Source organism: Magallana gigas, chromosome 5 (genome assembly GCF_963853765.1).
Source record: "Magallana gigas chromosome 5, xbMagGiga1.1, whole genome shotgun sequence".
Lineage (NCBI taxonomy): Eukaryota > Metazoa > Mollusca > Bivalvia > Ostreida > Ostreidae > Magallana > Magallana gigas.
In genome coordinates, this window is record NC_088857.1 from 7311526 (window position 1) to 7435300 (window position 123775).

General features: G+C 34.0%; 13 protein-coding genes across 25 annotated transcripts; 5 read left to right on the top strand and 8 right to left on the bottom strand.

Annotated features, from left to right (window-relative positions):
• Window positions 1-7012: 7012 nt before the first annotated feature.
• LOC105345334 (uncharacterized) lies at window positions 7013-14029 on the bottom strand. The gene is made up of 4 exons (XM_011453454.4): window positions 13712-14029; window positions 10456-10548; window positions 9126-9953; window positions 7013-8892 (listed from the first exon to the last, which is right to left on the bottom strand). Exons 3-4 carry the CDS (start codon window positions 9880-9882, stop codon window positions 8783-8785), a joined length of 867 nt encoding a protein of 288 aa, XP_011451756.3. The 5' UTR covers window positions 9883-9953; window positions 10456-10548; window positions 13712-14029; the 3' UTR covers window positions 7013-8782.
• A 14062-nt stretch (window positions 14030-28091) lies between these two features.
• LOC105345336 (26S proteasome non-ATPase regulatory subunit 9) lies at window positions 28092-31748 on the top strand. Its single transcript, XM_011453455.4, has 6 exons — window positions 28092-28302; window positions 28382-28484; window positions 28641-28837; window positions 29330-29431; window positions 31414-31502; window positions 31623-31748. Exons 1-6 carry the CDS (start codon window positions 28198-28200, stop codon window positions 31651-31653), a joined length of 627 nt encoding a protein of 208 aa, XP_011451757.3. The 5' UTR covers window positions 28092-28197; the 3' UTR covers window positions 31654-31748.
• Window positions 31749-32584: 836 nt separating this feature from the next.
• On the bottom strand, window positions 32585-42983 carry LOC105345337 (membrane progestin receptor gamma-B). Of its 5 annotated transcripts, none has more exons than XM_034483475.2 (2): window positions 42848-42983; window positions 32585-36581 (listed from the first exon to the last, which is right to left on the bottom strand). In XM_034483475.2, the coding sequence occupies exons 1-2, from the start codon at window positions 42886-42888 to the stop codon at window positions 35588-35590; spliced, it is 1035 nt and encodes a 344-aa protein (XP_034339366.2). In that variant the 5' UTR covers window positions 42889-42983; the 3' UTR covers window positions 32585-35587. The 5 variants fall into 5 exon arrangements, with proteins under 5 accessions (XP_034339366.2, XP_011451761.3, XP_011451759.3 ...); XM_011453459.4 differs by lacking the exon at window positions 42848-42983 and adding an exon at window positions 38868-38979; XM_011453457.4 differs by lacking the exon at window positions 42848-42983 and adding an exon at window positions 38565-38718.
• A 2418-nt stretch (window positions 42984-45401) lies between these two features.
• Window positions 45402-47062, top strand: LOC105329330 (succinate dehydrogenase assembly factor 3, mitochondrial). The gene is made up of 3 exons (XM_011430527.4): window positions 45402-45589; window positions 46110-46230; window positions 46584-47062. The coding sequence occupies exons 1-3, from the start codon at window positions 45534-45536 to the stop codon at window positions 46758-46760; spliced, it is 354 nt and encodes a 117-aa protein (XP_011428829.2). The 5' UTR covers window positions 45402-45533; the 3' UTR covers window positions 46761-47062.
• A 540-nt stretch (window positions 47063-47602) lies between these two features.
• Window positions 47603-50509, bottom strand: LOC109618879 (sulfotransferase 1C4). Its single transcript, XM_020067655.3, has 5 exons — window positions 50335-50509; window positions 49920-50249; window positions 49731-49834; window positions 48622-48841; window positions 47603-48156 (listed from the first exon to the last, which is right to left on the bottom strand). Exons 1-5 carry the CDS (start codon window positions 50507-50509, stop codon window positions 48047-48049), a joined length of 939 nt encoding a protein of 312 aa, XP_019923214.3. The 3' UTR covers window positions 47603-48046.
• Window positions 50510-50711: 202 nt separating this feature from the next.
• On the bottom strand, window positions 50712-60147 carry LOC105329332 (sulfotransferase 1E1). Of its 3 annotated transcripts, none has more exons than XM_066083820.1 (6): window positions 59498-60147; window positions 52134-52273; window positions 51682-52014; window positions 51391-51485; window positions 50932-51112; window positions 50712-50839 (listed from the first exon to the last, which is right to left on the bottom strand). In XM_066083820.1, exons 2-6 carry the CDS (start codon window positions 52246-52248, stop codon window positions 50730-50732), a joined length of 834 nt encoding a protein of 277 aa, XP_065939892.1. In that variant the 5' UTR covers window positions 52249-52273; window positions 59498-60147; the 3' UTR covers window positions 50712-50729. The 3 variants fall into 3 exon arrangements, with proteins under 3 accessions (XP_065939892.1, XP_065939890.1, XP_065939889.1); XM_066083818.1 differs by having other exon boundaries at window positions 52134-52300; XM_066083817.1 differs by having other exon boundaries at window positions 52134-52352.
• Window positions 60148-60239: 92 nt separating this feature from the next.
• Window positions 60240-74659, top strand: LOC105329329 (uncharacterized). Of its 5 annotated transcripts, none has more exons than XR_010713825.1 (6): window positions 60240-60404; window positions 64846-65745; window positions 65995-66353; window positions 73963-74083; window positions 74164-74295; window positions 74456-74659. XR_010713825.1 is itself a non-coding variant. In XM_011430525.4 (3 exons), exons 2-3 carry the CDS (start codon window positions 64863-64865, stop codon window positions 66246-66248), a joined length of 1137 nt encoding a protein of 378 aa, XP_011428827.3. In that variant the 5' UTR covers window positions 60240-60404; window positions 64846-64862; the 3' UTR covers window positions 66249-68822. The 5 variants fall into 5 exon arrangements, 1 of the variants encoding a protein (XP_011428827.3); XR_010713826.1 differs by having other exon boundaries at window positions 73963-74056; XR_010713824.1 differs by having other exon boundaries at window positions 73963-74295.
• On the bottom strand, window positions 72341-74757 carry LOC105329328 (uncharacterized). The gene is made up of 2 exons (XM_020067653.3): window positions 74454-74757; window positions 72341-74329 (listed from the first exon to the last, which is right to left on the bottom strand). Exons 1-2 carry the CDS (start codon window positions 74755-74757, stop codon window positions 73137-73139), a joined length of 1497 nt encoding a protein of 498 aa, XP_019923212.3. The 3' UTR covers window positions 72341-73136.
• A 2158-nt stretch (window positions 74758-76915) lies between these two features.
• LOC105329326 (uncharacterized) lies at window positions 76916-81419 on the bottom strand. 2 transcript variants are annotated; one of them, XM_011430521.4, is made up of 8 exons: window positions 81181-81419; window positions 80519-80629; window positions 80409-80439; window positions 79570-79772; window positions 78898-78969; window positions 78750-78815; window positions 78530-78610; window positions 76916-78397 (listed from the first exon to the last, which is right to left on the bottom strand). In XM_011430521.4, the coding sequence occupies exons 1-8, from the start codon at window positions 81326-81328 to the stop codon at window positions 77163-77165; spliced, it is 1947 nt and encodes a 648-aa protein (XP_011428823.3). In that variant the 5' UTR covers window positions 81329-81419; the 3' UTR covers window positions 76916-77162. The 2 variants fall into 2 exon arrangements, with proteins under 2 accessions (XP_011428823.3, XP_011428824.3); XM_011430522.3 differs by having other exon boundaries at window positions 81078-81217.
• Window positions 81420-82881: 1462 nt separating this feature from the next.
• On the top strand, window positions 82882-102511 carry LOC105329325 (bridge-like lipid transfer protein family member 3B). Of its 2 annotated transcripts, XM_011430519.4 has the most exons (18): window positions 82882-83074; window positions 84362-84524; window positions 87912-87950; window positions 88748-88939; window positions 89243-89486; window positions 89732-89895; window positions 90163-90340; window positions 91313-91408; window positions 91934-91957; window positions 93442-93906; window positions 94075-94181; window positions 94303-94371; window positions 94516-95659; window positions 95829-96385; window positions 96824-96980; window positions 97336-97592; window positions 97982-98087; window positions 98315-102511. In XM_011430519.4, exons 1-18 carry the CDS (start codon window positions 83031-83033, stop codon window positions 98731-98733), a joined length of 4425 nt encoding a protein of 1474 aa, XP_011428821.3. In that variant the 5' UTR covers window positions 82882-83030; the 3' UTR covers window positions 98734-102511. The 2 variants fall into 2 exon arrangements, with proteins under 2 accessions (XP_011428821.3, XP_011428822.3); XM_011430520.4 differs by lacking the exon at window positions 91934-91957.
• A 2260-nt stretch (window positions 102512-104771) lies between these two features.
• On the bottom strand, window positions 104772-106122 carry LOC105324474 (protein trapped in endoderm-1). Its single transcript, XM_011423556.4, has one exon. The coding sequence runs from the start codon at window positions 106013-106015 to the stop codon at window positions 104999-105001; it is 1017 nt and encodes a 338-aa protein (XP_011421858.3). The 5' UTR covers window positions 106016-106122; the 3' UTR covers window positions 104772-104998.
• A 5272-nt stretch (window positions 106123-111394) lies between these two features.
• Window positions 111395-112937, top strand: LOC105324473 (N66 matrix protein). Its single transcript, XM_011423555.4, has 2 exons — window positions 111395-111543; window positions 111875-112937. Exons 1-2 carry the CDS (start codon window positions 111489-111491, stop codon window positions 112783-112785), a joined length of 966 nt encoding a protein of 321 aa, XP_011421857.3. The 5' UTR covers window positions 111395-111488; the 3' UTR covers window positions 112786-112937.
• A 322-nt stretch (window positions 112938-113259) lies between these two features.
• LOC105324472 (tetraspanin-4) lies at window positions 113260-118838 on the bottom strand. The gene is made up of 8 exons (XM_011423552.4): window positions 118787-118838; window positions 118573-118670; window positions 117283-117474; window positions 116986-117060; window positions 116230-116346; window positions 115760-115894; window positions 115397-115480; window positions 113260-115200 (listed from the first exon to the last, which is right to left on the bottom strand). Exons 2-8 carry the CDS (start codon window positions 118645-118647, stop codon window positions 115138-115140), a joined length of 741 nt encoding a protein of 246 aa, XP_011421854.2. The 5' UTR covers window positions 118648-118670; window positions 118787-118838; the 3' UTR covers window positions 113260-115137.
• Between the last annotated feature and the right edge of the window lie 4937 nt (window positions 118839-123775).

Below are 123775 nucleotides of genomic sequence, written 5' to 3' on the forward strand. Positions count from 1 at the left end.
CATACGTGTCGTCGTCAATATAATGTTATTTATAAATTCCAAGATTTGATGAAGTTTACTGAAGAATAGGGCAAAGAGGCAGCAGTAGTAGATTGATTTGTCATATGTTATCGATAGCTGTATAGGTCTGATGTCAGCACCCGATATCAGACATCAAGACGAGGCGTAAAATAAGTGAGAATGACATTTTGATACTTGTCCTTGATATCAAAGATATGCTGAAAACAAAGCACAAAAATATTATTTTTACAATTTAGCTAACGAGTTTCCTCTAACTAGTAGGGTCTCACGTACGTAAGGAATAGAGACATATCTGAAGTGGTGTTTGAAATTTTTAAAGGTTTTCAACTCAATTACACTGATACAATTGTACAATTGTTTCTTTTCAAAAACAATTGACAATTTGTTTTTAAGAATGAAGACGAAGTCGAGAATCATTTACAAGTTCATGCACCAAAATGAGAAGTTAACAAGTAAAACTTGAAGAATAAGAGGGTTTTATATTTTAGTAAAAAACGTGGAAGATGTTTGCACTGCATGACGAGTCTCCCATTGTCTTGTATTCGATGTCCCTGAGTGGGGGTTCGAAACTATCTGGTTTACACGTACTCATAACACAATACATAACTTCTAAATGCGAAATAATTGACGTAATTGCAATTTTTAAAAAAAATTTAATAGTTGTATGGTGACTTTGTTTTTTTGAAAATAATCTGCAAAATCTTACGCAGAAACCGAGGCGGAATATTGCTCCATAGAGAATTAAAAATCGTCTATCCGTGCCATTTTCTATTTTGGGTTCTTAATGAAATAGGTTTATTAACAACTGACGGATGCAGATGCTGTGGTTTTCTCCACTTTTGGCAATACGCGATGATTGTCGTCAAGAGAAGATTGCAAGTTAACACGTGTTAACATCAAACGTGCACTCGGAAAAGATTTGATTAGGAAAAGTGTACGAACAGTAAACGTAATAGAGACATTTGTACTATCATTTAATATTTTTGGATTAATTTAATCATTTTGCTGCATTACGTCATTTAGTTTGATATTGCGATTGTAAAACAGTTAAGAAGTTTTATATTTTATGGTGCCACTGAACAACCTTAAATGTTTTATTTGTAATTATCGAGTATTCAAACGATCAAGTTTCGAAAACTTTAACTCATCTAAATCCAAACAAAAAACCATAAAACATCTGTAATGAAATATGATATAGATATTAATCATCAATAACTAGATTTAGATAAACCACGAATGTTAGGTGCCTTTTTACGATCAATGTTATCTTTACCCTTTTTTTCACTGCTCGCTCCTATGGACGTATTTATATAATTGCCCCATTTGTAAGTGAACTCGACGTATTGTATTTTGATATATTACACAAATATAAACGTCAGATCCAATATTCTTATATCACTCTTCGATAAAATTTCTAACCTAATACAGTCTAACAAAAAACCACCAAATGATGGCCTCTGAGCATCTGATAGGAAATCTGGGCCCGCTTTCTGTGGTACATCGCCTGCTTCTTTCAATCACGTACCACGCACTCAATATTCTGTCACAAAGAATCACACTGTTTGACATCAAAACTGAAAATGTTACAGTGCTACGTCACAGTAAGACGGCGGACATCAAAGGGCGTCATGAACACAACGAGTACTTGATGTCCCACTACATTGGGGATTGCTATACTCTTAGATGAGTTCACTACGATATAACTATCCATTAGAGGACGAACGGTACAGGATTACTCCGGCGAAAATAGCATCGTTAGATATTTGTGTTCAGATTATAACCAAAGTACGACAGTACTCAGTACTAAGAGACAAAGCCAATGCTCATGAGGAAATAATGTATTCATTTTGGCAGTCCGTTGTACTTTTCTTTAGTTGATGCAAGCAACTGCAAAAGTTGTCCTCGTGGAATAACTGTTTTTCATAACGTGTTTCATTGTCAAAGCAGTCACTTTCATAACATCCCATGTATGGGTTTAATCTTGTTATCAATATAGCAAAATTAGCTATTGTACTAAAGAATAACTGTGTAGTAAATACATGTACATGTATATTGTTTGTTTCTCATTTCTGGCATAACATTGTAATGATATCTAAAGGGTTTGTTTGGTGCATCTAGGTAGAGAGAAAAAGGTAAAACGATAGGAAGAAGCCAACGCATCATTCACCCAAGAGAGATCAAGTAGTTAACAACGACGTACAGCATCCTTGTTACTGTTTATAGAACAGCAAAGGAACTCACCTTAATCCCCCCCAGACAAAACAGGTCACCCTCAGTAGAACCTCTCCACTTTTATCGCCCTTTCTTCTTTTTTTTAATATGAGATGATGGAGGCACAACGGCAGTCATAAATGTCTACTTAACTCAGGGTCTTAGCTCCCATAAACCCAGAAACAGAAAGAGGATAAAATCGCTTTTATTTTTCATTATGTCTACCTAGTTCAAACACAGCTTAATAGGGTTTATTATGTTTTGTTTCATTTCACATTTATGTTGTTTATTTAAAATGTCATAATGTGTTTTGACTGATCCAATATTATGACAAAGGAAGCAATATGTTTCTATATATCTTTACTACGACTTCGTTATGTGATTCAATTGTCCTACATTTAGATCTTTGTCAAGTTCGAATTTTTCTTGCATGTTTTTGCTAGTCACCTGCACGAGGCGATCAATTTGATGATTTATACGTGATATGCAAGTATTTTTGAAGTAGTTGTGTGCATTATTGCGGAGACGAAGTTTTTATGTAGTACGTCCCAAGGCAACCCAATTTGTAGGGACTGATGGACTAGGTATAGAAGGTCCAAATTTCTGCCTCAGCGCCGCTTGGAGACATTGACACAGAAAGCTAAAAGACGCCTTGCGTTCAGTAATTATGTTACAACAAACGGAGGCATTGCGAACATGGAAGACAAAGGAAAAATGTAATTATTTTGACTAGAAATGATAGAAGGTTTATTATCTTTTTGAAGAAAACTCTCTTCTATCATGATAAGGAATTTATTTCTGAAATTATAGTCCAAGGTTGGCTTTAATCGAAAGGCATCAGTCTTTGAATTGAGAGAGTGGGAATTAAGTTATTGTAACTTTATCAGCGACGGAGACGACGCTTTACTAATTCAGTTCATTATGGAGTAAAAGGGGAATCTTCTGTACACTAAAGTTAATTCTTTTCGTTGTCGAGAGATACAAAGAACTTCGATCAATTTTTCAATTACTTTACGGGAATTTTTTTTCTCTCTGAAGAAATTGATTGCATAATAATCATTAGACAAAAACATAATCTTTCCAATTTAGTAATTGCAGAGAAGTGCGAATTAGATATGCTCTTTGAAGAGTAAATGGATGCCATTTATCAAGCAGTGAATATTTTGTAGAAGTTGATAACACAAAGGTGTAATCAATGTCAAACAAAGGCTTTTTTGTTACATTTTTGTAAACTTTAATTCACTTAAATGCGAAATGTAATTATCTGCGTTTCTTCGATTTCACAACTGAAAGCGTTTCTTTTTATCCTACAATTCAAATCAATGGGTGTACGGCATTTTTTTTACCGTAAATTAAAAATAAAGTCTTCGCGTCTATGTTTTTTCTTTCATTACACAATGTGTAGACTAAAGAGTCAGTCATCTGCTGATGTCACATACCAATAGAGAGAGAGAGAGAGAGAGAGAGAGAGAGAGAGAGAGAGAGAGAGAGAGAGAGATGTGGGTTTGATCCATGTTTGTTGTAAATTACAGCGTCAGAGTTGTTTCATTTTTAATTCGAGACCGTCGCTTACCTTTTCCTATAAAGATACTAGTACTTACAAGGCATCGTAATTTTTTGACTCCACACTTGAGCTGTGGTTTTTTAAAATCGCATTTTTCGACTTAAATACAAACAATTTAAAAAAAACAACAAATACATGCAAGTTGCGCATTTAAAAATATTATGCATATTTAAACATAATTTTTTATAATATCAATCAAAGTTTTGGCCTCATATTTATTAATTATCAGTATAAAAGTTAAAAGGGGGACCCATGCCCCTGTGGATAAAATATGCTCGCATGTCTTTATACCTGGAATATCATGACAAAACTATGCATTAATAATTCCTATCTGTTGCAAAACAGAGCATCAGTTTTGATTCTTAGCAGAATTGGATAGTAATATCTTTGCAGACAGCACATGGTTATATTTTTTGAGATTTATTTCCTATGAGAGAACTAGAAATAGAAACCGGACGTTTTATCCCACTCCCGCCATGTTTTTCACATTCTAAAGTACACAATTAAATGATGTATTTATCCAGAGGAGAATTAAAAAATCGCAGAAGCATAAAAAAATCTTACGGGAACTAAACTGGAGATGTATTAGAAAACATACAATGTAGGTAACACAGCTGCAATAATATGTTTCCTCAATTAAAAGATAGAATACCGGTGTCATAAATATTAGGACTTAGAAATTAGAATCTTATTTTATGCATTCAGACGTTAAGTGTTTATTGTATGGGTCATTCTCAAAAAAGGTGGTATTTGGTTGTTCAAGGGCACTAGAAAGTATAATCCTTGATTTTTGCCAAGTTTCACTTTTGTGCTACCTTTGGATATATATTAGTATACATATTGGTATATATACAGTTAATTCTAACAAAATCTTAAAAATTTGGAAAGTTTATAAGTTGATTTTTAGACATTATTTGACTGTTACAACTCGGAGTTTGCGACTTTAAATAGGTTTTGTAAAGGTATAATGACCCTTTCTTATTAAAATTATAGGGTCAAGGGATGAACGATATGAAAAATACCTCTCTCGAACAAAAAGACGAAGAAAATATATGAACAATATTTTTCAGCAAGATAAAGGTTGTCTGTTCTCTTTTTTATGTCCATGGTGTAACGAAACAAAATATTGGCGTGTAAGAGTTGTCATTCTTAGTAATTTGAAACATAAATGATGCCTCCTTATTCCCATCGTATAGCTATAAACAATGATAGAAGACAAAATAGCTGATAATGAAATTTACTCAATTTTTTTCTTGATAAGTAAGTAGAAATGAATGTGTAACTTTTTATATTGTCTTTGGGCTAACAAGAAATACTAGGAAAAAGAAATATTTAGACACTCTGGAAAACAGACAAACTATTGCTATGTGTTGTTGAAGCAGATAACATGCTCTTTTACTCTGAGGGAGCAGTAATTATTTAGCAGAGACAAGTTAATTCATAAATATGTCCTTGGTGTAACAGTCCTTGGTGTAACAAAAACAAAAAGTTACACCATAGACCATCATTGTTATCCCAGAGACTATAATTTACATAATTTATTTTTTGGAGAAAGACATGATGAAATTATTAAATAAAATATATCACAATGAATCACATTTGTTAGTTTGTGCTGATATATAATGTCGATGCATCTGTTTGCTGTAGAACTAGATTATTTCTCAATCATGCAATATTTTGTTACTCCAAAGACACATACAATTAACACCAAGGACATATGACCCAAAATATTCATTTTTAAAAATTTAAGTATTGTCAAATCAAATCGAATTTATCAATTCAAGTATGATTAATATTGAATATGATATCGGACTTATAGCTTAAGCCAAATTTTCCCTAAAAAATATTAATATCTGACTTTAAACAAAATGTGTTACCAAGGACTTTTAATGTTACACTAAAGAGTATTTCAATTCCCATGCATGTATTTCTGATAGAAAAATTAATAAAACTAAAATTGTATAAATACATTTTATGACAGATTATGCAATGTTTTCAAACAGGAGTATAATAAAATACTAATATTATTCATCAACTAGATGGAATGGTGTCCATGGTGTAACATGTTGTGTCTTTTGTATAACAAACTTAAATTTTAAGCCTGAACTTGTAGAGAATAACAGTTACATGTATAATATATCTGCTGAAATGTGCATTTGGTAATTTTGAATTCATTTAAAATACATTCAAGCTGTTAAAACAAATTAAAATATTAAAACTTAGATTCTTATAACAGACAAAGTCCATGGTGTAGCGCAAGTGTCCTTGGTGAAACATATTGGAACTAAATTGTGTAAATAATTTGACTTTAGGGGCACTATTATGCACATTGATAATGATTAGTGTTAAATATATGCATTCATAAGTTATAGCTATGAAAACATTCAGTTGTCTCTATTTCAAAATCTGATATTTTCGTGTTTAAATAAAGATTGTCCTTGGTATAACATTTGGACTAACAATGATTGTCCTTAGTGTAACATCCCTTATTTTGTTTTCATTTTCAAAGATTTACAAAAAATATTGAGTTTTTTTCACTTAAGATTATTTTTCATGTCACTTACAAGTGTCTATTAAAAAAAAATCAGACATTAAATGGAAAAGAAGTTTTCAGTGTGCAATACAATGTCATTAGATAGATGCATATTTCTCATTCACAAACCAAATATGAAAATTTAAGGAAAACACACTATTGAATTCTTGTTTTAGGATTAAGTTCAAGAAAAACTTCAGAAAATTTAACTTTAAAACCAAATTAAATGCATGAACAATAAGATTTAATGAAATTTATGAATATTTCTTATGCGTTACACCAAAGACTGTTTTCTTTTCATGTGGTTGTAAATATCATATTTTTATAGATTTTCATTTGATGTACTGTTGGCATATTTTAGCAAACAAACAACATGATATGCCCAATACAAAATATGATAAATTCAATCTGGTTGTAAGTACTTTGTTTTTAAACAAGTGGTACTTGAAAAAATCCACCTTTTTTGAGAATGACCCGTATACACAGTGTTTATTATACGACTCACAATGACGCCAGGATTAAATGTATTCTTGCAGATAAATTATACGTCATATCACTCCATGAGGCGTTCGTGGTCCATCCTCATCTGCAATTTTCAGTTGAAATCTTATATGGCAAGATTAATTCCAATCCCGATATTTCTTAGCCGATAAAGGCCAAAAATAACAATACAAAAAACATGATAAAAATATATAACGTTTTTATTACACGTTATCATATAACGAACGCATATTTATATAAATATCTGAATTGAGAAAAAAAAAGGTTACCATAACAACAATCACAAATATCTTGGATTAAAACTTTTTTGTGAATGAAATATTTTCAGAGGCTTCACTTTTATTTTCATGTAATTAAATAATGTATAAAACGGGGTGAACGGATATTCATGAAAGACGATCCCTTTCTCACATCGGTCTGCATCAGGTTAATCAACTGCTTCAAAGAAAGCGACGCCCAAGAGGAAACCAATCAAATGGCATGGCGTTTGTTTATTCTTTGACATTGTAACAAACTTCAGGGAAAACAACTTGATATTTGGACAGAATATTAGTATTTGAAAGGGTTAATAGCATCAAAGACGACCATTAGGTTTCCCCACCAGCCCCCATTAAATCACCGCTCTCTTCTTCAGCAAAACAAATAGCTGGAATCCATGATCAAGCGTTACCAATTACATACGCATATAATCAATGGTAAAATATGATTGGAACAAAAAATATTAAAACATTATCGAACCACAATGTCAGTCTTGTTTAGTCTTTTAAAACCGTATGTACTATCTAAATAGATCAACAAAAACTCTCAGTTTACTGAATAAATTCCGTACGAAGTTCAATAATGAAGGCGCCACACAAACCGTGGAAGGTAAAAAGATGAGGCATATTTACAATCTCAAATGTTATTGAATGACTCTTGTAGATCACGTGAGTGAACACCCAAAACAAAGTTATCCAAACGGTTCTCATTAAGGTGACACCTTTATATCGTCAATCTAGCTGCATCAAGCGTAATATTATCGATTAAAATCCGTTAAAACTTAGATCCCTATATCTAATGTTTCACGGTTACTAGAACCGCTACAAACAACCGTCATGCTGATGAATTAATAATTTCGTTGCAGTGTACACTAAGTGTTATGTGTACCATAAGAGTATCTGGTTGATGTATAGTATAATGATCAAGAGTAAAATAAGTTTCCAGCTTCGTTGTTCTCTTAGAGTGCTTCCTAATCACAATTCGTTTAGAGAACCGAGTTCTTTGTTTGTCCTCAAACAAATCTAAAGACCTGAACAAACACGAACCTTGCTCTAATGATGCATCAATGGTACAGCCAGGTGAGTGATTTCCTATCAACTAAATGATACGCCACAATTCAATAACAATATCATAGTTAACTAACGACAACAACAGGTAAACTGTCATAAAATCGCTATGATTATTGTTCTGCATAAAAAATGTCCATAGCGTTGGCCGTATAATTTACAAAAAATGGAAACCTATAGATTTCTTGTGACAAAAATAGTCTATTATAAACCCACTTCGTGGTATATTTATATTCATTGTAACCAAGCAGAAACAAGTTGTTTTTTCTGCAATACAGCAATAACAGTCATTATCGGTCGTCACTTTGGTGTGTCTTTCAATAGCACATTCACGGAAATCTGCCTTCCGATGATTTGGTTCCTGTGAATAAAAACATGGGTGGGAGGAAGGAAACGGTTTTTATGCTATTTCACCAGAGAGCCAATGAACTCCTACGGCTGCGTAGAAATAAACCAGCAACACGTCAAAATTCGCAAGTATCTCTAAGATAACAAACATCTCTCTATGGCACTAGAAAACCCCTAAGACCGGCAGTCAGACTACTGGACTTCAAAGGATGGGAATGCATTACAATGTGCTGGAATGCAGACATCTGGTTATCTCGGTCTTCTGTCGACACTTGATTGTCAACCCTGTCCTCTGGTGACGTTCGTGATGACGTCAGTAAGGTTTGTTACTATGGATATGGGCGTGCTGGAAAGCACTGGCTTGTGGAGAAGATTGTTATTTCCTCTTACTGAAAATTGAATTAAAAAAATTCGTTAGCACTTTTGTATCTAGAAATATGATTGTTAAAAAATCTTGACGACGTCATTGAGGATATTCATTTTATAGCAAATTTTTTCCTAAAATGGACGAAACACTCAATTTTAACACTTTATACCGGATCATGCTGTCTACCAGTAGATATTGGCATTAAGTTGTCAAAAGATATACAAGCTAAGAAATTATTCACTGCAAATCACTCACCTAGATCATCTATCTTGTCGGACATGATCAGGGAGACCATTACCAAGAGGGCGCTGACCGTGAACATTGTCATGGAAACTATCATCACGGCGCGTGCTACGAATTTCTGTCGCTTGGTCCGAGTGTCCATATGAATATGTAGATCAGACCTCCTCGGGGTGTCTCTCACTAAAAACTCACTCAGTAAACTTCTGGCCACTGATGGGTCAATATAAAACACATTTTTATCGTGATAGTAGTCGGTGTCGGCCATGATTTCGATGTCATCATCAGAGAAGCTGATCCCGGTCCAGTGGGCCTGTCCCGCTCGCCACTGAGCTGTCCGAGCACTGCTCACGTTCTCTGGATGACTGTGGTCCAAAGCTTTGTTAGTTCTCTCATACTGAATGTATTCTCGAGATTTGACACAGTTTTCACACAAGCACTCACCCTCCTCCACGATTACGTCTTGGTTTCCGTACGTTGCTCGCATAGCTTCTTCGCGGCAACTATCACAACTGCACTGTATTTCTTCATTATCAGCCGCTGGGTTTTCACCACCGAGTGCGCCTCCCCCCTCGCTGTCATTTGGTAGAAGAGGTTGATACGTTAAATAACTGTCGTCTGATAATTCCGAGATTTCCGTGTGTTGTCTCTCCAATTTCCCGCGCTCCTCCCGATCGGAGCCTCCTGATGACGTTGTATACGGGTACTTGTCGGAGTACGTCACACCGCTGGCGGTATCGTCGTCAGACAGTAACTCGCTGGTTTGACTCATTTTTACAGTTACACCTTGCAGTCCCTAGAACTTGTAGCGACTTCAAAACACCCGCAGCTCTCAAGCAATAACTGTAACGAAAATCAATTTGAAGCTGTTAATCTACCAGTGCCTGCGTCTGTAACGAATTTTTGATTTTTTAAAAGTGAAGTGCCGAGAGGAAAACACAAATATATAGCAGTGCACTTATGGAGCGTGTGTTGCTAAAACATGCCATTTCTTCAATTAGTTGTAAATATGTAATTATGGAAGATTGCCCATTCGCTAATCTTCAATCGGCTGATATTGCAAAGATCCTTGCACAACAAATGAAGCTGTCCTTTAAGCTCTTAGGCTCGTTATATTTAACCATGAATGATTTCTCTAAATAGCTAAAACACCGTTACACCTGCGAGGCGATGCCTGTTTTTAACATATGAACTCAGGGATATACCATTAGATTCGATCTGTTGAGCTCTGTGCTAACTCGCCGTAAGCCTCTGAAAAATTCATTAGCTTCTTTTTGAAATATCTCGAGCAAAGAAGTTACAACGCTAAAATTAATCTCGAGAAAAGTATAACATCAAGGGATACCTTTTGTGGGCTCCGTTGCATGCAGAATCGAGGAGATCGATTTCATTTCATTCCCTTGGGATTGTCTGCTGACTGATACAAGGGGAAGATCCTCTAAAAAGATAAAAGTAATAATTAAAGCCATTAATTACTTTGGATTATAATTATAGAAAAAATCTGTAATACGGAAGAATAAGGCAACAAGGATAAATATCTGAAACGTAAATGTAAAACAAAAGTCTAAATTCATTTTTAATTAGAGTTTGATATTCAGCCGTGCCTTTAGATTATGTTAGAATTATTTGTTGGATTTTGTTATAAAAAAAAACCCTCGAGGATTTCCAGATACCTCATAGCGTTAACACTGCCAAAACGCCTTGATTTCACGGTCACTGATTGTAGGACCGTGAGCGGAAACACGCTAAAATGTGGGTTTGTGTGTGTGGTTTTTTTTTTGGTACTCTCCTTCTCTCACTCGTAACCCGTAACTGTCTGATATCGTATCACTATCATAAGTGTCTTTTATTAATTTTCAATCTTAAGTTGAAAATGATTACATGACTGTCATGTAATCATTTTCAACTTTAGATTGAAAATTAATAAAAGACAAGTATCGTTTGCGTGTGGTCTTTTAATGCTTCATGTTATTTGGAATATTCGCGTACAGGTACGTAGTAATTTATATTCACATATTAAAAATCATAAGAATATAAAACCCGACTTTCATAGCGAGAAAATAAGCCCAGCAGTGCCGCATTCTCATTACCGGTCTGTATCCATTGTTCTGTGCTGTTTTATTTCAGATACGACCGATTTTTTTTCTCCACGAGAATAAAACAAGTTATATCTCTCAATCGTAGACGGGTTTGAAGAGAGTTTCTCACGAAACTCATCAACTTAATATAAAACAAGTTCAGGCCTTGAACCTTTCCTTACTATATCGCCTGAAATAAAAAGATTAGCTTCCACACCGTGATTAATCATTGATGATTACTGGAGGATTTCCTTCAGAAAGTAATGAATAGCAAATTCTCATGTCCAAGAAAACAGACCCGTCTGTCCATATATAGTGTCTTTGGAAGACAATGTCAAATTGCAATACTGGTATAAATATAGAATGTAAAGAATATAATGGACACTAAAGGTCAAATAAGGTTTTACTATATATATAAATATATAATTTAAAAATGATAAATATCCAGAATAAAATCACAAATTGATCCTATTAACCGCAAACGTTTTCGCCATTCCTGGCTCTTCAGGCAGTTATGTACAAATCGCCTTTATTTCGCATTTGTACATAACTGCCTGAAGAGCCAGGAATGGCGAAAACGTTTGCGGTTAATAGGATCAATTTGTGATTTTATTCTGGATATTTATCATTTTTAAATTATTTAAAACTGTGCCGATTTATTTTTTGTTGTATTGGGAAATTATAAATATATATATATATATATATATATATATATATATATATATATATATATATATATATATATATATATATATATATATATATATATATAACACACTTCTTTAAGGAGGTTGTGTGGTCAATAAACAGACCTTTATTTTATTGATATGACAATTTATGCTATTTGGTAATGACAAAATCAATAATATATTCTAGCTTTAAAATTTGAAAATTTTCCTTTTACAATGTTTGATGATGCCACATGAAGTACGGACTACTTGTGACAGAACACAAGAACATAGATATAAAAACCCACTTTTAAAAAAAATGTCACCGCATGCAAGAACAATGAGAAATCGTTGCTAGGAAAAACCGCACCCGTCATGCAACCTTCTGTTACAGTAGGTTTTGAGCAATCATTTGTATTGTATCTTCAAGGAAAGAAGAGAAATAAAAAAAAAAAGCCGCGTTAAAGACATTAAGTATGGAGCTGTCAGAAATGCACTAGTTTTGACAACCGTGCGTATAACTGCTGATCTAGATAAGCCAGAAAAGATGATTCATTTAAGTGAGTACGAACAAGCTTGGGACATATCCTTGGGCGAGAACTGAGTACTATAATTATTGTAGTGCTTCAATACTCGGTGAATCTTAACGAAGCTTGACAGAAACTGCACATGGGTGGGGAATTATGTCAGAATCTGTCAAGGTCTATAATACAGAAACTTGCACCGCCGGAAACTTGGAAATCAAATTTTTTTTATATCTCATGAATTTTATGTGCTTGTTACGAAAAATTTATTTTTGTTTTAATTTTGATTTGTAAAAATCGATCGAGTTTGTAAATTTTTTAATGAAATCAAAGTAGCCGCTAGCAAGGCATATTCAATCAATTTTGCTTGCAAGTTTATTGAGCGTATTATATTTCCACGGAATCGTCTTTTGGGAATTTTTTTTTTAAAATAATAAATAAATAGTTCTTGGTTTCTTTGCAAATCTTCAGGTTATCCATTTTTTTCTGTACAAAATCAAAGGGCGGTTTGAATTTTTCATATTTTCTCGGCATTTTTACGCCATTTCCATTCCATTCCGTGGCATCTGTTACTCTTATCAACATGATGGTATCATTTTATATCAATACAATCTCATATGCATTATTATGGCGTCTAGATATTCAAGGAGGTTTATATACGCAGGTTCGAGGGTGTTTGAGCATCTTTTTATAGAATCCGATTTCATTTAACATTGATGATACCCCAAGTGTTTGGACACCTCTCACACATGTATATATTTACACATCCGCTATTCCATGGGCTAATCATTAGACTTAAATTCATAAAAGTATAAAATATTGACGAGAATGATATAATTCCAAGTAAATGAAAATGAAAATTATTGATTCCTCGCAAGCCGCGGCTTTATCTATAAGTACATATTGGTCATTTTAACGACTCTGGGGAGCTCGTGACATCAAGATGAGGACACACAAGAAAGCAATCAACAATAAAAGAAAACCATACAGACCGATCCCTGAGTGTATTTTCTGCTTCATGAATTGTTTCATTTTACTTTTTATAAAACTGAAATTTGACAAATGCAGCTACCGATATCATTTGCTTGAAAAAAAAACCCGCTGTATTTATAAGTTCTATCAGCAGATTTAATTCATAGTAACAATTACATACTAACGAAACAAACACTCTTCAAACGCAAATTGTCAAAACAGTATTTAAAAAGTAAATACATTGCTAGTATAGTTGAAACAAAATGTAGTTTAATTGAAGAAATAAGTTAAAATACGAACATAAAAAGGGTCTTATTGCATTTTAAGGAATTAAGGGTTACACTAAATAGAGACCATACCTTAACAAGAATTGCCACTGGTAGAATTTGAAAAAGTTCCGGTAAATCATAGTCAACCAATCTCTGTGCTCACAGTGATATACTACCGACACAGTCAAGATATGTTTAGAACATTTCACCGTATTGATTGGAGTCGGCAACAAACAGCGTATTGTTACAAGTAATCACGTGACGTTTCCCGGCATTCCACCGCCATTCTACGAGCTCCGTATCTTTTCCACCCCTTGTTTTTGTATATAGTATTGATTCCTTTAACTTTTTTAAAAAGATAACAAAAATCAATTTATCGAATGAAATGTAGTTTATCCTTTCAACCGAAGGAAAGTCTAGCAATTAACTGTCCTAACGAACGACTACTAACGCTGATAGCACTAAAGCGGCGATTTGCGTTCTGTGATACCAAAGGACAAATGTTCACGCACCATTCATCAAGAGAAACAGTGTATTGTTAGCGTCGGTATTACTACAACATTATTTCTATTATCGCGGTAATCGCTTTGCTATTTTAATTAGACTCACGCTTTTAACTGTATCTGAAATAGAAACTTCAAAGAATATCTTAATGAATTAAAAAGAGAATATTATTGTTTATTTCTACAACCTTAAGTCAAATAAATTTATGACTTAATAAAGGGTGCATTCTATAGATGTCGCACAAGTATTTTCTTTTTCTTTTGGTTCCTTTTAAAAGATTTTGTCATAAAATGATTTACATACACAGAATAAAGGCTGCAAGACTAAAATTCCAAATTTCTGGTTGTATCGAACACCATGTTATTGTTTTGATAGGTTAATCTTTGTGAATGCAAAAGACATTGATTTCCCATTACAGGACATACTTTTATCGTCGTCATTAATATTCGCAATGTTGATATTAGCGGAACTTTTTTTTGTAAAATTGCGTAAAAAAAAATACTAAAAATACTCTCTAAACAATATCGTGAAATGGGTAGCTTTTAGTGATACAGCTTGTTGTCATCAGATGCGCGGAATGAGTCAAATTATCGTCGTATTTAAATGAAAAATCTAATAACTACAGGTACTTCAAGTGGATAAACAAGTTGTTTATGCATTTCAAGGTGTGGCGAAGGCAAATCAAATTTTACAATATGCTACCAGCTAATAGAAAATATATATATAGACAAATAAAGAAAAACGTTAGAATGCTTAAAATATTTTTGGTAAATAACAGGACATCCATTACATGTATTTGATAGAGTAGACTAAAAGGGAGTGAAAAAGAGGTCCATAGGTCACACTGTTCATCTAAGCAAACAGCAAACATGTATATATACATTTTCCATTGTCTTTGGCTGTGATAACAATGCGAAGTGCGAATTTAATCGACTTTGTAATGTATATTCCAATACATATCACCAATGACTATTTCATTATTTTGTCGTACAGTTGCTGAAAATTAATATAAATATATAATTATAAGTAATAAAGATTCATTCTTTGAATATTATTATGTGATCAAATACGATCGGGCGTCATCAAAACTATCGTAAAGCCATTCGGCCTTAATGGATTTGATCACCCCGACCGTATTTGATCATCTCATAATACTCAAAGAATGATTCTTTATTCCTTAAATAACGAGCTAATAAAACAGCTTTATGGAGTCATATACATGATCTTCATCAAACTCTGAACCCATTCTTGGACCAAGAACTGTCAGGGACCACAGTCTTTGGCTTATTGGTAATCAACAATATGTCATGTCTAATCTTAAGCTTAAACTTCGAGTGGATTTTTGGAAGGAAACTAATAGATATAAAACCTTCCCCAGTCGTAAGCTATTGTATGGATATTCTTGGTAGCCTAACTTATTTAAAAGTGTTTTTAAATATTTAGACTAGCTGAATTAGCAACCATTTGATTAAACTTTTTGCTGATAAGAACTACAGGGTATATAGAACAATACAAGGGTAAAACGATTGTTGAAATATATATATGAGAACTTAAAGAAAAGATTGGTAGGAATTTCCAATAGCCATGCATCATAGCCCAATCCTTCATTTGGCTACAAAATGAAATGATGTCCATGTTTTTTTTTTCAAAATTTTTCGTTTTGACAAGTTTTCTTGGGGAAAAAATCCAATTTGAGGACTTCCCTCAAAGTGACACTACCCTTAGTTAAAAATTCATTTAAAATATCCAAGATAGTTATGACTCCACTGCACTAAAATTACAAACCACGTAGTTCTGTGATATGCAAGGAATATTAAGTCGTTCATGAAGATGCAAAATGATATATATTTACTAAAAACCGTAGCATTTGAATTCAAGTTTCATCCTTTTTTTGATTTTCTTGTATATAATCAGAAAGAAAATAAGGTGTTCTCGGTTTTTTTTCGTATGTACAGGTCAGAGTAAGTTAGGGACATTTCGAGCATTTAAAAAAAAATAAACTCAGCTTTAGCACGTTTTCGTTTTCTTAAATGTTTGTGTCAGTATGCTGTTTTCGGTTATTTTTATAGTAAATTGTGTACCTAATTAAAAATGCACCTCATTATTATTTACAGCTTTTTAATGACTAATGAATTATCTTTCTATTTTCTCTCCTTCTCTCGATTTCACACACAAAGAAATCAATATTAGTTGGAAAAGGAGCGTATTTTATATGCTTCGTTAGCAAACATTTCAATGCTTTAAATTCTGAAAACTGCACCTGCTCTCAGATAATTCATAATCCGGTATAAATTTCACAGAGTCTATGCTAAAAATACGCGTACTTCGTGTTACTTTGGAGATAAGCTTTGTAGGGATGCGATACTAGATACCCGGATGACATTACAACATGGGGATCGTACATGTATGATAACCAAGCCTTAATGATAGGTAATTCCTAGAAATAGCTCAACCTAGTAAATAGATTATATGTGTTGAATGGCATGGGAATTGCCAACAAGAAGTAAAAAATCAATTAAATGAAAATAAAAGTAAAAGTATTCCAGTCATAACCAGTGCAGCACGTTGGGAGTCTTGTGTTGGCCAATAACCTTCTAAAAATAGCATTCCTCTCAGTATAACGCATATTCTGTAACAAAAGTTCTTCGTCATCATCTATATACACGTAGCTGTACAATCGGTCAGTATGTGCATTGTCCAGTATTTGTTTGCAAACTGTTTTTCCGCAACTCTCGACATCAAAGGTTAACAAACACATCAATCGAATACCATATGATGTTGATTATACATCTATCCAATATCCTTTATACAAAGAAAGCGTTCCCGAGCACATTAATCTTCTATATTAAGTCAATTACTTTGTAAAATATAATTTCTAACAATAATTTCTTTTTTATCAAACTGCACGATTTCTAGTCACATAGCAGACAATGGTGTACATGTATGTAATTAAGTTATTTTATTTATTCTAAGCGGCCTGATTTATTGCTCATTAAACTGGTCCTTTTCCTTAATTTCCTTACTACGCGTGGGATGCTAGATTTAAATGTCAGCTACATATCCCTGCCCATAAAGCAGGCTCCGAGGCCGAGTAGGGTTCGTTAAGGCCTGGGTAACCACTAGACAGTATATAGCTGTTATAGCGACTAGACCCTCTTTAAGAGGACTTCATCGCCAGAGAACTGTATAACTCAATCTTCTGTCACACCGTACTAAATATTTAATGAACGTAACAGGAATGGAGTATAGATTATCATATAGACACATGGTGCACAAATGCTTAGTGCCTGAGCGCCGTCACCCCCCTATGTTTATCATATTTACTGTGGAGTAAGGGCTGAAGGACGGTGACCCCTTGTGAGAGGAGACCAAGAAACATAATGGAGACAGCGATTATTTACATCTATATTGTTGTTCTGCACCCGTTGTGTGAAGCTGCCCCATGAAGTGCAACCATGCATACTAAGTTTGTCGCTTTATATGAAAATGGTTTACAAGACTTAGTATAAACAATCACAAAAAAGTAGTTTTCCCATTATACCTAAATCTTTAACATGTTCTGTTGACAACTACGTTGTATTAACCAGTGTAACGGAGTTCTAATATTTTCTTTTTAATATTAATGCATTTTTTTTCATTATAAAATTAACACATTAAAGATAAAGCTTGCCTTCAACCTTTGTCAGTAAACATGATTTGAACCAACCATACAAAATCCCTTCCACGATTCATTTATGGTTGACGGGAAGATGTGCGATAAAATAAACTAGTACGATATAATTTAGTAATGAGATTACTATATAAATAGTGCCTGTTTGGGAGGGTAACAGTTGAAATTGACACCCCGAGAAAACCATTGTCAACCGACGCGAAGCGGAGGTTGACAATGGTTTTCGAGGGGTGTCAATTTCAACTGTTATCCTCCCAAACAGGCACTATTTATTTTGTTATACTGAATGTCTTTTTTAAAATTTTTAAGAAAATTTTACTGCTTTTATATAGGAATAACGTGAATTCTACAGCGAACTGTACGCGCATAATTTTCGCGCATGTAATATTTTTTAATGTTACCCGTTGCCAAGTGCGTTGCTAACGCTGAGGGTAATAGTAAATATTATTAACTGCGTCTTAACCAATCAGATTTCAGTATTTAACATGAAAGTATAACAAATACACATATTACATACAAATCAGTTTTTGTCAAATATATGCATGTCATGACGTATGTGTTTTTTGCCCTTTTTCAGATTAGACAAATGGATCGGACACAAATGATGTCTTATATTGCAGTAATTATATCTGTGAAATGAATTCAACACGAGAACTTAGAGAGGTACAATAATATTTTATGTGTAGATCAACCTACATGATAAAATCTCATATACACTCCTGTGTTCCGATATGTCGATACACGGGATTGTATTGAGATCGAGTATATTATTTATATGAATGTGGGTAGAATCGTGTCTAAACACTTATACACCAGAGTCTAGGAGCGTCAAAGTAAGAAACCAGTCAACACAGTAAAAATACTCACGACTTAAACCGATGATGAACCTTTGAAATCTGATTTTTTATGAATGATCATTCACTTGAATTAACGATCCCAAAACTCTTCGATTTAAATCGGCCATTTCAAAGATATCTAAGCGGAACAAGCTACTGTATTTTTGTTTTTCAAACTTATTATTATTTGATATTTCCTATAATCAATGAAAGTGAGGTTCAATAAAATGCGAAACTCTATAAAACTTCTCGGGATCAAATTCTTGTAACTATAAAACTAGGTATATCGTATCATAAAACAAACAAACAAACATATACACAAAACAAAACAAAACAAACAAACGAAACAAAACAAAACAAAACAAAACAAACAAAAACAACCCCTGTAACCTCTCAACCAAACCCCTAACCCCCCCCCCCCCCCCCCCCCGAGAATACTAGGTTGCTTTCTTATTCTAACATCAGGAAATTTTCTTCCGTTTTGAAATGTCTTCTTTTTTTTGTAATCTAACGCTCAAGACCAGAAAAAATCAATATATGGAGAGAATATCGTTTTTTTTTCATTCTTTTAGTATTGTACACATATGACTGTTATTTCCGCTAAAGGTATCTCAGAAAGGTTACCGATCTTAGACTCCCGTTCTATAATGGTTTATGATGGAAATAATGTCCTGTACATGTATGTGTTGAAATCAATGAGTTGTAGAAAATTCGTGTTCGCTTTTTAACGCTAACTAAAAATGACATTTTAAGTACATTCTCGTTTTTTCTAGCATTATTAACTGCGGAATTCTACGGGGAATTCAGGTTGCAAACAATAAGGTCCGTCAACCCAAATTCCTGGTAGAGCTAAAGTTGGGGGGGGGGGGGGGGGGGTTACACTAGTTATACTGTAAGCTTAAAACCACAAGGGCCAAGCCCGTTTTGACATTAACTTTAATGTAACCATTATATTAAAATTAATGTCAAAACGGGCTTGGCCCCGAGTGCTTAAAACCGCGTAAAATACCCCCGCGCGTATAGTAAAAAAATTAAAACTTTAGCTTGGTAAATCACACATCCATGTATTTATTACCCACGCGTATTGTTTGACTATAGAAAAACGCGAACTTAACCACCAGCGAAAATATTCACTTTTGCAGAGGTATTATAGCTCGTTCTTTGGTTTGAACACGCTGAGTGGCTTTCCGATAAATGGTCTTCCTCTCAAACAGATCCCATCATGCCCATGTAGTCGCTCATTGGACACATCAACATCAGGAAGAGGGGATCCCTTTATGTTTAACTACTTTTCTCGTAGAGTTATATGTTTGGGTAGTTAATTTATTGTTTCAAATCAATTTCATATTATCCAAAATAAAGGAACTCCGTATTTTTTCTTCGGTAAAGTGGAAAGGATGAACGTAGCGTTTCATTCGGATTTCCATTTCTGATTTAGTAAGTCAATAAACAAGGCTTCGCTAAATCGTACGCAGTCCGCCCTCGATATAAAAAAGAATCTTTTATTAAACAGCAAGCCCATCAGAGAGCAGTGCCTAAAGTTTAATAGTATCATAATCCAAAGGTTGCGTAACATTCATGAGGTCCGCGTGGGAGGGAAGACTTTTCTAAATAATGAAGCTGTAAAACGTTCAATAAATCTTGGAAATTCGAGTTTTATTACACATCAAATTCTTCTAGCAAAGGAATAAAGTTAGAATAGTTAGAAGTTAGAAGTAGTCTAAATGCTTTATAATTTCTATGAGCCGTCAATGCATTTTATGATTATTATTTCATGCGCGCAAATATTTGCAAATGTCTTATGTCATATTATTTAAAATTACATAAAGTATGATTTCCCATTACATATTTAAACAATAAATAATCGCTACCATCATGACCTACAAAGAATCATCAAAAAAAGCATTTAATTGTTTATGTTTACATTTTTCTTCTAACAAATTAATTAATTGATCGTAAAAAGTAAGTAAAAGTACCTAAATTATTGTTAACGTACATTAGTACGTTAGTTAAAAAGATCCAGATATAGCCAATTGTCTTATCTGGAAATTAAGCCTGACATCATCTTGATTTTTTCGTGCAGTCCGTGATTTTTCATGGTTGCTGAAGGTTTCGACCGATCGATAAACTGGTTAGAACTGGATTGTGATGATTTCAGCTCTGACAGTGTCTATAAAGCTGTGAATTACAGTCATTTTCCTTAAGAAATAGAGGGAATCATACTTTGTGGATGAAAATGTACATCAATCAACACACACTTTTCGTAATAAGCGACTTTATTATCAAATTTTGATGCATTAAATATAGTTAACATTGAATTAATGGACGTTCTGTATTGATCACCGGTGTATGCATTTATCTGAAAATAAAATAAAATAAATATCAAGTATACTTAGAAATGACAAATTTCCTTTTTAGAATAATAGAAATTCTTTATGGTATTTGACCTGACATTTAATTTGGGTTTTGCATATACATGAATCAAATTATGTTATTTTGTATCGTTTAGATTTGATTTATATTTCAAGATATCATTTAAAATGATAACATCGTGTCAAGAATATTTAAACCTTGATATACATGTAACATCAAACTATACTGACACTTTGCAAAACCCGATGCTGACATATTTACCCGTAATATTTAAATAATAAAATGTCACCTTAATTTTATGGAAGGGAATTGCCGCCAAAATTCTATGTATCTTGCTTTTATTCTTATTATGCTTACTTCTTTATTCTTCATTACATTTACACTTGCATGTCACTTTATTGTTTTCATATTCATGTTTATCCAATTTCACTTTGATTCTCTTTGATCCTTCATTGTTTGCTTAATTCTATGTTGCAACATTCTCTTCTTATTCGTGTAAATTCTTTCTTTTATCTCTGTTACAAACGTGAATTCAAACAAGCAAACCATAAAGCACTTTCAATAAAGACGAATACAAGTTGCATGAATTTAATGCTGCATTATGACGCCAGGCGGCAGTGTGTGCGCTACAACTGCTGCTCCCGAAGATTTATTAAAACGAAACTAACAAATGGCATAAATTTAATAAATTCGTGAAAACATCTCAAATTAAGGGCTTAGTATAGGAATATGAAATACATGTTAATATAATTAACTTTTAACAAGCCACGATATACGCAGACTTAAAAAGATACGGAGTTTTTTTTGTGTACATGTAAAATGCCTCCGCGCGGTTCTAAAAAAATCAGGGGGGGGGGGGGGTATCTGAGAGATAATTTTGTATTAATGTTTTTGTTACATTAAAAGTTTATAATTTATCAATCTAAACTTAACTATAACAGTTTATATAACAGTTAAGTTTAAATTGATAAATTTTTAAACTTTTAATGTAACATTTTTTTTGGTTGATTAAATAAGGGTGAATTTTCCATTGGGGGTGGATCTGATCTCATTCTAGATCCACAATGCAATGATGTACCGTATATATATGCAGTAACAAATTATTTGCAAATTATTGGCAGGAACGCTTAATTTTTAGAAGAGGAACATGTCACAAGTACTTGTCGACAGGACTTTATTTTCATTTGAGGTGAAAAGAGGTGGGGTGATGCACGGTTCTGTCCACAGGTACCCGCGGAATATGTAGATGAAATAGAAATAAATTTAAACTAAATTTAAAGATGTTTTTGAAAAACAATAAAAGGACTGGGGTACGAAATAATTAGAAGTAGCTTTTCTTGTACTCTAGTACGTGTGAAAATTATCACTTGCATGAATCACTATGTACCTCTCGTTAGGCTACAGTACTGTGTATCCCTGATAAAATGCGATGAATTAATATCCGCGTGAAATTCCGGGTTAAAAAACATAAAATCTCACTTATTTTATTTTCTAAAAGTTTTGAACTTGTGATATGAAAGCTAAGTTTGATGCACGCGATTTTATATATATTCTTGCGATTCGGCACAGAACGGTGGAGTCGCAGAAGTAAACGCGGTAAAATTAACGAATCTAAATTATCAGTGAATTAATTACACAATGAGTATACGAAAACAAACCAGACAGAGAGATTAAAATACGGTATGTGATATGACTGTTTATGCGTTTTGGTTTAAAATCTAAATCAAATCTAAATAAAAATTCTTATATAAAGTTCTAAATAAAATATTTTTTTTTCTTTCAAAATACAAAACATTAATAATGTATGCTTCTTATTTACACAGATTTTTGAAGTGATAAAAATGTGTATGTATCACTCACAACCATGCTTATTGTAGGTTTGTTTATTTTAATAAAAATCATGTACATGTAACTGAATGTCCATGTTTTGATTTGAAGGTGTTTAGGCTATGATACATGTAACTCAGAGACATGAACCTCGTACATGTCGTCCTGATTAAATGAATAGTTGAATTGACCGACTTCCATATCAAGCTTGCGATGATGATAATTATGATACGGGTGTTAATTATGAGTGTAAGATTATATCGTCTCATAAATATAACTGATGGGCAGACTTAGAATTTTATTTTATTTTAGGAGGGGGGTCCAGTCACCCCACCACCCTTGAATATTCAAACTTTTTTAAATTCACATATGAAGTAAACCTACTGAAAATAGAACTCGACCTACCCCCCCCCCCCTCCCCGGCAAACAAAATTATAAATTATCCCTTAGTTCATTATTAAACCTCCCCTCCATTTCTTGATCTGAACATATAAACATTGGAGCGAAATGTCATGGTGCGAAACATCCCACATTTAGCTAGCTACGTTGTTTTTTTTTCGGGGAGCAGCGATTGTAGCGCGCACACTGCCGCCTGGCGTCATAATGCAGCAATAAATTCATGCAACTTGTATTCGTCTTTATTGAAAGTGCTTTCTGGTTTGCGTGTTTGAATTCACGTTTGTAACAGAGATAGAAGAAAGAATTTACACAAATAATAAGAGAATGTTGCAACATAGAATTAAGCAAACAATGAAGGATCAAAGAGAATCAAAGTGAAATTGGATAAGCATGAATATGAAAACAATAAAGTGACATGCAAGTGTAAATGTAATGAAGAATAAAGAAGTAAGCATAATAAGAATAAAAGCAAGATACATAGAATTTTGGCGGTAATTCCCTTCCATATAATTTAACATCCAAAATACTTCAAGCTTATTTTAATATGTGCGGTCTATTAAACTCAATTTTTCAATAGAAAACCCGAATTTGTCTTACTCAGGTTAGGGGAAGAATTGTTCTAGTGATGTCTGCAGTTGCAATGGCCGTCGATGCAATGCCAGCCGATGGCGCAGTGTCCGTGGAGTCCACAGTCAGCCTGGGTTACGCAAGCTATAATCAAAGTACTGCTGATTATAAAAGCAGTGGGACCATACACAGTGTCAAATGAATACCTTGTCAAACTATAAACGAAATACTAGTATAAGGAATATTAGAAATGCAAGTATTTTAAAAAAACCCAGATATTAATATTTATCTGTCTAAATTAATGGTAAGTAGCAAAGGTCTCACAATAAAACTAGATTATGTGTACTCTGTTGCACTTTATACATTAATTAGGAATACAGGAGGATGGCGTTATTTATTCGGTTATTTAAACTTTATAGACCACCTATTCATAAACATGTATTTTTACCAAAGTGAACATAAAAGGGAAATTCTGAGCGTATTTTATTATATAATATACAAATAAATATAATACCTATATGTCTGTTTTGTATTGAATGTAATCTTTGTACAAAATACACCTAAAAATTCAATTATTTTGTTCTAAAACAATAGACTAAAGAGATAAATAAATCGTCTTTTAATATTACCTGTGTGTCCATGTCCGCCACCACCGCCGCTCATTTCACAGGTACACACGTGACTTGTACAGGCAACGTCATATCCGGTATCACAGGTCATGTGACTACATTCACTAGAGTCGAAGCATTTCTCGGCACATACCAATGCTGGTTAAATAAATGCATGCCATAGTTAGAAAACTGTAATTAAGTGTAACTTTTTGTACAAACATTTGCTTGATAGGAAATAAAATCAGGTTAATTGCCATGATCTTGCGACTAAATTTAATTAACATGTACTAAAGTTAGATTCATTATATAATTGTCAGGAAAATTATTATTATTATTTTTTTCTTTTTTGCAAAAAGAGATATTAACACAATTGCAATCGAACAGTTTGCAAACATTAATGCTTGTTTAGAAGACGGTAAGAAAATGGGAGAATCATTAAATTTGTTTCTTAGATTTTTGATATAAAAACAATTGCTGCCCAATGATCAATTGTAAAATGGTATACTTACCCACAAGGGAGCAGAGAGCTACTAGTAGGAAAGTTCTCATGATTAGACTTGCTGAGTATAGGCTCGTTAGTGACCTATCTGTCGGTGCCATGCCTTTATATAAGTGGACAATTATCTCAGTAAGCTTGATATCTCTAAGTCCTTCTCCATGACTAGACCAATAGTTCGGGAATTAAAAACTAAGAAGTCCTTGATACTGGAAAGAACTCGCGTAATTCAGAATGTCGGTCGAAAAAAATAAATGTTTTCGGACAGAACGGTCAAGGCTTTTCAAATTCGTGACTACCAACCACAACCTCAGTCTACGACACAATGTTTGGTTGTTGGATACTGCATTAAAAGCTGGGGAACTAAGTCAGTGGTATATCTAGCTCTAAGTCAATAGTGTGTCCGCTGGGAAGGGAGGGGTGTTCCCGTAAGGACCGAGGGGAAATAAAAGGGATATCCGCCTCATGGTATAACCATTTTAACAGGAGCTTCGACTTTGGGTTGTTGTGTCAAACTGCATTGTGACGTAGGCCTGTCATTTTCATTTCTGACCACTCAGCCATGGCTCTTTGAAATCAACAAGATTTTTCTGGCTTTTGAGCTTAGACGTCGCAATCTGTGTATATTTCACTAGAAACCATCGTCATATTTAACTTGTTTTGACGCAAGAAAAAGATATTACATCCTAGGTCCAAGGTCTTGTTAAAATGGTTCTATACAGAGGGGTGGTTTCAGCCATTTCAGAATTACGTGTGTGGATTTGTAGATAAAGGCCCTTGCCATGATTGGTGTAGTCTTATATATTATCAGTTTTTAAGAATTCTTTCAGAAAACATTCTCAAAAACCTGTGTATTACTTTGTATTACAAAAACAGAAAGCACAAAAACCCTTTTGCCACCAAAAGACTCGTCTTAATATAGATGACACATTGTCTTACTATCTTATTTACTAAGAATTCGCTCTTAATTCATATACTAGTATTGCTAGCTGTCGTTTATTCTTATACAACTACATTGATTAACAACCGTAATTTTATTACAATCGTAAAATATATAATTTGATGAAGGACATTCAATATTGTTTAAACTTTCAAGAGGAGAACATTCAGAACTATTGAGAATTTGTTGGTATTTAAAAAATATTCTCCAAAACCATATGCATTTAAACAGGAAAGCTGAAACTTATGTGGAAGCATCCCCGGGAAGTGTAGATTCAAGTTTAATGCTCAAATCATGATCACCAGGAGTAGGGTAGAGCCACAATGGGGAGGGGTTACATTTTATATAGGAATATATACTTGAGAAAATCCTTGAAAATTTACAAAAACCAATTGGCCAGAAAAGCTTAAACTTGTGTGTAAGCATTCTCAGGTAGTGTAGATTTGATTTTGTTCAATTCATGATCATCAGGGGTAAGGTGGGCCATAATGAGGGTAGAATTTTTACATAGGAATAAATCGGAATAGAAAAAATTAATCTTTTAAAAAGCTTTTCGCACACCAATTGGCTAGAAAAAAAATGAAAGTTGTATGGAAGCATTCTCAGGTATGGTAAATTCAAGTTTGTTCAAATCATGATCCTCAAGGATGGGCCACAATGGGGGAAGGGGGGGGGGGGTTACTAACATAGGAATATAGAAAAAAATTCTTTAAAAATCTCGAAAACCAATCGGCCAGAAAAGCTGTAAATTGTGTAGATTTATTTTATTTTTGTTAAAATCATGATCCCCATGAATAGGTTGGGATTATAAGGGGGGTCGAATTTTAGAAAAGAAAGAAAATTAAATTATTCTCGAACACTCGAGTGTTGCATTGGCTATTGTTGCTCTGGTGAGCGATGTGGCCCATGGGCCTCTTGTGTAAATATAAACTATGAAATCCAAACAAGAAGCACCTGTGATCATTTTTTATTTCTCCGAATAAGCAGTTTGTCTCCGCGTGATCTTCTCCAGTTATGTTTTTCGTATATATGCGACATTGATGACTAGGGGATATGTTTTGTATACTATAACAAGGATTTTCAAAAAGTAAGAGTCTGAGTTTTGTTGGGTGATATTGAAGATTCCTTTCAAATGCGATGGTGGTAACGTTTTAAAAACTTTTCTACACATATTTGCATCTAAAGTAAAGTCACGAGTTCAGGTGATTGAAAACCTATAATTAATGGAGCTTAAATTTAGTGTTTTCACCCTGCTGTTGCAGTTGAGTTGCCTAACAACAGAAATTGAGACCAGTGCTTTCACATTTCCTATCAATACTGGGTCTGCAGTGACTGTTAAAATTGGGAAAATGTACGGAATTTAGTGTAATTTAAACTCAAAAATATCCTTTGTCTTTAGTGTTTTAGTATATAATTCATGCAGTTATATTTTGTTATAAACACCCGGTTAAGTAAATTTAGTTATTACTAGTATTCAATAACATCCACATTTTTTTACCAAAAAAATTGAGGGCAAGAATACTTGGGAAGATTGAAATGTTTTTTGGAGAATAAGGCACCTTTTTGAATAAGGACAGGGGTTTTTAACGGTCCCAGTTTTGGACAATCGATATCTTATTTTCATTAGTAATTATCATATTGTCCTTAAATGATGAAATCTTCACTTTGACAAAATATTTCATCATAATTGTTGAGCATTTATATGTAATGATATCTGTCTGCTCCAATTTAAATGTCTTTACGGTAAGATTACTGGTATGTAGTAAAGTTTTCATGTAAAAATATTTTTAGTACAAATTGCATAAAAATGAGGTAAGCAATATTTCTTCAACATGCATTTACTTCCATCGTGTTATTAATATTCTATTTTCTAAACCCAGGGCAATATGACCTTGATATACCCATTAACGACTCTTGGCCTTGACCTTTGGTCTTTTAACCATTAAGAATATCAAATAATATTACGCGTAACTTGATTTATATGTCAACAAAAATATTAATTTTCATTTTCATGAATATTTTTTCGTAAGTTAATTACTTATTCAATTAGATTGATTAATACCGTAGGATAGAGCAAGACATTCAAATGTATAATACACTTTCATCCCAAGAATATGCTATAAATTCATTAAAAACTGATAAGTTCAAAGCTTATTTATTTATCGGTAAATGTGAAACCATATTTTATTAAAAAATGAACTTTATAGATCCATCAAATTATAAACCATTGTGACACATTGTCGCTGCATATATTGGACCAGTCTTATTAAAACCATCCCCCTTCTCCTTACAATGACGAGACTGATATTGGACATGCCATCTTAGTTTTAATCAAGTCGGGATCGATATACTGATGAAATTCAAGATGGCAGCCTCCATGGATGACATGAAGAAATTGATGAAGAAAAGAGATGAAATTGAATCGGAAATCAAGGCTCTTCATGAAGTATTAGACTCGGTATGACAATATTTTATAGTGGTTGTTTACAAGCGTGAAGTTTATAAACGTCATAAATGACATTTTTAACATTTTAAAGCAAAAAGGGATAGGAATGAACGAGCCCCTGATTAACAGCGAAGGTTATCCTCGAGCGGATATCGATGTGTACACGGTCAGACATGCCAGGCATAAAGTTATTTGTAAGTGTCGTTATAATGTGTTGTACGTATATTAGACTAAGTGTTCAATAACATAACTGCTCTTTAGCTTCTCTGAATGAACAATGTGTACAACAACACTAGCTTCTCTGAAGCATTTGTAATATCTTCCATATCAAAAAACCTATGTAATAACAGGTCTTCAAAATGATTATAAGGACATAATGAAGGAGATTGAGGAAGGTCTGTATAAGATACATGCAGAGGCGCGACAGAAGCAGGCAGAGTCTTCAACTGAAGAAACCCCCTCCCCAACATCAGAGGATGCTCTTAGCAGGCTCTCCCCTTTCCTGGTCATCGACAAAGTGGACGAAGGATCTCCAGCCCACACCTGTGTAAACAGAGCTTTAGTGTTGTTATAGACCCCTTTACGGTAACTGCAGTTCTGCTCTTTTACAGGGCAAAATGACATAGTATGGTGAAATATGACGTAACATCAATTGTTTCATTTACGTCATTTAATTATCCACCTACTTAAACTTCGCAAAAGTATATCAATTAGCCCTGCAATAGAGCAGTACCCAGTTATCGTGAAGGGGTCTATAGATATTATTTAAGATGTTTAAATTTAACTATCGTCAGAAATGTCAGAAAGTGTATAGTGTTATATACAGAGTTATTTTTGCCCTGTTGACCAAGTAATGGTATTAAAGTAAGAGATTTTTTCTTGTTTTTAATATGTTCCATATTCCCTATATGGTACTTTTACTATAAGTATTTGTAACTTGCAGTTTTCAATTACCCTCAATTTAAATTCCCTCTACATGTTTGTATTACACATGCAGTATCGGACATAGCATACTAATGACATTAAATCTATTTAACAGGGACTTTGTGTGCAAGACAAGATACTGAAGTTTGGGTCTGTAATGTCACACAATTTTCAGAACCTACAGAATATTGCAGCTGTGGTACAGCATAGTAAAGATGTAAGTATTTTTCACATCAATTACTTGAATTCTTTGTGTTTGCACATGCAGTAAGAATTTTAGGATGAATAAATAATTTGTAGAGCCAGCATTAGATTATTACACGCTGCTGCCGTTGAGTCACATCATTATACTGTGTGCTTTATATTTAATCAATAGTGATTTTGTCACCCAAACATATCAGTAATCTTCATATCGTTAAATCATATTTTAAAGTGCAATTGGTAAGATTTCTTCTGCAAAGTGTATCTAACATTTATAGGCAGGGTTTTACATCATTTAGCCAACAGAGCAAAAGACGGCTAAAAGATCACTGATTAATGACATTATATTGAAATAACAGACAAAACCAAATGTTGGCTAAACTTAAACAAGAGGTCCATGGGCCACATCGCTCACCTGAGGAACAATAGGTATGATAAAATCAGCTTAATGGAGTCATAATACAAACAATCTGGACAATGTACAATAATACATGTAGATCCTGTATAAATAAAATCCATTCCCCCCCCCCCCCTCCTGGATATTCTTATGTTTATAATCATTAGTCCCTTTTCTAACAGGATGATTTTATAGTCATATCACATGTTGAGTATTGCAGTTCTCAAAAAGATCCTTAACATTTGTTTATATATGGGATATAAAGCTATCAAACTCTGAACCTTCTTGTGAGGCCGAAGAATTGTCCTGGAGCCAAAGTCTTAACAATTATAAAGAATCATCTAGCTGATTAGTTTCTGAGAAGAAGTTTTTTAAAGATTTACTCTATATATTCCTATGTAAAACTTTAACACCCCCCCAATGTGGCCCCACCCTACCCCTGGTGGTCATGAATTTCACAACTTGGAATCTACACTACCTGAGGATGCTTCCACACAAGTTTCAGCTTTCCTGGCTGATTAGTTTCTGAGAAGAAGATTTTTAAAGATTTACTCTATATATTCCTATGTAAAACTTTGACCCCCCCCCCTTGTGGCCCCACCCTACCCCCGGGGGTCATGAATTTCACAACTTTGAATCTACACTACCTGAGGATGCTTCCACACAAGTTTCAGCTTTCCTGGCTTTATAGTTCTTGAGAAGAAGATTTTTGAAAATTTCTCGAAATTTTTCATTAATTTCTAATTATCTCCCCTTAAAAAGGGTGTGAACCTTAATATTCACAACTTTGAATCCCCTTTGCCTAAGGATGATTTATGCCAAGTTTGGTTGAAATTGGCCCAGTAGTTCTTGAGAAGATGTTGAAAATGTGAAAAGTTGACAGACGGACGACAGACAAAATGTGATCAGAATAGCTCACTTGAGCTTTCAGCTCAGGTGAGGTAAAAAAAAAAAAAGATTGGGGCGGTGCAGAATTTTTTTTTCGCTGTGGATGGTAAAAGTTTTACTGTTGCACTAAAATGTTGTATTTGGCACCCATGCTCAATAAAAAGAGACATTGAAAACCCTGCTAAGAGCTATGTAATAACAATTCCTTAGTTTTCTATCTTCTTAAAGATACAGTCCCTGAAACGCTCTACTTTCCCACTTAAACGGTGAGTGCACGCTGAATGGAATTTGTTGAGTGCTTATGAATGGTGAACAGTGAGCGAACGCAGAGCACAATTGTGAGCGCAAAGTGACAGGTGAACAATTCTGAAAACCTCAGGAGTTATTCTTACATTGTTGTATTTTGTCTGTAATCAGGAAAAAATAACAAATACTGGTAAACTACCTGTATGTTTTGTTATCAGCCTAAATATGATATTATCTGACTGAACGATAAGTGAACACTGAATGAACGGTGAATGCTTTGTGAACGGAAAGACAAGCACAAGTGAATGCACGGAAAAATGGGAAAGTAGATCGTTTCAGGGACTGTACATATATATATCAATGTACCATCTAAATTTGATATTTGGTTTGCCGGTAAATGAAATGTTTATCCAAAGTATTTTCAATTTTGATATCATGGCATGAAAGACAACTCTTGCTTATTGTAGAAACCCTTGTCAGTGCGAATTCTTCGGAATGAAAAAGAATTTAACGTAACTCTAACACCCAAAGCTTGGAGTGGGGGTGGTCTTCTCGGGTGAGTTCTTTCATATTCACATATAAACCAATTCATACATACATATGATTAATTATAATTCATCCGCTGTTTAGTGTATTGATCAAGCAACTAAATTGTAAAATTTTCTTTTTGTAATAGGTGCAGTTTTCTTCCAATCAAAAAGACGTGAATTTCTTTACATATATGTACATCGATCCTTTTTGTAAATCTGGTCTCCATGTTACATAAAAAATACAATTGTCAATAAATCATATTCAAACTTCTACCTGTTCTTGTGTCATAAAATTTGCAGGAAAACTTTAAGATTTATTTCTGATCAGTGTATTTAAAGCTGTCAAAATTAAGTTAGTTTTTCCTTCTCCTTAAAGATATAAAATTGTATTAAATTCTTTTACTGTTTGTTATTGTAAGAAAGGTTTTTTAAGAAATAAAAAGCTGCAAGTTCGAAAAGTTACTAGGATATAATACTTGTTTATATTCCGACCAACTTCATATCCAGGGAACTTTTTAAAATTGCTGTTTATTTATACTTATATTTAAGTTTGAGAAGTTAAATCTTTCAGAACTATATACATAACTATGTTTTTATGTTTCTAAGGAGGTAACCGTCAGTCCATAAGTTTGCGCAGTGATCATTGTGGCTTCAAAAATATAAACGATAATTGTTCCTCCATTCATCATATTGTGTTATACATTTTCAAAGAAAATGCAAAAATACATTTCTTTAAATTGCTACATTGAAAGAGTGGTCTGTGTTATATCCTAATGCACATTTGGCATATATAAATAACAATACAGTTGGACTTGGCTATCTAGAACACCAAGATCAGGGATACCATGGACATATATGTATATGTCCAAGTGATCCTCCTTTAAATACTTCTTTTACTTAAATAACATGGATCCTCAAATATCTCGAAGATTTCTCTCTGTAAAATTAATGAGGTTTGACTGTATGTAAAATCTGTGGAATCCTCAATAATGTACACCTATTTTTTCTTTAAAAAATTAAATTTAACCATCTCTATTGACAATTAAGAATACACTACATATCAATTTACAAATGTTATCAACCAACACAAAAAAAACAACCCAACCAATTCTTTTAAAAATTTATTTTTCAATAATATATATGTCGTACAAGAACAAAACAAAATATAACATAGAAGATGTGTTTTTATGTGTATATAAAAGCATAACGAATAAGCTTGAACTATTTGTATATAAGGAGAAACATTGCAGACTTCCAAAATTATAGATGGTGCCAAAAACAGTGAAGAACATAAAAAATGATAAATCATTGCACACATAAACAAGACGTGTTCTCAGAAAAATATCCAAGTTTAACATGATATTAGGCTTTAAATTGCCTCCCAATACAACTCATGAAAACATTATTTTAGTATTGTAAAAAAAAAGACAAGATATAAACACCAAGATATTTGGTCTATAAACTAAACAAAAATAATGACTTTGAATGATAAATGCAGAATTAACAAAAAATTAAATTAGCTGAAACAAGATTTTATAATAAAGCTAAGTCATACTACTTAGTCATTTCTGTAAATGCCTAGTATATAAAAAACAATTTGGTTTTTTTTTAACAGAAAATACAGCCAAGTATGTTTCTTATATGTTAAATTAATAAATTATTGATATTATTTTTTATATTACTTTATATATTATTTATTTAATTATTAAATACTTATGTATATGTAATACATTTAGAAATTGTTCAACATTCATATTTTTGGCTTGATAGGTATCTTCTGGTTTCAAAATAACGGTTTGCTGGGTTTTGGCATTGGTTTATAAATTGATATAAATCTGGAATACCAAACATAGTGAGATAAATTCCATCAGTATGATATGCAAAACTTTGCCATGATTACCAGTATGAATTTAAAACCAAATGAGGTTATGTATCTGTGTGAGTTATGTTTTGCCTTTGTGATGTAAAGCTCATCCTAAAAAACTAACAGATTATTGGTTAACTCTGTACTCTATGTATTTTTATAACATTATAGCAGATTTAAATCATAATGAGCTGATGTTATTCTTTTCTTTGCAAAGCACTTTTAAACATTATCATGCTATTGATCTATATTTCTATTGATATGACAATATTTTAAGATTGGCTGATCAGTTAAATAATGTTCAAGTGAAGGTGATTTAACATGTACAATTAATCTTCTAATTTGCTTTTAATTTTCTTGAAATAAATAAGAATAATTACATAACCATATAGATGAGGAAAATATATCTTGGTGGTGAAATTAATAAAAAGAACTTGTATTCTAAAGAATTAATGTTTTTGCTTATGTAAAAATATAAGTAAATTGTTTGTATGAAAATATATTTTTTAGTTCAATACCTTCCATATAGAATAATACAAAGAAAAGCACCACAGAAATTTCAACATACAATTCCTCAGTCAACTTCACAATGTGAAAACTATGATAAATTAGGGACAATATCTTGAAATGTTTACATGTACATAATCTAGTTTACTCTTGAAAACCCCTACATATTCACTTGTTGGTGTTAAATATTTTTTCCCCCAAAATTCCTCAAAATGTTTAATAGCCCAGCTAGTATATTATGAGATGATAAAAAGAGAGATAACCCTGACTTTTGATAACAATATCAGGTGTCAAAAATATCTTCAAAGTTTGAACACAGATGATATAAATAAACATTAGTAGAAAAAGTAGAAAAAAGTCAAACATACCCACATAATATAATAAGAGAAAACTACAAATATCAGCTGTTATTGATTAGTCAAAATGAGTTGTGAAAACATTGGTGTAATTTAAAAAAATGACCAGAATTGCATGACCATGAGTTTTTGACTATTAGAAAATGCAGAATTTGAGTTTCATACATTGAATAACAAACTGGTATCTTTCCCATTATATAGAACAAACAAAACAATGGCAGTAAAACAGAGAAGTCATTGTTACCATGGTGAGATTGCAGGGTGCATCAATGAAACACTGAGTGGCTATTTGACTACATATTATGCAAATGAACAATATTACTTGTAGCTTTGAGGATTGAACTCTAAGCGGTGACCACATCAAAAATATTTTTCTACCACTCTTTACCTCTATAATCAGTAAATTTCTAGAATGGTAATCTGAAAACTCAAACTGTTTTCTTCTTTAAATTAAAAAAAATTATCATGCAATTACAAGACATATATCACAGTTTTTTTATAGCACTTCAGCATGATTTGGTCTTTAATCTACAATAACCAGTTCATTTTAAGTATAACAGACATGGAATGAATGCACCAGTACAATGCCTTCCGCTACTAGGCTTAAACATTTTCCTGTGGACATGGTGAAGCTGATACCAGCGCATATACTACAGTAACCGATAAAATGTTTATGATGTTGTCCACCAGAATATTAGGAATTACATAAGTATCAACCGGTGTTACACTTTTAATGGAATGTCCCTCCAAATTTGTTTCAAATTTGATGAACTTGTAATTACCATAAAACAAAATGTCCAAAACATATAGGTACATACAAACAGTCACGCGCAATTATGTTGTAGATACATGTATAAATACAATATAGCACTAGTTTGAAGTATATGTACAGACAGCTCATTTGAACTATAATCTTACATTGTACTCTTATTACCGGTATGATTACAAAAACGTAATGAAATATAAAAAATACAAAATGTATTCAATATTGGTCCTTATTAGAGTTTAAATATCATAATTATCCTCTAAAAAAATTCCAGATTGACCAATTAAAACAAAGAAAGTGTTTCTTTGTATTACAACCAGTCAACCTGCAAACAGAAGGGCTGGTAGGTATGTGAAACATTTTATATTAACATTATTAACATGTCAATTTATACTTTGTTTTCAAACTACCATAAAACATCTATTACAAATTCTAAAATCATTACTTTCTTTAAATATGATCATCAAAATTCTGCTTATGGTATATAATTTTGCTTCAGTTTGAGAACTAGAAACACCCTGTCTGTTTTGGACTCTGGTAAAAAAAAAAACAAAACCTACATAGTTCACTTATATTATGCCAATTCAAAATCTAACAAGATAATTATTAAATAGTTATCTACTTAAATTTTTTGAAAATCAATTTTAATTTGAAGGAGAAGAAGGCAATGATGAGGCTATTGACGGCCATGACGGACAGAATCACGCCTATGGTACTCCACGCGGAGCTGTACTCCCAGCTGCTCTCTGACAGCTCGGCTCGGCGGGCCTTCATGTCATACAGAATGGCCTGCATTTGGTCCATGGTTCCTAGAATAGAACACACGTGAAACAGTTGGTGGCTGTGGCCTATGATATCGAATCGGCCAGGGTTAAGTCGCTCCGGAAGATGACTAGCGTACAGAAATGCAGCAAGGAGAGCAAACACAAACTGTCGCGCATGAATGAACTGTGACTGAAGCAGGCACTCGTGTGGATTACAGAAAAAGAGACGGTACAAGATGGGAATACTGTCATAGCAGTAGGGCCAAGCAAAGGCACCCAGGCGCATGACTTTTCTCAAGGTGCTGGGAGGCATGAAGCGGGTTTGGCAGGAGGCGATGGTACATATCACACTGTTAATTAAGGCCATGTCAGTGTAATGGTGTCCAAACCAAGTGTTCCTCAGATCCGAAGGGAAGCAATATGCTCTGTAGGCTATGGCAACTCCAAGACTGAAAATACTCAGAGCACCGTAATCCATGAAAAAACAGATATGTCTGGCCAAGTCTGACATTGTGTTGAAGGTGTGGGCTGTAGCGCTGGCCAAGGGAAAGATGATACACACAAACATGTATGTGAGCAGTGGCCAGGTGTAGCTATCATGCTTGAAATCCAGCGTATCCGAGAGGTCACGCAAGATCCAAAGGAAATACCAGGAGGGCAGGAAATGAGTCCAGAAGTTGAGGGTTTCATTGGTGGCATCAAACACACTGAGGATGCACTGAAAAGGGGTGCTCTTAGGGTGGCGGTAGCCGCTGATGATGAAATGCTCATGGAAATGTTCTGGAACCTGGTGGACCTTGTAGGTGGGACCGGAAAGTCCGACTGGAGCCATCCTGGTCAGCTTCTCCCTGGAAAAAGAACACCACTTCTATATATATTGGTAAATCATAATTCTGTACTAATAACGAAGAATTCTTATACTGTCTACCAATACAAGCAAATGCTGAAAAAGAAACAAAGTTTATAGATATACATGTATTGATAAGATAAATTTCATTTAATTTCTTACAATAATGAATGCTGGATAATGGCTACATTTAATCAATCACAACTCTCTGTTATCCACACAACCATTCTAATGCTTCATTAATTGATTTTACGTACATCAATGAAAAGTGAAGTAAATAATATGTTCATCAAATCCTTGAAGCATAAACAGTCTCTATGTTAGTTCTCTAAAGCTTTGGCATCACATCAAAATATGAAATCAATAGGTACATATAACTCTCTCTGTAGTTGTCTCTAGTCAGTCTGGGCTAGATCTCGCTGATTAAACGTAAAACATTAGATGATTAAATCACGCTGTTTCATTAGGGTATCTGTGTATCCAGGTTTAAAGAATGGAAGCAGAAGAATCGAGAAGCAAATTCCAGGGAGAGTGAAACCAATGTTTTTTCAAACTGAGATGAGCAAATGTTAGAGTTAGAGAGAGAAAACAAGTTATTGAATCAATATACAACAAGATCAGGGCCTGAACTGTTTGAAAATGTTTGTCAATATTTCAGGTGCAGTGATACATGTAGTTAAATGATTCATGTCTATAAGTTATCTAATACTAACAATTTTGTCTCTAAAAATTAAAGTAGAAGGGAGAAATAAAAAAGTAGAAGGGGATCTAAAGGTCTAGCTTATAGCTAGATTGTGTTTGAAATGCAATAATAGCCGGGTAATTACGTCACTTTAGGCGGGGGAATTCCCCGCCTCCCGGGTCTTATAGACAACCCTGTAATAGATCTACAATCCATACAAAATGATCAAATTCCTCATTTTAGTATCTCTTACACATACGTAACAGCTTAACTTTGAGGATTTATGCCCAATTAATGTATGCCATTCAATGTAGCACATCTGTTTTTCATTTTAAATAGATAATCAATTGTCATGTGATGATATACGAAGATGTAAATTAAAACTAATTAAAGAATAAATCAAGTTTTTGCAGTTATAGCTCTTAAGAAGTACTTAACTGTAGTAAAAATTGACGTCAACTGTTATCTATAAATTAATTCTATAAACATATTTCAAAGCACATTTCACAATTATTTTTTATCCAAGATGATTAATTGAAGCATTTTTAAATAACATCCGGTTGTATATAGGATGCCCCCTCCTGTGTCGGGCAGAATTTATCTTCCTTGTCTAGTATCACATGATTTAATTTCCTTTGAGTAATTAAAATAATGAATAAATAGAATATTTTTTCTTTAAATCTTTATGAAGCTGACACATTCACTTCTAAAACAAATCCATATCATTTCACAAGGTAGGTTTATCAGACATATACGTCTCTATAAATGAAAGAATACCTGCAAACACTATCAATCAAATTCCAGATTTCACGCTTCAACTTCCACAAACATTTTGAATTTTTGTCAACAGTTTCACTTGAGAGATCAACAGGCATTCCAGTGCAACTCATACAAATGATTTAACACCAGTAAATACAAGTCCTGTGTATGGCAGGGTTACTGAGGAAACAACTCAGAAAGGAGTTCTGATTTGTTGATCATGTAGTATCCTGTCATCTTAACATCTAACCCACTTCTCTCATTGGTGATACGAGTCTAACAGTTTACACTCGGCAGATAATAACTGTTTTACTTGAAAACATTAAAAAAAAGCCTGGGGTACCTTCAGCCAGCGCTTTGCTTTGGTCATGAGTGTGACAAATTAGCAAAGAATGTTAACACACGACAAGTGTCATTTTAAAATGCAGCTTTAAAGTTGACTCATTACAGGACAGCAGAAGAATACTCATACATATTTAAGTGGTAATAAGCAATCTATTTGACTAGGTTTTTTTATTTTAATATTATTTATATCATTCTTACCACATTCTTTGCAGCAATCAAAACAATCCAGCAAAATTAGGAATTAATAGATTCATGCTCCCCTGAATGTCAAATCAAGAAAAAAAATGCAAGCCAAGTGATTTTATTGGAATCTAATGGAGCATTCAAGTGAGGGTTGCCATAATATAGTGTCACCACAATACAGCCGAAAACACAGCTTATTACCTGGCACATGTATATATACTCAACTGTATACCTGAATACAGAAAGTTGTCACAGCTGACATCACAATTTAAATATACACAAAAAAATTTCAAACAAATTACGAAGAAGAGCTCTTACATCAGTGTATGCTCTTGAAATCACATGTTATGGCACAATTACACAGAAAGTGGAGAAACCATACACAAAGTTGCCAGTTCCTGGGTGAAATTTAAATTCTCTCATGGATCTAGGTCACTAATCCTACCCCGCCTTTATGAAGATGACAATTAACATTACAGACTTTCTATTGACAGAAAACGCACCTGATCAATTCTTAAACAATACAGCGCTGGACAAATATTTAGACATCTCCAGTGACGATTCAATCAGACCGCCTTGACTACTGTGCAATCAATGAGATGATGTCATTAATGTATGGTCTAGTTCCCACTGTCATGTACTAATCACTTCAATAATAATAATATTATATGTCAAGATTTACTTTGCCGACGATCTATAGCCTTTGACAATTAATTCGGAATAAGACTCCCTCATTCTTCTAAAACAATATTAACTAAAATAGTGACACTACTGTTGACTGAGGTTATTCTTTGTGAACTCTAATGCTTCAGATGAGCAACACCCTTTCATTAGAGTATGGCTGACTTTGTGTTAAGTTTTAATTCAAAGTTTGGGATATCTTATATCTACCACTATGGCAGAAGAATGGCTAAAGCTGCGCATGACTGCAGCTCTATACAGAAAATTTAGGTAGACCGGCCAATCAACCTGAGCAACAGCTCTGAACCTAAAATAAAACTTAATAAAATATAATGGGTAATTCTATGCCACTTCTTCAATAAATTATACAAAAAGAAACAGATTTTTTTGGTAACTGTTCTTTAAAAATAGGCGGGTGTGGAGGTTTGCCTAGGCCAATTTTCCTATTCATCTGTTGCAAGACATCAGTATATCGAGGAGTCTATTTTTTTCTTTTAATCAAATCTTAATATTATGCACATTAAGATATTCAATTTGTGGAAACTTAAGCTGTTGTTATTTGAACATCATTGATCGATCAGCTAGTTCTGGAACTGGAAGTATGAAATATTGGCATATCTCACTATTTCATGCTCTGTGCAATGAAACAATGTCCACATAATATGAGCCATTACCTCCATAATTTACATCTGAAGCAAGTATACAGCAATAAAACTAAAGAGTGCTAATAGCTAGGACTGCTGTGTTGGATAACAAGTCAGAGTCGTGTGTGTTATAATGACAAGTTCTATGTCTCCACCCACACGAACCAGTAAAACGTGTAAACTCTATCACTACTTGGTCTCCTCACAACCTTGTCAGAAAAAAAAGATACCAATCTTCTGTACCCTTGTAAACATCAACACCGCCATCAATGTTTTTTACCCTTGTTAACATCAACACCGCCATCAATGTTCTAAGGAGACCTGGCACTCCTACTTTGGATGCGAAACAGCACTAGATTTTTGGTGATCATAGAATTTATTTGCAGGTACTGCAAATTTTGAAACAACCTCAAATACTGACACAAACACACGACAAAAATATTTTGTGATTAAAAATATCCTATCCTTGAATAATAAACATATAGGTATATATATATATCATAATATGCATGTACAATGTAGATACATGCATTGATATTGCTGTATTTTTGTGCTACCGGTATATTAAAAATGTCTTTGGATAAACTAAACAAGGACATTCATTATAAGACAAACATGGAGCAGTGGACGGAGTGGTCTTTTATATTATATCAACATCTGCTGTAAATTCCTACATTACTCATAGTATATAGATCATTCATTGAAAAGACGGCGTTGAATATATTAAACTTTCAACCTGACTGAGTTTGACTAAATTCAGACTCGACTTTCTGTAGGGTGCTATGAGATGTCACTGTGCAATTGAGTAAGTGCACCTGGATCTTCAGTAAAAATTTGATTAATTGTAGATCTAACTTCTGGATTCTTAAGAACCATACCCCTAGTCTCCTAATCTCAAACTTGTCATCTAAATTGGCTGTGTTGGAAGGTAACATCCATTGATTTCAAATACTTCTAGGCTTACATAGGCATTGCCTGCTGCCTAATCCATTTATGTAAAATGTAAATGTATATTTGCATAATAAAAAATGTTCAAATAAAAAAAACAAAACTTCTAGAATACAAAATAACACAGGTACCCTGTGTAGACAGTAAATGTGGGGTGGTCAGTGGTTCACACAGTACCCCAATCGGTGACCATGGTGACAGCCATACTTATCTGTGGCATATATGTATTAAGTTTATCGATAATTTAAACGGGACAGACAGGGCAAAAACAAGTTTATCTTTATTTTTAATAATGCAGCAAAATCTATCTAAAAATCCAGAGCATCCCCCCCCCCCAACTCCACAATCATGCAGGGCTTTGTCATCTATAGTCTGTCCCAAGTTATTGCTTCCGTCACTTTTTGATGATTTTTAATAAAAATACACATACCTGTCAGGCAGTGATGGAAGTACAGTTGAAATCAATGAAATGGAAAATATCTAAGATATCTTCATTGACAAATTATCCCTTTTCACTCATAAAATTTCGCAGGAATGAAAACAAATTTCTTACGGAGTTTTGTAATGAGAAATGTTTACATCTTTTCTCCATTCGGAAGTACTCGGGACACCTCGTGCAATTTTTCAACGTTATCGTCCGGGCTTATTAATGGCTGGTGCAATGCAAAATATCCGTAGACTTTTTATTTTGGGATGTCTTTTGAAACCTGAAGCGGTAGAGGGGGCATTTCAAAACAGATAATCTGGACAAATTTCATATTATTGGATGAACGTAGTTTGAGCACAAAGGTATTTATCATTGAAATATCAAGCGAAAAGTGGTGGAAGCAAAAACTCGGGACATAGTATAATAGGAGTGACCATGTTCTGTTTTCTAGTTATTTGATGTATGTGAAAATGAGCCAAGAAAATTATGAAAATTAAAGTGTGACTGTGTCACTACCTCAGTTTGCAACACACCGAAGAAGAAGCCAATTAATCACAATAATAGTATTAATATATCTCCCCAAAACAGGAGCACAAAACTGTCAAGAGTCAATTATTCATTAAAACAACATGTGTGATTATTTACTTGTTACTTGTAACACCTACAGTAATTATAACAGTTTATTTTATGCTTTGAATTATAAACCTGTAAAACACAAAACTTGGGTTTCAAAAAGATGGACCAACATTTGTACTTTAGCAGCTATTGAAGTCTTTGGGAATAGGTGATGGTGAATTTAAGATTCATAAACTGACAGTGAAATAGCAAAGTATGCTAAATTGTGTTTTGATGCTTATTGTTAATATCTTATATCCTAGACATACGTTTTACATTGAACAAATTAAAGAAATTAAGATTAAAAATTTGTATTTCCCAGTATTTCCCAGTTTAGTGAAAATCAGTAGTCAGGGTTGTCTCTAAGACCTGGGAGGCGGGGAATTTCCCCACCTAAAGTGACATAATTACCCGGCTATTTTTTCATTTCAAACACAATCTAGCTATATGCTAGACCCCTAGACCCCCTTCTACTTTTTTATTTCTTCCTTCTACTTCAATTTTTAGAGACAACCCTGAGTAGTAATATTTACTGGGATGGGAAATACCGGTATTTACCACCGGTAATTCCCAGCACTGGTATTTCCTGGTCAACCCTGTGACCATCTTAATAACATAAGGTTTCTAAAACTGCGAACACATAAAACTGTCTTAACTTTAGCTGCAGTTCCTATTATCCAAAAATTGAGACAGATCAATCTCTACATTCATCAGTAATGACAGTTCATTGCAAAATTTGGGTGTGGCTGAAGAATCAACTTTGGATCGAGATACGAGATTTTCAAGAGTTTCTCACCATCCTTCCAATAATAACTAAATAAAAATGTTAAATTCACACACAAAATTCCTAATATATATACGCATCCAAATGGATAAACTTCCTGCATATTTAATGTTTAAACGACGTGTTGACCGCACATGCAAATTAAGCCGTCAAAATAACACGCGATAACAGATCAGTACAAGTGCAAGCGACCACCTACCTATCCATCGGATTTTCCTTAAGGTTTGACATTATAAACATTCGCTAAATAAAGTCCATCGTGAGGTCAAGTTGATGATTTTACACGCCAAACTCTCAGCGTGTATCTGCACCAATGAGTATGTCTAAATAACGAAATCTGGCAACTAAACGTCAGGAGAGCTAATATCCGAAAAAGATCCTAAATGACATATCGTTTTATCATGTTCATCCTTGCATTATTTACACCCCCTGTTAAATTTAATCTTAATTTCTTTCTTTATGAGATTATTTCCAGTTTTCAAAATGTAGTTTTATTATTTTACAAGACAGGGATGGTTAGCATATCATGTATGATCAATATAAAATTTTCAGATGTAAAATAATTTCAAAAGAGACAGTTTATAAACTTTTCAGAAATTGAATATTGGGTTTTAGTTTAGTTTAAACAATATTTATTGATATTTCACAATAGCAGGTATAGGTCCTATGTATTTGGCATTAAGTACATTAATAAGATTGGGAAACAAGCCACGCAAAAGGCTTAAATACAAATCCGTCTCTTAGATAAGAAAAAATATGAAAAGTGCAAAGGACTATGTGCGGTTTTATGCATTTTTTGCCCCCAAAATCAAAGTTTTAGAAAGAGCTTTACAATTAAAGTGAAAGATAGTTAAAATCATATTGGAAGTAAAGGTGTAAAAGGTTATCACCACAGTGACGTCATAATGTAGGAATGACGTCATGAAGATTGCATTATTTTGATAAATTGGTATTTTGCAGCAAAATATGGGTGTTTTCCGATGGTTTTTCGACTGGGAAACATCGAGCGCAGGCTTGCTCAAGTACCATTTTTTAGTATAACGTGTATAACTATCTAAAGAAAAACATACGTTAAAATCGCACTTGAGCAGACCTGCGCTCTATACTTCCGAATGCAAAATATAGAGCAAAAATGAGAATATTTTCATTTGTTTGCAAATTTGCGGGAATTGGGCCATTTAGGTGACGTCATAGATAAACAGCGAATGGGCAATGATGACTAAAATCAATATTGAAGTTATAGGCATCCTCTATACAATGATTTGTGAAGATTTTATTTTTATACGATACTATTTAAAAATTGGTTGAAATCGGGGGCAGATATTTGACCATACCGCACATAGTCCTTACATGTATGTATGATTGAATAATGAACCAGAAAACTTATATACTATAAGAAAAACATTACAGTCATGTTCAGAACAATTTGAAGTAAAACTCCAAAGGAAATACATGTATGTAATACATCCCTGTATAAATATATCCAAGCATCTTCCCAAGTCAAGGGTTTCTGACCCGCATAGCTTCTTACAAACTTTGTGAGAAGCTATGCGGATCAGAAACCCTTGACTTGGGAAGATGATATCCTAGATGCTTTTATACGTATTAAGAGAATATAATTAAGTAGAAAAAGTGTCGAGGTTACACTAGGTACCCTGAAATCATTTAATGTCGATGATAAATTTTTGAACCATATAAAAAATGTATTTGTTATCATTATCGCTAAGATTGGGAGACTCATTGGTTCTTGAAAACCCTGAATTATTATGCTTCGGAGTCAGTATTGTGGTCCAGCCACGTTTCATTCAATGTTATGATATCAAACCCCCCGAATTCCGCTTGAATAATATCAATTTTATTACTATAACACTTTGAACATTGTCATTATTGGGTATTATTCCGCTATGACCACTGATTTAATGTTTCTTATGTCATATTTGGTATAATACCTCTAAATGAGGGTAATAAAGTTGTTAACTTTATATTTTTGTATACCAAACAGTATATTTTTAACAGTTTGAAAAAAAAGAAGATCAGGCCCTTACTTTCTTGAAAGAGCTATTACAACACATTTATTTCAAATATACATGTATGAAGATACTTTCAAAGATATGTGTATGTCAAATAAATCATGCGAAAATTGAAAATTTGACAATGATTGGTCAAAGTGGAAAAATATTTTTGAACCTTACTTTTTTGGAAAACACCGAAACGTGTTTCTGATAATATATAAGTTGCAAGCATAGTGCTAGAAACAGTCACTTTGTTTCTTGGTTTCATTGTAATAATTATGAAAATGAAAATAAAATTAATATAAAAAAAAATCCTGAAGTTTCCGCTGAAAAATCAATTTGCTTTATTTCAGCAGAGACATAAATTATGTCTCTGATTTCAGTGCTCATTATTTTAACCATGCATTCTACAGACATGCATATATACATGTTCATATATACAATCAAGCAACTACTGTTACAGTTTCCAAGTTATTATATCCAATCGGCATATATACATGTATTTATAAAAAAGATTACAAGTATCAAATTTGTTTTGTTTTTGTTTTTGGTTTGTTTGTTGTTTTTTTACATTTTTTTAAAGCTGAAAAAATAAAGGTAACCATCTTTTGATGGTAAAATCATATTTTAAAAGGGTTTCTTTACTGATCAATTAAATAAAAAGTAAGTGAAACAGACCACCGTATCCGACCCGGATGTTTTTTGTTTGTACGCACACAATTTGTAGTTTAGTTAGATGATAATCGTTTCCTGTGTTATATAAACGAGAAAATCATTATGATATTGTGATTACTTATTTACTAGATGTCTGATATATTCATGTGTTTTGAATGCTAAATCTTATTAAAGATCTTAATTAAAGAAAAAACCGAAATGTCATCTTTGGAGCACGTGTCACGAGTAAGGCTATTGTATAAAGCCATTTTAAGGTACAGTATTTCAGCTCTTACGAAGTTGATGAAAACATCTTTAATTCTGTATGTTTAAAAAGACACTTTTCTACAGAATGAGGTTGTCACTCTTCCTTGCTTTAGAAGTAATTGCATTTGTACATTTGTAAATATTTTTGTTGTTTTGTACCTCATGTACTGTAACCATTGATATGGTTTGAGTGAAATAAACATTCAAGAAATTTTAAATATCTTGGAAACTGGAGTGTGTTAAATAATCACCAACTGTACCTGTAAGAAAATTACTGTACTTCAGACATTCAGATTGTTAGCGAATAGGGTCAACATAGTCAATATATAGTAAACAGAATGATAAAAAAAACCTTTTGAAATGCATATGATAATGAAAAATTTCTCCTTAGTATTATATAGACTAACTGCTAACAAAGTTGTTTATCTATAAAACATCATATTCTTTTATCGAGTTTTTACAGACTGGGATGACTTAATGCAAAATTGTTGAGGCCTGCATCATTTCTTTGGTGTTTATTATTTGTAGATTGCATCGTAGTCTACCTTTGGAGATGAGGGCTTTAGGAGACCAATATGTAAAAGATGAATTCCGCCGCCACAAACAAGTCAACCCAGCAGAAGCACACATGTTTATGCAAGAATGGACTGTAAGTATCCATGATTGTTTCCCCTTTTCAATATATGTGTTAGATTAAAAAAATTTATTGAATGAATGTGTATATATATATATATATATATATGTTTAAAATATACAATATTATCTGCTTATTAATGCAGATAAACAGAGTACAACAGTAAATTTTATCTGAAGTTCATCCTCAATGTAGATTTTATGTGTACATGGTGTACATTTGCTAAAATTGTAAAAAAATAAAATAAAATCAAAAATCAGGTTATTTGGTCAGTAGTTCAATCCTTCTGAGTGAGGAAGTTACAAAAAAAAAAATGTCTTTTTAGAGTATTTGCATATTGTATGATTTTAAATCTTCTTTTTTTTCAGAAGTATTATTTAACACTAGGAAAACAAGTTACAAAACCAAACAAAGAACAGCATGTAGGATCACATTTAAGTGGGGAATTTGTGGACTATTTTAATGATGACCAGGCTGAACAATTGCTTGATTTACATAAAGCTATTAAGAATCCCACTGAAGGGAATGGAGGTTCACAAAGCTAGCATAGAAACAGTGTGTGGAAGAATGTGTCTATTGACTGAATTGAAAAAAAACCCAACTTTGCATGTGTGAAATATGTCTTGTGTCATGTATCAAAACATGAATTGGCAGTGATTGAAAACAACAGACATATCCACAGTGTTTAACAGAATACACTACATTCAAGTTCTTACAAGGCTCTGGTCATTTCTCTACACAGGCCAAAGTGTGACAAACGTTGTTATGAATGGATACAAGAATTAAGGAAGATGATGAAGAGTTTTTGAAACAGTTTTGAATAAATGAAAAAATTCATTATTTTATATTTTGTATGCTGATTAATTTCTTAGTGTATTCAGTAAAGATGAAGATATATGTGATTAATATACGAGGGTTGTCCAAAAAGTTTGTGGACATCTGTAATTTTATTCAAAATGAGAGATGCCATTTTCAGGAAATATTATATTTTAATATAGAGTATAATAATGTATATGTATAAAAATCAGTGCAACGTACATTCTTAAATTGGGAGTTATCATTTTGTGTACATTGCATATATAGGTTGCACAACCTAGTCTGATGTTGAGTTGTAGGAACGATTTTAGTGTAGCATTGTAGTTTTTGGTTAACCTGACTGATTTTTGCTGCATTCACTGTTTGATTAAAGGGTACAACTGCACGCTCCAACAGAAACTCGCTTGTGTCATTCGTAGATAAGTGATCTCAAACAAATTCCATGTTTTTCCTGTTTCTTCCACCATTTGTTTCGATCTTTTTTTTTCCAAATTTGACACAAAATTTGATGATGACTTGCTGCTCCATGCGGTCAGCCGACGTCGCTTTTCATGGCGTTTTTAAAGAGACGTTTTGCTGTAATATTTATTTCAAAAATCCTCTGCTCATTTAAAGACATCTTTAATTGACGTATGAAAATGACAGACACAATACTAACTTCTTCACAACAAGAGTATGATATTTTTACATGTTTATATAAACTGTAAATATTCATATCTAAAACTTCAATCGCGCGTTTTTTCCGTGAACCTTAGATACATTTATTATTTTTGACTAATTTTAGGGGAAAACATTCAAAACCACTTTAGTTGGATTTGAAATTTTATGACAAACACATTGGTATACATTATGTACATGTATATATAAATATGTTTAAAATGACAAAAAACTCGATTGTCCACGAACTATTTGGTCAGCTGTCGTATATGTACAATTGTCTAGCAATGTCTGCAATAAAAACGAGATGCTTGTATACCTCTGTACAATAGTTCCTCGCTGAACAGCGTATCTTGGATTATTCAAAATATACTGTTAGTTTGGAATCTACCATCTGCTTTCTGTACAGTTCATCAAAACGTTCATTTTGTCGAACTGTAAAGTGGTTCTTCCAGTCTCCTATTTCTCCTGCAAAATCGAATGGAAAAACTCAATTCCTTTCATAATGTATATTTGATGTGCTAAGAAACAAATATATTTACATTTTTTCAGTTTCTTTGCCTGTGATAACACTACGTATCGATTTGAACTATACAGTCCAATAACTTCAAATGACGTATAATTGTGGCGCCATCGGTATTTGCTTATTAACATTTAAACATTTAATCTTACAAAGGTTGAAAATTATGTAAATATAAGTAATAACGAATCATTCTTTGCATATTATGAGGTAATAATTTCGGTCGGTGCGTGTTCAATTCTATTATAAAGCCTTTCCATCTTTATTGGATTTGATCACGCCCCGACCAAAATTATCACCTCATAATACCCAAAAAATGATTCTTTATTCCTTAAATAAAACAAATTGCTAGATGATGATATGCCGGTACTATGTGTTTGAGAGCAAATTGGAATTGACAGTGGTTGACTTGCCTTTTCTGAAGAAAGAATTGTACTGGACTTTATCCACATCGCCTTCAAACTTGGGATTAGCACCAACCACTATTTTCTTGTATTTATTCTTTTCTTTCAAAGTGTCGTCGGCCCTTTTCAGTTTATTAAATGAACAGCTATCTGTTATTTCATGTAGAAGTTTTATCGACTGTGGCACTTGTAAATATTCAGCTAGTCTTTTAATTTCCACCATGGGATTCTTTTTAAAAATAGAAGCATAATCATCGCAATTACTTAAGAGAAAAAAACATACTAAGTAATGAATATACAGAGAATATTATATAAATAGTGCCTGTTTGGGAGGGTAACAGTTGAAATTGACACCCCGAGAAAACCATTGTCAACCGACGCGAAGCGGAGGTTGACAATGGTTTTCGAGGGGTGTCAATTTCAACTGTTATCCTCCCAAACAGGCACTATTTATTTTGTTATACTGAATGTCTTTTTTTAAATTTTTCAGAAAATTTTACTGCTTTTATATAGGAATAACGTGAATTCTACAGCGAACCGTACGCGCATAATTTTCGCGCAGGTAACATTTTTTAATGTTACCCGTTGCCAAGTGCGTTGCTAACGCTGAGGGTAATAGTAAATATTATTAACTGCGTCTTAACCAATCAGATTTCAGTATTTAACATGAAAGTATAACAAAAATAAAGATAAACTAAACAGACACATAAAATAATGGTTTACAGAGAGTGATATTTTTATTAAATCAATAGTGCTTTTTCCATGCTCCCATGCATGTATGTAAATGACGCAGACAAATAATTAAACGCTCGCCATCTGCGATCTTTTCCTTACCATTATCGTCCTTGTAGATAAGAACCCAGTTATGAATGCATGAATTCTATACCAGTCAAAAGTGTATAGTCCTTACATGCATAAATTCTTTATAGTACATTCAAAAATGCATAGTCCTTACATAATCTCTGTATACAATCAAAACTGTATAGTCCTTGTATAAACTGTATGTGTATAAAATCAAAAATGTATAGTTGGCCTTGCATAAGTTTTCTATATCCACCCTAAAATGTATAGTTTTTTTTTGTCAATTCTATATACACGAAAAAATGTATGGTCCTTACCCTTTTCAAGTTTTCAAAATATAACACGTGAATGTTGTAATTATTAGAAACTGCTTCCTCAAAATCTTTCTCGTACGAAAACCATCCTCCGTATGGAGGTTTTCCTAAAATTCAGAGAAAAGTTCTGTCATTAGTTCTGCAAGTTGGAAATTAATTACAAAATATAACGAACACAATAATGATTCATACTTTCCTTGGAAAATAGTCCCTCAAAGCAGTCGGCAAACTGCACGCCATCACTATGCATGAACAATCCACTGCCTATAAAGTGATAGTACAGAGATACACATATATCCTTAGGGTTCCGAATGACATGGATGATTTTGCCATTGCTTTCCACGTGCTTCTGTGGCAACCATCGGAAGGGTAAATTTGTGTTTAGCACCCTCGGTGAGTCCATAGATTTAATGGTACCAATATCATCCATAGCTTCCAGGAAGAGGGACTCTTTGCCTTCCTTTATATATTCAGCTCGGCCATTAAGGAGCATCCACACTATTTCCCAAACCCAGTGAGTGCCTATCGATGTACAGAAACTATTTTCTGTACTTGTAGATTGTACGACAAAATCGACAAGCTATTAAATAACAAAGTTATTAAATACCTGACTTGGGATAGATGGCCAGAAGAATGTCGGTGGGCCTTGTTTCCAGGTGTTTGATGGCATTTAGTCGAGCCTCCACCCCCTCACGTAGTGGTTTAAATGGTGGCAGGGACATACCATCAAATACCACTTCCTTTAAGGCCTTACCATCAGTCATACCCCCAGTTGAAGACATATGCCCTCTATCGATGCATTCAACGGTAAAGGGCTTTTATCAGCTCCTTTGTTTATTTCATTTGTATTATCGTTCTAAATATACATCAACTTATCAACAGGAACAAAGATGACCAGGCATACACTAGTGAGAATTAGGATTAACTCGTACGTTTCATTAATTATACGACTTTCAATGAATTGTATGAATAAGAACAAAAGCTAAATCACTATCGGTAACTTTATTCGAACTCAATTTTAAAGTCACAACCTTGCATTTGTTCGCAGAAGTAATCATCAAACCGTTCACTTTGCGACACCGTGAAATACTCCTTCCAGTTTCCAATTGTACCTACAATATCAGCGATCCCTTAAGCCGACGATTAACATTAACAAATAATTATCAATACTTAAATTATTGTAATTCAGGTATACACAACTTACCGTCAAGGAAAAGAGATTTAGGATTTGGTCCATGAACGTTTTTTCTGGTCGTAACTTTGGTTGTGTCGTCTGCTTCTTTAAGGCTGGTGAAGTTGCATTTCTCAGCGATGTGAAAAATCAGTTGGTCGGAATAACTTACTCTGAGAAAGTCAGCAAGACGTTTGATTTCTTCCAGCGGATACTAAATGATTGAATTTTTTTTAGAAACGTAGTAATCTATTATAAAAGTAGCACATATAAGTAAATGATTACAGATGGCAAAATTTGTTTTTTGGTTATTATTTGAGATAAATGCACTCTCAATATCATCATGGTTTTTTTTTTAAATTTTTCAAATTTTCATGATCAAGAGTATTTTTAAAGTGGTCAAAATATGCGATATACAAAATAATGTGCTTTATATATTCTGAGAATTCTGTATATTTGTTAGACTGAAATAAAGGTGCAAAAGTTTCGAACCCTCTTTAGTCGTTCGAAGTGTACAAAGTGAATGTTTGATTTAGAATGCTTCATGAAATCCTTCTCATATGTAAACCATCCTCCATATGGCTGGTCTGAAATCATAGAAACACGGTCTTCTTAAATCTGCGATGATATACGTAAATTACACGTAGAGTAGAGAACATTTTAATTTTCGACGATTTTTTTCAAGAGGGTTTTTCTTTTCTTACATATAAATACGTTGATAATTGTTTTTGTCCTGTTTTGTAGAGGAAAGGGGTATGTGAGCTTAAGCTAAGAGAAATTTACTTGGTGCATCAGACAGCATGCCATTGACACGGTCGTCGAAATCAAGTATTTCGCTGCCGATGAAGTCCCCAGTCTCTTTAAAATGGAAAAACATAGACACTGCCACATCTTTTGGATTACGCACAACATGAACAATTTTCCCGTCGTTTTCCAAATGTTTACGCGGAAGCCACCTGTATGGAAGGTGTGTATTAAGAGTTCTCGGTGACGTCATCTTATTGATGAGGTTAAGGTCATCTAAAGCCTCCAGGAACTGGGACCCTTTCCCCTCTTTGACGAAAGATGTTGCACCTTGCAAAAGCATACAGATGATTTCCCAGACCCAATGCGAACCTTAAAAGAATAAAAAGAATATATATTTGCGGTACGCACAGAGAAGCATAAATGTAGGATGGAAATTGAAGATGAAAACATTCATAGCATTTGTCATTATAAAAACAATTTGTACCAACCAGACTTTAGATAGGTGGTTATAATGACGTCATCAGGACGGGTGCAAAGTCCCCGGATGTCTTCAAATCTCTGCCTGACACTGACCCTCAAAGGTGGGAATGGTGGGATGGTCATTCCATCAAATAAAACTTCCGGTAAACTGTTTGTTGTCGTTTTACTATCCATGCTGTTATTTACAACAACTGTGATGGGTCACGGTAAACAGAGAATCGCCCTACCTAACGAACATTTATAACTGTAGTAAATCATTAACATTGTTGACTGTGATGCAGCATCAATTAGATGTCTTCTTGTTACATAAATCCGGCGGTGTTCTGAGTCAATTAAGTGATTTGACTTCAGCCCGTAAACTTTAGTATACAAATCAGCTATGGTTTCTCCAGTTTCTACACTTATTTATAAAGCCATATGATAAAAGTAATTGTAATTCCCAATGTTTGATTTGTATAAAATACTTTTTAAACAATTTGAACTTTCATTTTGATACAAGAAACCAATCTTTGTCACGAATTTTATGATATACGTTTCCACATTTGTTGAAAATGTTTCCATGTTTTGATGATAATAATGCTTTATTAGGGTCTATTTAGGGTATTTATAATATTCAACCAACATTCGAGTGTCAGTCGTCGAGTTATATATTAGATACAGAGATCATAACTCTTTGGTTTAATATGTACTTATACAAAGTTCATGCCATGTATTTAAAAGCATATTAAGGATTTCATTTTTTTTGCAATTTGTTTCATCTCGCGCTCAGGAACGTAGATGACATGGCATCCTCTGAGCAGTATAAGAAATGAGTGCATTTAATGAAAAAATCTTTTTACATCCAATAATTTCATGTATACACTTTAAATCTATCTTTAAGTCAATATCTAGTAAATGAAATGTGCCTACAGATTAATAAAATTCAAGGTATAAATTCCTTGAATGATGCTTCATAAATAACAATAGCTTTCTTTAACTGGGTGTATTGGGGCTTAAATTTTGGTAAACACAATGAAAAATCATGTTTTGAACTGTCTATGAAATAACAAATGTAACAAATCTCGACATTTTGTCCATTTTTGATTGATGAAATATATCTAGAATGCCTATGGTCTCTCCAAAATGGCATTAACATCCTCTGTCAAATCGAATATAAAATTATTTTACCCATTTTTTAATATATATAACGTCAGGAAGTTATTTCATTTTCTATATGATTCGTTTAAAGCTGTCAATCATGGGGAAAAAGATCGATTCATCAAAACAATTATGACGTCATAATGGTTCTAGCTTAGGATTTAACTTAATCAAACTTAATCATGCATACGAGCGTAATATTTGGGTATATAAAGATGCAGATTTTGAAAAATTAAACTCTCTAATTTCCAACTGCGATTGGGATATTACAATTAACAGCGCTCCAAATATTGATGCGGCAGTTGCACAGTTTACTTCAACATTTATGTCATATGTTCGTGAATGTGTACCCGAAAAAAACTATAATTATACGCCCCCGCGAGAAACCGTCTCGCTGCTTCGTAAAACTATGAGGAGTAGAGACCGCTTAAGAAACAAAGCTTTAAGAACCAAAAATGATGCCGACTGGACAAAATTTCGACACGTTCGCAATAAAGTAAATAATATGAAAAAATACGCTATTATATAAATAGTGCCTGTTTGGGAGGGTAACAGTTGAAATTGACACCCCGAGAAAACCATTGTCAACCGACGCGAAGCGGAGGTTGACAATGGTTTTCGAGGGGTGTCAATTTCAACTGTTATCCTCCCAAACAGGCACTATTTATTTTGTTATACTGAATGTCTTTTTTAAAATTTTTAGGAAAATTTTACTGCTTTTATATAGGAATAACGTGAATTCTACAGCGAACCGTACGCGCATAATTTTCGCGCATGTAACATTTTTTAATGTTACCCGTTGCCAAGTGCGTTGCTAACGCTGAGGGTAATAGTAAATATTATTAACTGCGTCTTAACCAATCAGATTTCAGTATTTAACATGAAAGTATAACAAAACTGATTATTACGATAATATCGAATCTGCATTGCACGACAGTAGTAGGAATGGTAAAATATATTGGAAGTTGATGAAAGATTTATTCAAAGTTAAAGCAACAACTGAAATACCCCCGTTGCAATTCTTTGAAAATGGACAATCTACATTAGCTTTATCAGATATTGATAAAATAGAAATTTTGAACAAATATTTTTCATCAATTTCAAATATTGAATCTGCGAATCGTAACATTACCCAATTTATACTATATGTGCAACAAAAAAAAATCTGATATCCAAATAAAGGTTGAAGAAGTTTTCGACATTATCTCAATCTTGCTTGTTAATAAGGCTATTGGCCCTGATAATATAAGTCATAGAATGTTGAAATATACAAAATTTTCCATTTCAAAACCTTGATGTACTAGTATGCATTTTAACAAATCACTTATTGAAAAATCATTTCCAAATTATTCGAAAATAGCTCATGTTTTACCGCTCTTTAAGAAAGATGATCCATCTGTTGCAAGTAACTTCAGACCAGTGTCCCTGCTAAGCTGTGTCAGCAAAATTATGGAAAGGATAATTTTTAAGCATGTTTACAATTTTTTTCACGAAAATAATTTATTCCATAAATACCAGGCAGGTTTTTTGCCTGCCCATTCCACGGTATTCCAACTATTAGAAACATATCATAGCATTGTCAAAAGTATAGAAGATTGGAAAATGTGTTGTATGATTTTTTGTGATTTGTCGAGAGCTTTTGACAGGGTGTGGCACGAAGCCCTAATTTTTAAACTTCAAACTTATGGCATAAGTGGGCATCTTTTACAATGGTTTAAGAGGTTACTTGATAGAACACAAAGGGTAATGCACAAAAACAAGTTATCATCAACCTTATGTATCAATGCTGGTGTTCCACAAGGGTCAGAATTAGGACCACTATTATTTCTTATTAAATTAATGCTGTAGCAACAAATATGTTATCATTTTGTAGACTTTATACTGATGATAATTCATTACAGCATTGTGATTTATATACTAAAAACATTGAAACTGTATTGAACCATGATATGAAAATTCTCAGCGACTGGTCTGACAAGTGGTTATTGAAATTTAATCCGTCTAAAACAAAGGCTGGTTTTTTTTCCCACAAAGAAACATTTAGAAGAATTTCCCAAGTTATTTTTTCAAGGGTGTCAACTGGACTATGTTTCAACCCACAAACATCTTAGTTTACTTTTTTTCTAATGATTAATAATATAGTAAACAGTGCATACAAAAAATTGGGACTTTTGAAAAAACTAAAGTTTACTCCAGGTAGAACTAATTTATCAAAAATGTATATCACGTTTATTAGACCAGTTCTTGAATATGCTCCTGTAGTATGGGACGGCTGTAATATGTTTGACATGGAGGGATTAGAAAAAGTTCAATTAAGTGCTACAAGGATTGTTACTGGTTTACCCATTTTAGCATCTACAGAATCTCTCTACACAGAAACTGGGTGGGAGCCTCTTGTTAGTCGACGTACATGTAATAAGGCTAAATCAATAACCATGTTTAAAATTCATACAAATCAAGTACCTGAGTACTTGAGCAACATTATTCCCCCTGTAACAGAAATGTCTCAATATATCTCACAAGAAATGGCGAAAAATTATTGTGTTCCAATCAGCAGATTAGAACTTAACAAAAAATCTTTTGTACCTGACACCATTCGGAAATGGAATTATCTCAAATTAGAAGTTAGGGAAGCAACGTCTCTCAACATATTCAAGAAAAACATTACTGAAAGTATTCTTCAACCTTCAAAATATTTTTCATTTGGTAAACGCACTTCTAATATTTTACATACTAAGTTGAGACACAACTGTATTTTGAATTATGATCTGTATAGAAGAAACATTTTTGAATCACCCAATTGTATTTGTGGTCAAAAAGAGGATGTTTATCACTTTTTCTTTGTATGCAAGAATTATGTAAATGCAAGAAACAATCCTTTTGACTTAATTTTTAATGGGTTTGAAGAAACAATTTTAATTAACTCACATTTGCTTCTTTGGGGTAGTGACAATTTGTCTTACAATACAAACTGCTTTATTTTTTCAGCAGTTCAAAAGTTCATTAAAGAGTCTGGAAGATTTTTAAAATAATTAAATTCCTTTTTGCTATTGCTTTTTATGCTGTATATTAACGTTATCTACTATGTATTCGCAATTACTTTGTAAAGGCATGTTTATGATTTTAATTATTATAAAGTCAATAGCTATAAGTAACATGTAACATGCAATATTACTATGAAAATTGTATATATTGTATACATTATCATTAGGAGAGGAAGTTGTAAGTTGTAAGAACTTGTTTCCAATCCTTTTGTGTAATTTACACAATAAAATATGTTCAAATTAAATCAATGGTTCTCGCACCAAAAAGACACTCTGGAATAAATCATTAGATACTAGCATTAACAGCATCTATTCACTGTATCTAGGGGATGTGTGTCTTCGGAACTCTGTAACTAGATCGATTTCATCTGTTCCCATTCGGCACAAATACCCTTTTTATCTTTTATTTATAAGAACAAAGTATACAAAAACTTCAAGCACGAAACTTTCATATAGCTTACAGACATATTGTGTAATTCCTTACTTTTAACAGAGACATAAATTTATGTCTCTGCTGTATAAAAACAGCCAAACTGAAATTTACACGCCCCATTTATCGATTGGTCGAAATCTACAGCGGCTGAAAGTGACAGGACTGAAATTGACACGCCCTGTTTATCGATTGGTCTGAATCTACAGCGACCTAAGTAAACTCAGGGACTGCACGAAATAATCATGATGATGCCAGATTCAAAGTCTCACAAGAGACGATTTGGCTGTTTCTTTTAGCTAACGTACTTATGTATATTAACAGTAATTTAGCGAATTTTAGTATCTTTTCATAATCAAATTATTAATTAGTTAAAGAAAGATGTTAATATAAACAATAAAATGCTTTCTTTGATGATTCATGCGGGTTATGAAGGTAGCGATCATTGCTGGAAAAATTAACATAACCCGCTAACGCGGGTTATGTATTTTTCCTGCAATGTCGCTACCTTCATATCCCGAATGAATCACCAAAGAAAGCATTTTATTGTTTAAATATTCACAATATATTTATTAAAGGGGCATGGTCACGATTTTGGTCAAATCTTATTTCTATGTTTTTATTACTGTGGTTTCATTAATTTTCGTGGGTATCAATTTTCGTGGATTTTCAAAAAACCACAGTTTCAAGGATACGTAATTTCGTGGCTAATGATCCTATCAATACAAAATGTTAGTTGAAATTGAACTTCAATGAATATTTGATTTCGTGGATCAACTTAACAACGAAATCCACGAAAATTGGTATTCAACGAAAATTGATGAAACCACAGTATTTACAATGATTTAGAAATGAATTTCTAATGATCAAAATAAAATTTGAGAGTCATTCGTAGAGTAATAAGCAAGATACAGGGCTCACAATTCTTTGCCATGTAAACAAGGCTCGTGCCCTGTTTTTGTTTACATAGGTTTAATATTACAGTAAGAAATCTTTTTCCAGCTTATTTGTCTATCTTTTTATTTATTTTAAGCATAGATACATAGTTCCTAACGTTTAACACATTCGTTTTAGGTTTAAAACTGAAATTTTTACTTCACCGTTCAAAATGTAAACAAACGCTATGATTACATGTAGCGAAGAATTTCAAGCTCTGTAACTCGCTTATGACTCAACAAATGACACTCAAATTTCGGTTGCGTATTAAAATGCCTTTCTGAAGCATTGTAAATATTAAAATCGGAAAAATAAATTTTCACCAAAATCGTGACCATGCCCCTTTAAGCTTTTAAGTTTTGTTGCATATTTTGATGGTTTTAAGAACATCGTTTTGTAATTCATATCTCTTATTCATAACTCTTTACGTATCTCTAGGACTTTGAGAGGTCTCATTTTTGTTCTCAAATACACATAACATCTTAGATTTATAAATACTGTAAGCAACAAAATATATAATATTATTTAAATTAAATTGTATCTGAGAATTAATTCCATAGTAGACACTAATAATTACATGTTTCGACACAAGATGTAATTGCAAAATCGTACACAGTTTTCACCACATTTCTTTGAAATTGTCACATTCAAAAATTAGATGCTTAAAATTCTCTGTTGTGTCTTCACAATGACCAAAACAGTTGTTTGATCTTACTTTGCATTGATTTAAAAATGAATTGCAGCTCAATATATTATCTAAAAATTTGGAATTAAATTCACATATACTGAGCAAAATAAGTTTAGCAGTAACTGTTGCTTTTGCATATCTATACTTTTTTAAAAAAAAATTCTTGATTTGTTTATCATGTATTTCTTGAAAGTCAATTAAATTATAGGAATCAAAAGACAATGATTTTTAAAAAATAAATCCAGAGGTGCTCGAATGAAAGTTTACGAGACTTCACCGAGATTTGTTCAGTTCCTGTGAAATTTCGAGCGAAAGTATAGGTGTTCGGATAATATTCTCAAAATACGTAAGTACTGGTCATTTTTCATAACATATCCCACTTTGTTTTACGTTAAAACATGAAAATCTATTTAGATATATGTCTTATTTCATTATCTAGAGATTATTTAAACTAAACGATGTTATTTAGAACAGAGTTATCGTTCGTGTTCAACCACTCTACACGTGGTTGAAGGTATAAACATTGGGTTGCTTAATAAAACCATAGCCATGTTTGAAGCTTTTGGCATGCAATACCATGCTTTTAAAAAAAAGAATGGGTGTCTGTTTTATATAAAAACTTAGTATATCGAACTATTATAAAGAACATTCTGCATAAAATATATCGTCTGTTTCACTTTTGATGCTTATACTAGGTCAGGCGCGGATCAAAAATTAATCCTAAAGGGGGATCGCTACTAAGCATGTTAATTGTTGCAGAAAAAATAACTCATTGTATCCACCAATTAATGAACATAAAGTTTAAAATCCATAAACGTCTATATTTTATATTTGACTACAAGTATCTAGATTCTAGGAAATAGACTAAACACGAGGCACGATTTTTACTGCTTAACAATAGGTGCGTTCAGAGTTGTACCGTTGGTGAAATTGAGATCTACCGCTGGCAGCATTTGGTTGCCATTGGTGAACTATGGTGGTCATTGGTCACCAAGTGCTGCCATTTGTAGCAATTTGAATAGGTAGTACAATGAACGATTTTTTGTCAAATTCAAACAAATGGTAGCCTTTGGTTACACTTGGTTACCAATTGTAACAATTTGAAAATATAAAACAGTTGAAAACAAAACAAAATACCTTTCCTCTGTGAAGTGCGACTCTTTCCCTTTAAAACAGCTTCGTTGAGTGATTTATTATGCTTAAAAAGTCATTACACAACTTTGATGACAATTTTGTTGAATTCCCAATTATATAAAGAAGTCTACAAAAGGACTACCAATCCATCATTAATACAAAGAAAGTAAAGATTAATTGCAAAACTGATAATAAATATTTAACGCCAGCAAGAATGTATATAAATAAAATCAATTCTTTAACAAGAGCTTGGACTTTGGGTAGGTGTCCCAAACAGCAATGTGATATAGGCCTATCAATAATTTCTTTGTTGGCCATGGATCTTTGAAATCTAAAAAGCAATTTCTACGCAATCTGTGCATATTTCACTTGATATCAACATTCTTTCTACGCAATCTGTGCATATTTCACTCGATATCAACATCCTTTTAATTTGATATGCATATATCTTATTCTAAAGTCTTTATTTACATCAGTATCTATAGGCATCTTATATCCCGCCATGTTGAATTAGCATAATGGTGTCACCTACCAAACTTGCCCAAGCTCTAGGCTGCCGGTAGATTTGGTGACCTCATTTGAAATTGAAAGTACACAAATGGTCAACATTGGTAACCAATTGCTATCACTGGTTACCAATTGTAGACATTGGTGACCGAACTTGCCGTTGGTAACAATCTGGTGAACTCTGAACGCACCTATAAATAACAAGGTCAAATAAAACCACGTGGTCTAAATTTAAATGACAATAACATTTGCAGGGGTGTATATATAATGTCGAAGTATAAAGCCTTCGAGCTGTATTCATACGCATACTCGGTCCTATTGATTTTCCACCCTTTTTACCTGTGAATTGGCCTCTATTTATTTGTGGGAGTTGTTCGGAATACCTGTTATTTTGCCTAAATAGGTTTGTAGTCATTTTCAGAAGACATTTAAATTAGCATAGGTTTCTATTTTTGTAGAGGTAAATTATATGCTCCTTGAGGTTTTTAACAATCTTTCGAAAACAATCTGTGTGTGTGTGTGTGTGTGTGTGTGTGTGTGTGGGTCTCCCTCTCTCTCTCTCTTTGTGTGTGTGTGTGTCTCTCTCTCTATCTCTCTATTTCAATGAAGTTATTGTCCATGAATGTATGTCCATTAATGCTTGAATGTAGTCATGTGTTATCTTTTGTAGTTACGTTAATTTATGAGCGATTAGTTCTGTAAAACAATTTCTGAGTTTCTTTACCCGAATTATCTTGTACAGAGATAAATATATATAATATATCACATTTATTGCCTGTTTGTGGAATAAGTATGATAGTAGCCAAACCGTAGAAACGTTTGGCTAATTATATGTCCTTTTTATATAAGCAAACAATGCAATACTACACGCTATTCAAGTTCGTAAAGAATACACACAATGCTCTGCGAATAACGTAAGATATGTAGATTGGCGAATGAAAACACCGTGTGCTCAAATAGATAGACTATGTGTAAAAATGCTAGAAACATAACTTACAAAAGTCTGATTTTTGCACTTTTATCAAAATACACATGTACTATTATTTTCCTTTTAGCTTGTCTGATCACTTGCATTACGTGTACTAAAAAAAATTCATACGCTGATTTATGGAACGCCATAGCTGCCTTAAGGACGTTGGATCCTGCGATCAAAAGTCTTAGTTTTTTTCTAAAGTATTTTTTAAAAATCTACACTCATAGCTTAACCAAAATTCAAAACAAAATTTTGGAGTCTATATGCTTCATTTAGCGCTACGGTGTATTAAATATGACCTTTCTGCACTGAATGTGCAGATCACACATAAATCGCTTTTCCCTCTATATTTCATTATCGGAATGAACTATGGCATCAAATACAAATTTAAACTATTTAAGATAAATAAAATTAAAATTATTATGAAGAAAAATGTTACAATTTCTTCACCCAATGGATATTTTGACCTTTTTGCACTGATAAAACGCTGTTATTATCCATTAACGATTCAACATGAAATGAAATTATTTAAATGTCTCAAACTTTTTCTCAAATAATGATAAACTTCTCATTAAAAGCATACTCTACTTATAATACATTCGATTTTTCACACAAAATGGGTTCAATGATTGATATTATGATATCGGTGTTTAAAGGACAGATAAACACACACACACACACACACACACACACTCTCTCTCTCTCTCTCTCTCTCTCTCTCTCTCTCTCTCTCTCTCTCTGAATTCAAATCAAACGACAATTTGACCAGGAAATGTGCATTGTCATAATGAACGCGGCAAACTGGACCTCTTTCACCACAATACATAAAGGTTTCACAACCATTCAAATGTACATAATGTTTTCAACACGCCATAAGATGATGTTAGTACTGCATATAATGAACTTATCACCTAATGTCAAGAAGTTTCACTGCATAAAAAGATTTTGCAACTGCATGCACACGAAGAGTGTACCACAAAACATAACGATTGAACAACAATACATTATGAATTCATATCTCTTTATGAAATGAGTTTATCATATTATCATATAAAGATTTATTCATAGCATGTAACGAATAAACTACTGCACATAATGATTTGACGACATAATGTTATGATAATGCCATTTCATATAAAGATTTTACCCCTGAATATAATGATGAAATCCCAGTACATGATGATGTTAGCAGTGTATATAATGATGCTAACACTGAATATATTATAATGATATTACTATTGCATATGAATGAAATACCAATTCATATAATATGAAATTGACTTTAAGGCAGCTATGGCGTTCCATACTGATTGCACACAACTCTTTGATTGGCTGTTCAATTTCAATGATATGAATAGCAATTTGATTATCAAAACCAGAGCCAAAAATATAATTGTTAAACTGCACAGAAGTCCTATAATCTCAAGTACACAACAGTACTGACGATTGTAATAGAACTAAAATATTATAAATTTTGCACAAGGTCATGCTGCATGTTTACTAGTACATTGTAAGACACACACTGAAGGTCATGTTTGTTATTTTCCTGCATGGTTGCATATTCCCTTTAGTAATTTAAAAAACCTCAAGGGTAAAGAATGTCATCTGTTGTTGGTGGAATAACAGTAAACGAAATCATGGCACAAACCTTGTTTACATAGCTAGCACTGTAACAACCGTTATGATGGAATAAAACACCTTTAAAAAGACACTCAAATTAACGGTCAATTATTTGATTATGAAAAATATAATAAATAAACTGAACACATGTCAAATAAGCGTAAAATTTGCAGTTAGGGGATAAAAAAATGAACATCTTAAAAATTCAATTCCGTATGTAATAACAAAAACTCCTGAGGGATTTGAACTCGGGAAGTACGGATCACAAGCCCGACATTTTATCCATTCGGCTATGGAGTAAGCTACATGTACACTTTGTCATCGACAAAATATCTTAATGAAACAAAATATCGTTTAGCCATTTTGTGATGATGTGTTACTCCACCTTAAATGATACAACACCGATGCAATTGCAACGCCTAACGCTATGAATTATGCATTAGCAGTTGAAATCATGACAAAAACCTAGTTTACATAGCATATAAACTGTGAGCTAGGGTCACCTTTTGTCTGAAAATTCAGCATAGCATATAAATTCTAGTAATATATTTATATTTTACAATGCCAAATAAACTTTCTTGAATACAATTGTTTAAAAAAAATACATTTTTACAAAATATATATGGAACTATATTTTGTGGTGGAAGGTTTTCAAGGAGGTAATGAACACTTTTTTAACTTGACAGTTCTAGAGTACTGTTACTTTAGCTTCATAATTTTCAGCGCAGACCAAACTTCTAGATAGTTTGTGTAATACGAAACATTTATTATGTTCTGAAATACATATTTGAACAATATTTTGATATTTCTATCGATATATTCTGGCATGTAAAGCATATATTTCATAGAAGTAACAAAAAAATAACTCCAATTTTGACCTAAAATTAGCTTAATTCATGCTATATGTATATCTCAATTTTTCTTAGACAAGACCCCTACTTTTTTTTTTTTTACTTTAAATGAGACATTATTAAAACGAATGTCTTTTTGTATGCAAAGTTTTTGAAAGATGACATTACTTATCTTTTTTATATGCGTTATAATTTGATTTCTCCAAAATTTTGCAACGATCTTAATTTTCGTTGTTGTGTTCACTATGTACTGGCATTTGAAGCCACAAGTAAAGAAAGATTTTTTAAGCTTTGACTCAGATATTACTTTTATAGTCACTACATGTGTTTAACTTCATACTGTATTAAAATCATTATTAAATAACAGTTCAAACTATAAATATTTGTCTGATTTCTTCAAATAATCAATTTTCATGCCAAATATTTTGCAAAAATTTTAGAAAATTTTTCTTTCTGTTTAGGCCTAAAAAAAAAAATAGTGTGTTTAGGGTAACACTGATGAAAAAATTAGGTTAGGTAGGTGGGGATTTTTTTTATTTTATCTAATTTTTTTGCCTGAATCCTAAGAATGTTTGTTTGTTTCATATTTAAAAACGTATTTTTTATTGGAAATAAGATAAAATTCACAGTCGAATAAAATCAGGCATCTAAAAATGGTAGGATCGGGCCATTTTTGTAGGTTAGGTCGGGTTACCCGAAACACACAACTTTTTTTTTTAGGCCGTATATTTCCAAAAATGGCATGCGACATGGGTCACAAATAAAACAAATGAACATTTTAGGTCCCCATCTTAATCTTCAATTGGTTGTTAGATGATTGACATTACTAGTTTTCAAGTGCCAACCTCCTTAAATCAACAACTGGAATTAATTTTTCTTCATCTGTAGTAGGAAAGGAGGAATGAATACAATGAAAATATATGGCTGGACCGGGAATCGAACCGGGGACCCCCTGTATCTATAGCCAGGAGCTCTACCACTGAGCAACCCAGGCCGATATTCACGGTCCATATAGCCCCAACTACTACACATAACTAAATAAATACCATTTGATTTAGCACTATAAACATTGAAAATGGAAATCTAGAATTGAAAATGTTCAGTTTAAATGATGGCTATATATGCCCCTTTTAAGTTTCCTTAGCACGACTACGGACTACATGTTCATGTAAAACGTATACGAAAAGAAAAAAAATATCCGGACAGAATAAAAGGGGAGAGGGAATTAATGTTTTCAAAACTGCAAAATTAATAGTGTAAGATATTTGATGGAATGGTATTATCAGAAATTTTATGTGGTGTACCGAGTGTTGAAGCTACGAAGAATGAATATAGATATGTTACATAAATTAGGTATTGCATGTTTTATAAAATTCACTCTGTCGCATTTACTGTTGTAGAATTGGAATAGACCATCATGAGAAAACCTAGAACAGGTTTCATTTTGATTGGCATCACAGCTGCTCTCTGTTTAACCATGTTTGTCTACTTTGATAAGAGAGAACGCAATCTTGTAAACATGATATTGCGACAGAACCACGCAGCATCTGACACACACGACCCTATATTTGTCGATAAAACGAGGAACTCGAACATAAAATACTCAAGGGACGAAAACATGGATGACGAGGAAAAGTGGAACAATGATCAGTCCGCTTCTGAGAAATATTCCAGAAATGTTTTAGTGGATAAGGGAATAAATTTGAAGCTGCAACTTCCTCTTAAAGGACAAACATTTAACCCAGTTGTTCGAGGATTTGTGGAGCAATTGAAACGGAAAGGGGAAGTGGCAAAAGACGTCGAAATCGAGAATATTGGTCAATACGCCAAATCCCATTTACAATTAAGAGATACAGATCTAAACGCAAAAGAACTGAAAAATATAAAAAATTGTAAAGCAACCAGCAAGCAGGACTATCAAAAGAACTATGGTGCATTCTTTGGAGGTGATCATGGAAGATTACAGAACATTCGTAGAACACACCATACTTACTTGGACGAGACAAAATTCATGATAGAGGTCGGAGGAAACTGGGGTTGGGATGCAGGGAATTTTTCAAAACTCTACAATATGAACTATCTTATCTTAGAACCGTTAACACCGTACACTGATATTCTTGAGAAGAAATTTGCGGGAAACGAAAAAGTCAGTATATACAATGTCGGTCTTGGTTCAGATAACGAAGTAGTTATGGTAAACCTTGAAGGGAACAACGCATGCGCAACGACAAAGTTTTCAAAAAAGAACGGAACTGTTCCCATCTACATTGTAAATGCCATTGACTTCCTAACAGATTTAGGTAAGCATTTCGTAGAACATAAAAAGTCTTTTGAATAGAACGTTTGCAAAAGAGCCAATCGTATCAATGACATATGTTCTAAGGAAAACTTTATTTGTATAGAATTGAATTTGTAACATTTGATTGATTTTTCAGACTAATATACTTATTATAGATAATCTTATTTGCTTTACATAAGTCAACTATATTTGTAAGAGTTTGCAAAGATTGTGAAAATTATAGATATAACATTCTCTCCCTCATTTCTAGGCGTGGGAGTTTATGAATTGGATTTGCTGACCATGAACTGTGAAGGCTGTGAGTTTGAGGTTCTGGAGACTCTCGTCAAGTCGAACCTCATAGAACGAATCCGGAATATTCAGTGGGCCACTCACACACAAGTCAGCATCCCAAACCCCTGGGAGCGATACTGTCGCATTCATGAGCTACTGAAACGCACACATCGACCCACATATCAGTACAAGTTTAACTGGGAAAGTTGGCGAAGGAAGGATATCAAGTGAAAATTCACTTAGAGCAAGAATTGTGATTAAAAAAACTTCACTTTCGTAAATCACAAAGAAGTGTATAGGAAAACCTCTCTAGAGTGATAGTATAGAAATATATAGGTAAATAAATTCCTTATAACTTTTTTATGGTTAAATATTGTGAAAAGACCTTTTTACATTTCGTTTTTTTTTTAATTTGTTGTATTTTGATAACATAGGAATTTTTCAAAGATAGTAAAATTCGATTGTTTTCTTTAAGAATAAACCATAATTGACATGCTATTCAGCTGTTTACATGGTATATAACAGAGACACAATTCAAACTTAGCTAAAGCATTGAGTTTAAGGTGGCTCTATACACCCACAGTTTATTCTAATTTTCAATAGAAGACCACAAAACATATACTTATCAAATATTAAAATGACGATAGGGATACTATAGGTATTTTAAAAGAATTTTAAATGTTTTTTCGCGTTTTTGTAAAATATTTTTTAAAAAGACAGCTATCAACAAATTGAGAGAAATTATTTTGTCATATGATGGATATTTCCTTCGGACACATAAAAAAAATATATCACTTCTTAACATTCAAAAATGTTATTATTGCAATTTATTTTAGTATTTCCCCACAATATATCTTTTCATATTTTCTTACTCTGTTGACAAATCATCTGAAAAAGTTGCTTGGTGTTATAAGAAAATGTATTTTAATAAATGTGACATAAAAAATTGAATGAAAACCATTGCAAATAAACACAAAAAATATTTTAAATTTTATTTGGTATGAAAGTTCCTCATGTAAGGGTTATCGTTCCTAAGTCCCAAGGCCCAAACACCTTGAGGACTTTTCATTTCTGAGTTGAAGAAAATTTCCTAAATATAATGTTGGAATGATAAATACATACATATTTCATTATAGAATTTGCCCTGTACAAGTGAATATATTCGCTTTAATGCAAAACTAAGTCAAATAAATAAAGGGGAACATTGACTAGGCTAATAGGATTTATGTATCCCAACCTGAGAGAAATTCAAAGCAACCCTCTCATCCCCGTTAGATGTCGATATTAATGTGCATTAAAGTATATAATAATTGAAATATTTTCACCTGTTTAGAATTTTCTTTCACGGTATTCAACCAAAAAATACGTTTTAGAAGTTTTTGGAAAGTTAAAAAATTTATTGCTCTCAACGGGAATCGAACTCATGACCTAATGGTTTGTAGTGAATCCACTAATCCACTACGCTACGGTGTAACATATCGATGGTGCTAAAGAAACTCTTTAAAAATTTATACTTGATTTTATTGTTTATTTCGATAAATAATACCACACAACGTGAAGGTGTCACAAACCACATTACTTGTAAGTAATGAATTTTCCAATTATCAAATTAAATCTATCCATTTAACAAATTTTTCAAAATAGCGGTTCCCATACAATTCACCTCAGTTTAAATCAGCCAGTACCGGAAATGCATGTTTCCAGATTTACTTTTTTGCGTACTGCGTCATCAAAAAGTGGTGTATAGAGCCACCTTAACTAAGATTCTATTATTTTCTCTTGTTTAAATGAAATAAGAAAAAATAACATTTTAACATTACTTGAAAATAGTGGCAAATATTAGATAATCGAATTTTAGCAAAAATATTTCCCATCTTTAACTGTAAATATGTATGGTTTTTTTTTTATACATTACCTTACGTTAACGAAATATTATCTCCGGGCTTTAAAGTTCAAAACACAACATGTTCCTTTATTTCTTATCCGGACCGCTGATCATGCACTTTTCTTATCCGGACCGCCGATCATCAGAAGTATCTCTCCTGTGTAAGGCACAGGTAAATGATTGCGCCCATGAGAAAAATGTGATTATGGCATTTTTGACAAAACAGAGAAATAACGTCACAAACATTATACATTTATTGCATGAATGTGAAGGAAATATGAAGATTTATTCCCCAAAGAAAAACCATATTTCCCGAGGGCTTTACCCGAGGGAAATATGATTTTTCCATGGGAATAAATCTTCATATTTCCCTCACATTCATGCAATTAAAGTTTATTATAGCGAACAACAATTGATGATACAACATACGTCGATTTTTAATAATTTTTCGACTTGTCGAAAGCAATAACGTTGTGATTTTTGGGCTTTTTTCTGATAGTCAATCTTTGTTTTCATACATTCGAATCAAATATAGTAAAATTGATTTTTGTTGCAGAAAGGAAATTTAATTGATTAAATACTTTTGATTTCATCATATTTGTCAACATCGTATTCTCATATTGGCTTTTTCATACATTTGGGATGAAAAAAAAACGAGATTTCCGAAGAAGTGAGCCATGATATTTATTCCCCGGGAGACACGAAGTTTTGTCGCCCGGTCACGTGATTGTCTAGAACCAATCAGATGTCGCATTATATAGAATAATCATATTGAATTATCATGAATGACATTAGGCCTACGTCAAAACGTCGTCTGGAAAATGTAAAATATATAACTTGTCATTTTCATCACGTATAGTTTTTACACCATTCTTTATTGTATTTTCGTATTATCTTACATAAACTTTTATTATAATCTATTTGCAAACAAATTTCTTTTAGCATTTTTGGTCTTATCCCCGACAATAGCTTTTTCCAAATTAACTATGATTTGGACAAGTTGTATTGAAATATTTTGGTATAAATTTTAGGTGTCTGCTCCACTTTTCTTTTACAACACATTGATATTAACATATTTACAGCAAAAAATTACCAAAAAATCTAAAAAAAAAAAAAAAACTGGAAAATATTTTTGTTTTCCCTCAGACTGAAATGTCACACCTTCATTGGTTTAAACATGGCACGTGATTGCCTCATATATCTCTATGTAGGTTCTGTGAGGATTAATATTAGGCAATATGGCCGTCATTGGCTGCCGCCTCGCCTACTCATCTCGACATTTCATATTATTTAACACAGAATTCATGTTCAGTAAGTTCTTAAAATATTTAGAGTAGTTGCCCTTTAGAATTATTTTTAAATTAGAGTAGTTGCCCTTTGAATATTGACGTCACATTGTTGTGTCTGGAGCAGAACAAAATGGTAGCGTCGAAATTTGCTCAAATCTCTGCATAGGAAAGGGAGAAAATGTTTAAAATTGAATAGCAACAAAACATTGTAAGTAATATAGGTGAAGCGAAGATTTTTAAAGAGTATTTGAAAGGTGGGATTGATAATTTTGAAGAGTTTAAATGAGTTGAATTGGACAAGATGTAAGGCATCTTGTACATGGCTTTGCGTAGATCACCGCAATTTGTGAATGAATATGTCGCTTGATAGTCCTCGGGAAAACAAAACACTTATTAGGTTAGTTACTGACTCACTACGGAAATATATTGGGTTGATCAATCTCATAGACGACTCGGCTTCGCCTCGCCATCTATGAGATTAATCAACCCAATATATTTCCGTAGTGAGTCAGTAACTAACCTAATAAGTAATAATAGATACCTTGTAAATAGTCAGATTTTAAATGGTACGAACAATTTAGATATTTTTTGAAGTCGTACATTTTATGTATTCCTACGCCAGAGTTCAATATAGTCTCGTTCAACCATCTATACGCTCGGCTGTCTCCGTAAATCTCGACAAGCATAGAGTCTCTCTTGCTTGTCGGAGATTAACGGATACAGCGGAGGGTCTGGTTGAACAAGAGAAGAGTTCAATTTCTCATAACTATTTCGATTACTAATACGTAGTTTGATGGAATTTTTCTTTGAATATTACACATAATGATTGATATTGGGTTTTCACGAAATTCTTGTAGGATTCAGATTATAAAAAATATGCGTAATTCAAATACTTATAGGAATTTACTTGCCACACAAAATAACAAAGCGTTGATTTTAAAATAAATAACAATCGATAAAAATAACTCCCGTCAGTACTTCAGTACTTTGATTATTTAATGCAATTACGTAAAATTGCAGTTTAGATGTTGACCATTTCTGCGATTGAAAGAAAAAATCTTTTAAGAAGTTTATTTTCTCGCAAATATCGCATGTCCTTAAGTGCAGTCATCCTTTATATAAAACATTATCTACAAATATAACTCTCCCCCTCCTCCTGATGGATTATTTTTTCTATACTCTGTCCCGGGGTTTTGCTTCCACCACTTTTCGCTTGATATTTTGATAATAATAAATACCTTTATGCTCAAACTACGTTCATCCACTAATATGAAAAATGTCCAAATTATCTGTTTTGAAACGCCCCCTCTACCGCTTTAGGTTTCAATCCCAAAATAGAAAGTCTACGGAGATGTTGCATTGCATCAGCAATAAATAAGCCCGGATGATAACGTTGAAATATTGCACTAGGTGTCCCGAGTACTTCCGAGTGGAGAAAAGATGAAAACATTTCCCATTATAAATCGTTAGAAATTTGTTTTCGTTCCTGTAAACTTTTATGAATGAAAAAGAATAATTTGTCAATGAAGTTACCTTGGATATTTTCCATTTCTTCGATTTCAACTGTACGTCTTTCACAGGTATGTGTATTTTTATTAAAAATCATCAAAAAATGATGGAAGCAATAACTTGGGACAGACTATAGAAATATAACTAAAGTTTATGAAGTAGTTTAGTAAATGAACAGTACATGTTCGATGTTTTGGGTCAGAAGATTTTTGTGTGGATTTTTTTCTCTATTTATAGCTCGCTCACAGAGGTGAATGATTTATAATTAGCAAAAACGTGACCGACACAATTGCAAACTCTAGACTTAATTATTATCGTTTGAAACTTCAAATGTTTAAAATTGAATGAGAGTTCTCTATTCTTGGAGAGCAGATATGGCAATCGGTTTTTGGAACGCAGTTCGCAGTTCGCAATTGAATAGTGAGAACGCAGTTCGCAATTTAAAATTTAAAATTCAATTTTTTGGGCTCGACATTTTCAGGGGCATTTACTGGTGGTATATCACTGCCACCGTGAAAATTTGGTGAAGTGGTCTTCTCTAGTTTTTGAGATTTCGGCTTTTTTGCAATTGAAAAGTGAACTGCGTTCTAGACTGCGTTCTAGAACGCACTTCGCAATTCAAAATTTAGAATTCATATTTCGGGCTTGAAATTTTCAGGGGCATTTACTGGTGGTATACCACTGCCACCATGAAAATTTGGTGAGGTGGTCTTCACTTGTTTTTGAAATTTTGGCCTTTTAGCAATTGAATAGTGAACTACGTTCTAGAACGCAGTTCACAATTCAAAATTTAAAATTCATATTTGGGGCTCGAAATTTGCAGGGGCATTTACTAGTGGTATACCACTGCCACCGTGAAAATTTGGGGAAGTGGTCTTTTCTTGTTTTTGAAAATTTGGCCTTTTCGCAATTGAATAGTGAACTGCGTTCTAGAACGCAAGTTCACTTTTAAATTGCAAATAAACCAGAATTTAAAAAAGTAGAGATGACCACTTCACTAAGTTTCAGAATGGTAATGGTACACTACCAGTAGATGACCCTGAAAGTTTCAGGTCCCAAATATAAATTATAAATTTTGAATTGCGTTCTAGAACGCAATTCACTTTTCAATTGCAAATAAGCCCGAATCTAAAAAAGGAGAGATGACCACTTCACCATATTTTCAGGGTGTTAATGGTATACCATCAGTAGATGACCCTGGAAATTTCAGGCCCCAAACATGAATTCTAATATTTGAATTGCAAACTGCGTACTAGAACGCAGTTCACTATTCAATTGCATATAAGCCCAAATCACAAAAACTATAGATAACTGCATCACCATATTTTCAAAGTGGTAGTGTTAAATGACTAATAGATGACCCTGAAAATTTCGGGCCCTAAATATGAATTCTAAATTTTGAATTGCGAACTGCGTTCTAGAATGCAGTTCACTATTCAATTGCGAAACGACCAACATTTCAAAAACTAGAGAAGACCACCTCACCAAATTATCACGGTGGCAGTGGTATACCACCAATAAATGTCCCTGAAAATGCCGACCCCCAAAAATTGAATTTTAAATTTTTAATTGCAAACTATTCAATTGCGAACTGCGTTCCAAAAACCGATTCACTATTCAATTGCATATAAGCCCGATTCTCAAAAACTAGAGATAACTGGATCACCATATTTTCACAGTGGTAGTGATATACCACTAGTAGATGCCCCTGAAAATTTCGGACCCCAAATATGAATTATAAATTTTGAATTGCGAACTGCGTTCTAGAACTGGTGTTTAACAACAGTTCATTCAAGTTCTTTATTCACGCAAAGTTTCAACCAGTAATATTTTTGAAACGTATTCTGAAGGACTTGTTTTACGTTTCGAAATCAAAATTAAAGAGTGTGATTGACCATAAGTGTCACGCAAATGTAATGAATTCAACCTTAGAAGCCATTTTGCAAAATAAATTAATACTTCCTGATCCCAGTGTTTTATCATTTCAACTTAATACTGGGGGACATACCTAAATCCACTGTATTGAATTTATAAAAATCTTCATATTCAGAAAGTTTCCTACGAGTTATTGATTACTATTGCAAAATGAGATATTTGTAAGTGCAAAAAGGTCACGAAAAATTTATGCAGGTATATATAAAACTTTACCTTTATTATCATATTCAATCTTCTCTTTGTGCATAATTTAAAACATGATTCTGCTTATTCAAAAACACTAGCAACAAAAGGAAATCAGGCAGCAAAACTGCAGAAAGGTCAAATTTAATGCACCTTAACTTAGAGGGATGAACAGTGAACCGCCCCTTTTTTATATATATTTCTCAAGTTTGTTTTGTCTACAAATCTGAATAATACACTTCCAAATAAATTCTTGAAACAACCACATTGAGGAGTGAGATATCTCAAGTGAATAACATTCTTTTGTAACGTTGTTTTCTATAACATCATGAGTCTTTGAAATGCTGCATCTTCCATGATCACGTGTTTCCGTACCTCGTTTTCTCCCCCAATTTCGATTTGCTTAAATCTTTCACACAAAGCTTGGTGATGGCCAGGTTCAATTCCCACCACCAGTTCCTTGTTGAATTTGCTAAACATAGATGAAAAAGTAAACGTGGCAGGACGGATGCAGTTAAGTAGAAGCCTTGAGTCGCAATTCTGAATAAGAAATTCTATCTTAATCTCTGCGACAATCTCAAACAGAATGCGCGTTATGATTTCATGTTGTGTACAGAGTGTTTCTTTGTCTGTGCTAATTTCAAGATACTCTTCCATTAGTTTGTCAACTGCATCCTCAAAGTAGTCATCAGGAGGACTAAAAACGGCAAAAATGGTTCGAATTGATCTCAGCATATTCTCATTCAGTTTTTGTAAACTGAAACTGCCGTTATGAATCATGGCGTAGGTTAGCACCACAAACTTGTGTTTTTCTGAAATCTTCGGAGATTCCGACATTTGTTTCAAGTCATCTTTAATAACACTTAAAGGTTCCGCACAAAATCTCGCAACGTTACTCAAAATTCGACGATTTTTGCATGAGAGGGTCATAAGTTCAGGTAACCCTATGACATCGTTCTCTTTGGCAGCGAGAATTGCACTGGTTTTAGAAGTAAGGCTGTCTAGTTTGACTCTGTTCTGGACAATTACGTGTAACATTTCTTTGTAATCATTTGAAGACATTATTTCTTTATTATGCATGAAATGCAACCTTTTTCCTTTGAATATGTCGCATTGTGATAGAATATGTTCGTATTTGGACCAGGTATTCTCGTTAACGCTTAGCACGACGTAACATTGATCAGAGGGTCTGATAAGCATGTCCTTCAAACACTCTGCGACGTCTTCCACATGACTCGGTGTGTACCATTCTTTGACACAGTCGGGTAGGTAAATGAAACTCGCACAACCGTCATGCACACCTTTCTTCCAGCTTGTAGCTCTGTCAATTGTTGTAAATTTGCAGGTGCTGTTTACAAAACTTTGAGCACACTGGAGAATGACTTGTTTTGCCAGAGTTGTTCGACCGCTGCCCCATTTGCCAACAATGGACAAGGCTTTAAGAGATTTCAAGCGGGTTCCTATCATCTTGACGCAAGTGGGTTTGTACAACTTTTTCACGTTAAGATTGACTGTAAAACATAAGATATATTCGTTACAAATGATGAATATGATTGTTATAAATTGAATTAAATATTTTTAAGTTCACTTGGCTTAACATTCTTTTTCATACAAGTTTAAAAGAATTATATTTACAGCTCTGTAGAAAACTTTTCCAAGGAATGCTCAAGCTGTCATAATCAACAGAGAAAAGATCCAACATTTCATCTCCACTATCTTCCACAGCATTATCATCACCACGATCACCCGTTGTATCTTGGGTATCTTGGGTAAATGGATTCTTGGATTTCTCATCACTCTTTTTTATCAGATCATCACCGCCATCGCCCCCACCACTACCCATTTCATCATCATCGTCATCATTCGTCATATCTTCAAAGAACGGATTCTTTGATTCATCATCATTCTCCTCAATCATGTCATCTTCAAATGGATTCATGTCTTCTGAAATAAAATGATGACAGAGATCTCAGAGGGTAGTATGTTTGCGGTCTATCGTTACCTATACAATTTTACAGACTCCTCATTGTCTTATATCAGGGACCCTTAAAAAAATATAAAAAAAAAAATATCAGGGACCCTAGCTAGTCTTAGTACCTATTTCCCTTTTTTTCTCTTTTTTATTGGGTTGTTTGTATGATTTTCTTTCCGTGTCAATAACGGTTACTTTATAACAGTTATGAGATAGTAAGGAAGTATTCCAAAAACCTGATCTTTTAGCCTTACAGTACAAATGTTCTTTATTAAAAAATACAGTTTACAAACCTTTTTAAATTAAGTCTTTTCTGCGTCTTTCTTTGTCTTTATCAGATACTTCTGAAGTCAAATCTTCGAAAGAAAATGGACATTTTAATTCCTTTGTCAATAATGGTGATGCATACTGCTTGGGTTTCAAAAATAATTAATTTTTAAACATGCCAACAATGGCTATGGAAGGAAGTTTACTATCAATTAAAATAGGAGTCCTTTAACAGTAATACCGGTATATATGCTTTAGAGTCCTGCATAGAAATGTAACACTGTCATCGCGTTCGTTTGGGACAGAAAAACTTAAGAAATCTACCTTATTATAATAACACACATATATGTGAAATTACCTACCATAGATATCTTTGTTACTCTCACTCCGTCAAGCTTTCGCCTTCGGTCTATGCGAAGCAAAACACAATTGTTTCCGTGTTTGATTATTTTTCAGCAGTTTATATCCGTGTCCAACTGATTGTACAATATGTTGTACAGGTAGTGTGTTCTCGATAAATCCATTTATCCTGAGGACATACAAAGAGTTGACGTATGTGTTAGTTATGTTTATCCAAAAATGTACATCAACCTTATTCTAAAAACAACGTATAAAAGTGGACTATATATGTGGTACATTTGTACATAGATAAACTAGCTGTATTCTTGGTGTTTTCAGTTGCGTTAAAGGGAGCTAGATACGATTGCATCTTTAATTATTTATGTATAAAATGGTTTACCAGTGTATTTTTAATTATTGAACTCAATTTGAACGTTAGAAGTCAAGTTACGATCGAAAAAAGGAGGCAAGTCCCCTTATTATCCCCCTTATTTATAATAATTGTTAAAACAACATGGCACTGTCTTGTCTGTTCAGCTTTTCATAAATCATTATTGAATGATATATCTGTGGAGTACCGATACAATTATCAATATCGTACCTAGGATCAATGTGTTTATTGTATTTTTTTATAATATACAAATGTAGTTTTCTAATGTTACTACGATCCAAAAGAATAATGATTGAAAATAGAGATCTATAACTTGTCATGGCCAGACATTGTCTTAAGAAGACTGTACTGCGAAATTGCGACATGTGGGCAGTGAATCCCTTGCATGATCATGACTGCATGCTCGCGATTCGTTGTTCAAGATTTCTTTTTGATAATTATAATAAGTCCCGATTTATATTTATCTTGATTTACACATGAACAGAATATTCCTGTCGTTTTTTCGGTGTTATTTATAACAGTTTTTGAAAAAAATATTTTCAAACAATGATTAATTTTGATACGAGTAACGGGTTAATCGGTCGGACCGAATTGCGATTAACCGGTAGCAATTCTACAAACGATTGCCAACCCTGGCATCAATATTTCATATTTAATAATCGGCTCTGATGACACTTTCTTCAAATTACATGTATATATGCATAACAATTAAGCTACATTAAAAGTCAACCATTAAGTCCAAAATATCCCTGGTTGTGTTTTAAAAATTGTTTTTATTAAAACGCGTATCTGATAAAGGAGAATCAAATAGAAAATGTTCAGGATATTTATGCATTTGATGTCCTCCATCTTCGAGCACCTGCTAATAAACATTCTTTGAGATTTCAAATATATCTAAACATACTATATTCCCCCATTTTTCATTTAATGTACAAGTCCAATGCTGTAAAAGGCAACGTTGAAGGTAAACTTCAATCACCTATATTTCACATTCAGTGTAAGTTTTGACAGTCAGTAACAAAGTGTTGTTTATTTAGTTTTAATTTGAGATATTAACTTGTTTTTTTTTATTTATCTTGTTGCGGACAAAAGTTAGGACATAACAGAAAATACAAGATTTTACGAAAGTAAGAATATCGTTTAATGAGTATTAATTTTGTTTTGTGTACAAAACTTTATTTAGCAAAGTAGCGTATATTGATTACTGACTTATATTCATAGATGCTGCTATATAAAAAGATATAACTGTTTAATTTACATCAGATACTTCAAAGTAAATGAACACTGATATCTTAAACTATATATCGATTTAAAAATTAGAGTTAAACGTTATGTAAAAGTAAAAAAGATATAAATAGAGGAAATAATTTTGAAACTACATCATGAGTCTCTGAAATGCTGCATCTTCAATAATCACGTGTTTCCGGACCTCGTTTTCGCCCCCACTCTCTATTTGCTTAAATCTTTCACACAGGGCTTGATGGTGGCCTGGTTCAATTCCCACCACCAGTTCCTTGTTGAGTTTGCCAAAGATGGAAGAAAAGGTAAACGTGGCAGGACGGATACAGTTCAGTAGAAGCATTGAGTCGCAATTCTGAATAAGAAATTCTATCTTACTCTCTGCAACAATCTCAAAGATAATGCGCGTTATGATTTCATGTTGTATATAATGCGTTGCTTTGTCTGTGCTAATTTCAAGATACTCTTCCATTAGTTTGTCAACTGCATCCTCAAAGTAGTCATCAGGGGGACTAAAAACGGCAAAAATGGTTCGAATTGATCTCAGCATATTCTCATTCAGTTTTTGCAAACTGAATCTCCCGTTATGAATCATTGCATAGGTTAGCACAACAAACTTGTGCTTTTCTGAAATCTTCGGAGATTCCGACATTTGTTTCAAGTCATCTTTGATAACACTTAAAGGTTCCGCACAAAATCTGGCAACGTTACTTAAAATTCGACGATTCTTACTTGAGAGGGCCATAAGTTCAGGTAATCCTATGACATCGTTCTCTTTGGCAACAAGAAGTTCTGCGTTTTTGGAGCCGAGAGTAGCTTTCTTAGATTTGTCATCAACTTGTATATCTTCGGAGACATCTACGATTGCATTATTCCCATGAAGTTGTTTATGCAATATCTCTCTATAGTCCTTTGAAGAGAGATTTTCTTTGTCTTGCATAAAATTTAATCTTTCTTCTTTGAAAATATCACACTGTGATAAAACGTGTTTAAACTTTTCCCAAACGATGTCCCTGACACCCAAAATTACAAAACATTTACCACGAGATTCAACAAACAAACTTGTTAAATTTTTTGCTAGGTCTTCCACATGGCTTGGTGTGTACCACTCTTTGATACAGTCAGGTAGGTAAATGAAACTCACACAGTCGTCATGCACACCTTTCTTCCAGTCTGTAACTCTGTCAATTGTTGTAAATTTGCAGGTGCTGTTGACGAAATTTAAAGCACACTCCAAAATGGCTTGCTTTGCCAGAGTTGTTCGACCGCTTCCCCATTTGCCAACTATCGACATGGCTTCCAGAGAGCGTAGGCGGGTTCCAAGATTCTCGGCGCTTGGAGGCTTGTACAGCTTGTCAACCATCAAATTTACTGGCAAAAGAAAAGTTAACATAATTTCTCATTCTAAACATGGATAATATCGTATAGTCCCATTTTCCAATTTACAGAAGTATGTATACAAACACCCAACAATTGTATTCTGAACACAACCAAAATCCTTACAGCTTTTCAGGAAGAGGTCCCATGGACCTGTCTCTTCGTTATCCTCGTCCATCATATCATCCAAGAACGGATTCAGATCATCTGAAAGTAATCCACTGTTGAATAAGCTTTATGATGACTCCGTGTACATGTAGTCACTTTGGTAAATTTATTCTAGATTTAACCTTCTTATAGATTAATACCAAGCAATGCTTTGTAAAATAAGTGAGAATTCCACTACCTCTATTATTCATGTCTGGTTTCTTCTGTTTAACATCCAATAGTTTCTTCTTCTGTTCTTCGCTTTCTGTAAAAAGATCTAAATTAAAAGACCTTATCTTTTGAATTTGGCGACAAAGATTTGCTTAAAAAACGACTTTTTGGCTTACCAAGTTGAATTTGTGTGCCATCTTGTTTGTCACTTTTCTGAAATCGCTGCAGTATGTTAGGTAACGGTTTCTCTGGAAAGCAAACAAGATGTTTTCTTATACTGACTTCAAACGTCATAATCTAATAAGTTTATGGAAGAGCAGAAAATGCTGACAAATTGATTAAGAAACACTTCTTGCTATGGACAGTTGCAAAATAAATACTAGTAAATGGCACAGCCTTAAAACGGGTGGTAAGTTTGATTAGTTTATAAATGTACTTCTTATCCAGGAGGGTTATTAAATGGCAAGTGTAATAGTTTTCCTTAACAAACAGCAAATTAAATGATGGTGTATTTATAAACTTTTTAACAAATAAGTTATTGTACGAGCATCAAACTCTTCAGATTATAGTAAATGTAAAAATGGGGAACAACATATAATATTCTTTAACAAAGGGTCGTTATTGGAAATTGTAATAAACTTGCTAGCAAAGGGTAAGTTATTGATAAGTGTAATAACTTGCTTACAAAAGGTTTGATATTGATAATTGTAATGAACTTGTTAACAAAGGGTTTTAAATTAATGGTTAACTTAGTGTATTTAACTTATCTAACAAACTGTTCGTTAATTACTGGTGTACATGTATCAATCTTTCCTTTCATTCAGTAAACTGTAGTAGAATTGTCTTACTTTGTCCGCCCCTAGAGGCTGACCTCCGTTTGATGAGGAATAAAACAATGACCACCCCCAGCAGTAACAATATGATGGGTACGGCGACAGCGATCCCAATGCATGCTGGTCCACAGGATGCCAACTCCTCCGCGGGCACGGGGGCGGGGGTGTTGGTCTGGTTACTCATGGCCACAGTGTAAGGTGGCAGTGGTGGTTTATTGCTACATAAAGGTTATAAGTTACAGGAAAATCTGTAGATAATTATTTCACTCACACAAACACACACACACATAAATATTTCTTCGCAATTAGAAATGCAAACGATTTACTAAGCATAGTTTACAAACAGTAGTTTTTTATATGCATAGTTATTACTCAGATGTTTGACGCACATTCAGTAGAATGTTTCTGTACTTGACAAGAGATCAAATCTAAACAGACATTAACACCTCCTGTGCTCTACACTCTGTTGCACAAACATGCACGTCAATGCCTTCCAGTCTGGTGATTCACACGTGGTCGCTTTTATAAATCAATATCCAGAGAGTGTGTATGTGTATGAAAGCATTTTAATAGTACATCGCCCTGTTTGAAAACACATGCTGTTGGTTGTTTTTCCTTCACTTTTAGATGCATGTAATTATATTTTTTCCATTAAATATAGAGCTGAGTGCACATTGGGCCTGGTGATGAAATAATTTAGACACAATTTAAATTCCAAATATATATATATCGATTCATATTTAGCAAATGGGCCCAGTTTAGTACTAATAAAGAACGTAACCAAATGAGAACCCCTGTTCAATGTAATATACATATGAATTAAATTATCACCCTTCTTCACACTCAATGCTCACCTTGTCTGTGTGTTCATTCTACAAGCAGGGTCTGCAAAACAATAGGAGACTGATAAAACAACTGTAAAAAATGATATAGGACAATAGGTTGATGTTTCTGGAAGACGTACATAGAACGACCTGGTTAGATTGGTAAACAGCGTCAGGACAGATGTACTCCGATGGTTGGCAGACGACCGATTCCACTCGGTGTTCCTCGCTCCTAAACATCGGGCAGTGCCCTGAAATAGTTGTAGTACGGTTAGATAGAACTGTCGTAGAATATCACCACCTTAAGTACAGAATTACCAGTCTAGAAATAGCGAAGAGGGTAGGGTGGGGTCGGGATTATTTGGTTTGATTTACGTTATATGTCAAATTATGTTTGTACAGGTACGTACACTTAGTATATACACCTGTACGTGCCTGGGTTGTACATTGGTATCTCATAATAGTACCAAGACACCACTTAAATCGAGTACAAGTGGGTGGAAACATGGATATAAAAATGGCTATAATTATACAGCTACCGTCGATTGAGCACAGATCTTGTATAGAAGGTGTGGTGTCGTAAACCTGCGCAACATGTGCAGGTTGTAATTAAGTGCATTATGCATTCTGTACACGCTAGAAAATCACAATTTTTGGCTGCCGGAAAAATTTGCCGATCATAAAGTCATATTTCCTTACCTTCGATGTTTGGCCTTGATCAAAGCTGGTCACGCCAGGTGTGTCAGAAAGAATCTACACATTATACCTGCATTAAAGGTGTGCTCTGTGCGGTTTAACTTACCTGGTTGTATCCACACTGGGTCGACACAGGCGTCGACTAGATTCCCATACTCGTCCCCTAGGCAGTGGTAGCTCTGTTCGTTGGACACGCAGTGTCTCGATCTGTCCTTCCATTCGGCTTGATCCAGAGGACACGCAATGGAAGCCATTTTGTGTTTGGCGACACCTGTGAATCCCAGTAAAATATTAATCTTATCAGTCTAGCAAAGTAAACAAATGTACATCAGACAAACAACGTGTATCTTTTAAAGTTGAATTAACTACATGAAGAAATTAAACAAGTTTTATGGTGTAGCGGAACACTATTTCCAAACAATTTAAATCACTTTAAATTTCTCATTAAAAATTCCACGCAGACCTTTGCTTGTTACATGTATATGCGTCTCATTTATATTTGATTATTTTATTAACTATTGTATATTAAAGATTGGAAAAGAAAATATTTCATTTAAAAATTTTCCCATAAAGGTACATGTAATTTGTCTACAGATTGAAATATTACAATGACAAGTCACAAGCAACATAAATTATACTAATATAAGTTTTATTTTATTTCACGTTTGTTACACGCATTCACATTAAAATCGATTTAAAAAGAAATTTTCTTTAAAATAACAGAGGGTGGTCTTGGTCCCTGAAAAATTGAAATTTCTTATATTTACATGGTAAAATCATCAGAAAAAGCTATTGGACCAATCTCCCTTAATTCGCGCATGTGTCGCATACCGGCATGCAATTGCATGCAAAAAAATCTGAAAACAGATATATAACTTATTTTTGAACGCTAAATTCTTAAGAGAAATCTTACTGTCATTTTCAATCCGGCTAGAACAAGTCCATTTTGCTAATAATTGTCTGGGATTTCCATCTCATATCGGTCTAAAAATATCCATAAGCCCACAAAAAGTACCGAAACTGTCTTACAATTTTGTTTGATAGTTAAAGACAGGTATGGGAAATAAACTCATTTATGAGCAGATACATTCATTAACAGTAAAAATCTTTCCCATGGCCGGAGGCTCACATTAATACACAGGTAATTATCGGTAGTCTAGAAAGGTGCAGTTGCTTCAGCTAGTGATGATATACTACCATTTGAAATAAAAAACATCATTATATACACAAAATTGCATTATTGCTTCAGTGGCGTCGGAAGCAAATCAAAAGTCCTAGCCCCCCCCCCCCCTCCCTTCCCACGGTTCCGACGCCTATGTGCTTTACAGATTCAGCAAATCTATATAATTTTATACATTTGTTTATACAGCTATTAAAGTTCTTAAGCTTCCTTCCTATTTTTGGCTTTATTTTATTGTAAAAAAAAAAAATGAAGTAAAAACATTAAACAGTTAAAGTATAAAAGGTGTCCGATTTTCTAGCGATTTGTTTAGATCGATGGAACAAACTTTTTATTGAAAAAATCTGCGAACATTGAAATTATAGTTATGTGTATCTGAATAAAAACATGGGTACCGTGACAAATTAAGTGATTTTTTAAAAGATTCATAAAGTTGTAGATTAGATCCGCTCGTCTTGATCCGCACATCTAACAACAGTTCGGTCGTTTACATCAATAAAAATAAATAATATCTGATAAGGTATATATCATATCTATTTATGCTTCTAAAGCTATTTTTATGCTGTTAAAATTATTTTTGCGATAGAAATGAGGCAAAAGTTATTTTCTTAGGAACTTGAATTTGATTTTCGTCATTGCTAGAAGGAGCAGTTTGAAGTAATGGAGTCCAGCTACGAGAGAAACAAACTTTCTGTCGGATGACGGATGTAAATTTGGGAATTCTCGGTGTGGCCAAGAAGATAAGATGTTACATTGAGACAGACTAACTGAAGAAAATGGCGTCGATCATTAAGAACCAGATTCTTAAACACTTGTCTAAGTAAGTTAACTTTCTGAATTCAAAGCAGAAACCGTCGGATTTATTTAGTGCGAATTTTCTCAGCAATATAATGTTGATATTTCTACAGTCGCCACAGTCGCTCGCCGGCGATGCACGTTCCAGCAATCGGCGACGAAGGCAACACCGGCAAATCCGGCGATGCCGGTTAAATGGAAAGCACCCCAATCTCTCAAATGAGATATAACAGCACTTTTGGAATAGGATATCTAAAATAAAATATATATGGATTTGCTGTGCTTAAATAAAAAAAAAAAATGCAAAAATATTGTAAATCCGCTATAAAATGCATGAAAAGAAAGAACCTACTGTAAACCAACTTTTATTCGCAGTGACTTTATTTCGCAATTAACTTCAGAGAAACTAGTTCGCGACGACTTAGGTTTGCAACCTAGCCTTATCGAGACCTGTGTTGTTATAACAACCATATGACAAGGACTGGTTCGCGGCGAGAAATATTTGCGACGACAAGGCTCTCGCTAACCAAAAATTTCTTGCACGCGAATAAAAGTTGCTTTACAGTATTCCGTTACTCTACTGTCTTAGACCATGTAGGTCTACTATACATATGGGCCGTAATCTCCTTTGAGGTCAACCTCTCAAACTGAGGATTGTCTAAAAATTGTTGACCGAAGTTGATTTTTATTCTGTCAAATGGTATCTTGCAAAGGTTTGCTGTGTTGTTGGTTTTATGCACTGTAAGTTAAATTTATATATCGTATAAATATATATATATATAGAAAATGTATTTACTCTTTGCTGACCAATATAAACTGAAAATTTGCCTACCCATGTATGATGTATAATAAAATTTATTATACACTCCTTTCTGGCAGTACGTCATGAGATGTTATAATACACCCCTTTCCATTCACCATTGGCTATTATGACATAGAAATCTATAGCAGTCATTTCTGATGCTGGTTCAAATAATGATGGAAAATTTAACAGAAGAAATTGAACAGTAATAGACACCCAGGGATTTTTCACAATAATAACATCATAAGATGTTTTATATCATTTCTTTGATTTTTTCTATAAGTATATGATGTAAAAAGTCAATACATGGGACTTTTTATATTGCATTCCATTTTTAGCCCTCTGTTGTTGTATATCAGCCCTGGAGCCTAACGGCTCTCAGGCTGATATACAACTACCGGTACTTCAGGATAATCATGATATACCCCTTTTGGTTATTATAACCCATTTTGGAAAATATTCCAAGGCTATTTAACAAATACCTGATATACAATTCTGTTTTAAATATAGGTTTACTAAGAACTTGTCTCCTGACAAAATCAATTTGAGCACACTAAAAGGAGAAGGTGAACTTTCAAATCTGGAGCTTGATGAGGCAGTATTAATGGAGCTCTTGGATTTACCAACATGGATGAAGTTATCCAAAGCAGTTTGTAACAGACTTTTTATAAAGGTATTTTTTAAAATTTTAAACAGACAAAACTTTAAATCATCAAATCATCATATCAGTACCTTGATACGAACCTTACTATATACATGTACTCTCTCTCTCTCTCTCTCTCTCTCTCTCTCTCTCTCTCTCTCTCATATCAAATCAAATGATATGTTTGCTAAAAAGATTTTAAAAAAGAAAGTTGAAGCTCATATTATTTTTAAAATCATTTTTATATATTCAAAATAGCGGCTTGTTATCAAAACAAAGAAAACTAGTAAAGCGATATTTCTTCAAATTTTTATTGTTTGTTCTTTATATAGAATATCCAAGTAAATATCTGTTAGCATTGAATTGAATAAATTTCAACTGTCATAGAATCATCATCATGTTTTAATTTTTAAAACTGCAACTTGGACTTTTGGATTTCCAATTTTTAAAAATCTTAATTAAATATACATGTACTTGTGATCCTTGCCTGTTTATGTGTTAATTTTATACACTTTTGTTGAACATGAACCTCATATACCAGAGAACTGGTCTTGAGCGAATAAATAATTGAATCAAACTTCTAAAAAAAAAATAACACTGAAGAATTTACCAAGCACTTGATGGAACTGTTCATTACAGAACCCCAGTTGTATCATTGTAACTGTTACTAGACATTTTGAAGTTGGTGAATGCATGGAAATAATCTCAGAAAATGGCAACTTGGACTTGTATGAAATTCTTATTAAAATATTTATCTTAGTTATGCTATAATATGGGATAAAAAGCGCAAGAAAAATTATGAATATATAAAAATCATGCATTACAGGTTTCATTCAGATATATTTATAAATTAATTGAAATCAGAATTGACTTCAAAATCTCATTTAGCCAGAAATCAAGAAAACTTTCAATAGTTGTGAATCTGTGTAAAGATGCATGTATTTGCCTGCTTCAACATAATAAGAGAAGTATTTTCTAAAAATAGTAAAGGACTCTTGTATTTTGCAAAGGAGGAAGATGAAATATGTTTTGCATAAACATGATTAAGATCTCTAAATTACTTCAGGAAATGTAAAGTTTGTGAGAATATTATTTTACTTTAAATCATAATCTTGTTGATATAACTGTGACTAAATGCAGTTGCATTGCCATATGATGGGAGAAAATTAGTTCAGGGATTTAAAGTTTGAGATGGAAATAATTTTACTTATATTCCAGTATATATTCATTAACCTGTGAGAACTATAACTGTTACAGTAATTAATGCAATTCACTGCAACATATTAGGAGAACACTTGAGAAATCATTTTACTGAAAGCTAGGTCTGGCTGGTCTTCTCATTTCAAATTTAACATCTCAGTAAGCTATTTTACAATCAATACAACACAGAGAGCTTTGACCTCCCCTCCCCCCCCCCCCCCCCCCTTGCAGTGGACATACATGTATATTAACAGTTGTGTCACCATGTTCTTCGTCTTTTTATTATCCACTGTACATGTTGTTTAAAATACAATTTTGTCAATAGTAACACGTTGAGGTAGTACAATCCATGCCTAAGTAGCAATGGGAATCCACAGGGATGCAATTTTTTCTGCTGATTTGGAAGTCATTCTTGAGATCAGAGCAGACCCGGAACTGATTTGATTTCCACTGCCATTCACATCCCTTAATCCAGGATAATTCACCAAAAAACCTTTTTTACTATTAATTTTATATTTACATAATTAATTAATAACACTTTTTTACATTATTTAAGTTTAAAGAGAGCAGTAATTTATAGAATGCAACTAGTGCTTAATATATATAGAGTGCAGTAGCTATGCAATTTTGTTTTCTTATTTGCACAAAACAGTAATATAGAGCTCCATCTCTTATTTTCCATACATAACACAGGCTCATACAGGACTAGGTGATACATATTCAGCCCTTTCAGCTGACAGTGGAATTTGTCTCTCCATGTGCTAACACAGTTAAAGATAAAAGACCTAGAGTGATCAAATCAATGAGGGTCTATAGAGACTATGTGAGAATGCTGATGGGGGATGAGAACAGAGACAATTAATAGTCAGGGTAGCAGACATCACAAGAAGTCTCCATTGATCTGACGCAAGATCTCACTTGAATGCTATCATTTGTGTCTCATGCAAGCAACCATTATAACCAAGGGTTTTCTTTAACTATGTTTTGATGAATATCACATTGTTTATTTCTGGTACTGTATGTATGTGTTAATTGGATCTCACGATTTCAGAGAAAGATGTTAAAATACAATGGTACATGTATCAGAAAGTACTGAGGCATTGGGACCTCCTCAAGTTTTATTTTTTATATGGAATCTTAGAAAGCTTTATAACATAGAGGGCATTCACTTGCAGAGGTCATTGACATTTTGACATTATAGTTACTACAAGTGAATCTATTACTAACAGTCATCTAAATATCAGCACATGATCCATAGTAGTGAATATGTATAGATTTAGATGGTAAAATAAGGCAATTTAAGACCTTTACATACAGATTATCTAACTGAGTATAAAGAGCTGAAGAATGTACGAGTCTAGAGACTGTTGATTCTAGATAAACTGTGTTTGCACAACTTACATGTATTGATGCTCTTTATAGATATCATAAAACCTTTGTTTCCAAATAAACCTGCTAACAATGAAATGAACAGCATTTTCAGGAAATAGTTACAGGTATTGCAATTGTAACAGTTTACCACACAACTCTGTTAGAATTACACACAGCCTGCTCAGGATCTGAAACTGTTGTACCATTTTGTTTGATCACAAGTCAGATACACAGCAACCTAGCTATTACCACTTATAGGTGCTTATATAAAGATCAATGAATGTAGTTCTTTATTACCTTAAGTGGTGTATAGCTGTTGACCATATACATGTAAATCGAGTAGACATCAAAAAGGGATCAATGCGCAAGTTAGATACTGGATATAACTGCTGTAGATTATAAAAAAATACAATAAAGTTATTGAACTCTGAAGTGTATTGATGTCCCAATTAGTGTACACTGCAAACTTCAGTAATCATTACAAGTCTTTTCATTTACTGTTTAATGAATCTCTGAAACTAACACACTGTCAAAGATTTGGTCACCTTTTTATGACTTTCTGAAATATTGAATTCTAATCATGCTAATTGTGCAGTTATTGCACATATTTCAAGAGGAGTAAAAAACAGTAGTAATAAGTATTTACACACCAATATACCACTATATTGCTTATGTATCAGGACACCTTCATTACTAAGGTCACTCTTAGACAATAAAATGCTTGTTTTAGTGGTTCATACATAGATGGGTATGAAGGTACATATATTAAGCAATTAAGTGAAAAGAAAGAACATACGCAGTCCATGTAAATATTGATGAATAAAGGCTTTTTCTTCATTGTTTTAGGTTCAATGGACTAAGCTGAAATCCCAGCCACTGTGCCTGGTAAGTTATAACTGAGTCTCTCCTTAAATCATGCTTTATGTACAGGTATATCAATAAGAGTGAAACATGCTGTTGTTATTCATCGACACTTCTATTGTTCATTACTTATGAACAAAGAAAATACACTGTAAATAAATATTTAACATGAAAAAAAGTAATAGTTACAGATTTTTTTCTTGATAAAGTATGATTGTAAATAAAACTGTCACCTTCTGGACGTCTTATTTGAGAGATAGGGTAAAGTAAGAATAAGTGTATTAATTTTACTGTAAATGCCTTATTTGCTCTAGAGGAGAAGAATACTCTAAAAAAGATTTCAGTGTATACTGGTAAACAAGATGTAATGTTTGATTCATATTGGTGAATGCAAATAGGCCATTTAGATAGGCATGTAGGTATATTTGACTCCATTTTAAGAAAGACATTGGATACAGTGCATCAGAATCTTGCAAAATCAAAGTATTTGGTAGACCAGTAGGAATAATTGACGAATCTCGTTTCTCACAATATGGTGCAAAAACGAAGATACCGAGTATCCCAAATCTATGGACTTGCATGAAATAGGGAATCTACAATAACAGTATATTTACATGTACATAACATCACTGACACTGAATAAATAGCATATGTACTGCTTCAGTTTCTTTGTATTAATAGCTAGATGTTATAACAAACTGATAATAATTCACTTTATCTAGTAGAACTTGTATTACGCAATTTGTGTATCACTAGAATCAGTATTGTTTGAGTTTTGGGAAACCACTTTAATCATTTTCCAATGTGTTTCTGTGTCCTAGTTTTTGGACGAGGTGGAGCTGGAGATTGAAACATGTGACACACCACGCCCACCTAACAGCCCCGCCCATGTGGCCAGCTACAGGAGTGGGGGCAAGTACGGCTTTGTGGACCGAGTCATTGACGGAATGTACGTCCACATCAACTCTGTCCTCGTCAAGTTCATCTCCAGGAAGTTCCATGCCTCTTTACAGGTGATTAAAACTTTTAAAAAAGGGTAAATAGTAAAAATATAGTACTGATTATCAATTAAAATGCATCAGACCAGTGATAAAAAAGATTACCTGGTAATATAATCTATCTTGTTCTAGATTTCCAAAGTTTCTAGCTTAATAAACGTTTATTATTTTCTTTTGTAAAATGAATACAAGTGAAAATTTTTAGATATTCTTTATTCGGAACTCTCCAAAGTGACAGGTTCCTTTTTTTTAACATCATTCCAATGATTATGAAATCTGAGGTATTTTTTTGATTTACCATATTTAAGTATTTTGTAGTTGTCCAGAGTTAAAGCTCACAGTGTTACTCCCAGCTGGAAGCAGTCAGATGACCTTGGCCCCACAAAGATTCGGGACACAGGGCGGGGGGAGATGCTGCTGTTTAAAGAGTTTGATTGGCAGACGACGAGGATCGAGGCGACAGCGGTGGAAGGGTCAAGCTCAGAGGCGTTTCTCACCACTCCCCTCAGATTCATCGCCAACCAATCCAAAATCAGAGTCACCATCAAAAAGAGGCTCAGTGGTAACGATCATGTGTATTGCTACAAAACATGATTATAGAGAAACAGGGAAAGAAAATGAAAAGTTTTAAGATGTAGATGTAGTTTTGCTTGTTAGTGAATCAGACACAGATAAAAAAAGGTTGTATTGAATTTTTGCTTGTCACAAAATGGGTCACAATTACATCTTATGAAGGTTATTAAAAGTATATCAGTTTGTATTGTGATTGAAAACAAAAGACATAACATTTGGGACCTGCTTTCACAGACTGTGGGGTGATTGCCACCAGGGTCATGCTCCTCCTTGACGACCTGTTATGGGTGTTGACGGACACTCAACTGAAGGCAGCCATCTTGTACATAAACTCGCTCAAGGATATGATGGAGAAATCGAGGCAACAGAGCAAAAACATTGCAGCTGAGAAGTTAGATGTAAGCAGATATGTCTTATTCTTTATAAGATGTAGGCCAGATAAACCAAATAATTGAAATTTATTTAAAGTATGAAAACAGATAGACCTTATTCACTAAAGAGTGTAAGCAGTATATAGATGTATGTGTAGCTTATTCAATAAATAACTAATTAAATAACATTGGCAATTTACTTTGCCATGCCCATGCTGAAAAGCCGGTTGTCCTGTTTTGATGATGAGAAATGATATTTTTAAATGCTTTGAATTACCGTAAATTTATTTCTAGATGCAAGGATTGAGTTCGCTTTACAACGACAATATGCAAAGCCAGCGTCCCCGGAGTCAGTCCAATGTCTCCAATGTTTCCCGCCTTTTTGATAAATTTGATGTTCAGACAACTTCCTACCATGTGGTCTCCAGTCGAATCGACCTTCATCTTTGTGATGATAACAAAACAGATACAAGTATGTAACTCAAAAGATCCCAGTATGTAACACAACAGATACAAGTATGTAACTCAAAAGATACAAGTATGTAACACAACAGATACAAGTATGTAACTCAAAAGACCCCAGTATGTAACACAACAGATACAAGTATGTAACTCAAAAGACCCCAGTATGTAAGACAACAGACACAAGTATGTAACTCAAAAGACCCCAGTATGTAACACAACAGATACAAGTATGTAACTCAAAAGACCCCAGTATGTAACACAACAGATACAAGTATGTAACACAAAAGACCCCAGTATGTAACACAAAAGACCCCTGTATGTAACACAACAGACGTCATAATGTAACACAACAGACACCAGTATGTAACACAACAGACACAAGTATGTAACACAAAAGACCCCAGTATGTAACACAACAGATACAAGTATGTAACACAAAAGACCCCAGTATGTAACACAACAGACATCAGTATATAACACAACAGACACAAGTATACAACACAACAGTAGACGATGCACATAATGATATGAAATTTAGTATACAGGTTAATCTAAATAATATCTAGGTCAAATTTGATTTTTGGTATGATAGAGCAAATTTTGACAGAGTTATGCCCCTTGGACTTAGAAAAATTCCAAATATTTGAAGTTTCCGCTCATTTTCTTTGTTGATGTTTCCAAGGGAGGGGGGCATAAGTGTTTCACAAACATCTCTTGTTTATACCAGGTTAGCCAAAAACAAGTCAATTACCGTTATTTTGAATTATTTCATGATTACATACACATTTCAAGTAACTTTTAACCTATTATCAGAGGAAAGAGAGCAACTATGATTTGAATTTTTGTTAATGTCAATAAATTCACATTTTAGCAATCAATTAGGTGTACTTCAAAGATCTAATTTTAATTAAATTGTAGCCATGGAATTGTTTTCCTGGTAGGAATGTATATGTTGTTAACTATTGACCGGGAATTTCAGAGTGCATTCCTGGCCACAACAGTCAGATTGAGGGTGGGGCGATGCAGGTGACCATCCACAAGCTGTCCGTGGACGTGTACCCATTCTTCCCAGCAGGTAAATACATCACGCCCAGAAGAAGTCTTTCAGATAGCGTTACTGAGATAAACACTAAAAGCGATTCTCATTCTTGACAAGGCATTGGATGATGAGAACAAATTTATGCAGTGAATGCTTAACAGTTGAATAAAACTACTTTATGAAAATAAAAAGTCTGATTATGACTCATATGTAATCTTTGTTGATCAATCTAAAATTTAAAGTAATTTTTTCCCTCATTTTCATAGAGCATGCACAGATTTCATATTTTACTTGAGATTTATGTACCTTACTTAGTATTATCCCATGTTTTATTTGTACGAGCAATGCTATGACTTGAGTTTTAGATGCAATCAATGTAATAAGTTGAGTATTATCTGTAAAAAATGTAATGAGTTGAGTATTATCTGTAATCAATGTAACAATTTGAGTATTATTTGTAATCAATGTAATGAGTTGAGTATTAGATGCAATCAATGTAATTAGTTTTTTATTTTCTGTAACCACTGTAATGACTTTTGGTCCTTTGACTGTGTTCTGTAGACAAGGAGTTGATCAATTCCCAGGGTAAGTCTTCCCTTCATGGTCTCTGTTTAAGGATCCCAGGAACATCCCTGTCCCAGCATGTTAATGAACTCTGTAACCTGGTCTGGTTCTTTGCTCCAAGAGCATAAAATACATGGACTGGTCCTTATCCTCCATAGCTGAGTCATAGTACATGTGTCCCAAATCAACCTTGTGATAATATTTTTTAATTGAAACTAGGATAACATCTGAAGTATTTTTTCTGCAATGGCTTAAACTGGTATACATATTATTAGTTCAGAGTTAACAAAAAATAGTTAAACAAAAATTAGTTTTGATAGTCTATTTTGTCCTTTGTGTGGCTACCATTTTGTTGTGTGAATTCTGAGCTTTTTGCTGTTATTTACACCAATACACCATCAAATACATGTACACCAACTGTTTCACATAGTGGCAGAGAGATAATGACAAATTAAGTAAGTTACAGAACCTTTGCAAAGTTTCTGCTGAACACCCTAGATTTTGCTTAACACCTTAGATTTTTGCAGACTCTTTATAATTAAAGTGTAGTTCTTTATCTTAAATCTCTCCAAAACTTGGAGCTCTACCTAACAGATCAAATTTATTGGCCTCTTGTGAGCCCAGATGGAAACAAAAACATTAAAGATTGTTTTAGTGACAATATATACCTAAGGTTATATTTTAAGCAAAAATTAATTCTTAGCTAGAGATAGTGATAACTGAAGTTTTACATAATCATATTTAGTTTGTTAAAAAATTATGTTACGGACTGCTTGTTAACCACTCATTCTCCTAAAGGGTAATGATCCCTCCCGTTATTTTTGGTGCATGGAAGCTACCTCATGATTCTTGTTGTAAACTCTGAATGCACAACACAGCATCCATGAGTGTCTCAAACCAATCAATTTCAACAATCGATCTACCTTTATCACCTCAGATCTTGAACACACTTCAGGGCACGACTCATTAACAGAATTTATAAGGAGTTTTATCTGTCTAGTTCTAGAGCTTATTGTCTGTGACATATATTAAATATATCCATGGCAATGATGGCATGTTATCTCTGAATTGATACTTCTTTCAATGAATTACTGGTAGGCATTTTTCTCATTCTTGTATTGTTGTATTATACCCTGGGTTTATGGTTGACAGCTATGTGCAGGTGTTAGGGTGTGCATGATGTTTGATTATAAAATGTACTGCTAGAATTGGGTTATTAATGATTATGTTGTAAACAGGATGTTTTTGCAGCATTCATACTGTATTCAGGGTATTGTATTTCAAAAATAATATTTATTTTGTCCTTGCAAAATTTGCAAAGACATTAGTTTTCCCTTAACAAAATATTCATATTTTCATTTATCATGCTATGTGTGTAGGGTTTTTGGTTTACTTTTGTTCTTTATTTGTTTTAATCCTGAAGATAGGGATTTGATCTGCAGCAAGCTGTTTTTCACAGATTTAGCTAAGTGAAAATTATATATTATATTTACTGATGATTGTAGGTGGAGAAAGGAAGAACTGGTTTAGATACTCAGACAACCAAGGATCCAGAAATCCTTGGGTTCAGCAACTCTTTACAGCCTTTAAAGAAGAAGTTTCAAAAGCCAAGGAATGCATTCCCTCCCCCTCTCCATCCCCAGCTCACACTGGGGTCCAGAAAACCACACAGAATGCTCCTGTCAATCAAAGTAAAGCTCCTCCCCCCAGACCACCTGCCCCCAGAGCTAATCAAGGTCAGGGGTCACCGAATGTGAAGCAGAGGCGCAAAACCAAGCTGTTGGAGAGCTGCTATGTGATAAAGGTTGAGGAGTTCACCGTATACCAAGTGTCCACGGCGGATAACAAGAGGAACAATCCTCAGAAGTTCCTCAGCTCTGACAAGAAGCACCTGCATCTACCCCCAGATATGTCAGTCATTCACGCGGAGTTCACTGATTATTTCTTTCCAGAGGGTATTGACTATCCAGGTGAGTACCGGTACATGCCATTTGATTGTTATTCCATGACCATATAAAATATTTAATGGAATTTATCATTTATTTCAAAGACTCTTGTCAATTTAGAAAATTCCTAGATTGTAGAAATTATGAATAATAACTCTCTGTTTCATTGTCATCTTTACAATATACTTGTAGTACCTCATGCCAATTTGTATGTCCTCCTCAACCCCATACGTCTGAATCTGGACTGGTTGACCCTGCTCTGGGCAAATTTCTTCATGCTTAATCTGTCTAAAAGCATTGTAAGTGATTTTAGAAACATTTTGAAAATTGATTCATGAAGTTGCACTGTAGTTCAAATTTCAAAACCTTTATATTGCAGTACCATGTCATGTATGTAAGCATAATTTTAAACTGTTGTAGGAAAGTATTGAATTGGAGGATGCTCCATTAGAGCATGTAGATATGAAATTGGAGGCCATCATGCCAAGGGTAAGAGATTGAGGATTTTTTTGTTTTTTCACTTTGCTTGATAAACTAAAGTAGACTGTACATCTTTCATTTTGCTTATAATGGTGACTGTAGGTGTTATGGTAGTAGGAATGGTGAATTGATTTCTCTGTCTTTCTGCTGCAGATCGTTATACCAGTGGAGGACCAGAAATGTGTTTTACCAGATTTCCCAAAGAGTGTGCAGCTTCAGATTTCCAGGATGTGTGCCACAAACACCCGTGTCAGTGGTGCGTCCTCTTGGGAAAGTCTGTCAGAAGTCATCACAAACTACACAGCATCTCCATTATTCTCATCCAAATCATTTCCCAATGACAATAACAGCTTGAGGGCTGTACCAGACAAGTTTAACAATCATGCCAAAAAACTAGAGAACAATTTCATAGAGAAGAAAGCTTATGACTTGGTGAATGGCTGTGCAAATAAATATTCATCAGAAGAAATTGGCAAATTATGGAAGACTAATGTCCTGAAACGTGATGCAAGCTTTGATGTTTGGTGCTGCCATGCTGAACAGGTGTGGCTAGAGTTCCTAGGGGCCTCCAATGGAAAGGGCCGACCTTTCCCATTTGTTGAGTCCATCCCTGTGTGTCTCTGGATCTCCAAGGCTCAGCCGAAGAATGGAGGGGATAACTCAGAGTCTTCTAAACCATCCATTGTGCCATACAACAATGGTAATAGTCTTTTAAGTGATGAAAAATCCAGCAGCAGTGAACACTCTAGTCCTGAGCGAGAGAGACGGAGAACTCGGCGCATGCTGAAGGATTACTATTCTAGTGAAAGTGAAACCAAATCGGAGGAATCGGAAGACAGCATATTCCAAGGATCTCAATCTAACTGTGATAGCAATGATAGCAAGAATAGTGCTAGTGATGATAATGTGCAATACACAGCCACCAGGGTGGCAGACTTCAACCTCTTGGCTAAAATTGGTCCTGGGCCCCTCAGGGCACAGATGACCCACTCACAGTATATATTTGTTATGCGTCTGCTGGAGTCTTTTACATTTTTTCAGACACAAATGAAAGCAGACGTAGACTATTTTATAACCACAGTGTCCCCTGCTGTGACATTTTCTGTACCTTTAGTGTTGTCAGAGCTGGAGTTTGCAATGCTTTGTCCGGCAGCAGCAGAGGATGCTGGGATACCCGTGACCTTCATTAGTCCTCCAACCTCTACCAGTGGTCAGGACGACCTTGTAGATGAGGTCATAGAGAAGGAGGAGGAATCAACCATCAGTGACACCCAAACACCCAGTGAAATTCAGGATAGTAAGTGTCTTCAAGAAATTCATTAAACATGATCTTTTAAAAAAAAATAAAAAAAAAATTCATTGCTTCTTGAATTTAAATAATTTCAAACTTTACAGAGAACATGATAAAGAATTCTATAGGTCTAATGTTCGATATGAATTAACGTATAACATGTTGTATGATTTAGCTTCAGGCTCACCAAACAAAACATTTCCCCATGTTGACCTTTCTGATCTTTCTCATCCTGCCCTCGGGAAATCCTACAGCGACTCAAACGTGCAGACTCTTATACCAACCTCTGACCACCAGACTCGAACTCAAGGTATCTTAGAGAGCAGTCTCCAGTCTCGTAACTCGCAGTCATCTCAAACACTCGGCTCAATAGGCCAGGAATCTGGGTACAGCTCAGATGCCCAGCAAGGGAAAAAGCTTGTGTCAAAAACAACAGACTCAATGAAAAAGTTCACTTTCAAAATGTCAGGATTGAAAGACAAGATAAAAGCAAAGATGGAGAATTTATCGGATGACACCTTGAGTATTTCTGACAGCTTGGACAGCATGTCAATACGGACGGACAGCTCGGATGATGACATGGACTTTGAGGAATTGTCACTTGATGATTTAGAAATACCAGCTTTCAAGAAAACTCGTCCAGAGAGCGAGTCTATGTCCACAGATACTGCTGACGACTTGTCATCTTTCTGTGCTGAGCAGAACGCAGCTGAAGCCAGGGGCAAAGAGAGGGTAATTAATTAAAATTTTATGTTGTGAGTTTGATTTTTAAATATGCTTAACATTAATCCATACATTTTAAATGTACTATATGTATGTAAAGGTCTTGATTTATTATGGTAAATAGCTTGTATAAAATAAAGTTCAATGTATGATTATTTTTACAGTTTTCAGTTATCATTAAAAAAGAATAACATGATGAAAACCAATTTTTAATCATGGCAATATTATTCTGGGATTTACCAGTGACAGATTGGTTTTCACAAACTAATTTTTGCAACATAACTCTTGGAAATTATTTTTACAAATTAAAGATATATTTGAAGTCTGGTTCATGGTGAGAAATTTTTGTGACAAAAGTCTTGGAAATTCTCGAAGACACAAATAAAAGTTTGTGTAAACCAGTTGTACCTTGCACATTCATTAAAGTATTTATTTGACGTGTTGAAGGTCTCTGTGGTGCTGTTCAAGTTGTCGGCTCTAGAGCTGCTGTTACAGGGGGACGGGGAGGACATGGCTGCTAGGATACAGGCCCGGCAACTCCTGACCCTACAGCCCGACAACCTGACCCTCGAAGCCTTCCAGCAAAAATTCCTCTCTCCTTCAGGTATAGTACTGTAGAATCGTTAGAAGTTTGTGAACATTGTAGGAACAATCACCACAATTAATATCCCCAGAAAAACACCACATACCGGTATTTAGTTGATTCCACAGTTACTGTAGTTTATCTGATGTAAAGTTGTCAGTTTGTTTTGATGGTTCTCATTATTGATGGTTTCTATTCAATAATATTGTTTGAAATTTTGTGTACCATTCCATGCAAGCCAAGATTAAGTAAAGAACAATTGTACCTACACATGCAAGATTTAGTAAAAGAACAATTGTACTTTCATTTAAATGTTAATATTTTGATCAAAATTATATTCCATTTACTGTAACTAAAACGGTTCCTCTGGCCACAGGTTTCTTTGGTCAGGAAAAAGGCTACACAACAGAGACTCCCCCCACTGTAATGCTAAAGTTCACCTCAGGCCCCAGCTCTAGGCGGAACTCTTGCCCTGGGGCGGAGGAAGGCTTCCTGTCCGTGAAAGCTCACGACTTTGGCCTACATTTCAAGACTTCCAGCCTGACTACACTTACCAACTTTATTGAAGATGACAATGCCGGGGAGTCGACACCAATGCATGTGGACGTCTCCAACTTCATGCTTATTCTACAAGTAAGGCAGTTGTAAAAACGATTGTTTTATCGAAAGACTGTTATAGAAATAGATTGCCATCATCATGGTCCTACTTGGAGAATGATATAAATGTGACAAAATAAATCATTAGAAAAGCATTGGACCAAGAGAATCAATAAAGTTTGTTCAAATATGTTCACAAAGCACAAAATGTACAGATGAGGCAAAGAGATTTGAATTATCTCCCTTTCATGGAGAAAGCTTAAAGTATTGCAGGACAGCATAGGATGTTGCTACAGATGATAACAAAGTATATGTGTCCCAGCAGTTGAAACAGTCTGGACAGAATTCCTACTCTTAAGTAGATCAGCAATTCAGAAGTATAATCATTTAGTTAGATATAAAAGTTTATACTGCCTGTGTTGTAGGATGACATGGCGCCCCCCGGATTCCCCACCCCCCCAGAACCCACCCACATACAGATACACTGTCTGACCATTTCCCGAGGGAAGGACGGAGTTATGCACCTGAATCGTATGTATCTAGTATGATTGTCTGGTTCTAATTATCTTTTTATTTTGCAATCACTTTTATATGATATAGATATCATTTTCTTGATATCAAAATACAGTCTTAAAGTTGAAAAATATGCATTTTATATGACCGTCACAGAAAAGTTTCATATCATTTGTTATTTCACTATATTGCATTGAACCTCCATATTTTGAATTTCAAAGTTAATATAGTAAATCAATTTTTAGAAAACATTGTGAAACAGAAAGAATGCTCAATAGACAACGAGACTAGTATTGCTACCACAGACTTGAATGTAGAAGTGCAAGAATTGAAAAATGATGTTCAAGTGTTGAAGCAAGGGAATTACGAGGAGCACCTTGGGCTGAAGTCTGTGAAATTACGATTACAAGAATTGGAGGCTGAAAACAGAGTGCTAAGAGAACAAAGCAGGAAATGTTCATCAGATGCAGATTCAGTTACAAAATTGAATCAAACACTGGAAACTTATACCACTGAAAATGCTCGTCTCATTCAGAGGATAGCTAATCTGGAGGACGAACTACTGGCAGCGACCAGGGAGAAGGATTCGTTTTTGGGGACTCTGGCATTGCTTCAGGAGGAATTAAGCCTCTCAGAGAGACGGCGGCATGATTCAGACAAATAAATTCAGCTCTAAACGTTATAGTGAAGAATAGACAGTAATATAAAGTTACTAGCAGTTTATGACATGTTACTTTATATTGTTTACTTGCAACTTAAATTTTTTTATGGTATTTACATTGACAAAAATGATTTAAAAGTATAGTTTTTCCATTCATATCTTTATTCCAAAATAGTTTTGTACTTCTGTAGCCTTTTATGTTCAAAGACTATAAAAGAAGAGACTTTGTTGTTGACTATATCAATGAGTTTTTAGTTGAACTAGAATATGCAATAGACATTTACTCAGTGTTGGGCGTAACAAGGTCAACGTCTCCTACAGCCAGACTGGTCTGCGGACTGTTCTGTATGTTTCATTAATTATGCAATCTTTAAGGAGTCTCCATTTCCTAAACTCTTACTGAGGATTTGGTAGACTGACATATTCATCAACTGTAGCCATACTAGGGATTGAGATTGTAAATCTCTGTAATAGGGATTAAACATTTCTGTAATTTTATCCCCATCTAGAAATAATGAAATGAACTTCATGGCATTGTGCTAAAAAATAATCTAGCAGACATTAACAATTTCAGATTTCAAGTAAGGCCAAAGGTCTTTGTATCCCTAATCATTTATATTTTGTGAGTAGTGATGTAATTGAAGTATTGTTATACAACATATGATTTGTAAGTGCATAATTACTTTTTTTCACTCATTTTTAAAATTGTCACTGGTCTTGTTTTTGCTTGGGATTTCTCTGGTCAGAATTTTTTTTGTGTTGCACTAAAGGCATTACCTGTAGATGTTTTGTAAATTGTTGATGATAAAGTTAGGAATTGAACACGCATCACTGTTGCTTCATATATGTTATGAATTATTTATTTACTTAGCAATTGATATACCTGCTTTGTTGTGCCAACTCATTAGTGGTGCCATGTTTGTCTTTCATATACATGTAGGATAATGTTGTGCTATTTTGTCAGTGTTTCTTAAGTTTTGCTTCAAACTGTGCTGTAATTTATTAGGGATGGATCCTGGATTTCTGTTAGGTTAGAATCTGTACCCATAGAGTTATTTTTTTTAAAGTCCGACCCAAGTTAGACAAGATTTTGGGGGGTTGGTTGGCGAGATGGGTAAGTATCATTTGTTGTTTTACCACAGAGAAAATCCCTTTGGAACTTTTGACCACTGCTACATGTTTATATATTTGCCCCCATAGATTTCAGTTCTATTTGCAGTTTCCTTGTGTGGCAAAGGTAGTTCAGGCCATGAAACATTGCTAAATATATTTTCTGCCCAGACACTGTACTTGTGCTATTTACTTGCTGTTTGTATTTTGTTATGGCATTGTTTTGCCACTTTATTCCCCATGATGCTATTTTGTAAGTGGATTCAGGGGTAGCTCAGAGCTCTGTTATTTCCAGTACACGTGTGTGATATCGCACTAGGATATTGCTATTGTGACAGAATTCTATTTCTTAACAATTAGTAGTAATATATGCAATGTTAAACACAATGCCTAATTTTCATATTTTCCTATTTATTTAGTGACACAAAACAGATTGGTATTATATCATTAGAATCCTTTTAACAAGAGCTTGGACTTTGCAAAGTTGTTTCAAACAGCAATGTAATGTAGGACTGTCTATTTCATTGCTGGCCACTCAGCCATGGATTTTTGAAATCAAAAAGATTTGTCTGGCTTTTGAGCTATGACTACGCAATCTGTCACTTGAAACCAGCATCATTCTTTACTTTATTTGATGCAAGAAAAAGATAGTTACATCCTACAGAAAGTCCAAGGTCTTGTTAGAATGGTTCTATATAACTGATCAGCATCATATTTAGTCATTTCTGTTATATGCACATGTTACAGAGAATTGTATTCATATTAGAATTTTTTGATTTACATCCATGAGTATTGAAATGACTCAATTGCAATAATCTATGGTACGTATTTCTCCTTGGGGTTTACACAAACTGAATGTCAGTCATCTATATCTCCCAAGACAACTCCCGTTGAGACTTTTACACCGTTTGATTTTTTTATGTTTTTGTTTTGTTGTATTTTAGATTTATTGATTTTGTGGGTTCTGCATTCCTGACCTCTATACACAGAATGTATTCTCCGATGTACTTGTATGTTCTCTGTAGTCGCCCGAGACTGTGATATCTCTTACTCAATTAGTGCAAAACAAACGATTGTTGTAATGTCTTATTTATGGTATTGATTAGAAATCAGGATTAGTGGTCATAGTCACACAAACACAGCAATGTTTTGCAGAGCATGCATTATTTCTGTTTCAACAACTGTATTTTTTAACACTATTGTATGACCTTATTTTTTCTCAGTCAGTGATGTTATTTTAAAGCAATTACTGATACGTGTCACCTACATGTATGGTACAGGGAGAATAGAAAACTGTAAACCAACTTTTATTTGCGTGCGAGAAATTTTCGCAAGGTTTCCAGAGCCTCGTCTTCGCAAATATTTCTCGCCGTGAAACAGTCATTGTCGTATGATTGTTATAACAATACGAGTTTGGATAAGGCTTTTTCACAAACATTAGTCATCGCAAACTAGTTTATCAGAAGTAAATTGCGAAATAAAGTTGTCGCAAGTAAAAGTTGGTGTACAGTATTGTGTTATTCAGTATTGTCTCAAGTACACTTGACACACTACCTGGTTCTTTTGAAGATCAAATTTACTACATTAAAAACCTCAACGGACGGATCATTAATGATAAATAAGAACAACCAAACTGAGATGTGAGAAACATAGGAGTAACGTTATAGATGTGCATGGCAAAAATGTTAATTTATTTTCAGTATTCATAAATGTCCAAGAAATCCAACGTTGAGTGCATAAAGATGTTCAGAAATATCCCCTGCAAGAAAGAGCAACAGAGTCTGGTGTCCAGCAGTATTTGATCAGATGGACACCAACTTCATTATCTTTTTTTTTTAGAAGAGGGGATCCTTATGTTTAAATGATTGATAATTATAATGGCTCCTTTCCAGATGGTTTGTTGTTTTGCAATGTTTGCAATATTCCATGTACATGTAAGTCTGCTATAGGTGTTAAATCACTTTTAATTGAGCAATATTCTGTGCATGATTTCAGGCATTGTCAATATCTTTTGTTATTGTAATTATAATGATCTGTTTGCTGACACCAATCAATACTTGAATAAAATGAAATATATTAGGATTTATTTCGTAACCATCTTCTACATGACAATTTACATGCATGTTGCATTACATTAAATTGATTGTTGACTGAGACTCTGAATCCTTAGAATCAAATACTATTTTAATCAAACTATGTCAAAATATTTTATAATATAGACACCAAAAGTTAATAATACGAGGTAAAAAAAATTAATAGAATTGGCTTAATTATACAATCAACAACAAAAAAATTATAGTCAAGGAACTAGCTTTTTGATTCTTTTTTAACAACTTTATAGCGTGAGTATGTTAAGTGATCTAGTTGCAGGTATAAACCAGTGACTGTTGTATTACATGTATTGTGTTTGCTCAATCTGTTGGACTCTGTATTTCCTGTGTTTAGTGATTACATGGACTCTGTATTTCCTGTGTTTAGTAATTACATGGACTCTGTGTATTTCCTGTGTTTAGTGATTACATGGACTCTGTGTATTTCCTGTGTTTAGGGATTACATGGACTTTGTATTTCCTGTGTTTAGGGATTACATGTTAACCAGTATGTTACAGAATGATAGTCTCCCTGTGTTATGATATAACTGCTGATGATCCATTAAATGGGAATGACATCGCTCTGTGTTGATTTGTTTTGATACAGCTCTACTAGGTGGGATACATTTAGAATTTCCTTGTCTGTTGTCACTCCATTATATTTGCATTTTCCAGTGTCTTTGTGATAACACTAAAATCGATTCTGTATTATACAGTCCAATAATTTCAAAAGATGTATTGTTGAGGCGAAAGCGAGGTTGGAATACTTAATATTCTAATTTTAATCGTACAACTGCTGAAAATTATATAAATATAACTAATAAGGAATCATTCTTTGAATATTATGAAGTGATAGGTTCGGTTGGGTGTGATCAAATCCAATAAAGCCCTTAGTCAGATACACTTTTTCTCAAAAACTTCACAACACATACCTGTATGATATGAAGTAATGTCTTAAAAATGGAGTCTCGTGACCTTGAGCCTCGTAATAGGTCGATGTCATTGCTAGCTTTAAGAAATATTAAACTTTTGCTTAGTTAAGGAATAAGGAATCATTCTTTGAGTATAATGAGGTGATAATTTTGGGTGGGGCGTGATCAAATCCAATAAAGCCCGAAGGGCTTTATGATAGATTTGATCACGCCACGACCGAAATTATCATCTCATAATATTCAAAGAATGATTCTTTATTACTTATATTTATATAATTATAAGCCATCGTATGATTAAATATATAAATATAAATAAGCAAACCCCGCTGGCGCCTCGTTTTGGCGTCATTTGAAGTTATGGGTTATAAAGTACAAAATCGATACGTAGTGTTATCACAGGCAAAGACACTGGAAAATGTAATTATATATTAGTATTTCATACCTCGGGGATATTGGCTCTATAATTTAGACTGAACTTGATCTTACCTGAAAAGTTACATGTACATGACCCAAGGCCATAATTTACAAGATAAGTCATTTTTATTTTTTCAAATTTTGAATGACCCATTATAGTTAGAACATTGCACTCAAAATGCTTTTACTTGATTGATTGGTACTCTATACTGAAAATATATCATGCATAAACTCATTTTATTGGTTCATAGAGGCCTTATTATATGTGGATTGTCCTTGACACCAAGCTCTATCATATTTATAGAGTCATCTACCAGGTTTATGCTTTAGAAGACAGCACTTCCGGTAGATCAAGGGATGGCTTATCGTTGATTTTCAGTCAATACAAAGGAGTGTTTCTTACCAAACATTCAGACTGAGGAGCAAAAGACATTATCTTTCCACTCGGAGTATTTCACTTGTTGTTTTGAGGTACTTAAGATGGTTAATGGGATTATTTGAAACAAGCTGATTGACTCCGTCTTAAATGTTATCTTCTTAAAAAGATGAAACATGCTGCCTGCTTGAGTTTGCATTTCTCCTAGAACATACGCTATGGTGATATTTTTTTTCAACAAATTAGACATTGGGAAGGTCATTAAATAGGGAAAAATGACGATGTTAAAATAAATCAGAATAGAGTAAATCATCTCTGAGAACGGTATGAGCTGCAGTCTAACACATTTTTTCAAACTAGACAACATTGAGATGCTGACCATCTCAAAGAGCCCCACTTAGATGAGGATGAAAAGCATTTCAGAGACTTTTGCTTTGACCTTGACCTACAACTTAGATATTTTTCAGCTGGCATAGAACTTTTTTCCATTTCATTACCCCTTACATGCATTTTTGTTTAATCTGAGCAATATTAAGCAAAAAGGAAAGAATCTATGATCTAATCTGATTATAAAGAGATCTGCTATCATAACCTTCACATTGACTAGGTTCAAAGTCAATGCACACCATTAATCGAAAAGCTCTGTCTATGTGAAGAATAAGCCAAATTGGACTAACAAGAGAGTATAGAAATGCCAGGAAAAAAAGTATTTTTTGTTATCCAATAAGACCTTGTCCCTTGGCCTACGAACTTCATTCAAGGTCACTGCATACCCTTTGATCATAGGCACTATATGAGTGAAATATTAGCTAGATTGGACCAAGGAGAGGGGAGATATGCCCCGGACAATGTTCAATATAAATCTGCTATGACCTTAACCTTATGCCTATAAACATGGTTCAAGGTCACTGCACACCCTTTATCCAAAGGCACTTTGTGGGTAAAGTATGAGCCAGACTGGGTCAAGGGAAGAGAAGATATGGTCTTGACAAGATATTCGGGCGGACAGATTGACCACTATAAGGCCCCGATTAAAAATATCGTTTTCAAAACAGATGTTTATCAGCAATTCCTTTTGTAAAAGATCTTTCATTCCTTCAGAGGTGATATGATCTCATTTATTGTGTACTATCTAAAATACGAACATGTACATGTATCGTATATTGCATTGCAAGTTTCCTCTCAACCTGAGGGTTCTGTGTACACCCGTGGTATGTACACAAACCATACCTAAACTATTCTGTCCTTGTCACAGTGATACCCCGACAGCAGGTTTTATACACTGCACTTGTAATCCAGTATCACCGGTGTCCAACGTGACATCTTCCTTAAAAGCACAGACGATATCAAATAGTGGTTTCGTGTGAACTGGCGCGACGAGGAACGGCAATCACCTTGATTTCTATCTCTGCTATCACTTTGGGAAAATCCGCATTGGGGTTCTTTTTAAATAAGGCCGAAAAGACACCCAGAAGTGAAGATTTGATCTGGTAGTTTAATGTTGAATAAATAAGAGGGTTCACTATGGAATTTGACCATCCAAGATAAATGGCAAAACCATGAATCCAGAGGTCAACTTTGTTCATATGTGGATCAAGAATGGATAACATTATAAATGGGAGATTCATGCACGTGAAAAGAATGATGGTCACCAGAATAGTTCGAACCAGCTGCCTGTCGTTTCGCATCCTTTGTACCACACCGCTATGCACGCTGGCTACTCGACGGAAACTTGAATTCACTTTTCTCAAAATCTCAACGTAACAAAACAATATGGTCGGAACAGTGATTATCACTGTGGTAACCAGAACAAACACCCGGAAACTACTGTTGGAGTGTAAAGGGTTACACATGAACCTCAGATTGTCATAGGTAAACGTTCCCCAAATGTTTGTCAGAGGAAACACTAACAGGGTGGGATAAAACGTCCAGACGACCACGAGAATGATCCTGATATTCCTAGCGGTGTAGATCCTGTGGTATAGGCTGAACCTGACGATAAGGAAGTAACGGTTGAAGGAGATAAGCACGATGTTTAACACTGCCGTTCCCACAATGCTGTAGATGATATACCCATAGTATGGACACGGTCCGATATTGTCCGCATCCAGGAAAAACGCACAGTACGAAATGATGGGCAGACACACGGAACACATCAGAAAGTTACTCACAAAGAGGTTCAGCACAAACTTAAACGGGCTTTGTCTGTGGAGACCTTCCTTGTAGAGAACGAAAATGGCCACCAAGTTTAAGATTGTCCCAATGATTGCAATGGTAGAAGAAAGCACCTGGTGCATGGTTCGATTCCAAGGGAAATCTTGTCCTGCACCGTGTACATGGTTAGCGCTTAAATCGCCAGTCATTTTTCATATGTGTCCGTAGGTTTTGTTGTTGATCCCAGGTTAGAATGATATGCACATGGTTCTTGATTCATATCTTTTTTCACAATAACGCCGTTAGAATACCTATGCTTTGTATTCCAGAGTTCCTCCTTTAATTATCCTGTATGGATTATTGATCCCCGCGGAATCATTAAGCCATCAGAAAATTAAAAAGGATGTTGTTTAACACGCGTTGTAGAGTAATGGCTTTAATGATAACCTTATTCCATTAAGAGCTTGCTTATTTATTATTCTACATAGTTTTGTACGTGATTTATTTTGAGAGAGAGAGAGAGAGAGAGAGAGAGAGAGAGAGAGAGAGAGAGAGAGAGAGAGAAGAGGAGGAGAGAGAGAAGGGAAGGTAAGGTCTATCGCGTCTTGCCTTCTTCTTCTTTAATTTATAGCTTTTTGTCCTTTTTTCTTTGATAATACATTTTATTGTCATCATCATCTGTATTTTGCCTTCAAACCACTAAATGGCATTTTACCTAAATGTAAAATTTTATGATATTTTTCTTAGTTTGAGTTCAATGCAGACCTATAAAACAGAAGTATTACACACATTATATATGAAAATGTATCTTAACTTACTGTTATTGTGTACATTTTATATCGACGGTGGAACTGAGTGGCCAACGAGTGCATGCCACGTATCACGGAACGTTGAAGGAAATCTAGTCGATTGGATCAAGCACGGGGGACTTGGAAATCAGTATCTGGTGAATTAAAGTGATTTCTTAATGACTCTATATGTTGTTAAACATGACGATGCAGCTGATCATATATCTAACTGAATGGATGACTAACGTCTTTGGCGTTTGCAACACGTGTCAAAGAAGTCTTCGCCGACATTGCACGTGATTGTTGGAATTGCTCAAGGTGTCACCAAAGATATCCGGGGTCAAAAGTCAAGGTTACTGCTTTTTACATACGCCATTTAGATCTAGAGCGGCTTATTTCGCCATCTGAGCATATTCTGTCAGTTTGATTAGTTACTATGATACAATGAAGATTCAAAGTGGCTCCAATTATTCTTGATTAAGCTTAAGGGGTATTGTTACGATTTTGTCAAATTTTATTTTTCTGTTTTGATTATTTACAATGCTTTTGGAATGCATTTATTTTCTTATGATCAAATGAATTTTGAGAGTAAATCGTAGAGTTATAAGCCAGATACAGGGTCCACAATTTTTTATCATTTAAACAAGGCTCGTGTTTTGTTTTTGTTTACATAAGTTCCTGCAATATACCAGTAAAATATTTTTTTTCAAACTTCATGTACTTTGTCTATCTTCATATTCATTTTAACATAACACATTATTTTTGGTCTAAAACTGGAATTTACACTTTAACATTCAAAATGTAAACAACGTTTAACTCAACGAATGATACGTAAATTTTGGTAGCCTATTCAAAATGCCTTACTGAAGCATTGTAAACTTTAAAACGGAAAAACATTTTTTTTAACCAAAATCGTGACCATGTCCCTATAAGACCATTTATGCTAAAGTCGCATTTGTGCACTGACCATTCTCACTTACATAAACCTAAATATTTATACAACAATGTCTTAATTATATAAGAAAAATCATCACTAATAATACAGAATCACGTGGTTTAACACGAATTCTAGCCAAGCATGATCCGGAATTATAAATGATTAGAAGAAAGTGTGATCAATGAACGAATGGATGGTGAAATATTTTTATTATTCTATTCTTACATGATTTTGAGCTTGTAACACCAAATATATGCATTATAAACACTTTTAAAGCATATTTTGTGCTAAAATGATAAGGTAAATTGAGAATATCAATAAATAGAGTGCAGCTCCTTGGGATACTCTATAGCAATAAATAATCATTGTTTAAGACATGTCAATAAAAACATCGTTATAATACGAATCCATGACCTTATATGTGATCCTCGGATGGTCATAAAAAAGTGGAGCAAATATAACATTATGATGATATCAGCCGTTGATAGAATCCTCTAATAAATACGGGATTCACCATGATAGAATTTCCCCGAAGTTAAAACCATGGCCGAGGCAAAATAACTCCATGAGTCCCCCTTCATTGCTTAATCTACACTACAAAATGACAAGGATGTATTTTTCGTTTCGCAAATGAAGGCAAACCATATCCATGTAAGAAATGTTCCTGCTTAAAAAGAGTAATTTAAAGAGCGTCTAAATTATTTATCAAATTAGTAAAACAGCTTTGAACATATTTCAATAAACTGCAGTAATTTTTAAAAGACATAATCAATCTTAAATGCTGATTTTCACTGATTTAATGTACATACGTATGTGCTAAGTTCATTTAGATTTTCAATAGGTTTACTTCAATTGCATTTTTTTTATACCGAAACAATTCTAGGTGTATCATTTTCTGAAGTTCAATTTTATGATATATGGGTACAGTTAGTTGTGCAAAATCATGAAAGATAAAAAGGAACCACTTTTAATTCTGGATCGAACAAAACTTTTCTTTGGATACCATTATCTAGAGCGACAGTTTTTTCTTACTATAAAAAAAAACAAAAAAATAAAAACCCTGAACAGTGAAAATAAATACCCCCAATACCCCCCCCCCCCCAAAAAAAAAACAACAACAAAAAAACAAAAAACAAAACAAAACAAAACAAAAAACAAGAAAAAACACAAAAAAAACAAACACAAAAAAAACAAGAAAAAAACAACAACAACAACAACAACTATAAGGTCCACCAGACACTCGATCACCACGATCTTGCCATTTGATCACGTGCAAGAAGATATACTCCAAGCTACTTTACTGAACACCGACTTTATTCAGGATTACAGACATAATCAGTATGGCTGACAAATAATTTCCCCACGGTGTGCTTTCCGGAAAGAGTCCTTTTATTGCTCTGCTTTCGCATTATTTGTCCAAAACAAGGCAAGAAACAAAATCACAGCTGCCGGTTTATCTATGAGTGTCTTGCTATTTTTTCCGAGTCCTCTCTCTTTCATTTCGAGTACACTTACTTTCATTGTACATTCATAAGTAAAAAAAAGTCACGGTAAAACTACGATTGAATGCAATACCCATTGATTCACAAGAATATAATGAAAACGCAAAAACCTGTTAAGTTCATCTTACACTTATATACCATTCCAGTAAAAAGCCTACTTGTGACAAGGTGAACAAATTTGGTTTATTCCAGTGTTAAGTCTCCGTAATATTGACGCTGTGAACAGCTTCGCTTCCAGAACAATATTTTTCAGGAACAGATAAACGTTGACTGCAACCATATTATGCATGTCGCAGTTGGACAAACAAGAGCATCATACAAAAACATTTATTTAAGTAAAGACTTAAGATGTCTTCAACCAAGATTAGTAAACGGTACCGCCATCGGAAAAGGTGACACACGTAGAAAAAAAAGCCAGTTGAAATAAATAGAATTGTATGCCTCTTATATTGTTGCAGACAATTCTACATGTAACTAAATAAAGCTCAAAAACTCTTGCGGAAAGATAAGTAGGGGCAAGATTCCCCTTACATCAAATAAATGATATGAACATATTTTAAAATATGATTTTTGTTCTTTGGTGGACGGTAAACTTATTGGCGAAATTACATCAATTGTTAGGATTCTTATCCCCTTCTTTAGTGGATTAGCTGTATTATCGATCGTTACTAGAGAACGAACTACAATTCTTCAGGTACCCCTTTACCACATACGGATTTTGAATAATAAGCAATTCGGTAAATAATATAATAGATTGATAAAGAATATCTTCGAGTGTAATCATTTTATCACGAGTGGTAAAAAAGCCTTACTGCGCCTCTAATTAGTTTGCCACGTGAGCAAACAAATTAATTACAGGAATATAATCATAAACAACACATTTCAGTGGCATTGATAGTACTTACCGAACAGTTTAGCTTTAGGACTTTCATTGTTGTTGCAGTATTTCTAACCTGGGCAAGAGTCATTTCCTTCTTTAGAAAATGTATTTTTAATTTCAACCATGTGCGTCTTTTTCTAGTCCAATCAGCAACTCAATTGAATTGCTGCATTTTCTATTAACAAGGATGCTTCTGGAACAGGGATAATAATTTGATCTGACTATTAAAACCATTTAAGACCCCTCTAGATCATTTAAGACCCCTCTAGATCCGCGCATTAATGTTGCATTATATTTGGTCAATTGATCTTGTTATAAAATTAACAATAAGGTATAACATATAAAGCACCACCCATCGATTTCACACACTAAACTTAATGCACGCTGATCGACAACAATTTAATAGAAGAAAATAAAATCATATCGTTAGAAAGGAAATGCGTCATAAAATGTAAGAGTTCAATTCTTCCGTAAACGTTTACAGGTATTCTATATACTGATTGGCTACGAGCACGTTATAACGGACTCTGTGATGATTAGTAGTCAATTAAGGCGAATGTTTATTCCAGACGACGGTAAAAAGTATATTTACGCGTGCCAATAACAAACACCTGGGCCGTGATTATTCATGAATGACTTATTTACATGAATTTTACGACTGCACGGGATACATGCGCAATTCTAAAAAAAAAAAAGAAAGGAAAATGCAAATTAATTAAATAATTTGTGACACATAGTTTTACTGCAGATGATTTTATAATCCTCAAATTATTGTAGACAGAAGATCGAAGGAATAATCCATCACACTAGCTTTTAACGTTTTTTGATTAATCTCAAATCCTTGGTAAATGCATACCAGTATATACATGAGAGAGAGAGAGAGAGAGAGAGAGAGAGAGAGAGAGAGAGAGAGAGAGAGAGAGAGAGAGATTTTTTCTTTTAAGTTTCAAGTCCGAATTTAATATGAACAAGAAGTTTTATACTGATACTAGTAAGCTACAAGTTGAAAAAGATCTTTCTCATATTTCACGTAAAATCGTAGCGATTAACGGTACATATGCATTATTATTGTTCTGTATAGACTTTTAAAACATTTGTTTTAAATGTTTCATATTCTACATGAATATTTGCAAAAGTTTCAGCTGCGAAAACATTTGTAAGGGAGTTGCTTTTGCACTACAAACTGCATGAACATGAAGCAAGTTACTAGTAATTACTAATTACTGGCATATCGAAGTTTAAAAAACCCAGAATCTACTTCAACCTGCTTTGAACAGTCTTTTATTTCCTAACAATTTATTGGTCAATCATTCAAAAATAACATTAGTATATACGAGTAACACGTGGTTGATAGATGCATCAGTCTAAAATATGGACAATATAAACCATTAAACAGCATACGGACGACTAAAGAGGGGGCATTAAAGACTCGTTTATACGGAAACAGACCGAAAATAAAGTTATTTTTGTCCAATAGAGAATTTCCTCCCTGATGGCCCGTCGGACACGAGGGGGTATAAAGGAGGGCGGCGGAAGGTTGGCTGTACAGAGTCCAAGAGAAGGGCAAGCGGCACCATGAGGCCAGCACTACCAGTACTACTGCTCTTAGGCTGGATAGCTTCTAGCGGAGGTAGGACCTTACAATCATATCTTAACTCTTGTTTGGTTATATTTTGATCTTTAATTAACTGAGAAATACCATCTTTGGAACATTTTTATTTCTTGATGAAACACAAAGACAAAAGCAGAATACTTTCAATTATTAAGAAGTCCGGCTTTATAAACACTTAATCTAGGGCAAAATCTGAAATTCAATTGCGCTTGAATCTTTTGATATGCATTTTTGAAAATATTGTGAGATATGAAGTAGTTCTAAAATTTATGAATTTAAATAAATGTACATGTCTTGCAATTAGCATTAGGTAAAAGATCTAGAATTGATATATTTCACTTGCTTACAGCGACCTGGCCGAGAGCGCGGACTAGGGACGAATGTCCACAACTCAGCTGTCCATCTGTTTTCATTCCACCAGAGTGCCGCCAAACCGATTACACCGTCGTCAACGGAAGGAGATGCCCGGCCTGTGACATAGATATCTGCCAACGAGACGGCAGGAGCGGCGGAAGGACCGGAAGAAGGGATAACAACAGAGATAACGGTCGCGACCGATTGGATAGAAACCGCGGTGGTAGCGGCGGTAACTGGGATAACAACCGTGGTAACAATCGCGAAAGATTGGATAACAACCGCGGTGGTAGCTGGGATAATAACCGTGGCAACAACCGCGATAGATTGGATAACAACCGCGGTGGTAGCAGAAATAACTGGGATGACAACCGCGGTGGCAACTTTAATAACAACCGCGGTGGTAGCGGTGGGAATTGGGAAAACAACCGCGGTGGTAGAGGTGGCAACTGGAATAATAACCGAGGAGGTAGCGGAGGTAACTGGGATGATAGCAACAGTCTAATTTGGAACAACAACCGCGGAAGGAATGTAGATCGTAACAGTCAGTGGGATTCAAACCGCAGCGGAAGAAATACTGATACATCAAGAAGCGGTAGTATAACCTTCGACAGAACCAGGGGAGGGGTTTCCTGGGATACCGACCGTAACAGGAACCGTTGGGACAACAGTAGAGGCGCATCCACGGACAGAAGTAGGTCACGCTTTAACGACAGACAGGGAGGGGGCAACTGGGACAACAACAGAGGAAACTCGGGAGGTTCCGGTGACCGCTGGAATGATAACCGAGGATCCGGCGGAGGCCGCTTCGACTCCAACAGTAACGACTTCCGGCAGGGCGGCAGCCGGTCTGCTGGGCCAACGGACCCACCCCCATCCAGCTGGAATGACCGTGCCAGATTTTGATCATTACAATTTAATATATTTTAATTACAATCTTTTAAATATCATATTTTTCATATTTTGTAATGCATTGATGTGTTAGAGATGATATATTAGAGATGTCGTAAGTGTGCAATTGATTTTTTTTTCAGAGTCATGTTTATTAAATATATATTGCAAGCTCTATAACTCGTTTTGTATTCTTTGTGCACGTCAATACGAGTTATTCTATGGTGTGACAAAGTCTCGCTTTTTTCAACATTTGATTTCTACTCTAAAATTGTTTTAATATTTATTAAAAATGTTGCCCTTAAATTTCATTTCTACCTTCACCTTCAACAGTCCAATTTTGAACAATATCATTACCGGAATAAGTATACACCGAAAGATCAAAAGGGACCAGGCACCCCCCCCCCCCCCCCCCCCAAATAAAAAAGGGGGAAAAAAGAAGAAAAAACATAAAACAATATAAAAAACATAAATCGAATGTACAAGTAATTTGAGATTTTCATTAAAATTTATTGAACTCTCAATCGAGTAAAATCACAACATGTATGTAAATTTTAATGAATATGCATTGATCATACACTTAAATATTAAATACATTATCGATAAATGCTTTCTTTGTTTATCCACGTGGGTACTGCATACCCACTTGTATGTACATGTATTGCAAGAATAAATACCTAGTACATATACATGTGCAAAGGCAGGTTATGTAAGATTTTTGTAATTGTCACAACATTTATATCCTGCTTGAACTCAAGAAGAATTTTAAGGCTTTAATTTAATTGTTTATATATATACCATACATATCTTTACTAAGTAATCATTATTATAGATCAGTTCATGATCATTTAGGAAGAGACAATTCATCCATATAAGAAAATTACGACTTACATCTTTGGTCTTATAACGTTCCATGTTTTCAATGCTTGATGAGTCCATTGATTAATAAGGAAAAAGTCTATGTGTGTACATTATTTTTCAATTTCAATTTAATAAACATGGAAATGTCTGCTTCTTTTCTAAAAGTACACTGGACATGTATTCTTATAAAAGTACAATGAATATACATGTACACATGTATATCTATTGATTGGTAAATGGCTTTGATATACTTAATCAAACTAGTTTGATATTTTGAATACAAATTAGTTGACTAAGAAATAAAGCAGATAATACACAGTAAATGTAAATAATTATTTTCATATAAGACAAGTTCATCAGTTTTCAAATGTCAAATTTAAAACAGACCTTTATAGACATGTATATAAGAATAAACAAAAATCATAAAATGGTAATATACAATAGATGTATAAAAGTAACAATTAGCCAAACAGGCCTGTATAAAATTTAACACCCACTATAGTTAGCCAGTTAGATATCGAATGAGGAAGGGGGGTGGGGGTGGGGGAGGGGGGGGGGGGGGCAAAAAAAGATTGAGACAATGAGTGTTTCTTTATATGCAAAACCTAAGACTTGCAGTTTGAGCAATAAATGAAAATTTGAGGGCATTAGCAAATCATAGCTTTTTGGAAAAAAGTTTTTATTTCTTTACAGGGTTACGGCCAATGAGAGACATTTGCCGCTTGTAAATTTTGCTTGATAGAAAGAGAGTAACATATTTAACTTTGAACAAAAATGTTATAAAATCTTCGTCATCATTTTTTATTTTCAAAAAATTTTAATAAATATATACAATATGAAAGATAACAATCAAACACTGGTAATTTTTTTAAAATCATAAAGATAATATTGTATTGTACTGGAATTTTTTTTTAAATATTAAAACTATGGGTGGTTTGGTGGGTATTGTATAACCAGATTAGATATGTAACATTCAACAACAGTAGTGAACAATTTTTATCATCAATGATAGCTAAATGCTGTTTTACTTAGACCCAAAATCAATTCAAAACCAATAACCGACAAATAATATGGGTACTTACAATATCAAAGTAGTCGCAACAAAATCTAAGTTTGTAGAATTTAGCTACTATATAACTGTAGTTCCTTATTTTCTGCAAATACTTAATTCCACAATTCAGCTTTTTTGCATCAGATCATGAGAATATAAAACATCAAATTTTTATCATAGTTTCATTCAGTTTACATCTGTAAGAAAAATTAAAGCAAGATTTGCCTCTCGCAATTTTAAACGGATATAACTCCTCGCGTTTAATTAGGAATTTACAGTATTACATGTATATGAACTGTCAGAGTCAATACACTCTAAAGCTTACATGTTGTCATACAGGCACCTTTCGCCTGAAGATTCAGCACACTATGATAGTATCACAGGAATATAAGCTGAAATACTTCTGTCTTTGGCATTTTCTGCTGCACCAGTTTGGTTTGTGTCAAAAGTCTGTCTCAGTATTTAGATTTATCTCTCATGTTGCAGAACAACATTATACAAGCTGCCATCATCAAGATCTGATACAAAGAAAAAGGAACACTAATAGGAGAATCCTTATATAACAAGACAAGAGTGCTTGCAAAATGATTCAAGAATTGATCACAAACACAATTAAATAAGGTATTAAGCAAAATGAATCCAAGATTAATCCAAGTGAATTCAGAATGAATAACAGTGCCCCAACTCCAACACAGGTAAAGATTGACAGCTTACCTGTATAACTGCCACACATAAACCTGCAATCCCTATGTACTGCATGTTCTTAGAGAACAGGTATTCTATTTCTTCCATACAACCCTGAAAGAAAAGAATGTGCAACTTAACATAAAATTAGCATTCAAATCTCAAGCATTAACAAGAATTAACATCTGTTTATCTACAGTTGAAAAATGCACAATGAAGGATGTTTACCTCTAAAAACTGACTTAGCCACTACCAATTCACTCAATAAATGCTATCAATTCATTTGCTAATGGGGTTTGTAAAACAATCAATTAAGAGACAAAACAATTGATACAGATAGCAATTCACTACCCCCCCCCCCCCCCCCCCACAAAAAAAATCAAAAATAAATACCTTTGTGTTCCACAGGAAGCTCTGGGACTTCTCACAGCCAGGGGAGGGGTCGACACAGCAGGAGGGTCGGACCTGCTGGCCCCGGTCCTTGATATCGTACCAGTCTGTGTAGTTGTTGACCCCACAGCACTGCAGCTGTAACAAAGGAAGCTCAGGGTAATCACAGTCAGATATTATAAACTAGCCAACACATTATATACCTGTTACAGGATTTATAGTGTCAAATATTATGCAAATGTGGATTGGGGTTGAGGACAACATTGTTTATGCTAGCCCCAGATGTGAAGAGAGGGGCTATTCTTTTGTCCCAAGTTATCTAATATTCGTCTGAATTATGTACGTGTATGTGTTGTTTTATATTTGTCTGGACTGTGTACATGTGTTCATTATCTTTTTATCTTTGTCTAGATTGTGTACAGTTTCATTATATTATATTTTTCTGGATTGTGTACATGTTTTCACTATCTTACATCTGTCTGGATTGAGTCAATCAGCTGAGTTATTCCTTCTCTTTTCTCCGACTGGATGCCTGGATCAGAGCTGTACTCCATACTGTACAACATTTCTTCTCTAATTGCTGTTTTAATCTACAGAGAAAAAAAAGTGTCAGCACACCACCACTATATGTCACAGTTTGATATCTTCCTATACATGTATGTGGGTTTTTTTTTATGTCAATTAAAACCAGGAGAAACATTTCCATAGCACTCAGATGTTTTAAAACATTTAGTATAAGCAATTTTTTTCCAACCGAGTTGTAATGTAAAATATCTAAAAAGTGATAATGGGTTTAGTGGTCTAGATGGGCTTAGTGGGTTTAGAGAGACTTAGTGATCAAAAACATCAAAAACTGATGCTCTCCCTTTAACCTTTAAGCCAAAGTCATTGATAGTTGCAACATCATAGAAGTAATACTACTATGCATTTCTTTAACAAATTCTATGATATCACATGTAACATAATTCTTCGATTTAATCATTGTGACCTCATATTCTAAGAGACAGTAAAGATCTGCATGTGTTGTAAAAAAAATTTCATGGCTACCTGTTCTAAAATAAAACATCATTTTACTATGTTGGTCATACACTCGTTACTGTATATATTTCAGCATATATCTTGGCATAAAATAGTTTTACAGCCATAATATATTTAAGCTTTTGGTTTTATCTTACTTAAGTACTATATACTGTAAATACATGTACCTTATTTAAATATTTTATACTTACATCTTTCTGATATGATAATATCAAAGCTGTTGCTGCAACTTCCAATCCAAATATGACAAGTACGAATATAAAATACTGAAAAAGAATTGTTTCTTTTTTAACTTGGGTGCAAGATCAATGAATGTCTGATACTGATTGTAAGCATTCAATCGATATACAAATAAGAGTAAAATGGTTGGACTTAACATTTCTTTCATATATTACCCATATCCTTACACAAGTGTAGTTGCAAACATCCTTTGTTAAGAGAAGACACTTGGGATAAAGGAAACAAATACATAATGAAACGAAACTTACCACAACCATCATGCACTTGTTTTCAGCAATCGCACCACAGCAGCCAACAAATCCAATGACAAGAGTGATGGCTCCAGCAATTATTACTAATGATGCAGCAGTTAGAAAGCTATGGCTGGGTAAAACGACGGAGAATGAATCTCTGTTAGCCTGCATCCATATTCCAACAGCAAACACTCCACACCCCAATACCTTGATCAACAAAACACTTCAATTACCTTAATTATAGCAATAGCAGCTCGCCATCACTGTGCGCTGGCAAGCGAAGCGAGCTTTAAGAACCAGTGTGCGCGGGAAAAGAACGAGCTAAACCTACATTACATCAAACAAAATTTTTTGTCTACGTCCCATAATGCTCTCAAATGTTTTTACCCGTGATGCTATGCCAAAAATGGCCGACATTTAACACCTTATTTACAGTGTTTTGAGGTTTGAAGACATTTTTAAGTACTGCGCAAGCTTTAGCGAGACCCAACAGATTTGTTACATGCTTCCATACCATTGTTTTGAGTCGAGATACGTAAACAAAGACAAAAAAAGGTCATGGATGACATCACAGTGCTCTCATACTATAATTGCCGCAATAAAATTCGAGGTGGATCAAACATCTGTACATAATGCGTGTACCGGTACTACCTTTTTCAGGATAGACTGCGATACCTGCCTCATTGACACATGATTTGTTTTTAATTTTTACTGTCATATTGATCCAATCAGTTTAAGCTAACTGTGTATGCATGTACAGTAAGCAGATTAATATATGAGTTGGGAGGAAATAAACGAAAGGACATTTTGAACTAAATAAAAAAGAATAAAGAGAAAAAAATAAACATTTAAAAAAATTATGCAGATACTGCATATCGTCAAACCATTAAATTTGAAAGTGGAAAATTACACACCTACAAACAGAGCTCTCTCTCTCTCTCTCTCTCTCAATCAAATTCTTTGGCGTTCATTGATACCTTAATAAAACTAAGTTGACAATGATGCAAGGTATGTGTAATATTTGCTGCGCTCGCCACAATGGTAGCACCGTAAAACATATCAATAAATATAGAATCGAATTGGATCTTAATACATGATATAAGCCTAACTTTCCATGAGCATTTCTTTAAATGTTGAAATATTACTGATTGACGTGTAATCAGACTCTTCAAAGACATATATCTCTGGTATAATAAATCTGTTTTGACATTTTCAATTTTTTCCCTATATGAAATTCAACCTTTTCAGGAATAAAATAAAAGTAAAGTTGTGTCAATGCAACAGCTTTATATTGGTTATTCTTACCCAAATTATAATGTTGAATATCAAAAACAGGTATTTGACGGTGCAGATAGCTGATCCCTTTTCCGACCGACCCATTTTGTAAGCACCAATTTACAAAACTGGAAATGAAGAAAAACCCTGAAGTTAAATTTCAAAGTTATATTGATTATCTGTTTAGTGCGGAGACTTATATTTGTACATAAAATCGATTTTTGGCTTGATTCAAATTACATACCCATCAAAAAGTGCAATATGTTCGCCATTTTGAATTATACAGCAGAAAATGATTAAAGAGGGAAATTATTTTTCCGGATGCAAATTTCAGCGACCCTCGAAACTAATAAAATTGTTTTACATTTACAATGTTCTTATTATGTTGTTTTCATCATGTTTTTACGGAAGCCTATTTAGGACCTATCAAAAAATATTTTTGAATTTGATATAACGAATTCTTGAATTTGTTAAAACGAATTTAAATCGTTATAACGAATCGTTGAATCCGTTATAACGAATTAAATTTGTTATAACAAATTTTAGGAATTCGTTATAACGAATTTAATCCGTTATAACAAATTCGCTAAATTCGTTATTTCAAATTTTTAAATCTGTTTTAACAAATTAAATTTGAAATAACGAATTCTTGAATTCGTTATTTCAAAGTTTTAATTCGTAATTTCGTTTTTTTCAAATCAGTTACAACATATTTTTACCCAATTTGTAATAACAAATTTCATGTTTTCGGGAACAAATTAAACTGGGCGGACTTCATTTGTCCCATATCGGCGTACGACAAAACGGCGAAATGGTAAATGAAGTAAACTGGCGTAAGAACAAAAGTGGAGGAACATATTGTCACAGCTGTTGCTGTAACCATGGTAACAGATGTAACAATTCCAAAAGACACCTTACTTTATTGGCTTTGCTAGATTTCCTACATAGATAGAAACAAAATATTTAAGAACTGCTATATATGTAGCAACGCATTTTCACCAAAAATATTGTGCAGGATATACAGATATACGGGTTTCTGCGCAAAATTCCAAAAAATTGTTTAGTCAATGCTATTAATTATTGAGCATGCTGATTTATAAAAGGGTACATGCAGCCCAGCCCATGTCGAACTTGTGTCATAGAATTAATTTACCAAAATTTAATGCAAAAACCGCATCGAAATCGATGCAAAAATAATGAAGTTACGCCGCTTCAAAGTGCCTATTTTTACCTCTTTTAGAAATATATATATATTCAAGAGAAAATGAAATTAGGCGATAACAAGGCTTCAGTGACGTCACAAGGTCAACTCTAGGGGAATTTCCTTACAAAGCTATACAAAATATATTCAATTTTACAGCAAAAATGATTGATATAGGTCTGATGTTTTGACGAATCTAGTTATTTTAAATATTGTAAATTTAGAAAGTTGTATCCGTAATTATTTTGTTACAGTCAGATTTCTTTTTAAACTATTTTAAAATTTGCTATTCTAATCGCCTTTTACCGATGAATAGGATAGCTTTAAACGCTTGCATGGGCAGATTTATGTTCATTATTCCTATTTATTTTGGTCGGAGCGTGTTCAAATCCAATAAAGCTTGAAGGGAGTTATGATAGATTTGATATGCACGCTCCGACCGAAATTATCACCTCATAATATTCAAAGAATGGTGCTTTTTTGCTTTTAATTATATTATTTCCAATTTCTACACTTCAAAACAACATTTCAAAACCACTGGGTTTTTTTTTCATGCACAGTACATGTTTAAATTATTACAGCAAATACCGTTTTTCGGTTATGCTGTAGGACACGCTTATTTTGTGTCGCTCATTTTTTATGAAATAATTGGGCCATAGGTTTCAAAATTGATTTGTAATGTTATCACAGTAAAGGACACTTGAAAAATATAAATATGATATTTCATATGACATAACCAGGCATTATAACCAGGATGTGCGCATGCGTGAACCAACTTTCCATCGGGATTGGTAAACGTTTGGGAGGAAATTCGATCGCTTCTTGGAGAAACTTCGAACTGATGATAGGTGCCAAAAAAAACCCGCGACTTTTATATCATGTAGTCATTAAAAGTGATAGGAATGTTATGTACCTTTGGTTTACACTAAAAAAAATAATTAAATATTTGCGAGGACAATAAAGGCAATGTTACAGGAAAACAATAGCCACGTAGCTTAAAACGAGTGGGTTGGTGGGGGTGACAGGGAAAGGCCTGTCCCCATGCAATTGCTCCCCCCTTTCCTAGCATTTTCGGAGCATGTAAAAAATTGAAAGTGACTGGGAGGAAATAAACAGTGAAATTTAAGTTTGAGGTAAACTTAGCATTTCTATAGCTACCCCCACGGTGTACGATTTTCGAATTTTTTAAAGACTTTTTTTTTTGCATGTCAAGAATTGTTTGGCGATTCTCCCATCCCACCCCCCCCCCCCCCCCCTCTTTTCACTTGTTTACGATGCCACCTGCCTGAACAAAATATCACGGTTTCCTTACATATACCAGTAAAAAAGAATTGGGTTTATATATGAACCAATATTACTGTATCTCATACAATATACCATTCACCAGGTTCTATATACACCTACGCTTAAATTCAATATAAAAAAAATCAAGGTTAGGAGGAAAGGGATAATTTATTTTGTTTTTCTTTTTTTCAAGGGGGGGGGGGGGGGTTGGGGAGGGGTAAGGGTGGTCAGAACACCGACCCCATGTAGCTCTATCCATAACCCCTCACCAAGGTCTCTGTGTCCATCACCTGGGTCTGTATACCCATCACCAGGGTCAGAATACATATTACCAGGGTCAGAGTAAGTACTACCAGATTCGGTGAACGTATCAACAGGGTCTGTATACGCATAACCAGATTCAGTATACCAATCACCAGAACACCAGGGTCTCAATACTTATCCCGAGGAACAATGTGTCTTTGTGCTCATCACCAGGGTCTGTTTACCCATAGCCAGAAATCCACGTACCATCACCAGGGTCTCAATGCCTATCACCAGGGTCAGTGTACGTTTCACCAGGGTCTATATGCCTATCACCGGGTCTGTATAATAGTATTAATAGGGCCAGAGTGCACATCACTGTATTTCCATATCCAGAATCAGTAAACCCATCACCAGGGTAAGTTTACCTATAACCAAGGTTAGTGTACCCAGTTACAAGAGTGTGTACATGTATACGCGTAACCAGAGCCAGTATACCCATCACCTGGGTCTCAATACCTATAACAATATAGGTTTTGAGACCCTGGTAATGGGCAGACCCTGGTGATACGAACACTGACCTTGGGTATATGCATTAAGACCCTGATGATGGGTTCTAATGACTTGGTGATCGGCACACAGACCCTGGTGATACGTACACTGACCCTGGTAATAGATATAGACATCCTGATAATCGTAATATTGACCCAGTTGATGGGTATACAGACCCTGGTGATACGAACGCTGACCCTTGTGATTCATACACTGACCCTGATGATACGTACACTGACCCAGGCTTTTTGTATGCAGACCCAGATGACGGGCACACAGACCCTGGTGATACGTACACTGACCCTGGTAATAGATATAGACATCCTGATAATCGTAATACTGACCCAGCTGATGGGTATACAGACCCTGGTGATACGAACACTGACCCTAGTGATACATACACTATGCTATTAAAACATTTAAAAATCCAAATCCGTGGGGGCATGGGGAAAGGCGTACCTTAAACTTCAATTCTACAGTTTATTTCCTCCCTTTCATTTCAGTTTTTACCTGTTCCCAAAAACATTAGCGGGGGGGGGGGGCTCCTTGTTAATTCACCTTTTATATGTAAAAGAAAAATGTTTGCTGCGAGAAAGCGTGTGCTGAAGGGGGTAGTTTAGCTCGTCCCCCTGCCCCTGCTCCACTCCACACCCCCTCCCCCTCCGATGCTAAGTGCCTGTTGTTTTCCTGTAACATTGCTCTTTTTTGTTCTCTCAAATACTAATATTTATACAACATTTTGGTGTAAATCTAATGAACACAACATTCCTACCTCTTTTAATGAACATTTATAATGTAAATTTCGAATTTTCCTATACGTTTTTAAATTGCGCGAATATCAGTTCGAAATTCCTCCGAACAGCTTTCAAATTTCCTCCCAAACGTTTACCGAAAAGTCGGTACACGCATGCGTACATCCTGGTTATACTGCCTGGTTGTACTTTATAAAATCAATGTACTGAAGAACTGATGGGAGTTGATTTTTTCGATTATTATTTATTTTAAAATCAATGATATGTAATTTTGCATGGCAAGTACTTTCCTATATGTATTTGAATTACGCACATTTTTAATAATATTAGTTCTTCCACAGGAATTTCGTGAAAACCCAATATGAATCATGTTGTATAATATTCAAAGATCTATTCTATCAAACTACGTATCAGTAATCGGAATAGTTATGAGAAATTGTATGGATCCAAGCAAAATTGAACTCTAGTCTCGTTCAACCAGACTCTCAGCTGTATCCGTTAATCACCGACAAGCAAGAGAGACTCTCTGCTTGTCGGAGATTTACGGAGACAGCCGAGCGTCTGGTTGAACGAGCTCTGGCGTAAGAATATATAAAATATACGACTTCAAAAATTATCTAAATTGTTCGTACCATTTAAAATCTAACTATTTTCAAGGTATCTTTAAATAAGTTTCCTTGAAAAACAATGCTTAAGAACTCATTACATCGAATTTATTGATTAGAAGTAAATGTTGTCAGCAATGTTGATTTGTACTTAGGTCCAAACACTGTTTCACATTCGGTTTGCCTGAGTAACTGCATACATGTAGGAGAGTTGATTAAAATCAACTCCCAAAAATAGACTATTCTATACATCGTTCTGATGGTAAGTTGGTTCACGCATGTGCACATTCTGGTTATAATGCCTAGCTACATCATATAAAATATTATATTTATATTTTTAAGTGCCCTTTACTGTGATTACCCAGCCCAATAATTTTATAAAAAATGAGCGACACAAAATGGGCGTGTCATACAACATAACCGAAAAACAGTATTGGCTGCGCTGCGTAATCATACATAGCATGTGTTATTCATTAAAAAACAGTGGTTTTAGAATGTTGTTTTGAAGTGTGAAATAATATAAATATAAGTATTAAAGTAATAAGGAATCATTCTTTGAATATTATGAGTTGATAATTTCGGTCAGCGCGTGGTCA

What these genes read in the sequence shown, in the direction of transcription:
- LOC105345334 (XM_011453454.4), bottom strand. Translation starts at nt 9,882, where the DNA reads ATGAGTCAAACCAGCGAGTTACTGTCTGACGACGATACCGCCAGCGGT. An exon ending in CGACAAGATAGATGATCTAG is followed by an intron (nt 8,893 to 9,125) that starts GTGAGTGATTTG and finishes TTCAATTTTCAG; the next exon opens with TAAGAGGAAATAACAATCTT.
- LOC105345336 (XM_011453455.4), top strand. Translation starts at nt 28,198, where the DNA reads ATGAAATTCAAGATGGCAGCCTCCATGGATGACATGAAGAAATTGATG. An exon ending in GATCTCCAGCCCACACCTGT is followed by an intron (nt 28,838 to 29,329) that starts GTAAACAGAGCT and finishes TCTATTTAACAG; the next exon opens with GGACTTTGTGTGCAAGACAA. An exon ending in AGTGGGGGTGGTCTTCTCGG is followed by an intron (nt 31,503 to 31,622) that starts GTGAGTTCTTTC and finishes TTTTTGTAATAG; the next exon opens with GTGCAGTTTTCTTCCAATCA.
- LOC105345337 (XM_066084108.1), bottom strand. Translation starts at nt 38,152, where the DNA reads ATGAGTTGCACTGGAATGCCTGTTGATCTCTCAAGTGAAACTGTTGAC. An exon ending in TTGATTGATAGTGTTTGCAG is followed by an intron (nt 36,582 to 38,039) that starts GTATTCTTTCAT and finishes TTCTTTTTCCAG; the next exon opens with GGAGAAGCTGACCAGGATGG.
- LOC105329330 (XM_011430527.4), top strand. Translation starts at nt 45,534, where the DNA reads ATGTCATCTTTGGAGCACGTGTCACGAGTAAGGCTATTGTATAAAGCC. An exon ending in TTGTATAAAGCCATTTTAAG is followed by an intron (nt 45,590 to 46,109) that starts GTACAGTATTTC and finishes TATTATTTGTAG; the next exon opens with ATTGCATCGTAGTCTACCTT. An exon ending in TGTTTATGCAAGAATGGACT is followed by an intron (nt 46,231 to 46,583) that starts GTAAGTATCCAT and finishes CTTTTTTTTCAG; the next exon opens with AAGTATTATTTAACACTAGG.
- LOC109618879 (XM_020067655.3), bottom strand. Translation starts at nt 50,509, where the DNA reads ATGTCTTCAACTGGGGGTATGACTGATGGTAAGGCCTTAAAGGAAGTG. An exon ending in GGCCATCTATCCCAAGTCAG is followed by an intron (nt 50,250 to 50,334) that starts GTATTTAATAAC and finishes GTACATCGATAG; the next exon opens with GCACTCACTGGGTTTGGGAA. An exon ending in GGGACTATTTTCCAAGGAAA is followed by an intron (nt 49,835 to 49,919) that starts GTATGAATCATT and finishes TCTGAATTTTAG; the next exon opens with GAAAACCTCCATACGGAGGA.
- LOC105329332 (XM_066083818.1), bottom strand. Translation starts at nt 52,299, where the DNA reads ATGGATAGTAAAACGACAACAAACAGTTTACCGGAAGTTTTATTTGAT. An exon ending in AACCACCTATCTAAAGTCTG is followed by an intron (nt 52,015 to 52,133) that starts GTTGGTACAAAT and finishes TATTCTTTTAAG; the next exon opens with GTTCGCATTGGGTCTGGGAA. An exon ending in TAAATCTCTTTTCCTTGACG is followed by an intron (nt 50,840 to 50,931) that starts GTAAGTTGTGTA and finishes CTGATATTGTAG; the next exon opens with GTACAATTGGAAACTGGAAG.
- LOC105329329 (XM_011430525.4), top strand. Translation starts at nt 64,863, where the DNA reads ATGAGAAAACCTAGAACAGGTTTCATTTTGATTGGCATCACAGCTGCT. An exon ending in TGACTTCCTAACAGATTTAG is followed by an intron (nt 65,746 to 65,994) that starts GTAAGCATTTCG and finishes CCTCATTTCTAG; the next exon opens with GCGTGGGAGTTTATGAATTG.
- LOC105329328 (XM_020067653.3), bottom strand. Translation starts at nt 74,757, where the DNA reads ATGAATCCATTTGAAGATGACATGATTGAGGAGAATGATGATGAATCA. An exon ending in GAAAAGTTTTCTACAGAGCT is followed by an intron (nt 74,330 to 74,453) that starts GTAAATATAATT and finishes TATGTTTTACAG; the next exon opens with TCAATCTTAACGTGAAAAAG.
- LOC105329326 (XM_011430521.4), bottom strand. Translation starts at nt 81,328, where the DNA reads ATGGCTTCCATTGCGTGTCCTCTGGATCAAGCCGAATGGAAGGACAGA. An exon ending in CCCAGTGTGGATACAACCAG is followed by an intron (nt 80,630 to 81,180) that starts GTAAGTTAAACC and finishes CAACTATTTCAG; the next exon opens with GGCACTGCCCGATGTTTAGG. An exon ending in GGACCTCTTCCTGAAAAGCT is followed by an intron (nt 78,398 to 78,529) that starts GTAAGGATTTTG and finishes TTCTTTTGCCAG; the next exon opens with TAAATTTGATGGTTGACAAG.
- LOC105329325 (XM_011430519.4), top strand. Translation starts at nt 83,031, where the DNA reads ATGGCGTCGATCATTAAGAACCAGATTCTTAAACACTTGTCTAA. An exon ending in TTGCAGCTGAGAAGTTAGAT is followed by an intron (nt 89,896 to 90,162) that starts GTAAGCAGATAT and finishes ATTTATTTCTAG; the next exon opens with ATGCAAGGATTGAGTTCGCT. An exon ending in GTACCCATTCTTCCCAGCAG is followed by an intron (nt 91,409 to 91,933) that starts GTAAATACATCA and finishes TGTGTTCTGTAG; the next exon opens with ACAAGGAGTTGATCAATTCC.
- LOC105324474 (XM_011423556.4), bottom strand. Translation starts at nt 106,015, where the DNA reads ATGACTGGCGATTTAAGCGCTAACCATGTACACGGTGCAGGACAAGAT.
- LOC105324473 (XM_011423555.4), top strand. Translation starts at nt 111,489, where the DNA reads ATGAGGCCAGCACTACCAGTACTACTGCTCTTAGGCTGGATAGCTTCT. An exon ending in CTGGATAGCTTCTAGCGGAG is followed by an intron (nt 111,544 to 111,874) that starts GTAGGACCTTAC and finishes ACTTGCTTACAG; the next exon opens with CGACCTGGCCGAGAGCGCGG.
- LOC105324472 (XM_011423552.4), bottom strand. Translation starts at nt 118,647, where the DNA reads ATGGGTCGGTCGGAAAAGGGATCAGCTATCTGCACCGTCAAATACCTG. An exon ending in TTGACTCAATCCAGACAGAT is followed by an intron (nt 115,895 to 116,229) that starts GTAAGATAGTGA and finishes CCTTTGTTACAG; the next exon opens with CTGCAGTGCTGTGGGGTCAA. An exon ending in GCTTCCTGTGGAACACAAAG is followed by an intron (nt 115,481 to 115,759) that starts GTATTTATTTTT and finishes CTTTTCTTTCAG; the next exon opens with GGTTGTATGGAAGAAATAGA.